Genomic DNA, 127,118 nt, shown 5'->3' with positions numbered 1-127,118 from the left:
AGTATCACGGTATAGTGAGGGGGTTTTCCAAAACAGATCGAAATTACTTGAGTAGCCATAACCACAGGCTAGGCAGAAATTGCGCAACCAATTGTCAGCACTGTAGATGCGGCTAAAGATTTCAGGGCTTTTATGAAGGGTGGGAATTAAACCAGAGAAAAAACAACACTTTCCAAGGCGTTCAATTTCATTTGCCAGGACCTCATAATCGCTGTACAATTTAGCGGATTGTATGCACCTGGACCTTATGTCATTAAGGCCAGCATGAACAATCACTGTGTGAACTGAGGGGTGACGTGAGAGGATATGTGGAATGTGGTCCCGTAGATCCAAAATTTTTGCGCCGGAGAAAGAATAGGTGATACAGTTTGTGATGGAAGCATAACGGACTATGGAGTCACCTAGTAGAAGGTATTCGGGACCAGATGGCGGAGGGGTGTGGGGGGAATCTAACTCATCCATGGAGATAGACGCTGCAGACCTCGTGAGGAGAGAAACATCACAAACCAACGGGGAAAGGGGCGGTGACCTGTGGCCGGGAGCAGTGGTCACCCGGCCTCGCACTGGACAGCTAGCCACAGGGGAGACTCGTTGCTCGGGTGTGCTGTGTGCAAGACGGCGTCGTTTCCCCCCATGAGCGCCGGGTTTGGGGGTCGAGGTAAGGGAATGGGTCGACGACCCAGAGGAATCGGGACCGGATCGTTTTCCCGGGCGGGAGCCTAAACGCTGAGGAACCTTGATGTTGTTTGCCGCGGTCGCTAAATCCTGGAGCGGTGTGAAGGTGTTTGAGCACTGGAAGACGTCAGCCAGGTTACAAGCCTCGGATCCAGACGGAGACGGGTTGAAGAGGGGGATCGACAGCCTCCGGTGGTGAGTGCCTTTGACCACAGAGGTCCAGGAGCGAGCCCCTCCATGCGCCGAACGGAGCCTACCGGCACCGATGGCCTCACCTTCCCGTCTGGGGGCAGCTTTGGCAGGCGCCTGGGGGACGGAGCCAGGCGGCCCCTCCATGGAAACCAGGCGGCCCTGGAGGAGCAACTGTCGCTGGAGAAGATCATCCACCAGGCTCGCAATGGAGAGTAGCTCAGCCTTGATGGCACTTTTTTCATCTGCCATGGGAGGCAACAGGTATGAGAGTCCAATCTCTCAGGTAGAAATCCACGATTGTAATGGATAAACCACGACTGGAGAGGGTGAGTACGATTTGATCTCAGGGTGAAACCAGTAGAAGTATGGAAGTTAGCGTCTAGGCTAAAGACGAGCCACAGCTAACTAGCCACCAGGCTGGCTTCTAGGCTGAAGACGAGCCACAGCCAGCTAACAGGTAGCACACAGTCTTTAAGATACATACAATAAAATGAAATGTACCGATCACTGGGATCACATACGTGATACAAAGAGGTAGATCACCGGGTTAGGATCCAGGAGTTTGGTGTAAATTTTTTGGCTGGAAATCAGTTAAAAAAGTTGTTAAAAAGTCACTATGTGACGGAGCGTCTCGCTGAGCGTCCTGTCAGCTCAGCGTTTAGTCTTAGTCTTAGTCTTTTGAATAACACCATTTAGTCTTAGTCCCATTTTAGTCTTCTGAAATTGTTTAGCCTTAGTCTTAGTCAACTAAATATAAAAACCTTAGTATTTTAGTCTTAGTCTTAGTCGACAAAATTAACACTGGTTGTGGGGGGGGGGTGTTAGCAGTGATGTAAAGTAAATAAGTACATTTACTCAAGTACTGTACTTAAGTACAATTTTGAGGTACTTTTACTTTACTGGAGTATTTCCAATTGTCAGTATACTTCAGTCAGGAACACACGTCAAAGTAGATTTAACCGTTTATTACAACAAATGGAATACAGTTAAGCTTGGTGTCAAAGGCTCCGCTCTTGGAGATATTCCCTGAATTTTGTCCAAGCAGCATGCTAAGCAAAATCAGGGAATGCTAAGCAAAACCCCCATATAGTCCAGGGGCCAAGCCATATTTTGGTACCGCCTAAGGTGACCGTAAAGTTTTTGTATTTTTGTCTTCCTACATGTCTCTAGTTTATATTTTGGTATGATAGCCCTTCCAATCTTGTAGCTTAATGGCAGTTATCACTACCTACCGGCTAATGTATCCGGTAGGAGACACAAAGTAGAATCTTTGTGTCTCCTACCCCGGGCATCAAATTATTGCGACAAAAAACAAAATATATCCATGTATTCATGGGGTGAGCAATTGATAGAAAATAAATCATTTTTGGGTGAACTCCTCCTTTAAGTTTTCCAGGGGGACTCTCTACCCATTCAGCTATGACCACCCTAGACCGAAGGAGGGTCAACTTTTACAAGCTTATGGAAAGCAGTCTTTTTGCAAACACCAAAAATCTGAGAAGTTATCAATTGCACACCCCATGAAGCCTTGAATACATGGATATATTTTGTTTTTTGTCGCAATAATTTGATGCCCGGGGTAGGAGACACAAAGATTCTACTTTGTATTAGCCGGTAGGTAGTGATAACTGCCATTAAGCTACAAGATTGGAAGGGCTATCATACCAAAATATAAACTAGAGACATGTAGGAAGACAAAAATACAAAAACTTTACGGTCACCTTAGGTGGTACCAATTTGTGAAAATATCAGTGTTGGCCCCTGGACTAATAGGGATAGAATTATCAAAAAATAAGCAATACATTGACATATTAGTGTGAATTAGCAGATATAAATGATCACAAGTATTTGAGCCTATGCCAGACTCTGATCAAAAGGTGGAGGCTGGGGTGGAGGAGGCAGCTAGCAGAAATGAATCAGTCAGCAAGACCAGGAGAGCGAGAGACCTAGTGAATACGAAGCCGTATTTAAAGCAACCTCTTTGCTAATGCTTGAGCTGTGAGAATGAGTGTGTGACGTAATGACCAGCAGCGCTGTGAATGGGGAATAGAAAGCTGATGTCACATCAGCTGACTGGCAGCTGACTACAGCTGAGGCGTGCAAGACTTCCGTGTCCTGCATGAACTAACGCTATGTTTCATTTTTACTTCTAACTACATCTCAGAGGCAAATATTGTACTTTTTACTCCACTACAATTATTTGAAAACTTTAGTTACTAGTTACTTTGTAGATTTTGATTAATATTACAAAACATACATTAACCACTTCAGCCCTATATACATTTTGGTCATTTGAAAATAGTCTACAAGCTCACAATGCGTCGCGATGCGACGCATTGTGAGCTAGAGTACTTTTACTTTTGATACTTTAAGTACATATTAATGCCAATACTTTTGTACTTTTACTCAAGTACATTTTGAATTTTGTAACTTACTTTTATTTAAGTAAAACATTTTAGTACTTTTTCCACTTTAAATGAGACACACTTATGATGTTATTTATAGCCTAATCTCTGGCAGCAAGGGCTTGACTGTGATAGGACAAACAACTTCTAAGATCAGCGGTTCCACACATTTTCCAGCTCATTTTTTCAGTTTAGATCTAAACTTAAAATATATATATATATATATATTGTTATGAATTAATCAATTAGTCAACCCATTTCAAACACTGTGAAAATAGCCTATCTACCCACAACGTGTCGCAATGTGACAAGTTGTGAGCTTTATAGATCTGCTAGTTTCACTGTTTTTGAACGTTTTTGAAAAAAAAAACGAAAAACATTGACAAAGAAAGCAATCAAGCAATACAGAATTTTACATGCGTTGATCGAGGATACGCACCAATGTCATGTTCTATGTTTGATTTTAATTTTGTAATTTGTTATAGTGTCTTAATGAAGTGTTTTTTATGGTTATGTTGGTATGGCTTTTTGGAAATGAGAGTATTTGTTAAGGGGATGTGGGAGGGGGGTGGAGGGAGGGTATGTGTGTGTGTATGTATGTATGTATGTATGTATGAGAGTGTTTTGATGTTGTCATTGTAAATAAAAAATTGTTCACTAAAACACATTTTTAAAACAAAAAAAAGACAAGCAATATGAAGTTTCACTGGGACGTTTATATTTGTCTTTTCCAGGCCAGAACGTGTGCACGTTGTCTTGGGGAAGGGAAACCTGACCGGTCCAAATGGAGCGTCCAGAGCCGTTGCTGAAATCGCGCTTCATCCAGGATACGACCCTGCTGTGACCGCTGCCAGCGACACGGCTCTGCCTCTGCTCCGGCTGGCTTCGCCCGTCCCGCTCACTGACGAGATCAGACCCGCAGCGTGTCTGGCCCAGGCATTTGATGTCAAGAACCTGGTCCAGTATGCTGGCATGATCGTGTGTGTGGATCCGGACAAGCCCTTCTATCATTATGTTGACTATGGCTGCTACTGCGGCGTGGGAGGCTCCGGGACCCCCGTGGACGAAGTGGACAGGTCAGTGCCAGTGTTTCCAGATTCTGTGAGAGAAACAAGCAACCAGGTCTAGGGAAAACCAGCCCAAAAGAAGCGACTATGGGCCACATGAGTACTTTAACATGTACATCAGCTTTTTGAAAATAGCAGATCTACAAGCTCACAACGCGACGCGTTGTGAAATATGAAACTGTAATAGGGGGTAGGATATTATAAGCATTAGCTTCTTCCTTCTCCTTTTCGAACACGTATGATTTGTTGTTCATTGAGATAGCTGAAATAGTTTTTAAAATATTTTGTATTCTTTACTTTATTGTTTTGTTGCGACTTTTTTTATTGTATGATGTTCGAAACAAATAAAAAGAAAGAAAGAAAGAGAAAGTAGGTAGCTGATATATTGCACTTTTACCTTAGCGCTAGGTATACTCTTAGTTGCTTGTTTTAGAAGAGAAGGCACTTAAGACTTCGGGTGATTGGTAGTTTTCTTGCCTACCTATGTTGAATGCACTTATTGTCGCTTTGGATAAAAGCGTCTGCTAAATGACCGTAATGTAATGTAATGTTACATATTCATCTCTCTCGTTGAAATGTATAGGTGCTGTCAGGAAGGTGACAGATGTTACGATGAGGTACGGGAGCTTGATGAATGCTTATACGACCCTGTCATCCAGCACTACTTCTGGAACTGTGACTCCTGGACTCATAAGCCAAGCTGTCTAGGTAAGTACAGTACACTTGAACTAGTCCCTATTTATTTGACACATTCTTGCTGTAAAAAACAAAACAACAAAAAAAGAGTCCCATAGTAAAATATGTCTTATTCAGCAATTCCCACTGGTGGGCCATGAGGAAATTGCAAGCGAGCCCCCAAATAATTGGCAATTATATTATATATTAAAGGTGCTAAAAGTGATATTGTATATACTGGTGTATACCTGCTTGTCACCTCACTGACATGTACAACTGCTTTCAATGAACATGTCCTTAACTCAATGTAACGTTTATAGACCATGGACTGTTTTCTATATACATGTTATTGGAGATTTTACGTTGTGTATTTGTTTTCTTTTATATGTGTTGTCTGTTTTGTTGTTGTTTTGTTGTTTATTTCCTATTCAATTTATCTTTTTTTCTTACTTGAGATCTGTCTATCCTGTTACTTAATCATTTTGACCTTTTGGAGATAAAAATTAATAAACAAAACGTTTAAAAAAAATATATATATATATATATATATACTTGTATATTGACCACATTTCTATACTCTGAATTGACAGATGATGAGGAGAGAATCTGTGCATGGGCTGTCTGCGAGTGTGACAGGCTGACTGCAGAGTGCTTTGGCAGGAATGAATTGAATTCTTCCCATGCAAACCTACCCAGCGACGATGTTCGATGTTCGAGTGGAGTTATGTTGTTGGCTACAGTGTTGCCATGTCTGCTTTTTTTTTACAGTTTTTCTGTAATATTGCTTGTAAATATTGTAAGGGCCGGGTTGCTTTTTACTTGTTGTGAGCTGGTAGATTGGGTATTTTCAAATAGCCGAAGCATATAGGTTTAAAGTGCTCATGTGGCCCATAATAGTCACTTCTTTTGGGCTTGTTTTCATAGATGTGGTTGCTTATTTCTCTCTCAAAATCTGGCAACACAATCTGGTCGCGACACAGCTGTCTTATATGATGAATTAATGTGGCTTTTAAAAAAAATTACAAATCTTTTTATTGAGTTTTAAGTATTTTTCTGGGAAGGTGAATCCAACTCCTCCTAAGTTTATATATTTGGCCAAATTGAACATGTGTGTGCTGTTTTGTATGTTCAAGGTTTCTTTATTATTAGCCTACATCAAAGCAAAACAAATTGTGTAAGTTTCTAAAAATAAATTGGTGAAACTGGGGCACTGTCTCTGTCTTTTTTTTTTCTTTTTAAAGTTATTTGGTGAGTGCTGTCATAAATGTTTGGTTATTGTGTTTTTAGAAGTATATTTAGTTTAGTACCAAATAAGTTTTACTCCGCGAAAGTGAAATCAGACTCTTCCATTCATTGCACTGACCCAAATTTATATATGTGTAGGCCAAATACATTTTGTAATGTTCAATGTTTCTTTATTACATCTTGTGTACATGAGAATAAATATTTTGTTCTGGTTTCCTCATACATTGTACTAGCAATACAAATATTGCCTGCCCTATAATTTTCTTTGAGTGTTCTGCGGGAAGCTGCTGACAGAAATGGAGATGATGGGCTGGCCAAAGGAATGGGAATCAGCTGCTCCTGATCCGCAGCTAATGTGGACTGCACCACAGTCTTTCTGCACCATGGGGAGGGGCACGGGTTATTAGAGTGTGTTTAAGTGGTAGTCTGTGTCTTTTCCCCCCTTTGTGTTCACAGTGGTCTGACCTGTCCCTATATATGTCCACCTCATGTGTCACTCTGGTTGTAGTCCAGTTTCAGTTCAGTTGTGTTGATCAGTCCATTTTCTGCCTAGTTATTTAGTTTGATTTCATTTATTTTGAGCACACTTACAACCCTAACCACACTTACGGTTCCCTTGATCTGTTAAATAATTTATTTGCAACAAAGAAAAATAAAAGGAAACAAAATAAAGAGAAAAAAAAGAACATTATTTTAAACCAACAACCAAGTTTCCCTGTGTCTCTCCTTCCGACCAACTCGGTCCCTGACAGTGTGTGTGTGTGTGTATATGTTACAGGGAAATTGGCATTCCAGGGAAATTGAAAGGGGAGCGCATGTTTTCGTCGCCCCCCAGGCAATTCTGTAGAACCAACGCTAGAGGGCAATGCAAGCCAGACATGAGCCCCACACCACACACGCACGCATGCACACGCACACACGCATGCACACACACACACCCGCGAACAGCCTTATTCCATGCAGTTGAAGCACAAGGGGGCGGGGCTGGCGGGCTATGTTAGTGCAGTGAGTGGCAGTTGGGGCAAACCATAGAGGGGCAAACGCAGTCCCCACAACATCATTTACGATTCTGTGCCTATCGGTACATAACTCGGACGGCGCTTAGTCGACTAGCAGACCATCGGTCGGCGCGGGCACTCGCGCCTGGAGGCGCGACTCCTCTGCCTCAAGGTCTGCTGAGTCGGCGCGCCTCCGTCATGGTCCAAAACTATACTTTATCGGCGAAAAAAAGTAGTCCGCGGTTGTTTGAAAAAGTAATGTCCCAAGCAAGAGTCAAACCCAGGCGCCCAGTGGTAGTGGATGGGGAGTCCAATGATTATCGAAGTGCGCCACTGAGGCCAGTATGTATGTATATATATATGTTGTCGTCCTCGTCCTCGTATCAAAGCCCTGCCTCGCAGCCCCGCGCCTAAAAACAAGCGCTCCCCTTTCGATTTCCCTGGAATGCCATTTATTTAGTTAAAAAACATTGTTTGGGGTAAAATAGAGAACTCAAAACAAGAGTGACATTTCTCAAACTAAATAGGACTTTCATAATAACATATTTGAGCTTTTATTTTATTTTATTCCTGTGATATCTAGTATCAGTGTTATACCTATAGGGTGACCAGGTCAAAACAGTTTACTGTCTACTGTACTGACACTAGTATTCAATGCATTTACACACTGTTTATAGTTAATGTAGCTTTTAGTAAACACAATATATACAATAACAATAGCATGCTACCTGCTGTATGTGTGGACTGTTATAGTTTCCCTCCTAATGTCAGTCCTTAGGATTAGAGTGTAACACAATCCTAAATATTTAAGGCTATATTAAAGCTAGTATAAGTGGACTCATCTGACCGCTAACAACTGCACCCTGATGTCTTCCCTGCTTTCTAAATGCACTAACAGTAATACCACTCTATTAACATACTAGTTGTTGTGCTTGTCAGGACATCAGTAAGTAAACCTTTACTACAAGGAAATGTAGTCTTTCACAATGTCAAGCATGCATAACATAATATTTTACTGTTCACCAGGAGTAACAATCATTCACCATAGAACTGAAATACCATGATGTGGACAAATTGTGACAGTCAGAATTGAATTTTGAAGTATTTATTGCTGGTAATTTAGCTTAGCAGGTGATTATCCATTGAATACATAAGTAAAAGTTTATCAAAATTAGTTGAACTATTGAGGAAAAGACAAAACAAATATAATTATACAATATATCATATTATCACATTTTGGAAGTAATCAGAGTAGACGGCTGTTCCAACTTTAACTCCTTAACAGCTGACCTAGCTGACCTCTGCCTCTCTAGAAATGTTATAACAGCACTTTAAAGAGAATTTACCTTTTTTTTTTTTTTTTTTAATAAAAATGACAGAGCAGCTATAAAAACAGATGAAGGAATTGTAGACAATATCTTGGAAGGATGTTGGAATTAAGGCATCCGTACTTCAGTATGTCCTAATATTTTCATTGTACCTTTTCATATCCACCCTAACTGTTTTGAGTAGACTGTTCCAATGATTTCAAACACATCCACTCTGGCTCCAAAAAACAAAAACAACCACATGTTGATGGTGTCATTATCTCTCCCTGACTCTTGGTTTCTCCCCTTTCTATTCCCAACTCCACCAAAGCATCTTTACCATTATTACCATATTGAATTTCTCTATTTCACCCACTCCTCTGCTGCTTCCTCAATGTGTGTGTGTGCGTGTGCAAGTGTGTGCGCGTGCGTGCGTGCGTGCGTGCGTGCGTGCGTGCGTGCGTGCGTGCGTGCGTGCGTGCGTGCGTGCGTGCGTGCGTGCGTGCGTGCGTGCGTGCGTGCGTGCGTGCGTGCGTGCGTGCGTGCGTGCGTGCGTGAACTACAGGCCCTGGTGTGTGAGGTGCATGCACTTCCCCTTTCTCTCACTCTACCATCTCACCTCTCTGGCCTATAGCTGATCTCAGGTCAAGCTGTATTTCAGTGTCCAGGCAGCAGACACTGATAAGCACCTGGTCTATTGTAAATGTAAAGGAATGTCTTCATGCTTCTGTCTTTCTTTACACGTTGCTTTCCTCTTCTACAACCCTGGTGTCCTGCTCAGCAGAGGAGATGAAGCCTCGTCTACGACCCCAGTTTACACTGACGTTTACATAAATTGGACTGTCCTCCTGAAACATGATACATTTACATGTTAAAATGTATAATCAATAAATCATAATGTATGAAATGCATCAGTAGGCCTATACATGAGTGCAATCAATGAAAATACCTTAGCTCTCCTCACTGCTATGTCCAAGCCAGAATCTTGTTTCCTTTAAAAGAAAGACTTATTATTTTAAAACGGTTGTTTTAAGGTTTTTTGAAAATATATCTCAATACTGACAAAAACAGGATATACAGTATACAGTAGGTCCATTACAAAAAAAAATTATATCTTAGAAAAGTGCATTTCTTTCAGTAACATTTCAAAAAAGTGAAACATTCATTAGATTAATAGATTCATTACACATAAAGTGAAATTGTACTTTTACTACGCCTCCAATCAAATTAATGTTAAGTTTGTAACACATTTGGAACCGGATTTGACCAATCAAACCTGGATCTTACTTTAGTGATGCCCACATGACAACTTTAATATAGGATTCTAATATTTTGAGACACAGATTTTTTTCTATTTTCAGATCAAGATGAAACCCCAAAAGGCTTGACAGTACAATATTCCTTTTGTACTGAATACAATATATGAAGTTTCACTTTTAGAATTAGGCTATATTACAGAAAAGAAACAATATAATTATTTTTGGGGAAATGCACCTGTAGCTCAATTATTTGATACACGCATGGATATTTGAGGATGTGGCCAAGCCATTGTCTTGAAGGTGCAAACAACACAGGTATCAGCATTAAGTTTGAGAGAATGATCTATCCTAGTGCAGGGTCCTGGATTGTGAAAAATGAGGACGTCCAAATATCGTTTTCAAGCGCCAGTCCCGAGCCACAAAAAGGAGCCAAATCCATGGAAGAAGTGCCTTTGGTTGCACCTCCAACACACTCACATGACTTTGATCAATTCCCTTCCCTTGGGGCGGCCATAGCTGAGTGGTTAGTGAGCCCGCCTAGGGAACCAGCTGGCCCTGGTTGCCCCAGGTTCGATTCCAGGCTATCCCAGCACATGTGCCGATGATATGAAATTTGTCCCTGAGCAAGACTCTTAACCCCAATTGCTCACAGGTTCTCATTGGAAACAAGACCGCAAGGACTTTCATGAACGACCTGTTAAAAGGGAATTATCCTTAATTATCCTTATCCCTTATTTGCACACACTAGGGCATGATGTCACAATAATAGAGTATTGGGATTAGACTGTCATTTTAATGACTAATGAGATATAATGACTGGAAACTCACCATGTCCACAACATAACCAAAGTAAGCACCAGCACTGCCAACACTTTGACTCCAATACCAACACAAAGGATGAGAACAACTGCAGAAAAATTACACCAAGTTTAAAATGAATTATCAACAGAGTCACAGTGTGTGTCAGGTGAGAACTCGGAAGCAGACGACAACAGCAAAACGGATCATGTCCAGCACAAAATAACAGGCAAGGGTAAAAAAGGTAGCACAGGATCGGAATCGAAACACAGGTACAAAGGATCAAACGGTCAGGCACAACAGGGTGTAAGAAACAAGAAACACACAATAACAATGTCAAGGAACAGGTAGAGAACTCAGGGAGTGAATGGTGGCGCCCCCGGTTTTGTTTTAAAATACAGGGCTGGTATGGTAGACTTGGTATGATCAGGTGACCGGATCGGTTGAGGGGGGAGGAGGTAAGATGAATAGATTGGCATGGTCTAACAAGAAAGTGGAAATAGGTGTGCAGGTAACAGTGACTAGATTAGACTGTGGGAGTGGTCACAGGGAATGGAGAGACGGACGGACGGACGGACGGACGGACAAACACAAACTACACACTTTAGTAGATGTAGTTGTCAGGTTACAGACTGTAAAGTACATGTTATTACAATCATTCCTCTGTCTACTCACTGTCTATTGTGTCCATGTGCAGCAGCACCTCAGTAGAGTTGTTTTCTCCCAGTGAGTTCCTGGTGTGACAGAAGTACAGTCCAGTGTGGGAGGGCTGCAGAGAGGCCAGAACCAGCACCTGTCCTGACCCTACCTGGACCAGGGAGCTGGAACCAGGAGGCCCAGTCCTCTTGTACCAGGTGTAGTTGTGTACTGGTGGGTTAGCATCACTGCTGCAGGTCAAGTTCACACTGCTGCCCTCTGCTGGACTGTCTGGTGCACTGACCTCCACCGATACATTCACTGGTGCATCTTTATACACATCAAAATGACAGAATATTACTTTTGATCATACACTAGACATTGCTATTTTGTTATAAAAAAAACTATAAATTGGTGTTATTATTATGATTATGATTAGCCTATTATTAGTATTAGTAGTAGTAGTTTTTGTTGTATACTAAATTATTATTAGTAGTATATTATGAATAATTCGTTTTTATAAAATGTAAATTAATGAAAAAGAAAGACGTCACATGAACTCATATAAACTCACACTGCACATCCAACATCACAGCTTCAGACTTCCATGTCTCTTGTCCTTCAACAGCACACTGGTAACTCCCTGCATCCTCTATGTTGGCCTGGAATTCTGGGTTGGATACTCGTTGTCCATCTTTAAACCAGACAATGTTGGGTCTTGGTTTACAAGATGTTTGACAGGTGAGTGTCACCCATGACCCCTCTGACACAGTGGGAGGAGTCACCTGTACAGACAGTTCTGATCAGAAGAATAAAAACAAGATGGACGTCGGTTGGTGAGATTGTCAGGAAAGATTTGACTTTGATTACATGAAAGGTTAAAAAAGTACTCTTGTTTACCTGTTACAGACAAAGATACTGGTTGACTGGACATCCTATCACCTGTTGTCACAAACCTGAAGTAATAAATCTTCTCATCACTGTCTTGTATGTTATTGATCCTCAGGGTACATGCCTTGTGTTTATTACCAATGTATTGAATACGACCTTCATATGGCAGTTGTACAATGGCTTTAGTTAAACTTTTAGGGTCCTGGGAGTACCAGATTGTATCAGTGACAGTGTGACCCACCGAGTAGTCATATGAACAACCAATATCTACTGATGAGCCTCTCATGACACATGGAGATGGATTGGTGAAGGTCACTCCATACTCTCCACTACAAACTCCTGTAAAAGACACACAGACAAATAAACAATTGTCAACAAAAACAAAAATCTTATGATTGTTCTTTTTTATCATAATAATTCTGACCTTTCTGGCCTCAATCCGTTGATCCACTAGATTGTGATAACATGACATGATATTTTCCTCAATATGAAAATATAATGTAATGGAATGCATGGAATGGAATTTATCTGCACATTACCCACAACATTTAACTATGTGTAGTATTTAATTTGTACTTTGCCGTTTGAAAGTAATTTAGTAAATCTATGAGGGATGAACACACTGTGAATATGAAACCATTTCAAACTGTCCTTACCAGGCACCAAGATCAGAATGTCCAGGATCACACTGATTGTCTTTAGAAACCTCATGGTATCTTAAGGTGAAAACTGACCCCAGCATCAAGTAACTGCAATGAAAGACACTCTTCACAACCATGGTTTGAATTGAAAGTGCCTCATGCAACCGAGTCAACTTCAATCTCAAGTTTACTGTAACATCACAAGTTTCACAAAGAGTACAATTATTTTCCAGAAAATTTGGAAAGCAGTCATAGCCAATTGGAATGGAATCTGCTAAATCTGACTGATACATCTTGATCTCGCATACATCTCGCACACATACTCCCTACTGGGAGTATGTGTGCACATTTTCACGGCAATCAGACGGTGGTCTCATTATTTGTGGTATTGTTTGCAAAACGGGCCCCTCCCGCAAACTTTGAAAGCCAATTGTAGCCAATCAGAAAAATCTGTTTGATATAAAGCACATTGAATTGCCTTGTTGAAATGTGCTATACAAAAAAACCTGCCTTGCCTTGCCTTACAAGCTTGTCTGTCCATTACGTCTACATTAACGACTGATAACCAGATCAACAACACACACCCACAACTAAAAAGAGAGATCAAGATGAGAACCACTAGAATGTATTGTTTACTCCCTTCCTCCCTCGTCTTCACACATTACTTATACACATTTAGAGTACAGATTACTCAGAGATTGAGAGTCTCAATAAATGTTAATGTTACATCATACATCATATTTACACTATATGTGATATGATTTCACAAAGTTTATAAGTTTTGTATATTTATTTGTATACATGATTCAAGATTTGTATTAGTTACATGCTAGATATACAAGAGTACGTTTACACAAATAGCTAAAAATGAAAAAGCAATGAAGTAACAATTCTAATAACAGTAAATAAACCTAAATAAAATATACAATGACAATAGCACACTGTGAGGTGTAGACCACTTATTCACTCACATCTCTGAATGATTTGAAGTGAAAGTGAGCTCATGCTACCTTCTCAAACATGTATCAGTATATAAGATACAATCCTGTCAATGAATATATAAAGTATCATTGTTACTAAGTTACAATGTGGTACATCAGACATACTCACTTGTCTCCAGAGCTTGTCTGTCCAGTACGTACATTAACATCTAGACTTATAACCAGATCAACAACACACACGCACACACAACTAAAAAGGAAGTCAAGGTTAAAACCACCAGAATGTGTTGTTGTTACCTCCTTCATTACTTGTACACGTTTATGATTCAGAATGGACAGTATGAAACTGAACTACTGCTGACTTTTAGTTCATTGTTAATGGTTAATGGTGAATGGTGCTTTTATTTACCGCCTTTATCCAAAACACTTTACAATGTATTATTCACCCATTCACACACTGATGGGGGGTGGCAGAGGAAACCTTGCAAAGCACCAAATCGGGAGCAGTTTAGGTTTAGTGCCTTGCTCAAGGACACTTCAACACTAACACAGGGGGGTTCAGGGATTGAGGTTTCCGCTCTACCTCCTAAGCCACTGCTGCAACACTAGTGTTACAAAGAAATCATGCAGTCATGTATTAAAGTGCAAATGGAACATCCGTAGTGTGCGTGCGCGCATGCGTGCATGTGTGCATGTGTGCATGTGTGACAAAAAGACACACAGTGGGCCTGTCTGGAAAACAATAAACTTGACTTGATACACAAGAATAGTTTGAAATTAGGCCTATCTTTAACACTGACAGACAGACACAAAAAGAGTGATTCTTCCTGTGGGAGCTCCTCCTAGTAGTTGCTGGTGTGTGTGCCCGTTTCAGGAACAGGTTGTTGCACAATGCTCTCCTCTGATACAAAGACGTAGGCTACCCTAGATCTGTGCACCCACCCACCACAGACAGCAGAGAAACATGCACGTCAACCACCTTTTGAGACAGGAAATAAAAGCTCTCTCTCTCTCTCTCTCTCTCTCTCTCTCAAATCGAGAGAGAACAAGGCTTTGACAAGGAGAGAGACGGATAGCGACACAGAGCGAGGGAGCAAGAGAGAGAGAGAGAGAGAGAAGTAAATAAGTGTAGCCTACATTTCAAGTCATAACATTTGATTGGCTGATGATATATGATAGATATGACATAACAGGCACAAGGAATTAACAATCATTTTATTTAGTTAGACATGAGAACATCAGTACATGGAAGTACAAATTCTTCCATGGGGGTAGGGGGGGGGTAGGTTAAGACTTAGACAGGGGCCATTTTCAAATTGCAGCCTCCTGAAGGTGTATCTTTAGGGCAGTTTTGAAAGTGAGTAGGGTTTTACACTCCTTTACTCCTTTTGGTAGGGCATTCCACATTTTTGATGAATAGCATGAGAACGAGTTCATTCCCTTTGTTGAGCCAAATCTGGGTTGCACATGATTTGTGGAGCTGCCTCTGGTGTTATGATCGTGGACTTCATTAACATTTAGGAAGTATTTAGACAAATACAGGGGTATCCCAATGTTGTGGTGTATCTTGAAGACCAGGCCCATAGCAAGTTGCTGTACTCTGTCCTCAACCCTAAGCCATCCAATCCTAGCAAAATGAGCAGGGGTTAGATGGGTTTTGTGATTGAGGCCAAGAAGTAGACTTACTAGTTTGTTTTGGGATGTTTGGAGCCTTGTTTTTAAGGCCTTGGAGGTGTTGTGGTACCATGAAGTGCATGCATAATCATAATAACCTTGTATGAGGGCCCCTGCAAGAATCTTCAGAGTATTCTTACTGACTAGACGTCCAATCCTATTCAAAAAGCGTGTTCTTTGGTTAACCTTTTTGATCGCTCTTTCGGCGTTTTTGTTACCGGAGAGGTTTGCCTCCAAGATGGAACCCAGGTAGGTAATTTCCTCCTTTCTTGTGATAACATCATCACCCACTTTGACAGTGAAGCTCTCAGCCTTGTTAAGGTTAGGACTGGACCCAAAGAGGATGGATTCAGTTTTACCCAGGTGTAATGATAGTTTGTTGTCGGAGAGCCAAATGCAGATTATAGAATACATAGAGAGTTTTAATGTCAGAAATCCGTTCAGAATGACCGGGTACATCATGCGTCCTGTGCACGTTACAAAGCATTACACATTCACCATCCGACCGGCACATTCCCTGTGGGTGCTCGGCTTTCTCTGTGGGTGCTCGGGCTCCTGGGGACCCATGGGATCGGCACCTACTGTGTATGCATGTTTGTAACAGTGTTTATAAAATATTTTCAAACTCATTCTGTATTGCCAATATGACACTGACATGGTGTGATTACAAATAAATACTAATCCTGGTAAGAGGCAATACCACCAAGATATCCTGATGCTACAATAGATGCCAGGGCCTTGCACAGACTTTAGAGAGGGCAGGTGCCCTGATTAACTCGTCAAAAAGCCTGTCAACATTAACTAGCAGGTTCACATTTACAGACATCGTGCGCATGAGCTTGAGGTGTTAGCCATGTCCTAAAAACCACTTCACACCTCTCACACCCAACCACATATGTCTCAGAAACCCTGAGAATATGCTGCTGTGCATAGTTAACTCTGAGTTGAGCATGCCATTTCTTGTTAAAACCAGACTTTATTATTATTATTGAGGTAAAAGATTTATTTTTTAAGGGAGCCCTGCCCAAAGATAGCAGCAAAAAAGTTACAACATATAAAAAACTATATAACATAATGCACACTCATTTCCCAATACAGAGGCAAATTTTATACCTTAAAAAGTTTTACATTTTTTGAATTTGAATTTCTATTTTATATATTTTTTGGAAGTAGAGAAAATAGCAGATCTACAAGCTCACAAATATACAATAACAATAGCACAGACAGCTAGTGTGGTAGTTTCCCTCCTAGGGGTAAGTGTTTAGACAGATCACACTTCTAAATATTTAAGGCTATATTAAAGCTGGTATAAGTGGACTCATCTGACCTCTCACTACCTGCATCCTGATGTATTCCTGCTTATTACCTAAATGCACTTCCCTTTGACCTGTAGAAAGATACTATTTAGTTAATTGTAGTACAACTCTAATGACATATTAAATTATTAATAGTAATACATATCAGGACGTCAGTAAGTAAACTTTTACTACAAGGAAATGTAGAGCAGGAGTTACAAATCATTCACCATAGAACTGAAATACCATGATGTGGATAAATAGTGACAAAGTCAGAATTGAAATTTTAGATATGATTTTATTGCAGGCACTTTAGCTTAGCATGTGACTATCCATTGAATACATAAGTACAACTTAATCAAAATGTGTTGAACTATTAAAGAAATAAAACAAATATAATTACACAAATATACAAATTTATATTACCACATTTTTGGAAGTAACTGTTCCAACTTTAACTCCCTAACAGCTGACCTGGCTGACCTCTGCCTCTGTAGAAATCTTATAACAGCACTTTCAAGAGAATCTACCTTTTTCTTTTTCTTCTATCAGGCAGAGAGGAACAAAATAAATACAACAGAGCAGCTAAAAGACAGCTGAGGGAATTGTAGACAATATCGATGTTGCTTAAGGCATCCGTAGCCTGTATTTCATAATGCTTTTTTTTTTATAGTACCTATCCACCCTTTGGGTTTCTCCCCCTTCTATTCACAACTCCACCATAACATCTTTACCACATTATTTAATTTCTCTATTTCACCCACAACTCCTCTGCTGATTCCTCAATGTGCGTGCGTGCGTGCGTGCATGCATACGTGCGTGCGTGCATGCATACGTGCGTGCGTGCGTGCGTGCGTGTGTGCGTGCGTGCGTGCGTGTACAGGCCCTGGTGTGTGTGAGATGTATGTACTTCCTCTTTCTCTCACTCTACCATCTCTCCTTTCTGACTCAATCTGTTCATCTTCATCTCTCCTCTCTGGCCAGTATGTGTCTGGGAAGTCTGGGAATCTCACTCTTTCAACACAGTTTTATGACAGTGTATATTTTCTATTTGTTCTGTTAATCAAATAACAAGCTAGCTGATCTTGGCTTCTCAAGCTGTATTTCAGTGTCCAGGCAGCAGACACCGATAAGCACCTGGTCTATTGTCAATGTAAAGGAATGTCTTCTTGCTTCTGTCTTTCTTTACACGTTGCTTTCCTCTTCTACAACCCTGGTGTCCTGATCAGCAGAGGAGATGAAGCCTCGTCTATGACCAACACTTCCACTGATGTTCACATAATCTGGACTGTCCTCCTGAAACACAGTGAATCATATTCATAATCATTAATAAATCATAATGTATAACATTCATCATCAGTATAAAGAATTGCAATAAATAAAAAATAATGTAGCTCTCCTCACTTCTTTGTCCATGTCAGAATCTTGTTTCCTTTAAAAACAAGACATATTATTTTAAAACAATTGTTTTCAGTTTTAGAAAAGATGTTGCAATAATGACAAGAACAGGATATAGTTCAATAAAGTGTTGTAACTTAGACTGTCATTGTAATGTGTAATGAAGACAGGAAACTCACCAGGCCCACCACATAACCAAAGGAAGCAGCAGCACTGCCAACAGCTTGACTCCAATACCAACACGAAGAATGACAAGATGACCTGCAGCAAAAGGACACCATATTATTTAACATTATTTATCAACTGAGAAAGAAACAACATAGTTTTCAGTGTGGTTCATGGTTAATTACTGTATGTATTTAAAATCTAAAACTACATCTGAAACTGCATTATAAACTTTAGTAGATTTAGTTGTCAGGTGTCAGACTGTAAAGTACATTTGTAAAAACATATAAAAATTAACTGACTCTAGCCATCTGCACTTTGCCTGTGTTTACCTAATATATGTCCTATCAATACAAGTATGAGTATTATGTATATACCACCATTGAAAATATAAATTAATATGCATATAATCTATGAATGTATGTACATGCTATCAACAGTGGATGAGACTGATACAGTGTACAGTGTCAGCCATCCTACAACAGTGGGTAGCTAGAGAATATACTGTACTTACAGTCAGTCTATCAATAGAGTGAGAATCAACAATGTGTTGTTGTAATAATGGAATGCACAAGAGAAAGAAACAGAGAAAAATCATTCAGACAAAGAGAGACAGAATGAGCTCACATGAACTCATATAAACTCACACTGCACATCCAACATCACAGCTTCAGACTTCCATGTCTCTTGTCCTTCAACAGCACACTGGTAACTCCCAGCATCCTCTATTGTGGCCTGGAATACTGGGCTGGGTACTCGTTGTCCATCTTTAAACCAGACAATGTTGGGTCTTGGTTTACAAGATGTTTGACAGGTGAGTGTCACCCATGTCCCCTCTGACACAGTGGGAGGAGTCACCTGTACAGACAGTTCTGATCAGAAGAATAAAAAACAAGATGGACGTCGGTTGGTGAGATTGTCAGGAAAGATTTGACTTTGATTACATGAAAGGTTAAAAAAGTACTCTTGTTTACCTGCTGTTACAGACAAATATACTGCTTTACTGGACCTCTGATCACCTGTTGTAAAAAACCTGAAGTAATAATCTCCCTCATCACTGCGTTCTATGTTATTGATCCTCAGGGTACAATCATGGTGTTTATTACCAATGTATTCAATACGGCCGTGATATGAAGGTTGTTCAGAGAGAAGAACTGCAGTGTTCCCTGAGTAGGAGAACCAGATTGTATCAGTGACAGTGAGACCCACTGGGTATTCATATGAACAACCAATATCTACTGATGACCCTCTCATGACACATGGAGATGGATTGGTGAAGGTCACTCCCAACTCATCACTACAAACACCACAAACACCTGTAAAAGACAAATAAACAGCTGTCAACAGATATCAATCTTCATATTGTTATTTTTTTTATCACTTGAGATAATAATTCTGACCTTCATTCCGTTCTCATTTCCTCAATATGAATAATATGATATGATATGATATGATATCATATCATATAATATGATATAGTATAATGTAATGTAATATAATATACCGTAATATACTATTCATATTTACCTCAGTACTTTTTACATTTGTCTGTATAACCACAACATTTAACTAGTTGTCTGACATAGTATTTGACTTGTACTTTGTAGTTTGGAAGTCATTTAGTAAATCTATGAGGGTTGAACACACTGTGAATATGAAACCATTTCAAACTGTCCTTACCAGGTACCAAGATCAGAATGTCCAGGATCACACTGATTGTCTTTAGAAACCTCATGGTATCTTGAGGTAAAAACTGACCCCAGCATCAAGTAACTGCAATGAAAGACACACTTCACAACCAACAAATGTACTGTACTCTCTGTTATACAACAACCTGTCAATAAATCTATGGATATACTGAGTCTCACCAATGTTAATGTTACATTTCAATAATTATAGGGTTAGGGTTAGTAGTAATACAAGTTTTGTATTTGGAGCATTTCTTCACTCTCATGTCTGAAAGGTTTGAATTGAAAGTGCCTCATATGACCATATCAACTTCAACCTCAAGTTTACTGAAACACCACAAGTTTCACGAATAGTGACATTATTTTACAGAAAAGCTGCCATGAATTGTAGTTAAAAGATAATGATTTGAAAAGGAAAATGTCAAATAACAAAGCAATATCAATACATAATCTATGAGTCTTCTTACTTGCAGATATCAACTACAGTAGAAAAGTGTGATCCTCTGCGCGCAGATACCCGCCAGGCCGGGTTGCCTAACCAGTGTCTGCGAAATTTGGAAGGCAGTCATAGCCAATTGGAATGGAATCTGCACAATCTGACTGATATACATCTTGATCTCGCTTACATCTCGCACATTTTCACGGCAATCAGACGGTGGGCTCATTATTTGTGGCATTGTTTGCAAAACGGGCCCCATCCCGCAAACTTTGAAAGCCAATTTGTAGCCAATCAGAAAAATCTGTTTAATATAAAGCACATTGAATTGCCTTGTTGAAATGTGCTATACAGGCCTTACAATCCTCAGTTAAGGATTATTATGATATGATATGTCAGTTAACATGACATATCATTGTTACTTTACTCACCCGTCTCCAGAGCTTGGGGGTGGGATTGCAAAACTTCATAGGGCAGCAGCACACAGCGAGGCAACGGACAGCAGAGAGGCAGCAGCCATGATGCTGCCTTGAGTCTGAACTAGCTCTGCAGGCTTCACATCATTCTCACGCCAACTCCTTCAACACGGACCCTTGGTCAGGTGACCCAAGACAAGCACACACACACAGTGTGCATGCTTGGGTCTGTGTGAATTCCCCCTGGCATCATATTTAGACAGACGATAGTTAAATACACTTATAGAGAAATACCACAGCATCACACGTTTACATTAATAGTCGTCTAGACATAGGCTACTGATAACCACGCATACCCTAGTCTGGGAGGCTTCGGCTCAAAGCCTGGACAGCAGGGGCGCGGCCACTGATTTCTGATTCAAATCAACAGCCAATGAAGAAAAGGGGGCGGGATCCACATGCAGTGGGTCTTACATGTAAATAGGAGCGACGGGAAGCAATTTCCCCTTGAGAAATTGCGGCCGCCATTGTTGTGTACTGCTGTTTGCCTCTCGTCGGACTTTTTAGACGAGTAGACCGGTAAGAGGCGTGTCCGCTCAGATTCTGAGCGCAACGCACATCCGGCCCACAGATAGCAGGGCTTTGGCCCAGAAGTTCCTTCGCCGCTCCCGTTTGTATGCGAGGCGAAAAACTTCTGGGAACTCAGATTACGCATACCCCAATAAAAGGGAAGTCAAAGATTAAAACTGCAAGAATGTTTTCTTTCCTCTCTTCCTCCCTCTCTACAGAACTGTTTGACTTTTATTTGAGTGTTTTCTGTATTAACAGTGTGTTAAAGAAAGCATGCTGTAGTGTACTCTAAGGTTATGAATTGTCACACACAAGCCAAAACAATCTCAACAATTTCTACATTGCTTTTTATTTTATCTATTTGTATTATTTTATTTCTATTGAACTGGCTTTAGTGACATAAATGCATCTACAGTACCTTTGTTGGTGAAAAGGAATCAGACCACATGTGTAAATTTCCAAGATATTTTATTGTTTTCATTAACAGAAAAAAATATGTAAACGCTCGCACACTGAGGGCTCCAATGGGACAGATGCTTTATTACATCAAAGAAAGCTGTGACGTTTCGAGCTAAATGCTCTTCCCAGTCTGAGGAGGAGCGTTTATTTATTTTCTCTGTATACTGTATACCAGGGGTGGGCAACTTTGATGATTTCCACACTCACTCCAGAGGGCCACATTGCATATACTGTCGGGCCATTCTATGTCACACAAAAGCTTGTAGATCTGCTATTTTTGCTATTTTTTTTATTGGAATTCCGATTTTTTTGTGCTACTTTTTAATTGGAATCCTAAAAAGTTACATTTTTATTTAATTTAAAATGCATTAAGTTAACTTTATGAACTTAAATGCAAATACATTGGACATTAAAAAAACAATAGAATTTTAATACTAGTCATTAAGCTACTAATATAGACATCAAAGAAAAGAAAAAAAAATAGAAATCAATAATATATCACTATTCCGATATTAACCTGCGGGCCACATTAAGTGAAGGTGGGGGCCGCATGTGGCCCCCTGGCCGCCAGTTGCCCATGTATGCTGTATGCTGTCGCTCACCACCTGCTCAAGTTCAGGTTGGGGATGTGCATGTCGTTTCCCTTTTTTCATTGTTTTCATTAAAGTTGTACAATGCAAAATCACAAATAACGATTTTTAGCAACCTCTGCTGGTCACTACCGTCACTGCATACAATTTCCGTAGTCCTCGATTACCCAGAATTCCATTAGTTTTCACCGGAAGCCGGAAGCGTTTCAAAAAGCGATCTTTTAATTGTTTTATACTATCTACGGATCGTTTCTCTTAGCCAGTGGAGCATTAGTTACCATGAGCTGTGCTTTCTTTTTCTGTTCTTTTTCGATCTTTCAATCCTACATTCTCTTAAAATCAGCGTGAGGTTCCTTTTTGTTATTAGCGCGCTAGTTCCTGGCCAAACAGGAAACCGTTGCGGTAGTTCCTGGCCAAACAGGAAACCAGTGCATTTCCGCCTCCGTTTTCCGGCCAGATGACGTCATTTCCCCGGGAAAGTCCCCCCCTTCACCGTTCAATAGTAAATATATAAATAAAAGGCTTCCGGGGGTGAAATTCATGGAGTGGGTGTTGTGAAACTTTTGCCACTCACAAAAGATATACAATTTAACTTTATTTTTGTTGAAAACGTTACCTAGTATGCCTTTAACAGCATTTGATGATTACTTACTATATAAATAAAGTTTATGTTTATATACTTATTAGTGGATCTTACACACTGGGAAATATAAATGATCATCTCTAACCTTTTTGATTTTACTCTTTAAGTTTCAACATTTCCATCTCACAAACGTGTTGTCATTGATCCAGGAGAGATGATAAAGCTGTAGTGTGACAATAACAGACACATTTTGGTCTGAAGGATAGATGATGAAACATTTAAGAATTGACATTTGGAAATACAGCAATGCAGTCATGTCCACTTTTGGATGAAAAAAGAAAGATGATTATTGAAGGAGTTTGTTTTTGGTCTGTCCATGCTGACTAAAATCAAAACAATGTAATATTGATCTATTCAGAAATGTGAATAGATGAAGGAATGGGAATCAGCTGCTCCTGATCTGCAGCTAATGTGGACAATTGGACTGCACCACAGTGTCTCTGCACCATGGGGAGGGGCACGGGTTATTAGAGTGTGTTTAAGTGGTAGTCTGTGTCTTTTCCCCCCTTTGTGTTCACAGTGGTCTGACCCGTCCCTATATATGTCCACCTCATGTGGAACTTTGGTTTGTTCAGTTTCAGTTCAGTTGTGTTGATTGGACCAGTTTCTGTCTAGTTATTTAGTTTGATTTCATTTATTTTGAGCACACTTACGACCCTAACCACACTTACGGTTCCCTTGATTTGTTAAATAATTTATTTGCAACAAAGAAAAAAAAAGGAAAGAAAAATAAAGAGGGAAAAAAAAGAACATTTATTTTAAACCAACAACCAAGTTTCCCTGTGTCTCTCCTTCCGACCAACTCGGTCCCTGTGTGTGTGTGTGTGTGTGTGTGTGTGTGTGTATATCTGCAATAGACACACCATGAATATCATCTTCAAGTGACCTGTCCTGCTTATGTCACTAGAGCATCTAACAGTATGGTCCAATGAAGCTCCAGATGTTTAGTAATGTTTTCATGGACAGAGAAGAACGTACTACTTCTCCAGGACTTTACCATTCAGACTATCTAGAAAATGGATTGAATTGCTACACTTAAAAGCAACATTTGACTGCAGACATTCTTACAAGAAAGAGGAAGGTAGGAAGAGCACAATCTGAATTGAATTGAAGGTACTGTGTAGTTGATGAGGGGAAATACCGCTATAGTTCCTCATATTACTTCCTTATATCACATTATTTTTGAATATTATGTGAGAATCATCATTGTGTGATGATGATTCTCATCAGCTTACCCCCCCCCCCCCCAGGGGGGTAAGCTTACCCCCCCGCAACATTATAAAAAATACTCTGTATTTAAGTTTAAGTAAAAGTCTGTTATTCAAAATTCCCTCTCACTAAATTATTCATTATGCAGAATGTCCCATTTTTCAAAGTTTTCAAAATGCATAGAAATCTTTTGAAAATAGCCGATATACAAGCTCACAATTTGTCGCATGGCGACCTGATGGCGACGCATTGTGAGCTTGTAGATTGGCTATTTTCAAATGGCCATAATGTATATAGGGCTGAAGTGGTTAATGTATGCTTTGTAATAATAATCAAAATCCACAAAGTAACTAGTAACTAAAGTTATCAAATAATTGTAGCGGAGTAAAAGCACAATATTTGCCACTGAGATGCAGTGGAGTAAAAGTAAAAGTAGATAAAATTGGAATACAATTTGGAGTAAATCAATTACTTGAGGAAATGTACTTAATTACTTTACACCACTGCTAACAACCCCCGCCCAACACACACACACACACACGCACACGCACATGCACACGCACACACTCACACACGCACACGCACACACACACACACGCACACACACACACACACACACACGCACACGCACACGCGCGCACACACACACACACACACACACACACACACACACACACACACACACACACACACACACACACACACACACACACCATACTGTACACACACCTGATACTACAGAGGAGAAATGGAAATGTACGTGGTGACATCGTTGATCCTGGCATTGCTCTCAGGTGAGGACTTGAAGATGAAGAACAGAATTATTGTTGCTGTCGGGTGTAATCCTTGTAGTAGGCCTAGGCCTATATGTCCAAAAACGGTTCATTTATTTCTTAGTATTTTAAAAACATTAAAAAAATTGGAAATAGCTCACATTAAGCTCACAGTAGCTCACAGCTCTATAAGCTCACAATGTGTTGCGACGCGATGTGAGCTCATAGATCTGCTATTTCCACTACTTTTGTGCGACTCTTGTATGGTGAAGTAGGCCATTCGTTTATGAAGAGAAAAAAATAGTTGAAAAGGATAAAAATAAATGTATGCTGTTACGATATGTAGTTTGACGAATTAAGGCTTCCAATACTTTTAAATTGCTATTAGAATGAACTTCATGACTTTTCTCTTCTGTACTTGACGGAACAAATGGCCATCCACTTAAGAACATTTTATGTGATGGTTTGTTAATGCAGAAAAGATTTGGCCCAATAGCTCATGTTCAGTGGTGTAAAGTAATAAAGTACATTTACTCAAGTACTGTACTTAAGTAGAATGTTTAGCTATTTGTACTTTACTTGAGTATTTCCAATTTTTGTACTTTTACTCTACTATAATTATTTAACAACTTTAGTTACTAGTTACTTTGCAGATATAAATTACTACATTATAAAACATGCATTAACCACTTTAGCTCTGTTCTATACCAAGGCTAGTTGAAAATAGCCGATCTACAAGCTCACAACGCGTCGCATCGCGACGCGTTGTGAGCTTGTAGATCTGCTATTTTCAATCATTTTAGTACTTTTACTTTTGGTACTTTAAGTACATTTTGATACCAATACTTTTGTACTTTTACTCAAGTAGATTTTTAGTACTTTCCCACCACTGCTCATGTTACATTTATGTGCACTTCACTTTACCAGCATCCTACCTAAACGTCTATCTATCTCCTCCAGGTTTGAGCCATGGAGCTGGAGTTCTTCTACCAGACAATATGGACGCATGGAGCATTGGGAGGGAGTGTGATGTTCACCACAACAATGAATCAACCATTTGCAGTAGTACAGTGGGCTTGTATAAATGATGAACAACAACAACAACAACAATATTAGTATCAACTACTACAACCATAATTCTAATTGGATCAGGATATGAAGACAGGATCACCCTGAACACATCTCCTTTGTCACTGGAAATCAGAAATCTAGGTTAAGGGCCGCTGCTAAGCAATATAAGCGGTCGCTTAGGGCCACAACCACTAGGGGGCCAATTATTATTATTATTATTTTTACTTTCATATTGTAATTATGTCATGTATCTCCTATCCAACAACTAGCGTTATTATTTTAGTATGCAATAAAAAATGACAATGATTTTATAATGGGGGTGTTTGGGGGGGGGGGGCACCAAAGAAAATCTTGCTTAGGGCCACGAAAATCCTAGGGCTGGCCCTGCTTCTGGCGCTTTGACACAGCTGGCGGGTGAACCCGGCGACCTTCTGGTTCCCAGGTGGCCTCTCTCTACCCATTCAGTGAAGGTGCATTGCTTGCCTCTCTCTACCCATTCAGTGAAGGTGCATTGCTTGCCTCTCTCTACCCATTCAGTGAAGGTGCATTGCTTGCCTCTCTCTACCCATTCAGTGAAGGTGCATTGCTTGCCTCTCTCTACCCATTCAGTGAGGTGCTCTCTCTACCCATTCAGTGAAGGTGCATTGCTTGCATTGCAACAATGGATGGATGTTGTAACCTTAACCTTGATTTAAATGTCAATGCATGATTGCATGCCCCTCCCTGGTTAGCCCATTCAATCCGAGAACGCATCTGTGTCATTTTAGATTTTTTAGCTATAACCATTATTTTATACTTGTGGCTATTCGAAAATAGCAGATCTACAAGCTCATAGCGCTGAGCTTGTACTGTAGATCTGCTATTTTAGATATTTTTTTGAATCGTGAAAATAATGTGCAAATCTTTGAATAATATATTTTTTAAAGCGAACATTTGTAACTCAAATCTTTGCTTCTGGGGGTCCCTGGAATTAGATATTTTGAGAGGGGGGTCCGCGGCCAAATACATATAATTTTGGGAGGTCCCTGACCTGAAAAGGTTTTTAAGCACCTCTGATATACAGCAACATACGTTTTTTTTCAGAAAACTGTTAGGATTTAGAAGACATTTGTAGAAGCAAAGATTTGAGTTGCAAATGTTCGCTTTAAAATATATAAATTCAAAGGTTTGAACACATTTTCACGATTTTTCAAAAATAGCAGATCTACAAGCTCATAGCGCAGCACTCGGTGCCGCGCTATGAGCTTGTAGATCTGCTATTTTTGAATAGCCAAAGAGATGCTTTCCCGATCCTAATATAATGGGTTAGGCTACCCTGATTGAAGACACACCTCTTCCAATGGAGTTCATCTGTGTCCTCTCCTATTCACCTGTTTCCTAGGCTTTCCACTTCCTGTGTGTTTTCCACTTCCTGTCGATTTGATCCAATGAAATCGAATGAAACTGGTCAGGTGACTAATGATATCCAATGAAATCCGACAGGAAATGGAAAACACACCGGTGAATAAATATGTGAGGTTCATTCTTGAGGCTAAACTAAGTTAGGCCACCCTTAGATTTATACGTTAAACACAGTAATATTTATAAGAGTGAAGCAGATCTTAATGGTGTTGTACATTTCATGGTGTTGCTCGTAAAATAGAATAATTTATTTTGCAGGTAAATTTATTAAACGAACAACGACCAAATAATACAATTCCGTCACAGATATTGTAAACGTAGCATTTAGTCTGTTTCATACTTCAGCATGATCAATGCTGTTTATTAAATTACATTATTCAAATAATTATACTTTTCATCACGTCCATGCAGCATTAGATCTGCAACTCTGTGCATCATTACAGCCAAGTTCCTCTTTCTGTGATTTTGTAATGTCCCTGTACTTTTTTCATATGGGGTGTGTGTGTGTGTGTGTGTGTGTGTGTGTGTGTGTGTGTGTGTGTGTGTGTGTGTGTGTGTGTGTGTGTGTGTGTGTGTGTGTGTGTGTGTGTGCAGCAACATCCTGTTTCCCCTGGTGTGACCTTTCTGCAATACAATACAAGCTTTACACACAACATGCAGTTGATGTAAAGATGTAAAATGATTTTATTAATTCTTCATTATTGATACGCTTATAAGCAAGGTTTATGAGCCCTGCTGTCCTGCTTTTCTTATTAATTCTTCTCTTCTTTGACCCTCGTTTAGCAGGCCTAATATAGGCTCAAATGGAGGCCTCACTTGATCTAAAGTTAAGGGAAGCCAGGGTTGAAAGGCTGGTTTGAAAGCCCTATCTTTCGACACATTTCAACCTCTCTTCCGAAAAGAAATAGGAAGGAAAAGCAGATTTATAGAAGTATATGAGCTCACGTCGTCAAGTCCAACATCTTTCTCACCCACACACCCACACCCCTCTCTCTCTCTCTCTCTCTCTCTCTCTCTATCTCTCTCTCTCTCTCTCTCTCTCTCTCTCTCCTCTCTCTCTCTCTCTCTCTCTCTCTCTCAGCAGTATAGCTATTAGTTCAGTGTGAACAGGTAGTAGAGAGGCGTTCATCACACAAGAGGATGGGTCATATGTGGCCCTGCTGTGTGCTCCTCTGTGAGTATATTGTTATTACTAAATATTAACCATGTCAATGAAAGAAAGACAACATTTTGTTAAAGTTAAGCTAAGTTAGAATACAGTAAAAAAAAAATCTATGGAATCAATGTTGGAGTTGTTTTTATGTAATATGTAATAATATTATGTAACAATGTTTCACCTTGCACTACATGTGTAATTTCAACAATATTTGTATTTACTTCCAGCAATAACAACCAAAATGCAACTACAGTATACAGTAGTAAATTATGTATTTATTTATTTATTTAATCTTTATTTTATATATAAAAAATCAATGAAAAAAGGAATTGGAAAAAACACTTATTAGAAGGACAGGACTTTAGCCTTGAAACTCTCTAGAGAATGGACTGAGTTACTACAGTTAAAAGCAACATTTGATAGCGGACATTCACACAAGAAAGAGGAAGGTACAGTAGAGCACAATCTGAATTGAAAAGGCTAAATGTGAGGAAAAACATAACGTTGTTCTCTCCTCCCCCCCCCCTCTCTCTCTCTCTCTCTCTCTCTCTCTCTCTCTCTCTCTGTCTCTCTCTCTCTCTCTCTCTCTCTCTCTCTCTCTCTCTCTCTCTCTCCCATTCTCTTGTGTTTTTTCTTTCAGAAATGTCAAACAACTTTTTGCAAGTTCACAACTGATCTTGTAGATTTGCTTTTATTCAACAGCAAAGTATATACTGTACTGTATATACACACACACACACACACACACACACACACACACACACACACACACACACACACACACACACACACACACACACACACACACACACACACACACACACACACACACACACACACACCATACTGTACACACACCTGTGTACACTGAATACTACACTCCTGATACTACAGAGGAGAAATGGAAATGTACGTGTTGACATCATTGTTCCTGGCATTGCTCTCAGGTGAGGACTTTAACATGAATATGTATACATAATTATTGTTGCTGTCGGGTGTAAACCTTGTAGTAGGCCTAGGCCTATGTCCAAAAAAGGTTCATTTTTTTCTTAGTATTTTAAAAACATTTTAAAATAGTGGAAATAGCCGATCTACAAGCTCACAATGTGTCGCGACGCGATGTGAGCTCATAGATCTGCTATTTCCACTACTTTTGTGCGACGCTCTTGTATGGTGAAGTAGGCCATTCATTTATGAAGAAAAGAAAAAGCATTAGAAATACTTTTACATTGCTATTAGAATGAACTTAATTACTTTTCTCTTCTGTAATTGACGGAACAAATGGCCATCCACTTAAGAACTTTTTATGTGATGGTTTGTAAATGCAGAAAAGATTTGTCCCAATAGCTCATGTTACATTTATGTGCACTTCAGTTTACCAGCATCCTACCTAAACGTCTAACTATCTCCTCCAGGTTTGAGCCATGGAGCAGGTGTTCTACCAGACAATCTGAATGGAGCATTGGGAGGGAGTGTGACACTCACCACAACAATAAATCCACCAGACAAACCATTTATAGTTGTAGCCTGGACTTTTATTAATGCCACAAACCGTATGACGGTAATATTAACCTCAACTAGTACAGATGTAATTTCACCAGGATATGAAGACAGGATCACCTTGTTCAGATCTACTGCATCACTGGAGCTCAGAAATCTAGATCAAAATGACAATGGAGAATACAGAGTCAGTGTTGTGCTGGATGCTGTAGCACCAATGGAAGGATTTACCATGCTGAAGATCTACAGTAAGTAGAACATTTTTATGTTGTTGCATCACTGACAAGATATTCAATGGAAAATAATATGCTGAGTTTTTAATGGTTCATTTCAAAATAATGTATCTACTGTACTGTTGCATCAGTAGAATGGACTTTTATAAATGTTGAGGGTATTTTGACTATAAATAATACAATCAACTAGTACAGATGTAATTCTAATTGGATCATGATATGAATACAGCATCAACTTGAACCAAAGTTAAAGGGCCTGTAACATTGGTAATTATTAGTTTTAACAAAACAAAACAAAACCACATGCAGCATGCATTTGGAGTGGTAAAATACCCCAAATAAAAAATTATTATATAAACAAAATGATACTTGTGTTTCATCAACAGAGAAAATATCCGGTGCAGTTATCACACCATCAACAGTTCAACCAGTTGAGGGAAATTCAACCAACATGATCTGTGATGCTGAAGGAACCATCTCTACCAGAGACTGGATGAAGGACGGCCGACCTCTGACCCCTAGCAGTGATGGAGCAGTGACTCTCCATGACAATAACAGAGTGTTGTCCTTCAGCGCTGTGAAAAACACAGACAACGGAGAATACTCGTGCAGAGTCAGTAACCCTGTCAGCTCCCAGGAGGCTACGTACAACATGATGGTGAACTGTACGTACTGTATAAGTATCAACCAATGAATCTTTTTTTAATTCATTTATTATCTCCACCGGGCGGCAGAGATTGTGTGTGCGTTAGTGTTGATTTTGACAGCAAATTTTGTCAGTTTTAGTCATAGCCTTTTGAATAAAATTCCATTTGTTCCCAGTCATCTGAAATGTTTTACTGTTAGTCTAGTTTTAGTCGACTAAATATCATAAAATTATAGTCGACTAAATCTACAGTTGATTTAGTCGACTAAAATGTATGTTGGCGGTGCCTTGATGGCGTCGTAATGGCTGATTTTACACTTCATGGTTGCATGCTGAAAATAGCTACAAGCTCACAATGCGATGTGTTGTGAACTTAGATCTGCTATTTTCAGAGCGCAACACTCGAGTGCAACCAAACACAAAATGACTTTTAGTTCTCTTCTCTTCTCCACTAGTCCCTCCATAACATTTTCTAGTTTTTATTTGTTGACGAAATTGTCAATATATTTAGTCTTATTTTCAGTCATCGTGGCTTAGTTTTTATTTAGTTTTCGTCAGTGAAAAAGCGACACAGGTGTGTGTGTGTGTGTGTGTGTGTGTGTGTGTGTGTGTGTGTGTGTGTGTGTGTGTGTGTGTGTGTGTGTGTGTGTGTGTGTGTGTGTGTGTGCGTGCGTGCGCGTGTGCATGTGCGTGTGTGTGCGTGTGCGTGTGCGTGTGTGTGTGTGTGTGTGTGTGTGTGTGTGTGTGTGTGTGTGTGTGTGTGTGTGTGTGTGTGTGCGTGCGCGTGTGCATGTGCGTGTGTGTGCGTAGAGTGAATCTTGCAAAATGTGCATTGCACACTGCCAGTAGGACAAGGAAGACACTCCATCCCACATATATAACTCTTGAACCATATGATAGGTCACTAAAGCGAACATTTTCCCGTCTCAAAGTCCTGTATCTCCATCCTGGTGTCAGAGGGGAGAACTGTACCCTTTACCGCTGTACCAATGACTGTGTATTTCCCCATTCAATCCTCATACAATAACCCCTCTTTTAATGGCAGTGTCTGTATCTGTGGAAGTTGAACACACTCCTCCTACACATGTCGTGGGTCTGATTGTTGGACTTCTGGTCGCGATTCCACTGACCATCCTCCTGGTCCTGCTGTGTCGATACAGAACATCCAAAGGTGAGTTTTACTGCATTATAGATGGATTACATCTAGATTACAATAACTGAGCAACTCTGCCTAAAGGATTCTGAGTATCATAGTATAGCAATTTAAAGGTTCAAATACATGTATAGCATACATGGGCAACTGGCGGCCCGAGGGCCACATGCAGCCCCCACCCTCACTTAATGCGGCCCTTAGGTTAATATTGTAATACTGACATATTATTGATTTCATTACAATTCCAAACATGCAAACATTAGTAGCTTAATGACTAATATAAAAATTATATTGTCTTTTTTTATGTCCAATATATTTGTATTTGAGTAAAAAATAGTTAACATAAGTATAACTAAATGCATTTGAAATTAAATAAAAATTCTACTTTTCAGGATTCCATTTAAAAAATAGCACAAAAAAAATCAGGATTCCAATTCAAAAGTAGCAAAAATAGCCGATCTACAAGCTCAAAACGCGTCATGCTGCGACGCGTTTTTGATTCTGACCCCTCAGAATGGCGAAGTACGGCATTAATTTAGAAAAAAAAGGTTAAAATATGGAGATAAGAGGTTTCTGACTGACAGTATATGCAATGTGGCCCTCTGGAGTGAATGTGGAAATAATAGTGGCCCTCTCCATCATCAAAGTTGCTCACCGCTGATGTATAGGATATAAGGGACTCTGTTTCTGCTGGTGGTGCAGGGGTTAAGTACCTTTAGGCACTCAAACCACGGTGCATCCGGTTTGACCGAGTGTCTGTACAAACGCAATAGGCTCTAAGGCTAGCAAAACAGCCATATTGGAAAGAAATTGGGCCTCTTCCTTACTTCCCTCACAGGTGTTACCAATGATCCTAATGAAGGCTCTGTTCCATTCTGGTCAAACAGAGTCAGGGTGCTGATGTTGTGTCATGTTGGCTCACACTGGAAACATTCTTTGAACCACACTTTCAAAAAAACAAAGGGTCTCAAAGTGTGGTCCAGGTACACTCATGGTTCCTTGAGGAGGTTCCAAATGGACCCTTACGGTTGTGTAACTCTGAGAATGTACATTTGTACTCTCTCAGAGTTATGGGGGTCCTTGAAATAAAATAAAAAATGAGAACCACTGTGCTACACTAAATGGAACAGAGCCCTCATTAGTGTATCATTGGTAACACCTGTGAAAGAAGTAATTTCTTTCCAATATGGCGGCTGTGCATAGAGCCTATTGGCTGCGTTTGGCGCTCACGGGGGGCGGGAGGAGTAGGACGGAGGTGCTACATCCTCCCGGTGGGGCCTCCTCACTGGCAGTAGGTGAGTCAGTAGGATACAACAGCAGGAGGTGCTACATAGAAATGTGTTGGAAACGGTACAAATATCTATGATAAAACTTATATTCTTATTTTACAGATCCATGTTGTGTTAGGTGAGTACAGTATTGATCTCTGTCAACAATGAACAGCATTACATTACATTTTGTGTTCTGCTCCATTTTCCGCTAAATAATGTGTAGTGTAATTATGTCTTTTAATGACAGACCCGTTCAGTCTCAGGGAACCAATCACAGCTCAGCTGCAGACCAAAGGACCAATCAAAGTGGGGCTCCTGATGACCTGTACAGCCAACTGCAGCACGGTCAGTCTTTAGATCAATGATGCTGTTTAATGACACTTCTGACAAGTTCTTCTGACAAGGACTGGTTTTAAAGGTTTGGTCCGAGCTGCAGTCGGAGCTGGCTCCAGCGTGGCCAGATTCCGTGAGTGAAACAAGCGACCAGGTCTATGAAAACAAGCCCAAAAGAAGCGACCAGTTTCACCATTTCAGCCCTATTACATCAGCTATTTTCAAAGTTAATCTTGAAATCAAGCCCAAATAAGCAACTACACTTCAGAAACAAGCCCAAACAAAAGCAACCCCGCAACTATGAATATTTACACGCGACTTTACAGGAAAACAAGCCCAAAGTCGCATGATTATAATTAGCAGACCTGGCAACACTGGCAAGATCTTGAGGGCCAGTGCTGCCAGCTCTCTGGTCTGTCAGGTCGGTTTGTTTTGTGTTAGTTTTTCCTAATTAGCAGAATAATTAGCAAAATTGAAACCATGTTTTAAATAACAAAATTAAGCACCACATTAATGCTTATTTGTTTACCTTTAGGCGACACAAGTGTCTATGGTGTAATCACGCCCTCTGATGTCTATGCAAATGGTACAGTATACGTTTTAATTCTTATGTATATTCATTTGGTTTCACTGTGGAATATTAATATTAGGAATATCTTAGTACCTTTCAGGTATGTATCACTTGATTTGTTTGAGGGCGTGGCCCTCTGTCAGTTGCTCTGTTCACAGGACAGTTAAGTGTGTGACAGACAGTGTCACCACCTCGTTCACAGACTGTCTCATGAAGGAGAAACTGTCTAAAGAATTAGGCCTGTATGTTTTTATTTTGATCCCCAGACTTATGAGGTTGTTAAGAAACAAAAAGGGTAATTTCTGCCTTCAATATATGTCATTGATCTGATCATATATTGATCCTACAGGTCTGGAATCAGTCTACACTACAGTAAACTGATCAACACATGGTTGCTCTACCATTTAGACTCTGTTTTACACTGCACTGTATGCACATAATCAATACCTTACCAACCCTACTGCCTGTCCTATAGATGGGTTTCCCGTTTGTAAACATTGAGGATGATGCGCGCGCAGTGGAGGGAAGAGCCTGTAGAGGGCGCTATTACCCGCAGCATCTCTGGCCACTGTACATTGATAAAATAAATGGTCTTCACCGGGTTTAATGAAAGTAGATTAAATGATGCAGTTTGTAATATCTTCTTTACTCAATAAAAATGATTTGTCGGAAGTTGGATCTGTCTGTATATAATAGCAGCATTATGCCTATTCTGCCTATAATAGCAGCATTATGCCTATCTAAATCCCGAAAATAACAATAGAGTGAATGGCACTTCCGGGTCGTTCTACCTCCCGCATGCGCAGAATGCACACTCTGCTCTGTGATGACGTCGCGCGGAAACCCATCTATACATGTTATAGCTTTCATTGTGATTTCTTAATGACAAGCTGCTTGTTTTCTCACTCAGTACCTAGAACTGCTGCTGCTGCTGTGTTCACCAATGTACACTCAGGTATGGAATGAAAAATTAACTCAATGAATGACTCTGACAAGTGAATGAGAGGTGAATACGCTGTGTCATATTCCACAGGAAAAGCAGTAGATACAATGCCGAGACTATTTATTATACTAAATGCACGGTAAATGTATCTTTGTTTCAGCTCCTTAGACAGAGACGTGTAGGACAACTCAACGGCACACGTGGATCATAAAGTCACATGGATCTTCACCAATACATGCATTTGTAGCCTACACATAGTCATGAATGCAAGAGCCATGTACACATGTCATGTGCACGCACACACGCGCACACGCACACACAAACACACTGGTACACACTTTAAATACTTTCTTTTAGATATTGAACTTTTAATTAATTACAGAGTTTGACCTGTTGTCTGAAAGATACTTTAACAATGTATTTAAGGCATAATTCTAGTTTCTTCTACACTATCTTTCAATTTCTGTAAATGTTTATACTAAGTGTGTGAAGTAAATGCATTTAATACAATGAAAGTTTGTGTCAGTTTGTTCACACAATATTGCGATAAGTCTTGTATGAAAGAACTTTAATGTGACGATCTCTCAGAACTCTGCTTGTTTTTACAGTTCAATTAAAACAAGTTTGTTCTCACACTTTTTTATTGTATTCTACGGAATACGGTACCACTCAACCCATCTCTTTCACATTTTACTTTATTGTTGCCAATAATAGACCTCCTGGCACACACTAGTGAACTTTTTTCTGAACCACACTGCTCTAAACACTGCAATGATGTCTTATCTCAATGAAACGGTTCACTGCAAGAGCGCTTGTTTTCTATTCCTTCACAGCCAAGTGCCCATGAAGGCGGTGCTTCACCGTCACCATGGTTTCACAAGATGCTAAAATGAGAAGCCATGATTGAATTTCGTTCAATTATGCATTTCATATATGTTGAATGACAATAAAGCTATGTATCTAGTAACAGCGTAGCTCCCATGCGGATCTTTGACTGTGATCAGTCTTTGACGACAGTCACAAGTACCTATGACAGTGGTTCTCAAACCTTTTTGGTGTGTGTGTGTGTGTGTGTGTGTGTGTGTGTGTGTGTGTGTGTGTGTGTGTGTGTGTGTGTGTGTGTGTGTGTGTGTGTGTGTGTGTGTGTGTGTGTGTGTGTGGTTTTAACACCTTTATTTAGCTGCTCGCATTTTCTAAGTAATGCAAGGGCCGTGGAGGATACAATTTAATGCAAGATATTTACTTCTGCAGTACTTCTAAACCACGACACGACCAAATCTATTTAGACCTGCTAGCCTACGAAGGAGCTGACATCTTCATCTCAACCTCTCTTCCGAAGAGAAAGAGGAAGGAAAAGCAGATCTCTAAATTCAATAAGTATATATGAGCTCATGTCTATTATCTTTCTCACACACACAACCACCCCCCCCCCTCTCTCTCTCTCTCTCTCTCTCTCTCTCTCTCTCTCTCTCTCTCTCTCTCTCTCTCAGCAGTAGCTATTAGTTCAGTGTGAATAGGTAGTAGAAAGGTATTTCAGAGGCGTTCATCACACAAGAGGATGGGTCATATTTGGCCCTGCTGCGTGCTCCTCATCTGTGAGTATATTATTACTACATTTAAAGGGATAGTTCACCCCCAAAATGACTCTTTTTTTTTTACGATTACACACCCCATGAAGCCTTGAATTCATGGAGATTTTTTAGTTTTTGTCGCATTCCTAAGCCAATAATTTGATGACCGGCGGCGGCTCCGGTAGGAACAAAGTGTCAACTTTGTGTCTCCTACCGAATATTTCCGCCGTGAACTATCCCTTTAAAGTTTAACCGTTAAACCATGTCAATGAAAGAAAAACATTTTGTTCAAGTTAAGCTGTTGAGTTAGAATACAGTAAAAGCAAGTAAATTATGGAATCAACGTTGGAGTTGGTTTCATGTGGTATCGCCACCAATGTTTTCATCTGGCAATACATTTATAATTTCAAAGATATTTAAATACTACTATTAGCACTATTAGCAACAACCAAAATAACAGTGATGATGCAACTATACAGCACAGCTCTCTAGCATCTTATTGGCCCACAATTTATTTATTTTATCTTTATTTTTACACATTAACTATATCTCGAAAACTGGTGGGTCAAACTGCACAAGCAATATGTATTTATATTATATATAAAATATATATACATATATTATATGTATATATATTTGTAGCTATGATTCCCTGCTTTCATATGACATGAAAAAACGAAAATGAAAAATGCCTAAAAGACTTATCGTTTATTGTGTGGGGTCACATATGATGATTATAGCTAACCTACAAGCTACAACATTTGTTGGTTATCAGTATAATACTGTAAATCCAGGCCGGCCGTAGCTGAGTGGGTAGAGTAGAGCATTGGTTCTACACCAGGGGTCCTTGGGGGATACCAGGGGGTCCCAAAATTAGTTAATAAAGCGTCACAATAATTTTGTGTGCAAATCTTTAAATCTTTTTTTTAAAAAGGCGAAACATTTTAACACAAATCTTTGCTTCTGGGGGTCCCTGGCACAACATATTTTCAGGTGGGGGTCCGCGGCCTGGGAAACGGATGGTCCCCCCGGGTCCTAGCCCCAGTCAACTTTATCTTTAGCTATGTTTGTGTTGTTTGTGTCAATTAGCAGATTGTTATGCTTAGCTTGATATGGTCTTCAATTAAATATCTTTCAGTGCTGAGTAACTTCGTCTCCTATGGACACGGTCAAGGTGAAGATTGATTTTCTATCTATTCTCTTTATTCACTCAGTCAGCATCATATTTACACCTGTCACATTAAACTTCATCCTCTCATTTATTAAATTTTCTTCTGTCAGGTTACTATACATTAAGTCATATTTTATGCATCTATTCAACCTGCTTGTTACTCTTTAGCAGTGGTGTAAAGTAACTAAGTACATTTACTCAAGTACTTTACTTTTTGTACACTTTTGAGGAATTTTTACTTTACTGGAGTATTTCCCATTTTCAGTACTTTTACTTCTACTCCACTACATCTCAGAGGCAAATATTATACTTTTACTCCACTACAATTATTTGAAAATGTTAGTACTAGTTACTTTGCAGATATACATTATTACATTATAAAACATACATTAACCAGTTTAGCCCTATTTTATACCTAGGCTATTTGAAAATAGCCGATCTACAAGCTCACAACGCACCACAATGCGACGCGTTGTGAGCTTGTAGATCTGCTATTTTCAAACATTTTAGTACTTTTACTTTTGGTACTTTAAGTACATTTTGATGCCAATACTTTTGTACTTTCACTCAAGTACATTTTTAATTCTGGACTTTTACTTGTAACAGAGTATTTGTATATTGCAGTATTGGTACTTTTACTTAAGTAAAGAATTTGAGTACTTTTTCCACCACTGCTCTTTAGAGATACAAGGAGCCAGATTATTATACATGATCACATTTTCTAAGCTCGTTGTAACAATGTTAAGTTACTGATATACTGTACACAAAATATACAGTATTTTCGATACGTCTTTCATTTTTTTCCACACACACATTCATTGCAATGATATATGTTGTAGATAAGGGTAGTGCGAGTTCTTACACTCAAAAACGAGTTAACTTCTGATGACAAAACATGATGAGAAGGAATTTTTGAATCTATATATTTTCTATCAAGCTGTGATTGGCTAGTTGGTTGTTAATCAAGCAATAATCATTTGTCAATTGTTATATTCAGTATTAGTGATTATTAAAGGAATAGCATGTTACTCTGCCCTGGGTACATAACAAAACAATAAATACATTTTTTACCAATCATTTCCCTCTAGACTAGCAATTATCAGCCAATGGCAGTGGTGTACTATGGATTTTTTTACTAGTTGAGCAGTATACGTGACGCGCACATGCACACGCTCGCGCATACAAGCGAGCAATCGCAGATTGAAATAACCTCTTTAATATGTAGGCCTATTTATTTCCATTATCAATTTTTTCACCCAGTGCCAATTGCCTAAGCTTGTAATCCTGGGCGCTACTCTCCCTCTACCAGCCTGGGGAGAGCCCCGAACTGAGCTCATGCTTCCTTCAATCCATGAGGAGTGAGCAGGCCGCTTAGGCCTATTTATTAACCCACAATATAAATCGAATTATACGATTTACTTGTATAATGTGGATAGCCTACTTTAGTGTCATCATATGCATTTATTTACCTTGCAGATGTCACCTCTGTAATTTAGTTCATGAATCCATCAGCCACTGTTATCCAAACGTTCTCTTTGGACTACTTCAGAACATCTGAAAGTAGGCCTACACCTACAGTACTTATCAGGTCACACAACGGACCACTGATATGCATCCAGCCAGGGTCATTCCTATCATGTTAATTCACGCTGTTGACACTCAGCAGCGAGGCAGACGCATTCATTCTCACGGGTACGCACATGCATGTCCACGCATGTGCTGCAGAAACACACTGCCCTCTCGTTTTCACCGTTTGTTTTACGGGGATGTTTTTGGGCTGTAAAATAAACAGTGAAAACATCAAAATACATCGAGAGGGCAATATGTTTCTGCAGGTAAACACCACCACACTAGTCAAGGCTTGATGGTTGCTTGTATAGAGAGAAATGATGGGTAAAAATATATTGTTAAAATAGTGAAAATAGATTCTACAGGAACTATCTGTTCTATAGTTTTAAGTTTTTCGTCTTAATGTGAACATCAGATAAACCAAACAAGGCCACACTGGAAGCTGACCAAACAGAGATACCAGTAGGGGGCAGTGTTACACTGACCTGCGCTGTGGAGGGCTCAACTGGATGGAGATACCTATGGTACCAACAGTACCAACATAACACAGACTCACAGATCATGCAAGATGCTGTTCAATACTCTGAAGCTGTTCAATACTCTGAAGGACCAATCAGTGTGTCAGCAGGTGGAATCTACTCGTGTAGAGGAGAGATAGGAGAACCAGTTCACTACACTAACTTCAGTGAAGCTGTTACCATATACACAATTGGTGAGTAATTTAAGTTGCCATAAGGACAAAATACAGTTGGCTGCTAGCGATGGCAAAAGATTGGGAGGCCAAGGCCGTTATTAGACTCTACTGTCTTGTTCAGTTTGGTTCTGTTTAGAATCATTGCTACAAACGTCTACACGTACACATCTACTTATATGCAGTCATTTTCAGCTCTAATTTGTGTTTCTTAATGTAAACAGTGGGCAGGTCTGCTGTGATCCTGCAGCCCAGTTGGTTTCAGTTATTCGATGGAGAGACCATCACTCTCCAGTGTGAGATACAGGAGAGTGGAGACACCGACTGGATTTATGAATGGATCACACCCAGCTCATCTACAAACAAACCAGAGAGCCAGGCTGAATTCAGGATCAATGGTGTCTCTGTGTCTCACAGTGGAGACTACATGTGTAAGGGCCGTCCCAAAAATAGCCTGCACTCTTCAACAGGATGGAGCGATGCTGTTAAATTGACTGTGTCACGTAAGTCAGAATATATCTCATTTGTTTTAGAAAATGGCAAGGGAATATTGTTAATTGGAGAGGGAACTAACATAAAACTTTTGTTCAGTCTCCAGGCATTGCACGAAAAACCAATATCTTCTACTGACGTATGTCATGTTAAATAGCAAAACAATGTTTTTAATTCAGAGAATTGTGCTTTCCAGCAAACAAACCCCAGCCTGTGCTAAGTTTGTCTCCTCAATGGTTGAGTCCTGGAGCCTCAGTGACTCTGAGCTGTGAGGTTATGGAATCATCTGCAGACTGGAGGTTCTACTGGTACAGGGCTGTTCCTAAACCATCAGACAACTCCTACACGTATGAGCCCTTACATGGTAGCCACCATGGGACTGTAGAAGGTTCCTACATCATTCATGGTCCTGCAGGTAGGCTTGTGTAAGTTATTACATAATCGCCTAATCGCAATTATTTGAGATAAATGGCAATTATTTTTGCATAATCGTCATAATCGTTTCAATGTTGAGAAATGTTCATACATTTTGAAACATTTTCAGAAATCGTGGAAATAGTAGATCTACAAGATCACGGCGCGTCGTGAGCTTGTAGATTGGCTATTTCCACTATTTTATAACACATTTTGAGTATTAAATATTAAATATGGCCCTAATACATATCGATGGCCAAAATGCAAAACCTCCTATGTGCAAATTTCATGATTTTCGGATTTCACTGTGGATGAGTACTTTAGGCTATGCTGCACATGCTCAATCTGTCTGCAAGATAGTCCCGCCCCTCATTTTGTCAGAAAAGTCATTTGACTAAAACCTCCTATCTTGTTCAGTGCCAATTAGTGCTAAAATGTTGAAGCGCAAAACCTCTTATCTGCACCAGAACTAGTTGAGCAGCAGACAGAGCTGAAACTTGGGAATTCTATGTTATGTAAACCGTCTAAATGTCTTTCAGTTTGTAGTTATCAATTATTTTCAAAATAAAAAAGTGTCTTCCACCCTTACTATTTAAGTATTTGTTAGTAACTGTCAAGTTAATTGCATTGCCTTGTTGATTGCTAATGATTAGTGTCAGGTGGTGACACTTTTATCACACCAAGAGTGTGAGTTGATAAAAAATTTGAATGGTAATACTTGTTACAGTACTGTAGAATGTCTTGATCTCAAAATGAGCATAAAAATGTATTATTTAACTAAATAATGTTTGTTTGTAAGCCTAACTGTTTCTAGGTAAAAACCTCCTATGTGCATCTATGTAGATAGGAGGTCATTTTTAGGTTTAGATAGGAGGTTTTGGCGTTGAACATTTTGAACTTGTGGTTAGATGTGAACGTCTATGTCGTGATTTTTTATTAAATGCAGATCAAAATCACACGTGAACACCGTGGTAGCCAACAACCCTGTGAGAATATTGTGTTGTGTCGGTTGGCGGTATGAGGGTATGGGTGTGGGATGGGGTTTGGAGTTATGGGGTGTGGGAGGTGTGGGGTGGCGGTTGGGGGGTTATGGGGTGGGGGTGCATGAGGGCTTGGGTCGGTGGAGTTTGGGGGTTGTGGTGTGCTGGTTGGGGGCATGGGGACCGGGGGTTCTGGGAGTGGGGGTAATGGATTGGGTGGGATTTGGGGGTATGAGGGTATGGGGTGGGATGAGGTTTTGAGTTATGGGGATTGAGAGGTGTGGGCTGGCAGTTGGGGGGTATGGGGTTTGTGGGAGTGGGGGACTATTGCAGGTGGTGGAGTTGGGGGGTAGAGGGTATGGGGGGGATTATGTTGAGGGGGGCATAGACCAGTTAGGCCGGATCATATAGGATAGGGTCTTTGCGATGCAATGCGAGAGTGTGGTCTCGCCAACACCAACTCGGGACTCCTGAAGTGGGATGGGGGTTTGAGTTATGGAGGTGGAGATGTGTGGGCTGGCAGTTGGGGGGGATGGGGTTTGTGGGAGTGAGAGAGTATTGCAGGTGGTGGAGTTGGGGGTAGAGGGTATGGGGGGGATTATGTTGAGGGGGGCATGGGCCAGTTAGGCCGGATCATATTGGATAGGGTCTTTGCGATGCGAGTGCGGTCTAGCCAACACCAACTCGGGACTCCTGAATCGCTGCCCTCCACACTCTCCTATCTAGCATCAGGGTCTTGAGCTCTACTGTGTTGTTAGCTAAGCTGTTACGCCAAAGTGCCTCTACGTAGATGGTGCACTTCTTGTCTTTCCTGGCTTTGCCCTGGGTTGGCTCCCATAGTGTCAGATTGCTTGCCACTAGTTATGGGTGCCTGACGCAGTGCCCTGCCTCATCCTTCTTTCTCTGACTTTGTCTGTGACCCATGATAGGTTCCCGTAGAGGACCACATTTCTGATGTGGTCCGTCCATGTGACTCCTAGTGCCATTCGTAGCATTCTTGTGTAGACTTCATCCAGGGCCCTTTCCTGTTGTGCTGTGATGGTCCATGTCTCAGCCCCATACAGCAGTACTGACTCCACTGTAGCTATACGAACAGCCGCCTCTTGAGGTCTTCTCCCATGTCTGATTTCCACACTCTCCTCATCCCATACAAGGCATTCCAGTCAAGTGCCCCCCCTCCGTAGGCCCGGAGATTGTTCCTCAGTTTCCCCCAGTGGATGGTGCCAAAAGCCTTTTGGAAGTCATGAAGGTGATCACCACTGAAAGATTCCACTCCCTTACTCCTTCCAGTATCCTCCTCAGCACCAGTATCTGCCTGCCTGCTGTTCGCTCCGGGCGGAAGCCGCTCTGCAAGTTTCTCAGAACAGGGTCTAAGATGGGTCTAAGACGGTTGAGGATCATCCTGTTAGCCGTCTTGGCGACTTGTGAGCTCAGGCTAATGCCTTGGAGGTGTCTTGGTGAGGTCGCCTGACTTTGGTACTGGATCGATGATCATTTTGCTCCACAGCTCGCTAAACGTGTGTGCTTGATAAAATCCAACACCACCTCGTCTATGGGCACATAAATCAGAACCTCTGGTGTCACTCCATCCTCCTCCTCTTGCCTCACTTGATAGTAGCCTTAGCCCTCTGGTACTGATCCATGGTGAATGATCCGTCTGGTATGGTAAGGTCATGGAAGACAGGAGCATCGGATCATGCTCCTGTTTTGAAGGGTTGGTACCATGTTTCAACTCGTTCCTCTGCGCTTTCTCCCCAGAAGTCTGAGAAGAACTTCTGCCAGAAATGTCATTGATGAGCTTCCAGCTCTTGCCATGCTTCTGGTTAACATGCACCCCTTTAATGTCCCTGATTTTTTTGGGTCAGCTCCTGTTGTTCCAGTTGCATACACGTGGTATAGCTCCTCCTTCCTCTGCTTATATTCCTCCCTCAGACCCTCTCCTTTTTGGTCAGCAAAAAAGTCCCTGTGTGCTGCTCTCATCTCCTCCCTGGCTTTGGTGATTCTAGGGTCATGGCATCCGTCTTTCCTCCTTGCTTATAGACTCTTTAAGACATTCAATGATCTTACATACTATTCCACTATCCACACTGGACACAAGGTTGGTGATCCAGTTTTATGAGTTAGGGGAGTTGGAGGGCATGAGGGTTTGGGTGGGGTTTGGGGGGTGTGGTGTGCTGGTTGGGGGGAATGGGGGTTGTGGGAGTGGGGGGGGGGGTATTTCAGTTGGTGGAGTTGGGACCCCCCAACTCCACCACCTGAAATACCCCCCAGGGGGTAGGGGGGATTATGTCGAGGGGTGCCTGGGCCTGTTGTTTTGTAGACCACCTAATTGTATTCCTGTTGTCCTTTTTGTACATTTTATTTGTTAGCACTTTTATTTTAGATTCTTGCTGTGGACTGTTCTTAGCACATTTTTTTGTAAGCATTGCCCTGCAAACTTTGTTTTGTTTTTGAATAAAATAAAAAAGCATTCAATGCAAATACTAACCATTTCATCCATTGAAAACGCGCTAGCGTATACCCACGACCACGCGCATCTCGTGCAGGGAATGATTATTGTATACCTCCGGAAAAAAACCTAGACCACACCACTGATGCAACTGTTTGCAGCTGTAAATGTATGTATTTACAGCCAGTATTATTTGTCATTATTTAGTTATGCAATCACTTAACATTCAAATGCAAAAGCTCCTATCTGCAGAATTATCCAGGAAAAGTGGGGAAAAACCTCCTATCTGCATTTGCAATATGAAATCAGTGTAATTAACATATAATATTTTAATATAGTCCAGAAATCCAGAAACGGTGTATTATGTGATGGGTATCATAAAAAATTAGCATTGTGCTAAAAAAATACAACATTTTGTAGTTTTCTTTTTCATTTTCCCAACAATGTAAATTTTTCAGATAGGAGGTTTTGCGTTTTGGCCATCGATATATATTTTTTGATTATTGGAATTGGTCATTGTCCGTCATTTCTTCGTGTATTTAAGTTTTTGTCATATCTTCCCCATGCAACTTTTGTTTACAAGGCCTTAAAGCCACAATTAAATTGTTCCCTACCTACAGGAGGATATGTGTGTGGAGCTGGGAGAGGAGATCCAGTTTATTACACTAGATACAGTAAACCTCACTTTGTGTGGTCTGGTGGTGAGTACTGTTTAACTCATAATTCATCATCATTCTTCTACCGTATGTTGTTTTCTTAACCTACGTGAGACCGACTGACTGACTGACTGACTGACTGACTGACTGCTGACTGTGAGATTCAATTCATAGAGGTCTCACAGGTAGTTTGTGGTATTACCTGTGTAGGCCCTATAAAGAGAAGAATGCATTCGCCATCTGTTTTGAATAAGGGGTGTCATGTTTTGCAATTAATTAAACTTACATAGACTATTTCTGTTATTAAGGCTTTGTGATTTCTATTTGACTGTGCAGGGCAGAGGCGTCTAATCTCTGAGTTAGGGTAACCGCATACCCTGACTGACTGACTGACTGACTGGCTCACTGACTCACTGACTGACTGACTGACTGACTGACTGACTGACTGACTGACAGACCGCCTGACCGACTGACTGACTGACTGACTGACTCACTCACTCACTCACTCACTCACTCACTCACTCACTCACTCACTCACTCACTCACTCACTCACTCACTCTTTCTCATGTTTTCTATTTGCATTTCTTTCACATTCTCTGTCTGATCTTGTTCTCACTTTTCTAGAGTTTAGTTCACTGTGTCATTGTAACACTGATCTTTGCTTGTCCTCTGATCCTGTGTTGTGTTTTAGATGTTCATTCTTCAGCTTCTCTCACTGTGAGTTCTAACAGAACTCAGCACTTCATTGGTGAGTCTCTCTCACTGAGCTGTGAGGGAAACTCTACTGAATGGAACATTAAGAGGTTCACTGACCGAAAGACTTTTCAGCCAGAAGTTCAGTGACTGGATCTACATGGACTAAAATCGTATCCACCAGTCATAGTGGAGTGTACTGGTGTGAGTCTGGATTGGGAGAGTACAGCAATGCTGTCAACATCACAGTTCATGGTGAGTTACTTCATCCATTACCTTACAATACTGCAGCATTCCTTCAACTCATTAAAAACATGCTTTTATGGCCCAAATGTCTGGTGTAATTAAATTAAATACAATACAATCAATTATGAAAAACACGAATCAAAAGCAAGAACAGTTAGATTTGAGCGAATCAAGCAAAGATATTTTGAAAACAGGAAATGAAATAATTGATCTAAGTAAAGTAGGTAAATTGTTCCAGTCAGAAGGTGCTTTAAACTTAAATGAACGTCTCCCAATTTATTTTTGTATACCGACAGGTACCTCAAAAACAGGTTGTTGAGTATGTCTTAATGGATATCTTGAACTGTACATAAAAGCTCGTTCAAATAAGAAGGATAATTAAAGTAAATACATTTAAAAACAAAAAGCAACCAATGAAAATGCCTCCTATCATGAGGAGATAACCAATTGAGCGTATCATACAGAACACAACAGTGATGTGTTCTGAGTTCCGTTCCCGACGATCTTTGCTGCATGTCTCTCCCCATCTCTCTCTCCTTGTTTCCTGTCTGTCTCAAATAGATGGTCCTGTCATCCTGGTGAGTCCTGTTCACCCTGTGAGTGAGGGACGTTCTGTGACTCTTGGCTGTAAACACAGAACAGGCTCGCCACTCTCCAACGTGGACTTTTATAGAAACGAAGAACTGATCCAAACTAAAACCAGTGGAGAGATGATCATACCTGCAGTATCTAAGTCTGAGGAGGGATTCTACAAGTGTAGCTATTCTGGAGGGGAGTCACCACAGAGCTGGATGGCAGTGAGACGTGAGTATACTTAAAACATACTTAACATATGACGTCATGGTACAATTACAGATGGTGCTTCAACATTTTACTGATGTAAGTACTGATAGTACATTTTAATACAGTATGAACAGAAAATGAGCAGTTTTCAAAACAGCTTGTTATGACCTGAGTTACAAAAACATATCTCTGCTGTCCGGCAGGAACCAGCTAACTCCAAAATGTTCATTTTTCAGGAAATGAAAAAAACAAAACAAAAATGGAGTTAGGAGGTTTTGTTCATCATTGATAAGAACAGCTAAATGGACCTCCAAGCTCACAATGAGGTTGGAGGTCAAAAGGGGGTGGAGCCTGGAGTCAGCAAAACCAGCTAACTCCACCCCCCTTTGCTGGAGATAGCTGGTTTAGCAGAAAGTTTGAGGATCCAATGGAGTTAGCTGGTTTTGTCAGAAGCGCTTTTAAATACTTTTCATTGGTTCAATTTTTTTTTTACCAACACACAGACGGGTGTTCAATAGCACTGATTTATGGGAAAAAAATGCAAAAGCAGAAAAATGGAGTTAGCTGGTTCCTGCCAGACAGCAACGATATGTTTGAAGTTCATCCATGTTTAAACCGTTAAACCACTTGACTATATATATAAAAAAGGAACTACGTGGTTTGTACCAGTGGCTGAACAGCAGTGTATTTTCTCAATCGGTCCTCTTTAATATAATAACCTCTCTTTTCTTGCAGTGTCTGGATCTCCTACACATGTCGTGGGTCTGATTGTTGGACTTCTGGTTGTGATTCTACTGACCATCCTTCTGGTCCTGCTGTGTCGATACAGAACATCTAAAGGTGAGTACTACTACATTAGATGATTTGCATCTAGATTACAATCACTGAGCAACTCGGCATAAACGCTACTGCATGAGTACCACAGAAACGTCAATGTTAAAATATTTATTATACTGTATTTTTTTATTTACAGATCTGTGTTGTGTCAGGTAACAGTATTGATCTCTGTCTATTCATCAACATGACAGCAGTACATTCCATCTTGTTTTCTCTTAATGTCTGCTTAATATATTTTCTTTTAATAACAGACCCATTCAGTCTCAGTCCAATCAGAGCTCAGCTGCAGACCAAAGAACCAATCAAAGTGGGGCTCCTGATGGCCTGTACAGCCAACTGCTGCACGGTCTGTCTTTAAATCAATGATGTTGTTTAATAACACTTCTGACAAGTTCTTCTGACAAGGACAACTGGTTCAAATTTAAATCTAGATTGACGTACAACTCCAGATTAAAACTGTATGTCCTTTGTGGAAGTACATGGTGTCCGTGTGGTGCAGGGGGTAAAGTTCAGTGGTGGAAAGTAACTAAATGTACTTACTATACTTGAATATTTCCAATTTCGAATACTTTTACTTCTATTCCACTACATCTCGGATCCAAATATTGGACTTTTACTCCACGATTATTATTACAAAACATACATTAACCACTTCAGCCCTATATATATATTTCGGCCATTTGAAAATAGACGATCTAAAAGCTCACACTGTGTCGCGATGCAACGCATTGTGAGCTTGTAGATCGGCTATTTTCACAATATTTATCTGTGGAACGGAGTCAAACTAAATGAAATGCCTCAACTTCTACAATTCCAAGTGCTTGTGAGGGTGGGGGGTCCCCAGTTCAAATAGGATTATTTTGGGGGGTCGTGTCTTGAAAAGGTTGAGATCCACTGGTCTACACCCACCCTAACAAACCAACCAGTAGGGGTCAGTAGCCTACTGACCAGGGACTACAGCACATGGGGCAATTGTACATTTGCATATTGATGATGAAATTGAGAGATGAGGGAAAAAGAAGGTCTGTCATGACAGTTTGTTTTGTGTTAGTTTTTCCTAATTAGCAGAATAATCAGCTAAATTGAAACCATGTTTTAAATAACAAAATTAAGCACCACATTAATGCTTATTTGTTTACCTTTAGGCGACACAAGTGTCTATGGTGTAATCACGCCCTCTGATGTCTATGCAAATGGTAGAGTACCTTTTAATTCTTATGTATATTCATTTGGTTTCACTGTGGAATATTAATATTAGGAGTTTCTTAGTACCTTTCAGGTTCAGTTGTATCACTTGATTTGTTTGAGGGCGTGGCCCTCTGTCAGTTGCTCTGTTCACAGGACAGTTAAGTGTGTGACAGTGACAGTGTCACCACCTCGTTCACAGACTGTCTCATGAAGGAGAAACTGTCTAAAGAATTAGGCCTGTATGTTTTTATCTTGATCCCCAGACTTATGAGGTTGTTAAGAAACAAAAAGGGTAATTTCTGCCTTCAATATATGTCATTGATCTGATCATATGATCCTACAGGTCTGGAATCAGTATACACTTACAGTAAACTGATCAACACATGGTTGCTCTACCATTTAGACTCTGTTTTACACTGCACTGTATGCACATTATCAATACCTTACCAACCCTACTGCCTGTCCTATACATGTTATAGCTTTCATTGTGATTTCTTAATGACTTGCTGCTTGTTTTCTCACTCAGTACCTAGAACTACTGCTGCTGCTGTTGTGTTCACCAATGTACACTCAGGTATGGAATGAAACATTAACTCAATGAATGACAAAACTCTGACAAGTGAATGAGAGGTGAATACGCTGTTTAATAATCCACGGAAAAGCAGTAGATACGATGCCAAGACTATTATACTGCATGTTCATATTATACTGCATGTTCAATGACAGAGTGTCCTGTTTTAAATGTTTACTGTACTTTTGTTTCAGCTCCTTAGACAGAGACGTGTAGGATGACTCAACGGAACACGTGGATCATAAAGTTATGGATCTTCACCAATAAATGCATGCATAGCCATGAATGCAAGAGCCATGTACACATGTCATGTACACACACACACACACGCACGCACACACGCACGCACGCACGCACGCACACGCACACTGGTACACACTTTAAATATTTTCTTTTAGATATTGAACTTTTAATGAATTGCATAGTTTGACCTGTCGTCTGAAAGATACTTTAACAACTTATGTAAGGCATAATTCTAGTTTCTTCTACACTATCTTTCAATTTCTGTAAATGCTTATACTAAGTATGTGAAGTAAATGAATTTAATACAATGAAAGTTTGTGTCAGTTTGTTCACACAATATTGTGATAAGTCTTGTATGAATGATCTTTAATGTGACGATCTCTCAGAACTCTGCTTGTTTTTACAGTTCAATTAAAACAAATTTGTTCTCACACTTTTTTATTGTATTCTAGGGAATACGGTACCACACAACCCATCTCTTTCACACTTTTACTTTATTGTTGCCAATAGACCTCCTGGCACACACTAGTGAACTTTTTCTGAACCACACTGCTCTAAACACTGCAACGATGTCTTATCTCAATGAAACGGTTCACTGCAGGAGCGCTTGTTTTCTATTCCTCCACAGCCAAGTGCCCAGAAGGCGGTGCTTCACCGTCACCATGGTTTCACAAGATGCTAAAATGAGAAGCCATCACCAGCTCCCGAAAGGGGTTGGGGATGGTGGGGGAGATGTTATGATGACCTATATATGGTCCTAAGTGTATACTCTGGTACTGTGTTGAGTGCTGTGTTGCCCTCTACAATCTGTCATTGGTGTGATTGAGTGGTGATGAGTGACTGACTTCTTGAGTACCAGCTGGTGTGAGTGTGTGGAGGTGGAACCAGTGATTGGCTCCAGTTGAAACATGTCTCTCCTCCTGACCAGCCTCCAAACCCCAGCACTATTAATAGTCTGTTCTGTTGTGTTAGAATTGCTATGGGTTAAAGTTCTGGATATCGTGATGCCTAGGAGGGAGTGTAGGGGTGACCTCTCTTTTTGTTACAACTTTGTTCTTTGTTTTTGTTAGTTTATATTTGGCAAAGTATTTGTATTTTTTTGTTTCCTTTAGGTCAAGGGAGAATAGGATGTTTGTTTTGTACTTCATGGGAGTTATGGTCCCAAGTACAAAACGCCCTTCTTTTTTCTTCAAATATTAAATGAATCTGGGTTGTTTTGTGGTATTTTAAACCAGTTTGGCCTGGCTGTGTTTGGGGACTGGGAAGGAGGGAGTCCAGTTTTTATGACCCCAAGGCTGGGTTGTAACCATAGACTGTAAAAACAATATGGACAGCGTTACACCCATAGACTCTACAGACCAAATCCCATAGTGTCCATCGTTTTGGTAAATTATGGTCACATTTATTTTAAAATGGATGATAAAGTAGGGTATGCAGTAGGAGGGGTGTGGCTACCTTGTGATGGTGTTATTCACAAGCTACACAACCAATAGCATTCATTTCTGAGTAAAAATTTCAGACCGGATATAGAAAGATGGCGGATGTAGATTGAATGGATACTTTATTAGCAGGATTGTTAACGGTACAGGTAAGGTTATTCTAAAAGGATAACACAAAAAGCCCCAGGGTTAGGGTTATCTGAGTGGTTTTTCTTAAGCTAAAAACGTTTAAAACGTGTTAAACACGGACCTATTGAAGAACAGCAGTGAATCATAGAATAGGGGGTGAACTTAGACAAGCTCAACATAATTGGCGGGGAACATTCCATAGTGTCCGTCGGGTGCGTAGCCTCTCCACCAACCGTCATCCAGCTGCTCTATCCCGGTGATGATGTCATCGGGGTCAAAGGTGATCTCGGAGTCATCGGCTGTTGGAGGACGATTTGATTGGTTAATAATTGCAAAATTAACGTGCTGTTACTCCACATAGAATGTATTTAGATGAATGGCACGAGGTCGGAGTCTTACCAGCCTGGTAGTCGTACAGAGCCCTGGCACTACATGCACCATGTCCACTGTCCTCTGCCCCGTGCTCCTCAACCTATGGGATGATACCATCAATACATCATTATAGTACATACACCATGCTCCTCCAGCTATGGGATACCATCAATACATCATTATAGTACATACACCATGCTCCTCCACCTATAGGATACCATCAATACATCATTATAGTAAATCAGACTACTATTAGACCTTATGAAATCCTCTATTAAATCATCCTGAATTATTTGTTTGAAGTCGTCGGTTGGATGGTTCTCGGGATACGTGACGTGAGCTACAGACTACAGATTCCGCGCATTTATTGTAAGATGCTTGCAGTAATGATGATAGAGCACTTCCTTTGAGTATAATATTGTGATTATACCATTATTACAAACTGAAAGATATACAGTTATTAAAATATAATAAAACATTTCCCCAAAGGCCATTAAAATGAATGACCAGAGGGGGGATTTGAAAAGCAGATAAATATACAGTGACAGGACAGTAATGGACTCACTGCTGGTGTTACATCCTCATAGACGCTCTCATATAAGTCCTCCTCTGGCACAGATGATGGGATCTCATACGTCTCCTCCTGGCCAGGAGACACCTGTGGATCTGAGGATCAATGAGTGACATCATTAAATGGTTCATTTATCATCATGTGTGAATCTCTCTCTCTCTCTCTCTCTCTCTCTCTCTCTCTCTCTCTCTCTCTCTCTCTCTCTCTCTCTCTCTCTCTCTGTTTTTATTTAATCAGAAACCTCTTGATCAGTAACACACCATAGTTCCAGTGGTGGAAGAAGTACTCAAATATTTTACTTAAGTAAAAGTATCAATACTGCAATGTAGAAATAGCCTACTCTGTTACAAGTAAAAGTCCGGAATTCAATGTTCACTTGAGAAAATGTACAAAAGTATTGGTATCAAAATGTACTTAAAGTACCAAAAGTAAAAGTACTCATTATGCAGAACGTCCCTTTTCAAGTTTTCAAATGTATAAAAATCTTTTCAAAATAGCAGATCTACAAGCTGTGTGCATCGCTTCGCAAGGCATTGTGAGCTTGTAGATCGGCTATTTTCAAATAGACAAAGTTTAAATAGGGCCGAAGTGGTTAATGTATGTTTTGTAATAATAATCAAAATCTACAAAGTAACTAGTAACTAAAGTTGTGAAATAATTGTAGTGGAGTAAAAGTACAATATTTGCCTCTGAGATGTTGTGGAGTAAAAGTATTAAAAATTGAAAATACTGAAGAAAGTATAAATACCTCAAAATTGTACTTAGGGACCAGTCGAAATTTACATAAGGGGGGGTATGGAGGAAAATAGGGGAGGGTCATGCCTTTCTAATTTTGGTCCAAGGGAGGGTCAGCTAATTTTACTTTGAATCCAAGGGAGGGTCATGCAATTTTGAATTGATAAAATAGTCCGTTTTTTATATACCTTTTTAGTACAGCAGAACAGTGGTCAATGACCCCTCTCCATTTCAAAGGATACAAAGAATTCAAATCAAGTAACACCTTGTCTATTTAGAATCAATGACGGTCGTTAACAAGCCATCAACGCACAGCGAGTGTGAACGACCCAGTCAAATCTATTCAGCGTCTTAACGATGGTGGTTGAACAATTAAGCAAAACTTCAACAGGCGTTATTGGAGAGATGCATTATAAATAGGCCTACTATAACTGGATATTCATAATCATTTGAAGTAATTCTGTGCATGTGATTAATGTGGATCTATATGGACAGTTGTGTATAGATGCCTAGCTCCACAAGTAAAACCAGAAGCATCAGGCCATAATTGATAGCCTAATTTGTTTTATGTAGGCAACAGTGTAGTTGTAGTCACTGTAGTTGATAATTAAAAGGGCAGAGTGACAAAAGTTTTAAACTACTGGTTACCAAATATTCAACTTTCTTCAATCTGACCAGGATTCAATGGGTTTCCCACATGTAAGATGAGAACACTATCCATTCTGCTACCACTACTACAGATACACTGTGCATTTAGCAAGACTGACTACACTACAGCAATGAATGTTCTAATCAATGTGGAAAGCAAAACATTGGACATATCAGTTTTAAATGTCATGTTGTATTTGATGGGGAGGGTTAGGGGTGTCAAGAATTTCACAATACGATACATGATGTTGGGCATGATATCGATATGATATATTATTAATGTTCTTTTCTCATGTATCATCAACATTGGCCATCATCTTATAAATAACGTTATAAAGCAAGTTAGAAACAATTACAAAGTGCTTTGTACACACAAATAAATACATTTGTGCAAGCTTAATGGAGAAGTGAAGTTCTCACTAACTATAAACCCATTGTTTCAGAGGACAGATAGACACTAATATAACAAATATAATATAATATAAGACTGCATAACTATAAATTCCACAAACCTCATATTTTTGTCATCGGGACTTTACCAACCAAGTGCAGCCTAGTTATTTCCAACAGCTAAAAAAAATCTATAATACCAGATACAGTATAATACAATCTTAGATTCGATGTAGGCCTATTTGAGAGTGCAGATGCATGTCACATTAACGAGCGTCAACGAGCATCAGCTGACACACAACACCTCCCCTCTGCAGTGCTTTAAACTGAAAGTGACTGACTGGAGTCTGTTTCATTTCTCTCCAAAATACCTTGAATATGATGGAGGACATGATTAATAATTACTATGATTATGATAAGCTTTACATTTCATATCATACAGTAAAAACTCCTAACTTTCACCGGCAAAAAAAAAGAAAGTGTTTTTTTTGTATTAAAAAAACAATTAAAAAAATATTACGATACAGTATGACATCATGACAATACCTATCATCACATTTTAATACCACGATAGGCTATATCGTGACACAATATATCGTGACACTTCTAGGCGGGGAGGGTTACTCTTTTTTTTGTAATCACTTGGGGAGGGTCATTGATTTTTTTTTTTTGTCAAAGGGAGGGTCATGGCATTTTAGATCAGGGCACATACATTTCCTCCATGCCCCCCCTTATGTAAATTTCGACTGGTCCCTTAAGTACAGTACTTGAGTACATGTACTTGGTTACACCACTGCATAGTTCACAACACACTCTTTGCTTTGAACGTAAAAATGATACAATGGCGCCCTCCTGTGGTTCAGCCAAGTATAGGTGAATTAGAGGTGCGCGCGCGTTAGCTAGCAATGAGCATTAGCTTTAGTTTGGCTAGCGTTATCTTAGCTTTATTATTATAACTAATATTATTAAGGGTTACGTGATTTATAGTTGAGGTAAAGGACACCCGATTATTTAATCAATTACTTAAAATTGGATTTATTGAAATAAAGAACAGTTTTAGTACAAGAAATACAGGACTTTGTACGTCATTTTAAAAGCTAGCTAGCAGGCTAGCAAATGTAAACAGAGAAACCCAAGTGCTACGTCATTTCCTGCCCCAGAATTCGATAGATCACCGATTGTGATATAACGCACCGGAAATATCAACCAGAATTTGGTTACTTCCTGAACGTCAAGTTATGCAAATTGCAGGTGAAAAGTCACGAGAAAGCTTCCGCTTTCTTTTCAGAATAAAGTGTTTAGTGTGTCAGGTTACATTTTAAACGCCACGCCAGGCTTTTCCGCTTTATTTTCAAAATAAAATCACACAAAAAAAAAACAGCCGATCTACAAGCTCACGACCCAGCAGAGGCGAGGCGACGCACGTACTGTGAGCTTATGGATCTATTTTTAACGTGTTCATAGCTGTTGTTACGTGTTTTATTACAGTTTACCATTGTTATGGTTATGGGCTCTCAGTAGAAACGCAAACTAGGATTTATTTCGGACACGGACACCATCAGTGGTGGGAAGTAAGTAAATGTACTCAAGTACTGTACTTAAGTACAATTTCGAGGTTATTTTTACTTTACTGGGGCAGTCAATCCAGTACAAAAAAAATGTTGAATACTTTTACTTCTACTCCACAACAAGTATTTGAAAACTTTAGTTACTTTGTAGATTTTGATTATTATTACCAAACATACATAAACCACTTCAGCCCTATCTATGCAAACTTTGGCTATTTGAAAATAGCAGATCTACAAGCTCACAATGCTCACGATGCGACGCGTTGTGAGCTTGTCTTGAAGATCTGCTATTTTCAAACCTTCTTCTGTTAACATGAAGTTTGTTGAGGCAATTTACCATTATCACCACAAGAGGGCAGCAAAGCCCATATGTTGGAGCTTTAGAATGAGGGGAAAGTAATTGTGTCTGTCTATCTAGATCTGCTATTTGTGTGTGTGTGTGTGTGTGTGTGTGTGTGTGTGTGTGTGTGTGTGTGTGTGTGTGTGTGTGTGTGTGTGTGTGTGTGTGTGTGTGTGTGTGTGTGTGTGTGTGTGTGTGTGTGCGTGCGTGCGTGCGTGCGTGCGTGCGTGCGTGCGTGCGTGCGTGCGTGTGTAAAAAACTGTACCCAGCATGGTTTTGTCATTAATCATAATGAGATTGTCACACACACACACACACACACACACACACACACACACACACACACACACACACACACACACACACACACACACACACACACAGAGGTTTGTTTTACTATACTTGTGAGGATACACATTTTAAGGCATTGATTTTTTATGAATGCCATTTTTACAAGAAAAGTGCAATTTCAAACCATAAGCCCAAAGCCGAAAAATAGCTGATCTACAAGCCCACAACGAGTTGCACTGCGAGGCATTGTGTGTAAATCAGGCATAACTCTATCTCTAATCCCTAAACCTAACTTCTAAATGTCTAATCCTAAAATCTAACCCCAACCTGAATATTTTCCTAATTGTAAATGTATCTCTAAAAAAATGTTTTCAACCATTAATCAAGCATTTTTCTTTTTTCCAGGAAAATGGTCCTCTCAATGTTTCTCATATTCTAGTTCTTTGGATGTTTGGTCCTCACAAGTATAGTAACACACACACACACACACACGCACACACGCAGACAGAAGGGAACAACCTCAACCTACCGTTGTAGAGGTCTTGTGCATCCTCCTCCTCCTCATCAAAGTCATCTGACCAGTCGTCGTCCTCTGCGGACGCTGTGAGACAACAGAGGACAGACGCTCATTAACCATCTGAAACCCTCCATACTGGACAAGTGGACATGAGTTACCTCTGAGCTTGATCCGCTCTATTTTTACTCTATATGCCTAAACCTAACCTTATTCCTAACCCTAACCTCAGTAAAACAATGCCATGCCTTGTTTTGGGGCGAGGGTTGCCAAGTTTCCTGGGGACCCCCTGGAAACCCCCCATGGTCCCCAGGGGGTCCTTACACCCCACTTTGAGAACCACTGACATGTAGTGTCGTTATGTATATAGTGAGTAGAGAGTCTGACCTGCAGTCTGGACAGGTGAGGTTGTAACATCTGGAGTTTGGACAGGTGAGGCTGAAACATCTGGTGTTTGGACAGGTGAGGCTGAAACATCTGGTGTTTGGACAGGTGAGGCTGAAACATCTGGCATTACAGGGGAGGGAGCTGCAACAGGCGATTCACTTCTAACTGGCGATGTGTCTGCGATGGGAGGAGCCACTGGTGACGCATGTCTGATGGGAGGAGCCTCCGTAACTGGCGGCGAGGTATCTGTGATGGGAGGAGGCGACTCTCGTTGACTCTTTGGTTTCAGCGGCGTTTCGCTCTCAGTACGACTCTGGGACAGGAATGGGCTTTGCAATTTCCCTGTGGAAGGAAATATATGATATAAATTACATCATCATCAGTTCATAGTCATACTGTCTAACTTTCATTTTTGTAGTCAACATCAAGGGTTGGATAGGGGGGTAAGTCCCGGTGACATACTAGTGTCATGTCCAGGGGGTATACTTGTACATCATACTACTTCAGAAACAGGCGATAGGCTCCTGCCCTATGGGCCACATGGCTCTGGAACCGTTGGTTCCAAAGGCTACTTCTGGCTATCTGGTTAGTACGACGACTGTTCGAACTACGGTTCCCGGAAGTCCGTTCAAAACTAAACTAGTCTCGCACAGAGGCGCTGCCCCTCAATATATAAATGCATGGTGTGAGAGAGGAGAATAGCAATACTTATGTTAAATTGAAAAAGTATGACTTAATAAGCAGGTTGTGTGTGTGAATTAGTATGTGCTCTTACCAGGCCTGCTTGCAACAGGAGACTGTCCATTGCTGACAGCAGAATTGTGATCTCGCTGCTGGAACACATCTTTGGGGTTGAAGGATCTCTGGGAAATCAGACCCTTTGCCTCCTGTGAAATAGAATCACAGTGAGAGTGAGCATACATAAGTCATTAAAAAAAGACCCCCACAAATATGCAATGTCTTAAATAATGCATAATGTATTGCCGTTAATGTCTTCATGCTCACATTAGCTTTCTGCACAGATGCAGCAAACTTAATTCCCTTCCTCTGAGAATCCTTTTGCCCCGTTTCCTGTTGCACCAAAAGACATAAACATGTACAGTTGGTATTTCATAACAAAACGTCCCTGAAAACTGAAAGGTTATTTATTTATACTTGATTTATACTTAGTTGCAATGTGTTGACTTAGTTGTGATGGCGAACACCACCAGCCACACTTTAAGCCGGCAAAACATGGTGGAAACCATTGTTTTTTTTGGTTTATTACATTAGTTTAGATTACTTTTCAGCATTATATCATGCCATACAAACTTAAAGCTCACCTGTTGCTGGTCTGGCTTCGTCTCCTCAGACTCCTGCCGCTTCTGAAAAGCCCTGTAAAACATCCGGAGTGTTACTTTAAAAGTTCCATTGTCCTGTCCGGCAGCGGTTCCATATGGAGACAAAGAGTCTCCTTTGTGTCTCCTACCGGAACCGCTGCTGGTCATCAAATTATTGTCTTAGGAATGAAATGATCCCTTTTAAGAGCGTGTACAAATGGAACCATCACTTTTGTGTTGCATTGACTCTCAGAGCAATATTAACACCTACAGTGTCTCTGAGAAAAAGTGTGTGTGTGTGTGTGTGTGTGTGTGTGTGTGTGTGTGTGTGTGTGTGTGTGTGTGTGTGTGTGTGTGTGTGTGTGTGTGTGTGTGTGTGTGTGTGTGTGTGTGTGTGTGTGTGTGTGTGTGTGTGTGTGTGTGTGTGTGTGTGTGTGTGTGTGTGTGTGTGTGCGTCCAGCCTGCAAGACTTGCCTCTGTTGGTCAATTTGACTGGATCTGTCCTTTGTCCTTTTGTCTCTCTCTGCAGACTGCTTCTCTTCTTCCTCTTTTCTGTCCTTTTCTATCTGTTGTGTCTTCACTGTTGCCTGTTTGCTCACCTCGCTTTTACGTGCCACTTCATCCCTCTGAAAGACCATTTCATTTCATTAACACGTGGTAGAACATGGCCTGTAGTATTGTTCAGTTCAGTTCAGTTTTATTTTCGGACACTGGAAAATGTATATACGGTAATTCATTCAATTTAAATAAATTAACAAAAAATACAGTAATAATAATCACAAAAATAACAAAACAAACTAAATAAAAACGATCAAAGTCCATTCGGATTTTCACACCTGCTATTGCGGATTAATTGTCCAAGTCCCCGAAACTTCTTACAAACAATCATGATGTTTCAACATGCCCTGTATTAACCACTTAAGCCCTGTACTGTACACTTCTTTGTACAACAAATAGCTCAAATAGCCAATCTATGCGTGGTGGGCTTGTAGATTGTCTATTTTCCCTCTACACACCATGATGATGTATAATATAACCAACCTTATCTTGGGCCCAGAAGTTTTCCTTGTTGGTTCTCTGAATCTCGTCCACAGCATTGGTCTTCTGGTACACAGAACCCTGAGAGTACAGATGCAGTATTAAGGGCCGTTCACACTGAGTACTATAACTATAGCTATAAAACTATAATAATATAGTTTTAAAAATCGTAAACTTGTAAACTTGTAAACGGTCTATTTACAGTGGTGGGAAAAGTACTAAAATATTTTACTTAGGTACCAGTATCAATACTGCAATGTAGAGAAATACACAGTTACAAGTGAAAGTCCGGAATAAAAAATTGACTTGAGTAAAAGTACAAAAGTATAGGTATCCAAATGTACTTAAAGTACCAAAAGTAAAAGTACTAAAATGTTTGAAAATAGCAGATCTACAAGCTTACTTGTGAGCTTGTAGATCTGCTATTTTCAAATAGCCTAGGTATAAAATTGGCCAAGTATAAATCAAGGGTGATGGGTAAGGTAGGCAGGGGTCTTCAACAGGGGGTCCGGGACCCCTAGGGGGTCCTCAGAGTTACTACAGGGGGGCCGCCAAATCTTTGTGTGATGGGATCATGTTTTTTTTACATTAACCACTTGAACCCTAGCATCCCTATTCTGAGTGGAACATTTGCCAAAAATAGCTGATCTACGAGCTCACAACGCCTCGCAACGCAAGGCGTTGTGAGCTTGTAGATCTGCTATTTTTTGGCAAAGAGGTTTGGTGTAGATGGGAAAAAAGAGCAGACTAAGTATTAACAGTGGTTAAATGGGTAAATGTCTGAAAATACACATTAATCCAACACACACTGGTGAAAATGCTGTCAAAGTCTATGAAACTGTCTAAAAAATCTATGAAAATGTTTAATCTGCAACACAATGTTATGCAATATGTAGTGGGTGTGGGGGGGGGGGGTCCCTGCTTCATCTCTCTCTCAGCTAAGGGGTCCTTGGCCTGAAAACGTTGAAGACCCCTGAGGTTAGGCTGTCAGTTAAAGCTCACCTGTTGCTGCTCTGGCGACAGGGTGATGACCTCATCTGGCGTCTCCTCAGACTCCTGCCGCTCCTGAAAAGCCCTGTAAAACACGCGGAGTGTTACTTTAAAAGTTCCATTGTCCTACCTGGGATTTGAACCCTGTGGTGTCCTATCATGTGAGAGACCAAACTCCTACTACCACTCTCGCAAGAGAGGCCAACTCCATTAGGACGGGGGAATTGTGTGTATATGAGCTTCAGGCAAGTTTTTATTGTCATCCAGTAGGTGTCTGTCCTACATTTAGACACTAAATGTCTCAATAGAAGAGTAGGGAGACCACCTCTCCAACCACTGCACATGTACTAATTATACTGTATATTAACATACACCGTCGTTAAAATAATAAACATTTTATATTCATTAAAATAAGTTGAAGTTTTAACTTTAAAGGGATAGTTCACCCCCAAAATGACTATTTCTTTCCTATTGATTACTCACCCCATGGACACTTGAATTCATGGATATTTTTCTGTTTTTTGTTGCATTCCTAAGGCAATAATTTGATGACCGGCAGCGGTTCCGTTTGTGTCTCCTACCGGAACCGCTGCCGGTCATCAAATTATTGTCTTAGGAATGCAACGAAACTATCCCTTTAAGAGCGTTTACAAATGGAACCATCACTTTTGTGTTACATTGACTCTCAGAGCAATATTAACACTTACAGTGTCGCTGAAAAAAACAGAAGTCGTGTGCGTGTGTGTGTGTGTGTGTGTGTGTGTGTGTGTGTGTGTGTGTGTGTGTGTGTGTGTGTGTGTGTCTGCCTGCAAGACTTGCCTCTGTTGGTCAATTTGACTGGATCTGTCCTTTGTCCTTTTGTCTCTCTCTGCCGACTGCTTCTCTTCTTCCTCTTTTCTGTCCTTTTCCATCTGTTGTGTCTTCACTGTTGCCTGTTTGCTCACCTCGCTTTTACGTGCCACTTCATCCCTCTGAAAGACCATTTCATTTCATTAAGCGGTAGAACATGGCCTGTAGTATTGTTCAAATAATCATGGTGTTTCAACATGCCCTGTATTACCCACTTAAGCCCTGTTCTGTATACCGTAAATTTCGGACTATAAGCTGCGACTTTTTCCCATTTTTCGACCCTGCGGCTTATATAACGGTGCGGCTTATCTATGGATTTTTACAGCTAACGGCCACTAGGGGACCTCCTAAATCTATGGATTTTACACCCGTGGCTTATAGTCCAGTGCGGCTTCTATATGTACAAATCATTCAATTTAGCTGCTGCGGCTTATATTCAGGTGCGGCTTATAGTGCGAAAATTACGGTACTTCTTTGTACAACAAATAGCCAATCTACGCTTGGGGGGCTTGTAGATCATCTATTTTCCCTGTACACACGTAATGATGTATAATATAACCAACCTTATCTTGGGCCCAGAAGTTGTCCTTGTTAGTTCTCTGAATCTCGTCCACAGCATTGGTCTTCTGGTACACAGAACCCTGAGAGTACAGACACAGTATGAAGGGCCGTTCACACTGAGTAGTAAAACTAGAGCTATAACTATAATAAATATAGTATAAAAAAAATTAAAAAAAGTCAAGTGGATCGCAGAGTTCACGCCAAGTATAAAAAACATACAATGGTGAACGATATAGTTATAGTTGGCGTTATAGTGCTCATTGTGAACAGCCCTCTACGGCTGTGTGTGTGTGTGTGTGTGTGTGTCTGTGTGTGTCTGTGTGCGAGCACGTGCGTATCAAACAGATCCATCAGTGTGCTTTCTCACCACAGGTCCTGCAGGTGCGTTGCCGTATCCCTGGGTCTCTTTTTTGAAACGGAAGTCGGCTCCTGAAGTCTTCCCCACTCTACCCAGGATGCTCTCTGGTTCCACGTCGTCCTCTCCCCGAGCGTTGATGGTCACATGGGCTCCCTGCAACCACACACACGTCTTAATGCTAGGTATGTATATTTTTCAATATTTGGGCAAGGTTTCAGCCCGATCTGACCCCCAATTGACTTCTATTGTTACAAAATTTAAGTTAGATATATTAAAAGGAGAAACATAAAGGCCCTGTCACACTGAAAGCATCAGTGATGATGGCATCAATGACACTTTCAATGTGATGTGGGTCATACATCATCAGAAATAAATGTGGAGTTACATCCTTGGCCTAAAGGCAGTGTGAAATGTACAGCTGATCGTGCAGAGCAGGGGCCGGCAACCTTTTTGACATGAAGTGCCATATTATTGTATTTTACTTGATAGTCAGTGAGTGTGCCATATCAACATTATGTTTAATTATGACACCACATCAAAATAAAATATTTCCAACCGATTTTAATTGTCCATAATTCATAACAACCTTTATTTTGTTTTCTTCTTCTTCTTTAGAAATATTTTCTTTCACATCAGGATGTAATTATCATTAGACAATAACCCACCTATCTCCATGCATACAGATGTGAGGGGACTACATTTTGTTCTTCTATATTCTACATTCGACTACATTCACTCCTATGCCAGTGTGCCACTGATCACACACTCCCCCCCGTGCCTATGGTTGCCTACCCCTGGTCCAGAGGATTATGAGATCAGCCCCGGACTAAACTAGTCTCACACACCCAGGCGACCAGACACCTCCACCTGCGTCTGGTCACGTCTAAATTCAACGTAGTTGCTACAACTGCTGGGTGGAGACGCTTCAGAGAGGAAAAAAAACAAACAACACTGCATTGCACAATGAATGCAGACTCCAGGGCAGGGCGGTCCTTCATATCAGGAGGGTGATGTGATTAATGTTCAAAACAGTGGGTGTAGCTTTGGCAGCTGCCACTACTAGCAACTACTATTGAATGTAGATGTCACCAGACGTATCGGTAGGCGGAGATATCCAATCGTTTAGTTACACGAGACGACACACAGACAAACAAACACAGAGACACAGGGCGAAACGGTTTTAATTTTAGGGGAAAGTATATATATTTTTGTAAATAGGGCTTGAAGGATGACTTAATCCATGTTCAACTTATCTTAATTTAATTGGTCCTCACTAATGCTCATTATGAAATGGTAAAAAAAAATCTACTCAGTCTGTGTCTCATAGGAGGGCTGTGGACACTTCAGTAACACGCCTACTTTTAACATCATCATTTCATTAGGCAGGTTTTCTTTTTCTTTGTTTTTTTTCACGGTGGACATGGTTTTGTACTCAAAAGCTTTGACGACGGTAACAAACAGCAGCATGTCTGCAGTTCAGTTTGGAGTCACTGACCTTTAGGAAGTTGGCCATAGAGCTCACATGGTTGGCACAAGCACCTTTCCATGAGTCCTTCACTCCTTCTCCTGTCTGGTGTGTGAGCAGATAACACAGTGGAAAACCAGTTAACAAAGCACACACATCCCATAGATAGATACAATATTCGGTGATGGACAGAAGAACAATACTAAAACAGAAAGAACTACTGTAAGTCTGCACACTGGATCATTCTCCCATAGTTTATTTGGGTGAGGTTTAAATCGTCTGACGAAGAGCCAAGACGCTCTAAATGTCAAACCCTTAAACCCTATATACTTAGTTGACCGGTGTGTCCCCTATAGGGTCAATAGACCCCCTACTTTTTCCCCTCCACGCCGTACCATTCGCCGAAAATAGCCGATCTACAAGCTATAGCGCTTCACAAAGTGACATGTTGTGATCTGCTATTTTCACCAAACGTTCGTCCTATGGGTTCATGTGTGTCCGGACTCTGTTTTTCCAAATAGCAGCAGGACTGTCACGATTACAAATTTAAGTTGACGACTAATTATCACTCAAATAATTGCGATTAACGATTTAATTGTGTTTCTGTCATTGAAAATTAATGGAACATTATAAATAAAAATTACATTTCTGTTTGGCTTTTAGCTTTCGGAAACAAAGGTTGCAAACGGGGCAGATATGACAAATAACACATATATAATTACTTTATACTTAAAAATAAACATTAATAGTGGAAATAGCCAATCTATAAGGTCAAAACGTGTTTGAGCTTATAGATCTCCACAATTTTTGACATTTTTTAAAAATACATGACATTTTTTGTCGATTGACGATTATGCAAATATAATTGTGATTATATAAAATAAGTGCGATTAGACGATTATGTCATAATTGTGACAGGCTTAATAGCAGCAGGACTATGTTTCGTCTGCGTGTGTGCGTGCGGGTGTGATATGTAGAAGACAGTGTGATAAGTAGAATACAGTATATACAGTGTGATAAGTAGAATACAGTACATACAGTGTGTTAAAGACAGTATACTGTATACGGTGTGTGTGGAGTTCTTCATACCCAGTTGATGAGGACGTATTTGGACAGTCCAGAGTTGGGGTCCAGGACGCGACAGAAGGCATACATGACCTTCCCACTGCTCAGCTCCTCCACCATCTCCTCTAGACCACCGTCTACAGACAGACAGACAGACAGACAGACAGACAGACAGACAGACAGACAGACAGACAGACAGACAGACAGACAGACAGACAGACAGACAGACAGACAGACAGACAGAGTATAGATATGTTAGACTGGTAACCAGGTTAACCTAAACTTTGATGTCAGTCCACTGGTTCTCAACATCAGGTCTGGGGATCAACCGGGGTCAAAATGGTCCCTTACGGGTCTGTAACTCTGAGAGTGTACAAATGGACCACTAAGGGTCCAGGCTGGTTTAATTTGAGTACAATTAATACTCAGGATTAGATGAGGAGATTGAGGATCCCATGAGATTTTAGATTTTTATTTTAATCAAATAGAGGTCTGTGGCCTAATGCATATAAATCTGGGGGTCCTTGACATTTAAAAGGTTGAGAATCACTGAGTTTATGTAGACTAGCCTATACACACCATACTGAACATTGAGCCATCAGGACTTACCTCCCTTCTCTGCCAGACGAATGTTATTGCTGTTTCCTTCATAAGTGAACAGAGCCCTGAAGGTACACAGAACACATGGAGGAGTTAGTCAAATGTAACCACATGAACCTTCGCATCCCTACTATTCTGGACTTGTGTCCAGAATAGTCCATATAGTCCATAATAATAATAGTCGAACATTCAGCGTGTAGTGACTAGTGAGCTTGTAGATCGGTTATTTGATTCGCTATTTGACGTACAACAGCGTGTGAACGCGTTTCTTGAATATTGTTCACGGTTCCTTACAGTCTGGTGTTCTCTCTATTGCTCTAAAGCTGTTATCACACGCTTACTGAGGAACAAATGAATAGATCCATCTCCAAGTATAGAAACTATGGACCAATCTCCAATCTTCCTTTCATCAGCAAACTACTTGAAAAGGTTAACAAACAATAGCATAGCTATAGTGCCTGCTGTACCACTTCAGTCTGTATGATGTGTACCCGTGTGGTTTAGCTAACCACACCACTGAATTCACAGTGATCACACAGAAACACAATATTTCCTGTCATTCTTGCCTCTGACGTATAGCTGTACATCTCAGTTTTACTTATTAAACTCAGTCCTAAAAACATTGCTTTTCAATTATATTAATGCCTCTAACCCAAACCTTTCTATCACTAAACACAGACAAGGTCCTTGTAGTTAGTAGGTCATAAAGGATAGGGGCAGGAGATCCATTCTGATTAGATCTTAGTGTCTCTGAAACCCAGTTAGGAACCTGGTTGTTATTATGGATGCAGATCTTAAATCCCCCTAATCGTATCAATATTACTAGAACAGCATTTTATTGACCCCGAAAAACTGGTCCATACATTTGTCTCAAACAGGTTAGACGACTGTAATGCCCTTTTTTAGCTGTAGCCTACTTCCCAAAATGATTGTTGGAAAGCTCATTAAAATTATTCACTGGGACAAGAAAAGCTGAACTACTTCTACATTCAGTTCCCTCCATTGGCTCCCTATTACAATAAATAATGTGTACAGTAATATTTAGTAGCATTAGACAATGGCCTCTTAACTGTACTGTGTGTGTGTGTGTGTGTGTGTGTGTGTGTGTGTGGGGGGGGGGGGGTATGACGTCATAAATGCTGTATCATGTGAATTTGTGTGAGGATTACTACAGTATATATTTATATATACTGTATATATGTTCCAGTACAGGGAGTACATCTATTGTACAGTATATTGACAATATACAGGCATTAAAGGGCAAGACCAACTCCAAAGGTGGGCAAGAAATAAAACATAATTGCTCCATTGATTAGAAATGTATCATTCAAAATATGCTCCTCATTGACTTACATTGTACAGTGAAACAGCTCTCAAAGTCACTCTTTTAGCACATAAGCAAACATAAACATGGAGCAGTTTCACCAAACCCAGTACTGTTTGTTTTTATTTTTTTTATAAAAAGCTAAATCAACAGAAAGTTGAGATTTATTTTTTCTTTTTAAGTGTTTAATGATGCTCTAAATTGTCTGAATCAACTTTGTTTACTTTTGGTTATGTGCTAAAAGAGTGACTTTTAGAGCTGTTTCACCATACAATGTAAGTCAATGAGGAGCATATCTAGAAATTATTTTTTTTTGTCCATTTTTAATCAATGGAGGAATTATTTTTGATTTCTTGTCCACCTTTGGAGTTGCATCATGCCAAGGTAACTACACCACCCAAACCTCAACCAAAGTGGTCTTGCCCTTTAAAATAGGCTACTGTAGTCACTACACATTTACAGTATTGCATGCCTTAAATGACAGATAAATAATGATATCACACAACTATAACTTACAGTAGATGAAATATTGACATTTGTGACAGCAGTATTACCATGTTTAATCTAACAAAACATTGTTTTCTCAGCAATACCATTGGCTTCAAACCTGACAGTGAGGCTGCTGTATAAATAATGTCAACAATAATAAATAACGTTCACAGCATTAAGAGATAAACTCACCAGTTCGTGTTTGACTTGGCGTCCAGCACGTCTTCATAAGCGGCCATGAGTGCGGCACCATTCTTACTCAGATTGACTGCCATTCTTTCCTGCTCGTAGTTTCAGCGAAGCACAATCCCAGTAATATTTGTATCAACAGATCCAAATCAAAACAATATGTGTATTGACAGATCCAAATCAAAACAATATTTGTATTGACAGATCCAAATCAAAACAATATTTGTATTGACAGATCCAAATCAATAATATTTGTATTGACAGATCCAAATCAAAAAATCTTTTCTGCTGGCTCAGCAGAACAGGTCCCAATGCTGTTATCCAAAGCACAAAGTCCACAGATGAATGCAATCTATCATATACTCTGCCACAGGGAAATAGACGGTGGTTAGAATGAGTCAGGCTGTGAGTTGATTGTTGTTTTATGTGCACACCTTGCGCCACTCTCAGGCTAAACCAGTTGGGACAGATGCACACAAACCTGAAGGGTTACATTCTTTGACAAGTGCAGCTGCTAAAAGCCTGATTCATGCATCACAGATAACTGATCTACAAACTCACTACGCGTCATGTGACACGCTTTAGGTAAGCTGGTGCAGCTGCGACTTTTGCAAATTTTTGAAAAATGTTTTAGCTTTTTCTTTTTTACGCATTAAGACCTGAGGCCGATTCTACAAAATGCCTTCTAAACTAACTTTCTCAAACTTTTTTGTGCCAAGGACCCCCAAATTGATATGTAGGCCTATATTTGGCCACGGACCCCCATCTCAAAATGTGTTGTGCCAGGGACCCCAGAAGAGAAGATTTGTGTTTAAAAATTCAAAATCATTCTTTAAAAAAAAAATCAAAAAATCAAAAATAGCAGATGTACAAGCTTGCAGCGAGGCACGAAGTATCGTGCTGTGAGCTTGTATATCTGCAATTTTTTTTATAGCCAACGCTAAAATCTAAAATGACACAGATGCTTTCCCGGCTTTAATGGGTTAAATATGTATTTATTAATGCGTTTGTATTTCCATAGGGACGGCAGGTTGGAAAGTGATTCATGAAGTCCCAGACAGTGGGTTATTCTAATGGTGCGGCCGTAGCTTAGTGGGTAGAAAATCAAAAGGTCACCGGTTCACCTCCTGGCCCCGCCCATGTCTACGTGTTGAAGTGCCCCTGAGCAAGACCGTTAACCCCTAACAGCCCACCCCTCCGAGCGTTAAGCATGGCCATCGGAGCAGTAAAGACAGAGTGAGAATCCAACAAATTAATGGAAAATTGGGAAAAATAACTTGTTTGGCGTGTGAGAATATTAAACTGTGTGAAAATGCCTTTCAAATTAACGCTCCTCTTGAGTGCAGATCTCCGCCAGGCCTGGTTGCCTACCCAGGCCTGTGTCAGTCACCGGGTTCAGCCGTCAGCCCTGGCGGAGATCATTATCAGCTGAGGGATGAAGAGCTGAGAATGAGAACAGTTTGACTGTAGCGCCCTCCAGTGGCCACAATGTGTGTGTGTATTTGAGTAAATACACACATATGTTTTAGTGGTCAGACTAGAACATTGCGTCATAACTGCATGTCTCGCTTGAAATGCTATATTAAGAATGATGAAACATGATGACACACATGATATCTGGACATGTCACAGTGACCAGCCAGTGACCCTTGTGCCTAATGCCTGTGATTCAAAGAGAGGTAACAGACTGGACATATTTATTGGACTGCAGCATAAATTCTGATGATGAATGCAGGATGCTAATATTGAAACACCTTGTGAGCTCTAGTAGTAGTAGTAGTATTTTATTTTGATCTTAGCAGGATACATTCAATATATTCAACATATCATCATATCATATCATGTATGATTAAGACCAAAAAGGAGTAGGCTGAAGCCAATGGCTTATTTTGCCTATCCTTTTTCACACAAAACAAATTGACGTAAAGGAAAAAAGAAAAACAAGAAAACAAGAAAAAAACAAAGAAACAAACAAACGAGAAAACAGACAAAAAAAGAGAAAAAAAACAAGACAAACGTGATCACAACAACCTCTAGGTAAGAATAGCTTTGATTCTGTCACAGGAAAGAAAGTACTGTTCAATACAAGATCTGCTAAGAGGATTTTAAACCCAAGAAAGACAGTTCGGGTGGGTGGGGGGGGGGGTGCAGTTTTGAATTGCAGCCACCAGTAAGTGCTCTTTTAGAGCTGTTTTGAAGGAGAGTAGGGATTTACACTACTTTACGACTGCTGGTATAGGGCGTCCATGTTTGTGGACGTCTTTAACGTTTTTTGAAGTAGTTTGACAGGTACATGGGTGTCTTTGTGGTGTAGTGTATCGTGTTGACCAGGCCCATTGCAAGTTGCTGTATTCTGTCCTCTACCCTGAGCCATCCCACCCTAGTGAAATGAGCAGGGGTTAGATGAGTTGTAGGTGTGAGGCCAAGCAGTAGCCTGACCAGTTTGTTTTGGGATGTCTGGAGCCTTGTTTTTAAGGCCTTTGTGGTGCTATGGTACCATGAGGTGCATGAGGAGGTGCATGCATATTGGTGCACATGTTGTAATGTTTACTTTGTGAATCGTGATGAATAAATAGTGAACATGCAGACTGGTCTGTCATCCTTGCTTGGTGTGTCTTGCTCCTCGAGAGATTCCACCACAATAGTTTTTAAAAAAATATTTTTTTAGACATAGGTTTACGAATTGAAAAAGATTCAGGTTGGGGTCAGTGTTAGGATCAGACATTTAGAGGTTATGTTTAGGGGTTGGGGTTAGAGTTTTTCCTATTTCATACATAGTTGTGCGGCGATGCTATTTTCTAACATTTTTGGATGCTTTCAGCTATTTTCAATTATGTCATCCTGAAATGCTGATGTACTCAAGTACAGTATTACAAACGTGTGTGTGAGAGTGTGTGTGTGTGTTTTGAGGGTTACTATGACGCAGAATAAACTTAATCAGCTCGTGATAAATCTCAAAAGTTTAACTTTTGAGCATTTAACAGCTCAAAAGTTAAATGTTTGGATGAGCTGTTTTCATCAATGCTGAGCTCTGATCACATCACAAACTGTCACTCAACAGGTAATAACCCACTCTATTCCAAAACAACACCATGCAGGCCTTTGATCACAGGATGGTTGTATTTTAAAGAACCCCTTCATGACAAACATTCTGACATTTCTCGTCTGGGAGTTTTAATCAACTCATTTCTTTTGAGGGGATTATAATTGTAGGCATATTTGTGATAAGGATTACATTATAGGATTTTTTCAGGATAACGTGGTCTCAAAGGCGGGGTTGTGGTGGGGTAGGCCTCTTAATCAATCAAACCTTTAACACACATGCGCCCCTGTGTGTGTGTGTGTGTGTGCGTGTGTGCGTGTGTGCGTGTGCGTGTGCGTGTGCGTGTGCGTGTGCGTGTGTGTGTGTGTGTGTGTCGACCAGTGAAGTCTGTGCTAGAACATCTGTGTTTCGTTCTAACTGATTTAGTTGTAACAAACCTGCATGTTTAAACATCAGATGTTAAACTATATGGGTTAATTAATTAAACGATGAATAAATTAACTATTTTTTTAAATGCTTCAAACGGTGAATTACTGCTAAACTATTGGTGTCCATTTGTACTCACACTAAACGTGTCATTTACATCAATACACACTGACTGATCCATGTTGACTCTATTTAGCCCTAATTAATGACACTGACAGCCTGTGTTGTAGGGTGGTGTCGCCCCCTGCCGTGTGAGGGAGTGATACATCCTCTGGCAGATTGACACTTATACCTGCAAGAAAAAATAACGATAACACAAATATAAAAGAAACTGTTTAAGACATGCATAAACAAGAACGTAAAATGGAATGTTGAAACAACGTGATATAATAATTTTTTTTGTTATCCGCATCTATGTTATCCAAATGTCATTTTGACCATTACATATGCACCTCATGGTACTTTAGCACCTCAAAGGCATTACAAACAAAGCTTCAGACCTCTCAAAACAAACAGGTCAGGTTGCTACTTGGCCTCTCACCTATAGGACACACCTAACCCCTGCTCTTTATGCTGCTATAGACCATATTCACACGGCGGCCATGTTTCTATGAAGTCAATGAAAGTAGCCACCCCGGGTGGCGGCACTTTCAATGTTAAATTCCAATATGGCCGCCGTGTGAATATGGTCTATAGGGTGGGATGCATGGCTCAGGGTAGAGAGGACAGAGTGAAACAGACTTGCGTTGGGCCTGGTCCTCAAGATTCTCAATAAAACAGGGATACCCGGCCTGGGCCGTATAGCGTGACGGACCGTCCCGGCACCCTATATAGGCTGCAATGGCAGCCTGACAGCGTGTCGCGCGGGTTCGACTCCCGTTCTCGACGACCTTTGCTGCGTGTCACCCCCCCCCCCCCCCCCCCATCTCTGTCCCCATTTCCTGTCGGCCTACTTTCCCCTATCCCTCTCTAAAAATAAAGGCATAAAATAAAAAATAGGGATACCCGTATACCAAACAGGCTATACATTAACCATTAAGACCTGGAACGCATCGGTGTGATTTTAGATTTCCTTCACGATTTTTCAAAAATAGCAGATCTACAAGCTCGTGGGGGGGGGGGGTCCCTGGAACAAAAAAACAAGATCGGGGTCCGCGGCCAAATTACATATAATTTTGGGGGTCCTTGAGTTGACATGAAAAAGTTTGAGCACCACTGATATAGAAACATACGTTTTTCAGAATACTGTTGGGATTTAGGAGACATGTAGAATCGGCTTCAGGTCTTCATGGGTTAACAATGTGAAACACACACACACACACACACACACACACACACACACACACACACACACACACACACACACACACACACACACACACACACACACACACACACACACACACACACACACACACACAGGCACAGCACCAGAGGGAGTTCCACTGATATCACTCAATACAGTTTTGACTCAAACATGGGGACAAATTCTTCTACTGATATGCCACCAAAATGTGGAACAGACATCAAAAAACTCCTTACTCTCCTTCAAGATCGCCATAAAAGAGCACCTGTCTTCTAAGTTTAACCCCAGAAATGACCCCCCCCAACTGTTTTGTGTACATATTCTAAGTTTAACCCCCAAAAAATACTCCCCCCCCCCCTGTACATTTACATTCAGCGTTACAATACATATAAACATCATTAACGCTTCTAGCGTTAATGATGTCTATATTTATTGTATATTATTATACGTATTTAAATGTCTTGATGAATTGAATACCCAGGACCACAATGGAAACAAGCCCCTAGGGCTTTTTGTGTTATCCTTTTAACAATCATTGTAAAATCGTACCACTGTCTGTTTAACAGAGTATTCAATCAATCAATCAATCAATCAATGGTGGTGTTAGTTGTATAAAGAGTATTTGTGTCGTATTAGTTCTATAAGAGTATTTAAACAGTGTGGTGTTGAATTATGAATGAAATACTTTGACAAAGATGAAAAATAAGGACATTTTATTTATGGTTTGTTTCTTTTGGGTTAATTTAGTAAAACACACATGATAGCCTACAGTTTCCGCTAGTTGTCATTATATCTAAAGCCTCATATTTATTTTTTACTTTGCTTATCTAAAATGCCCCCCCCCCCCCCTCCCAAACATGTGGTTTCAGTGTAGTAGCCTAATTGCGATGCTAATGAAGGCCAAGAGATAACCACCCAGAGAATCAGCCAACTCCCATTAGTAGCTGTATTCATTTACATGTCTATAGCTAAGAGCAATTACAGCACTACGTATGTAGTAGCTTACTTCTTCTAGTAGCCTGTTTGACAAATACTGTGTATGTACGGTATTTGTCAAACAGGATACTAGACACTAGATCTACACCTACATTATTGACGATGAAGATTATGATGATGATGGTTCTTTCTGTGGGCGTGGAACCCAGCTATAACGACACGACCCAACACGTCACACGTTTCAGGTGTGTTCAGTGCCATTTTGAATCAATTTACAATTACAATTATCTGAATTTCATTCATTCCCCCCTTAACATCAACGGGACCACGGTGGAAAGGGTGACCTGTTTCAAATGTCTAGGTGCTCACTTGACCAAAGACCTGTCATGGTCAAAACTCACACACACACACACACACACACACACACACACACACACACACACACACACACACACACACACACACACACACACACACACACACACACACACACACACACACACACACACACACACAGACAAACCTTCTGCTTACATGGACATGACTACACTTATACAGTATGGACATTTCTATGTATTTAGTGTGGATTGAAAACGATGAAGCAACATGCTCCTAAGTGTTTAGTGGTTGATTATTTATTTATTTTTAGGTTAGTTTAGTCCTGTTTGTCTTGTTATATCACTCAATATCCGTGGACCTGTATACATTTCACTGCATTTTGGAAAATACTGCTTTTAAAAATGTGTATGTGACGAATAAAGGTTGGTTGATTGATTTGATTGATTGATTGATTGATTGATTCAACATTTATTCAAGATTCTGTGAGAAATGGTTGAGGGCGACCCTCATTTATACAGTGATGCTGAGATTACACTGTGGAAAATACAAACCATGTTAACAAATACAATTGGTTATTGAGTGTTAGGTCACGGTGCTTCAGAGTCTGCTGCACAAAATGACTTTGAAAAAAACATACATACATACATACATACATACATTAACCAATCAAGCCCTATTTTATACTTTGGCAATTTGAAAATAGTAGATCACAGAATCACACACTTTATCTTCCAATCCAAACCATTATCAAACATAGGCTAGGGGCACGAGGAGCGTGTGATGTCAGAGGTCAGGGGGGGGGGGGGGCATCCTATAACTGCTGCAGCAGCAAGACCAATACGCTTCAGAGAGAGAATCTCTAAAAAAACAAATGCAGGGTGAAAAAACACTTAATAAACATCATGATGCATTTCCCCTTCAAATGAGAGGCGTTTCTCTTGCAGGTTGTTGAGCAGACTGGTAGGAAGTGTTTTAATTGCTTGGTGTGAGCTTTACATTTGACTCTGAATGGAAGTGTGAGTGGATGCAGAGGTGATGAGGCCTTCCTCTGCAAAACACACAGTTTTTCTTGCAGTTAGATCTACTCTATAGCTGTCACAAAACGTACTATGTTGTTACGTATCATTGTGCATTTCTAAGAGGTTATACGGAAACCCTGGATCTTTCCCAGTGGGTATATGACATAATACCCACTTTATCTAGCAATTGTCAGACTGTTGAACAAAACACTGTCTGTTGCCTGTGCCTTTTATTGACTTGCATTATATTGAATGCTCTTTTGCATGTTTTGATCTTGGACTTCTTTTAATCTACATCAGTGGTTCTCAAACTTTTTCATGTCATGGACCCCCAAATTACCCCGCGGACCCCCATTTGAAAAGATATGACAGGGACCCCCCATAAGAGAAGATTTTTACGGCTCTAGCAGTGATTCTCAGCCATTTTTATTTCAAGGACCCCTAGTTTGACATGCATTAGGCTACGGACCCCCATTTTATGGCATTTCTACATCTGCGACCCCAATTTATATTGTAAAACCAATGTTAATTTAACTCTTGAGAGTGTACAAATGGAACCAAATGGACCCGTAAGGGTCCATTTGGTTCCATTTGTACACTCACAGAGTTACAGACCCATAACGGGGTTCATTTGGTTCCTATCCATCATTTAGCTGGGGACCCCCTGGAACTCCCCCAAGGACCCCTGGGGGTCCCCGGACCCCACTTTGAGAACCAACGATCTACATGACACTGATATTAACATGCTGTTCCTTTTACATTCCGATTGATGATGAGGCTTATCAGAAAATGAACGTCCCCCACTTCTTTACATCTGTAAACCAGTGATGTGACAATAAAGTTGCTTCTGATTCTGGTTCTTTTTTTGCTGTTTTTAAACTGCAACCCTGAAAGCCTACATGAATAAGAATTTCGCCTCACTTTTACCATGTATTTGTATTGTGACAATATCATTTGATTCAATTGATTTGATATGCCTGCGTTTCACACTGCTGGAGTATTTTGAATGCACTGTGACGCACTGGCCATTAAGTAGAGAAGCTTTGCAGAGAAGCACAGGCATGCCTTATCATCAGTTTGTGTGAAGAAGGCCTTTGGGGGAAACGTGTTGCTCGCTGTAACATTCTGAACTGTTTTTAATCATTCACACTCAGAGACCATCCAAGCTCATGATCATTTCTCCACTACAAACACAATGCAAACATTAAGTACCTCGTTGGCGTCGCACCGCAGGAGGGCTACAGGGTCTCATTCATGTCCAAGGGAACGGGGAGGTGGTGGCGGGGTGACAGGCATGTCACAGAAAACTGTGGCATCCTTCCTTGACAAACTGTGAGCTGGTGGTTTGGTCAGCGCTGACCTGAGGGAGGCTTTGATATCAGGGAGCGTGTGTAAGGACGTTTAGCATTCACAGAAGGATGCTGCCAGTTGGATGCAAAAGATAGAATAACAGATACTTCCTCACCTGCCAATCCACGTTAGAGAGAGTGATTATTACGTGATAAATACATTATATTCAGTGGTGTAATTCAGTAGCTAAGTACATTTACTCGAGTGCTGTACTGGAGTACAATTTTGAGGTACTTTTTTACTGGTCCATTTTTCAATGCTTTACACTTCCACTCCACTACGTTGCAGAGGCAAATACTGTTCTTATTGCTCTTACTACAATTATTTGAAAACTTTAGTTAGCCTGCAAGTTACTTGGTAGATTTAGATTATTATTTAAAAACACATATCGACCAATTAAGCCCTATTTCATACTTAGTCTATTTGAAAATAGACGATCTACAAGCTCTCTGACAAATCTTGAAAACTTTTGGAGAAAAAACAACTTCTGCATTCTGCATAATGAGTACTTTTTACATTTGGTACTTTAAATATACTTCAAGCTAAATGGTGAATACAGGATTTTTACTTGTAAAACACATCTAACAGAGTAATTCTATATTGTGGCATTGCTTCATCCCACCACTGACTGTGATTAGGTGCAGGAAATCCTCATCATGGTGTATAGTTTGCATCATGTGAGGGTGAGGAGAATAACACCACATGATGCCCTGCAAAACCTGTGTGGCAACAACCTGCTGCACGGCTACAGATAACATATTACGATGCTGCGTAACCACTTACAGTACTATACACCCTGAAATACTCAGACCAGGTCCCCCCCGGGGCTCCTTTTGTCCCTTTCTACACATAGACATATAAAGGTAGACACCTCCTCCGACTCTGGGGCGTCTGTCTCAGACGCGTATCCAGGAATAGGCTCTATACACAGCAGCCATTTTGGAGAGAAATTGGGCCTCTTCTTACTTCCTTCACAGGCGTTACCAATGATACTAATGAAGGCTCTGTTCCATTCTGGTCAAACAGAGTCAGGGTGCTGATATTGTGCATGTTGGCTCACTAGAAACACTAGTGGGTCTCAAAAGTGTGGTCCAGGGACCCTCATGGTTCCTTGAGGGGGTGTAACTCTGAGAGTGTACAAATGGAACCAAATGGACCCTCGGGTCCATTTGGTTCCATTTGTACACTCTCAGAGTTTTGGGGGTCCTTGAAATTAAAAAGTTTGAGAACCACCGTGCTACACTAAATGGAACAGAGCCTTCATTGGTATCATTGGTAACACCTGTGAAGGAAAAGGAAGCAAGGAAGGGGCCCAATTTCTTCCCAATATGGCTGCTTGTGCACAGAGCCTATTACCAAGCCCCCAGAACCCAGTGGTTTCATTGAAGCCAATTGAACATGCTGGCCATTTGAGGTATTGCAGGTTTACATTTATGGGAGGCGAAATGTGTGTCTCACACATCCCACCACAGGGGAACTTCAGTTTTCAGCTTCACCCAGCTGAGTGCTGCCCACAGAGGAGCGAGCAGTTTTAGGGGTAAAAAGTGTCTTGCTCAGCAGGGACACATTGCTGACAGCTGGAATCATACTACGAGACCTCCGGAGAGGAGATCCTAGGCGGGCTCACTAACCATCCAGCTATGGCCGCCCCATGCTGCTATTTTCGCAGAACAGGGACGCTAGGGGTTAGAGGAGGGTCGGGGGCATGAAATCCTCCTACAGGCTGATTCTGTACTTTGTTTTCCAGTTCATGTTAAAGAGGTACAGGAGAATAAACACATGGCAGCAGCAACAGCTAAGTAAGCAGCACAGCTGTAGCTAATCAAATTAACACTGGGTGTGTTAGAATAAGGTGTGTCCACAGAGCCCACAGTAAACAGGTGTGTCTTGAAGCACATTGACACTCCTAAATCTAACAAACCCTTGTGTTTCTTTCTACAAAATCAGCCTATTGGGGTTCGCCCCCACTTTGACACTTTAATTTGACTTTAATACGTGTTTAAATGATTTGGGTTTTTTTTTATAGTAACCTGTGTAAAGCAGTGGTTTTCAACCTTTGTCATATCAAGGTCCATTATTTATTCGGCATTTGAGCCACGGAAGCACCGTTTGATGAGATTTAGCCTTAGAGTATTTTGTTATCGTTGTTGGATGAGATTTTGTCCACGATTCCATCCATGCTGTATTGATGTTGGTACCATAGAAGAGTTAACAGGCCAACGTTGATCAAAATAACAATTCTTTAAGTAATGTAGATGTTTAACAATAATTTAACTCTTCATGAAACCAAATGGACCCGTAAGGGTCCATTTCATTTTACACTCTCAAGAGTTAAAGATCTATTTAATCCATTTGGTTACCAACTCTCCATCATTTAGCTGGAACCCCCTCAAGGACCACTGGTGGTCCCCGGCAGGGGCGTAGCACCACATTCTGGGCCCTGGGGACAAAGATTCACTGTGGGCCCCCCTATGATTCTTTTTTTTTGGGGGGGGGGGGGGGGGGGCCCTAGTAACTCAGTCCCACTTACACCCCCCCCCCCCTGTGACGCCCCTGGTCCCCGGACCACTGGTTGAGAACCACTAGTGTAAAGCATACCTCGTTTGTGACATGGCTTCAAATACAGTAAGTAACATTCAGTAAGGGACCTTGTTTTTGCAGAGTGCAAACTTTCTGTATGTGAGGTATGTACAGGCAACATGACATTCTAAATATAAGCCGTGGAATGTAATGAATTGAATATGGTACACGATGTATGAAAATCATGACTTTATTAAAATATTAAAATAGAGGTAGCATTGTAACATTAAATGTACCTACATTTATATTGCACAAACAGTGACATTGTCATGTTTAAAGGCAGTGAGGTATAGTTGTAAACCAGTAGTACATTAAATAAAAGTAGCCGCATTTCATATTAAATATATTCACAAAAATGGACATGGACGTGTCATTGTAAATGAGGAGGACATAAAAACATATATATTATATCTGCATTATTTCATACAAAATAAAGTGAAACAGCAACGCATATGATACGTATGAAATGTCTTTTCTCACAAAGAAGAGGTTGGCACAGGTTTGAGCGTTGTGTTTTTTGCATAGTTTATTTTCCCCATTTTTCTGGTCAAGGCAGAGAGAGCTGTTGCTACATCCCCAACAATGCAGTGCGACGTGGGGAAAGTTCTCACTCCCAATAACACCCTCCACCCACCCACCCAACCCAACCACCCTGTCCTCTGCAGGAATGAGACCCAGCAGCCGGTCCTGTTTCCCACATTGCCACCTCCCTTCAGTCCTGGAATTCCAGCAGAAAAACGGTAGCAGCCTGGATGAACACCTCCCTTACCGTCCTCCACCGACCTGATGCCCCCCCCCCTCTCTCCACTCAGTTTCTACGGAGGGGAGTTAGGACCATACAGGGCAGACACCCGATGCGTCTCTTGTGACGGAGTAAGCAGCAGATACGTTGTGGCATATACTAGGCGTTCAGGTTTACTCCACCCGACAAGATTTCCTGCCATATTTTTTGCTGCTACTCCGACAGATTTAGTGCCCAAAACTAAACACATCACCTCGTCAGTACGTACGCACGTTATCTCTGGAGAGAGAGAGACGTGATCAAGATGTATCTGTCGGATTTTTTTCCATAATCCATTTCAAAATGGCTATATGCTTCCCAAAAGCTTTGAGGGGCTCAACCGACACTCAGACAGACAGCAGACAGACCGGTGGGGATGATTTTTTCGTGGACGAGTTCCACCTCCGCCTCGTCGGTGGATTTCCCCGCGATCTCCGAGTCCTGGGTCTCCTCCTGCAGGGCGAGGTGGGGAACCCACTGGTCCTGGCTGCGACTCTCTTCGCAGTATGTACTGATGGACTGAAGAGCCTGCTGGATGTCCACGTTCTGACACTGGGAGTTCTGTGGAGATCAAACAACACACAACGTCTCTTATTAGTGGACGTAAACACCATGGAAAAGCACATGAACACAAGAGGCAAAATTGTTAATCAAACTAATTGCTTATATAATAATCTATCTCTGTTTTGGGGCGTGTCATAGATGATTTTTTTTCTAAAAATGTCTAATACTTTCAGAATGAGTGAAAATAGCCACAAGCTCACAACGGGTCGCAACTATTTATTGCACAACACTGTTGTACATAAATAATAAATAAAACACACCAGCAGGAAACATGAATGGAGCCAAGGTTGCCAGATCTGCTTATTATAATTTCCCCGCAAGATTTTATTTGAAAATAGCCGATCTACAAGCTCACAACGTGTCGTTGTGAGCTTGTAGATCTGCTATTTTCAAATAGCTGACGTATATGTTAAAGTGCTCATGTGGCCCATAGTCGCTTCTTTTGGGCTGGTTTTCCTAGACCTGGTTTGCTTGTTTCTCTCACAGAATCTGGCAACACTGGATGGAGCATGGGGTCTGGGCAGTAGAACGTACCGTGACCAGGAGGCAGTGAAGGTCTCTGGGCTGGTTGGCGTTGTTGTTGTCGTCGGTGGTGGTGGTGGAGGAGCTGAAGGCACCATGGGGCTTCACCAGGAGCAGCTGCTCCAGACGCAGCAGGCCGGACACTCTGAGGATGTTGATGTCGTTCTCGTAGCAGAAGGCCTGGATGAGGGTGAAGTGGATCTGCAGGGCGATGTCATCTTCGTCCTCCTCATCCGTGGCCAGGATGCACAGGAGCACGCTGTCTGGATCTCTGTACAACAACAACACACCACTTCGTTAAAAACATGACCACCAGGCAGTCAGAGGACGAGGAACACTTTCTTTCCCCGGGCAATCCAATTCAATTTGTGAACTCAAATCTCCCTGGTAGATGAACTTTGGGATGTGTATGCATTCCTATGCATCAAATCATGAACTAGTTGAACCAGATGAACTATGGATGCATTTTCATTCAGTTTTAGTTTTAATACTGATTTTTTAAATCTGGGTTATGCTTATTTTTATAGTGTGAATTCTTGGTTTTTTAGGACCTTTTATTCAGGTCGATAGGGTATGTTTGTTTGTTTTTATTCTGTTATGAATTCTGCTGTCTCTTACTGGGAGAAACATAATTTGGTTTATTTTTCTAGCACTGCTTGCAGATGGAAAACAAATGACAAATAAAGCAATCTTGAATCAATCTTGAATCTTGAGTTGAAACCAGTAGTTGGAGGACCATGCATGGGTATAGATATGGGCGACCGACCAGGCTTTCTGTACAGCTGTCCCCCTCGACTGTGGAACTCACTCCCGGACCAGCTAAGAGCTCCACAATCTGTTGAAAATGTAGCCTAGGCTTTTTTGCCCCCATGTTTAAAAAAAATGTAGTCCCATTTTTGTATTTCTTTGATAATTTATGTTGTTTTTATGCAAATGTTTTTATTCTGTACTGTAGCACTTTGAGATTTGTTTCAAATGTAAAGTGCAATATAAATAAAATGTTGTATTATTATTTTACATGCTGAAGTCAATTTTTGTATATTCTTATATTGTGGTATTGCTACTTTTACTTAAGTTTAAAAATAAGAATCATCTATGTTTAGATGTACATTATGTGGTACTTACACATTCATGAGCTTGGCAGACTCGTACACTCCCACAGTCAGACAGTTGTGTGTTTGAGCAGAGGTCAACAGCTCCTCCACAGCTTCACTCACTGAGTCCATCCTGAAACACAACAATAACAACACAAACACTTAGAAATGTCTCCTACAGCAGGGGGTCCCTTTCATTTCAGGGACCCCCAGTTTGATACATGCGCATTAAAGGCCACGGATCCCCCATAACTCTGAGAGCGTACAAATGGAACCTAATAGAATCCTAACTATCAATGACTTAGCTGGGGACCCTCTAGTCTAGACCCCCGCCGCCCAAGGACCACTGAGGGTCCCCAGGGAAAACAATGCATAAAGTAAGGACAGCATTATAAAACTTTTAATATAACAGTTTGTTTGTTGTTTCTTTTTTTCTTCTTTTTTTTTACAAATGCATTAAAATGTATCTCCTATTGGCTATCCCCCCCAAAAAGCCAATAACTACAGAGTAGGCTATAATAAATTAGATTTAACACACATCAAGCATCTCTGCAATATAACACTGCTTACATAATTACTCACTTTGTGTTGGTGATGCATCCATCCACATGTTCCACAGTTCCACACATACTGAAGACAGAGCCAGGCAGGGTGTGTTATCCAAGAGAAGGATTTTTCCAAGGTGAACAATTAGAAACAGGTGGTAATAAAAGACAGTAAAGTAGGCTATAATGAATCCAACTTCCTGTTTTCAGTTGGTAAAGTTCTGATCCGTTCTGTTCTGCAGTGAGTTGGTTTGTGAGTGACTAGTCTGTCTCACACAATGTTCATTCAGAGATAGTAATAGTTGTGTTACTATGAGAGACTCAGACTATGTTGTGACTGATTCTCTTTCACGTTGAAAGAACTCACTGCCTTTTATTGGCTTTCACTTGTGGGCGTGGCCGCACCGCACGCACTCCCTTCTGCCATTGGTCAAGCCCACCCACCCATCCACCCACCTGCACGAGACAGGCAGCGCTGGGGGTCTTGCAGTGGAAAGTGGAAAGGTTGAGGATCACAGGTTCACTTTGTGTCAATACACATCCATCCAGGGGGCGCGCGCACCACAGTGTGGATTCCACACTGTGGTGCGCGCGCCCCCTGTGGTGCGCGAGCGCCCTCTAGGGGGGTGCGTGACATAAAAAGGCTAATGGTGGAGCTGTGGTTATATTTTAGATGATATGAACATAATGGAAATATATGGCAAGTTTATGCAGAAAATATGCTGCATATATGCCATAGTCAGGTTCATATATGTGCATATATGTGGATATATAGGAAATATTTATATATTTGTCCACATATATGGATATATATATAATATGTACATATATGTAGAGACATATATGGAGCCGGACAATTTTGAATATGTCACATATGAGAGTTCCTTTATTTGATGTAATGCAAAAACAAAAACCTGAGCTATACTGGGGAAATGATGGTGAGAAGTTGGAGTGGTTGTTTATTTATGAGGTATTTAAGATGCACATTTTGTTTCTAGTGCCTGGAGTAGTTTGATTGATTGATTGATGTACTTTTATTTAGTAAGACATGAGAATAACAGTACATGGAAGTACAAATTCACAATACAAGGTCTACTAAACTGGAAGACTCATTAAGCACTGAGCTTGTTTAAGATGAGAACCCCATGCACACAAATCATGATGACATATAAGAGACAGACAGATATACACACTACTATACAGAATGTCATACAATCAGCTTACAGGTTACTGGTATGAAGAGTGAAAAAATATATATACAAAAGAAGAAAATGAAAAGGGGGGGTGGTAGGGGGTAGGTTAAGACTTAGACAGGGGCCATTTTCGAATTGCAGCCTCCTGAAGGTGTATCTTTAGGGCAGTTTTGAAAGTGAGTAGAAGACAATCTCAGCTTTTGATTGATTGATTGATTGATTGATTGATGTACTTTATTTAGTAAGACATGAGAACAACAGTAGGCTACATGCAAGTACAAATTCACAATACAAGGTCTACTAAACTGGAAGACGCATAAAGCACTAAGCTTGTTTAAAATGAGATCCCCATGCACACAAATCAATCAATAGGTTCCTTCCTATTCAAATAGGTTCCTGTTAAGATGTGAGATAACAGGCCCAATGTTGTATTTTAACTTGTTTTTATTTAAACTTGTAAGTCATGTACAGTATGAAGCTTGAGTGTTTTAGTTCGTTATTTGTTTGACCATTGTTTGTGAATGATCATGTTGGTTCATTGTTCATGTCAAATGAAATGTAAAAGTCTCCTGTAAGTCGGGCTGGGCCTGGGCTTCTATGGAAGCATGACACTCAGTATTGGTATCAAAATGTACTTAAAGTACCAAAAGTAAAATAACTAAAATGTTTGAAAATAGCAGATCTACAAGCTCACAACAACGGTCAGCTAAGTGGGGAGGTAACAGGGGGTGCACAGACAAAAAGGTTATTTGGGAACCGCTGGATGAATGAGCTGACAGTCTGTGTTGTGGTGTGATGCCGCCCCCTGCTGGCGTTCAATCACCTGCGCCAAGAAGTATTCATCACATATTATACTAGAAAGTAAAGATAGCATCAATACAATACCACAGAGTAGAAATACTCTGTGACAAGTAAACAGTCTTGTATTCAACATTTTACTTGAGTTGAAGTGCAAAAGAATTGGCATCAACAAATTTACTCATTATGCAGAATGTGCCATTTCAAGTTTTTTTCCCCCTCACCCCTAAGGTTTTCAAAATGTGTCCAAATCTTTGAAAATAGCTGATCTACAAGCTCTTAAAGGTATCATGACATTCATTTTCACTTTTTTTATTTTCAATGTTTTATTTGGGGTTTTATGACCTCAATTACACCCAAAAAACCTGAACTTAGAACATTCAGTGGATTTTCTGTGGTCTGGGGTTTTCTGAATAATTAGGCTGAAAAGTAATCTGAGCTTGGCCCTTCGACAGTGAGGTCACAGTCGATTAATCCCGCCCACTCTCCTCCTCGCCCCTCCCCTCCCCTATCCTTTCCTTTGGGGGGGGCGGAGCAGAGGCGATGATTGACAGACAAAATCCCTCACCAGCGACACCCGCAGGCAAAGATTTATTTTTTCATTGCAGTTGAAAAGGCTTTAGAAATGTGAGAGAAAAACACCTGCCATGGATCAATGGAATGGAATTTTCACTTAAAACTTTTTGTACACTTTTGAAGGACCAGGACAAAGACTTTGAATGTGGTGTAAAAGTGAATGTCATTAAACCTTTAAGCTAGGCTATTTAAAAAAAAAAAATATGGCTTAATTAGTTAATGGTTAATTGGTATGTTTTGTAATAATCTAAATTACACAAACTAGGCCTACAGTTTTCAGATAATTGTAATGGAGTAAAAAAGTGCAATATTTGCCTCTGAGATGTGGTAGAGTGGAAGCGTTAAGTATCAAAAAATGGGAATACTAAAATAAAGTAAAAGCACCTAAAAATGGTACCCAAGTACAGTATAGTACAGTAGTTATTTTCCACAAACTATGGGTCGGGACCCCAAGTAGGGTCGCAGGAAGGTGAGGGTGGAGTCACACATTGGAGTCACACATTGAGAACTGAAACATTTAGCTAACAGAGCCTGCCTGCTGGCTCAGGGGATACATTGAATCTTGAGAGCAGGGAGACAAAATGCAACCACCCCAATTGTATAAGTTATTATACATAATAAGTTATTATATTCATTAGTGCCACTTAAAGTCTGTTTTTGTAATATTTGGCTAGCCTGTTATCTGGCTACAGGTCAGACAATCACTGGTTCTCATTGTTTTTCATTTCAAGGACCCCCAGTTTGATATGCATGCATCCACGGCACGGACCAACATTTGACAACATTTTGTATCTCTGTGGAACCCCAATCTACATAGTAAAATCCTCAGTGTTAGTTTAACTCTGAGAGTTTGGTTCTATTTGTACACTCTCAGTTACAGGCCCATAAGAGTCCATTAGTTTTTTTTATTATTGCGTTTTTATAGTAAGCTGTGTAAAGTGTACCTTGTTGGTGACAAATAACATTCATAGTAGGCCTACCCTTGTTTTGCAGAGTGCATTCTTTATATGTGTATAATTATAATGTGAGGTATAAACAAACAACATGACATTCTAATATAAGCTGTGGAATGTAACCAAATGAATATGGAACACAATGTATAACAATCAACCACATTACTTTATTTAAATATTAGAATAGAGGTAGCATTTGTAACATTAAACGTACCTACGTGTATATTCCACAATATAAAATAATGACAATATGTTTAATGGCACCACGGTAGTAGTAGTGTAACATAAATAAAAATCTGTATTTCATAGAAAAATATATTATTGCACAAAACGTGCCATTGTCACATCTAAAGGCAGCAAGGTATCATTGGATATCAGTAGTACAGTGCAATATGTAATGAAAAAAATAGCAATAGAAAATATACAAAAAGTGCAACAGCACACATATACATGTGAAATGTATGGTATATGCATCATATATGTATGAGTCACTTGCAGTGTTGTAAAAAGTACTCACATTTCTTACTCAAGTAAAAGTATCAATACAGCAATTCAAAAGGTACTTCAGTAAAAGTACAAAGGTATTGGCATAAAAATGTACTTAAAGTACCAAAAGCAAAAGTACTCATTATGCAGAATGTCCCATTTCAAGTTTTCAAAATGTATAAATATCTTTCGAAAATAGCCGATCTACAAGCTCACAATGAGTCGCGATGCGACGCATTGTGAGCTTGTAGATCGGCTATTTTCAAATGGACGAAATAAAGTATATAGGGCTGAAGGGGTTAATGTATGTTTTGTAATAATAATCAAAATCTACAAAGTAACTAGTAACTAACTTCAAATAACTGTAGTGGAGTAAGAAGTACAATATTTGCCTCTGAGGTGTAGTGGAGTAGAAGTAAAAGTACTGGAAATTGGAAATACTGAAGTAAAGTAAATATTCCTCAAGTACAGTACTTGAGTAAATGTTCTTAGTTACTTTACACCACTGGTCACTTGTGGCGTCGGAACCAGCAGCTACTTGGTGGTGGCTGGCTGGCACTCAGCCAGACAGACAGACGTAGTGTTGCTGTGAGACTCATGGTGATGATGATGCTGTCTTGAGATCCCGACAAGCTCTCTCAATCTCCTTTGAAGACCGAGGAAGAATCGAGGAACTGTTGAAGGGTTTTTGAAGCCGTTGTGGCGTTCCTGTGTGTCAGTGGTTTTCCCAGAGATCTCCTCTTGGGTCTCCTCCTGCAGGGTGATGTGAGGAACCCACTGCTCCTGGCTGCGACTCTCTTCACAGTATTTACAGATGGACTGAAGAAGAGCCTGCTGGATGTCCACAGGCTGACACTGGGAGTTCTGTGGAAAAGATCAGACAACACGCATTTTAAAACGGCTACTCCAGAGAGAAACCTTTTGGATAATTACGCTTAAAGCGACAACATTCCCTGGTCTTAAAGGGATAGTTCACCCCCCAAATGACTTTTTTTCCTATCGATTAGTCGCATTCCTAAGCCAATAATTTGATGACCGGCAGTGGTACCGGTATAGGAGACACAAAGAGTCTCCTTTGTGTCTCCTACCGGAATCACTGCCTTCCGGTCCGCTGGTCATCAAATGATTGGCTTAGGAATGCAACAAAAAAAATATATATCCAATTTATCCATGAATTCAAGTCTCCATGGGGTGACAAATCAATAGAAAAAAAGTGTTTTTTTGGGTGAACTATCCCTTTAATGGTGACATTGACTTGTTGGTCGTCTGTGTTTTTTTAATTCCCTGCTATGGACTAAACAATTTTCTACTTGAACTGAACAGAGCTGCCTTGGACATTCTTTAAGTGCACCACTTTATTTTTCCCACTGTGATGTCTACAAAGGAAAGGAACTTAAAAGTCTTGTCCCAACACACAATCTATGTCTTAATGCATTGGTTCTCAAAGTGGGGTCCGGGGACCCCCAGGGGTACTTGAGGGGGTTCCAGGGGGTCCCCAGCTAAATGATGGAAAGGAACCAAATGGACCCTTATGGGTCTGTAACTCTGAGAGTGGGTCCATTTGGTTCCATTTGTACACTCTCAGAGTTAGATTAACATTGATTTTACAATATGAATTGGGGTCCCAGAGATATAAAATGATTGAGAATCACTGCTAGAGCCGTAAACATTTTCTCTTATGGGGGTCCCTGGCGTATCTTTTCAAATGGGGGTCCGCGGGCTAACAAGTGTCAATTTGGGGGTCCTTGACATGAAAAAGTTTGAGAACCACTGTCTTAATAGGATGCAAAAACCACACTGCAAGGACAGATTCCACTACATTCACTATAGGAGGAAACATGGATAGAGCAGGTTTGAGTAGAACTTACGGTGACCAGGATGCAGTGAAGGTCGGTGGTGGAGGTGAAGGTACCACCAGGCTCCGGCTCTTCTCCAAGGAGCTGCTCCAGACGCCTCAGGCCAGACACTCGCAGAATGTCGATGTCGTTTTCGTAGCAGAAAGCCTGGATCAGGATCAGAGAATCAGAGAATCAGTTTTAGTCGTCACATCACAGAGGTTTACAGAAGAGCGAAGCAGAGAAGCAGGAGGACGCGAGAGCAGAAGAGATGGGTTAAATAAAACAAATAAATATATATACAAACACATAGATATATACACAAGGTGCAGTGGTGGAATGTAACTAAGTACATTTACTTAAGTACTGTACTTAAGTAAAATGTTGAGGTATTTGTACTTTACTTGAGTAGCCTATTTCCAATTTCCAATACTTTTACTTCTACTCCACTACATCTCAGAGGCAAATATTGTACTTTTACTCCACTACAATTATTTGAAAACTTTAGTTACTAGTTACTTTTCAGATATAAATTATGATATTGTAAATCATACATTAACCACTTTAATTTTATACATAGGCTATTTGAAAATAGCAGATCTACAAGCTCACAACGCGTATTTAGTACTTTTACTTTTAGTACTTTAAGTACATTTTGATACCAATACTTTTGTACTTTTACTCAAGTGCATTTTAAAGTCCGTACTCTTACTTGTAACAGAGTACTTCTACATTGCAGTATCGATATTTTTACTTAAGTAAAACATTTGAGTACTTTTTCCACCACTGACAAGGTGGGTTTTCCCACACAGCGGATAGCCTGGTTTTCATTCTGAACTCATTCTGGACTGACCAGTGACAGTGTGATCTGCAGGCCTCGTCTACTCTAGCGTTCTAGAAAGTGGTTTACGGTTGTGGTTTCCGTTTGACACCACATTGTTTATGGTCCACCCACACACTGCCAAATCAAGTAGTTTAGTCTCGCTGTAGTCGCACTCCGAGTTAGAATAAAAGATGGATTTACCAAATGAAACGAAACGATTATACCAAACTAAACAAATTATAATCGTCATTTTGGAGGAGAAACAGGCACTCTTGAAGTTATAACCGCTGAGCTTTAGACCGGATCAGAAATCTGCACATTTCTTGACTGAGAGATATTTCTCTCCCTCTCTCTCACACACACTATAGGGAGGGAGGGAGGGAGAGAGAGGGAGACTCACCTGGATGAGGGTGAAGTGGATCTGGAGGGCGATGATGTCATCTTCATCTTCCTCATCTGTGGCCAGGATGCACAGGAGCACGCTGTCTGGATCTCTGTACAACAACACAACACAACACAACACAACACAACACAACACAACACAACACCACTTCATTAAAACATGACTTTTACTATCAACATGAAGAGCAATTATTGTTGTACCTCCACATTCATAAGCTTGTTAAATAGGCAGATTAATAAGTGATATCGTATAATATTATACTTATATTCAGATGAATAAGTGATATAATGTGGTATACGTGATGTATAGTATATATATACCCTTATGTCTTACCACAGATACTTATCGCACCAGATAGATATACGGTACTATGTGTAAATATGTAGATAAATTGTTTGTTTTATTGATCTCTCTTCCCCCTTGCCCCCCCCCCCCTTCTTCTTCCTTTTCTCTTATGGAAAACGATGGAACTTGCGCAAATACGAATTTCACCCACTGTATTACACCTGCAAACCTGTGATGTGACGATGAAGGTGATTCTGGTACTTACACATTCATGAGCTTGGCGGACTCGTACACTCCCACAGTCAGACAGTTGTGTGTTTGAGCAGAGGTCAACAGCTCCTCCACAGCTTCACTCACTGAGTCCATCCTGAAACACAACAATACACACTTAGAAATGTCACCTACAGCAGGGGGTCCCTTACATTTCAGGGACCCCACACAGTTTGATATTGTGCATTATGGCCACGGACCGCTATAACTCTGAGAGCGTATAAATGGAACCAAATGGACCCGTAATGGTTCATTTGTTTCCATGTGTACACTCTTAGAGTTACAGACCCTGTAAGAGTCCATTTGGTTTCTAACTATCAATTATTTTGCTGGGGGGACCCCCTGACCGGGGACCCCCTGACCCCCCCTTCCCCCCCCCCCCCCCCCCAAGACCCACACAATGAGTTCACTACAAGATGGAGGCCACATTGACTTGGCATGTTGTATAATATTCAATTAAATTACAAAGACATATGAAACGTATATAGGCTACATTTACATTGCTAAAGCAAGTGTGAAATAAGAAACTTATGAAACATAGCTGTGTCAGTGTCACTCACATCAAATGCAAAACCAAACAATTGTGCGTTTTACTGTTCAAATACAGACAGCATATGCATGTAAATAAAGACAGCATTAGCAAAATTGGTTGTTATTGTTGTGACTCCAAAGCAAATGTATGGCTTTGCAAACAGTTGTTTTTTGTGAAGCAACAACTGTTTGCAGAAAGATATGACTTTTGGCTGTAATGACGACATTGTCAAAAACAGATCTAGCTAGCCTATAGCCTAGTCTACATTGATCAGCTCTTTTTCGGCAAACAACAACTAAGTAGAAGTATAAGCTATAAACCTATAAATAAGGATAAACAAACAGACACCATGTCTGCAACAATTACTCACTTTTTGAAGGTGAAGCATCCATCCACTTGGGTCATAGTGAAGTCTGTGTAATAACAATCCACAAAGAGCAGGTGTTGTTGTTCTCCAAGAGAGATAGATATTTTGTCGAGGTGAACAAATACGGTAGCTAATAAAGACAGTACCTACTAAAAGAATCCAAAGGTGTGTGTTTAACTCCAGTTGGTTGTGTGTTCCGCGCTGGGTTCGTTGGGTTAACTTGTTGTGATTCTACACGTTGAACTTGCTGCGTTTTTATCGCGTTCACTTGTGGGCGTGGCCTCGGCGCACAGCGCTTTCTCTGCCATTGGTCAAAGCCCGCCACCTGGCTCCACGAGACAGGAGTGTTGCCATGGCGACGATGGAGGCTCGCTCGCGCGTTCCTAAACACAACTGCGCACTGCTCGATTTGATTTGATTTGATTTATTTGTTAGTTTAAACAACCTCCAGGGAGAAAAAAAGTACAACCCAGGGGTCGTTGAGGGGGTTCCAGGGGGTCCACAGTGAAATGAAATTAATATTATAGCATCAAAATCCGTTTAACTACTTTAACCCTTGACATTTTAACAACACAAATCTTGTGTGGAGGGTCCCTGGCACAATATATTTTCAGATGGGGGTCCGCAGCCAAATATAATTAATTTTGGGGTCCTTATATCCTTATATCCTTGACATGAAAACGTTTCAGAACCAGCTGCTGTATTTGGGTCTTGTTCCATAACTTGTGTTTTTGTGTGTCCCTATTTAGGACATATCATTCATAAAAAAAGAAATAAAAAAAAAAGAAATAATAATAAATAAATAAATAAATAAATAAATAAATAAATAAATAAATAAATAAATAAATAAATAAATAAAAAAATAAAAAAATAAATAAATAAATAAAAAAATAAATAAATAAATAATAGCAGTCTAATAATAATAATAATAATAATAATAATAATAATAATAATAATAATACTTTAGAAAAAATGCTTAAATGGTAGATCTACATGCTCACAATCCTGAGCTAAGCTTGGAGATCGGTTATTTTCACAATAGGGCTTAAATGGTTAAAGTCGTAGATAATGTGTCAGAAAAGCATCTATAACAATAATAATACATATTATTATTATTATTATTATTATTATTATTATTATTATTATTATTACTACTACTACTACACGCGGCGCCTTTAAGAGAGCAGACTAAACTCCCTCCCTCCTCCCCTCGTCTCCCTGTGTGTAGAAGTGGGATCAACTTGTCTCCACAATACAACTGACCGCAGACCAGTTTGAACTGCTCGCACCAGCGTGTTAAAGGTCCCCGTGTAGACCGTGGCCATGGCTGTGCTGATCCCGGGTCAGTGACGCTGCTGTGTGTCGTCAGGGCCGATTGGGCCGCTGCTGCTGTAGTGTTGCCATGTCCGCTTATTATAAGCGACTTTGGGCTTGTTTTTCGGTAAAGTTGCTTGTAAATATAACGCACGAGTTGCGTTTTTGGGGGGTTTGTTGTGTAGTTGCTTATTAAAGTGTAGTTGCTTACTTTGGGCTTGCTTCCTAAATGTTGTTTAAAAACCAGTGATTCTCAAACATTTTCATGTCAAGGACCCCCAAATTAATGCGTTTGTGTGCGGACCCCATACAAGATTTGTGTTGTTAAAATGTTTTTTATTTATTTATTTGTGTAGTTTTTTTTTTTTAAATGGCAGATCTAATAGTAGATCGGTTATTTTCAAATAGCCGAGGTTTAAAGGAATTTTCTATTTTTTTGGTCATTCTTGAGCTAAAAAGTTTGGGAACCACTGGCTACAGTGGCTAGATAGTCGCTTCTTTTGGGCTTGTTTTCATAGACCTGATTTGTCTTTTTGGTCTTTCTTGAGCTAAAAAGGTTTGTGAATGGGAACCACTGGCTACAATGGCCATTGGTTCTCAAAGTGGGGTCTGGGGACCCCCAGGGGTCCTTGAGGCCGGGGGTTCCTGGGGGTCCCCAGAAAAATGTGTGAAAATAGCATCACAATAGTTTTAACCTTTTTATACTTTTGCTATTTTTGAAAAATCTTGAAAGATTTGTGCAAATCTTTGAATATATTTCTTTTAAACCGAACATTTTAACACAAATCTTTGCTTCTGGGGGGGGTCCCTGGCACAACATATTTTCAGATGGGGGGGTCCCCGGCCAAATATATATCAATTTGGGGGTCCCTGGCATGAAAAAGTTTGAGAAGCACTGGGCTAGTTTAGTCGCTTCTTTTGGGCTTGTTTTCATAGACCTGGTTTGCTTGTTTCTCTCGCAAAACCTGGCAGCCCTGGCTGGGGCTGCTTTTCCCTTGTCCTCCACTCAGCCACACAGTGGAATGGTTGAGGTTCCCACGCCTCCACAATACACACCAGAGAGGAAAAACTTCTCCATTCGGGCACAGATTTTTTTTTGTGTGCGTTAACAACGCGGAAGAGGGGGGAAAAAAAAAACTACCACTTTAATTAAAACGTCGTGCCCGTGGACATTGTTATGCGTCGTTAAAGAAGAAGATGGATTAAAAAAAACGAACGACGACGATGGAGGGGAGAGAAGTAGTGAATAACACGGTTTCCACCACTTTGTTCGCAGCAAACTTTTCTCAGTGTCTCGTGCGCTCGAGCGCCGCCGCTCGCGCTGCTCTGTTCCTTTCAGTCTAGAGAGAGAGATCACGTTTTTTTTCTTTTCTCTTTTTTTTCTCTTTATAGCTTTTAATAGCAAGACGAAAATGACTATTATAACCAGGCTGTGGACGGAATGGAGCGTGTTCTCCGGGCCCGTGTGAGTGTTATTATCGGTATTAGTAGGACTTTTCTTTGTTGCAGTTATACTTGGCTGAGCCAGCCCAGCCGCCACTAAGAACCAGCAGCCTGGGCTAGAGACCATATCCTCCCCGGCCTGGCGGAGAGCGGAGAAGAAGCAACACTAAAACCAGCCATCGTAGCATTCAGTGCTATTCTAAAGTCACTGGTAGCTAGCTAAAAAAGAAGCTAGCCCAACCGGCTAGCTCATAGTCCAGTACCAGTTCCAGGCAAGAGTTGCTTTTCTTTTGTCGTTTAAACATCGACAAGAAAGAACCAAGCCCACACAAGCTGTGCTATAACGCAGCTATACGTGTTTTTTTTTTTTTGTTTGTTTTTTTTAGCTTTACATACTTGCTGCATCCCCCTCCCCCCCTCCACCCCCTCATCCCATAGTGGTTTACCACAGGGATCTTATATCCCAATAACAACAACAACACTACTACTAGTAGTCTAGTGTCTCTCTCAGAGGAGCTAATAGTTCATAGCTCGTTGTCTTTTTTTTCGGGGGAGAGAGTGTCCTCCTGTCCGACATGCCTCAGATGAACGGGGGAGGAGGAGATGATCTGGGGGCCAACGACGAGCTGATCTCCTTTAAGGACGAGGGGGAGCAGGAGGAGAAGATCTCCGAGAATGTGTCCGCCGAGCGAGACCTGGACGACGTCAAGTCCAGCCTGGTCAACGAGTCCGAGAACACCAGCAGCTCCGAGGACTCTGAGGTAGAACACTTCTACTGTATACTGTTAGTTATACTGTATACTGTTAGTTATACTGTAACTGACACTGCTTTAGTTACTGACACTACTTTAGTTACTGACACTACTTTAGTTACTGACACTACTTTAGTTACTGACACTACTTTAGTTACTGACACTACTTTAGTTACTGACACTGCTTTAGTTACTGACACTACTTTAGTTACTGACACTACTTTAGTTACTGACACTGCTTTAGTTACTGACACTACTTTAGTTACTGACACTACTTTAGTTACTGAGTCTGACACTACTTTAGTTACTGAGTCTGACACTACTTTAGTTACTGACACTGCTTTAGTTACTGACACTGCTTTAGTTACTGACACTACTTTAGTAAAGTGTTAAGTTTAACTGACACTACTTTAGGAAAGTGTTAGGTTTAACTGACACTACTTTAGTAAAGTGTTAAGTTTAACTGACACTACTTTAGGAAAGTGTTAGGTTTAACTCTCACTACTTTAGTAAAGTGTTAGGTTTAACTGACACTACTTTAGTAAAGTGTTAAGTTTAACTGACACTACTTTAGTAAAGTGTTAGGTTTAACTGACACTACTTTAGCAAAGTGTTAGGTTTAACTGACACTACTTTAGGAAAGTGTTAGGTTTAACTGACACTACTTTAGTAAAGTGTTAAGTTTAACTAACACTACTTTAGTAAAGTGTTCAGTTTAACTGACACTACTTTAGTAAAGTGTTAGGTTTAACTGACACTACTTTAGTAAAGTGTTAAGTTTAACTGACACTACTTTAGTAAAGTGTTAGGTTTAACTGACACTACTTTAGCAAAGTGTTAGGTTTAACTGACACTACTTTAGGAAAGTGTTAGGTTTAACTGACACTACTTTAGTAAAGTGTTAAGTTTAACTGACACTACTTTAGTAAAGTGTTAGGTTTAACTGACACTACTTTAGCAAAGTGTTAGGTTTAACTGACACTACTTTAGTAAAGTGTTAGGTTTAACTGACACTACTTTAGTAAAGTGTTAGGTTTAACTGACACTACTTTAGTAAAGTGTTAAGTTTAACTGACACTACTTTAGTAAAGTGTTAAGTTTAACTGACACTACTTTAGTAAAGTGTTAGGTTTAACTGACACTACTTTAGTAAAGTGTTAGGTTTAACTGACACTACTTTAGTAAAGTGTTAGGTTTAACTCTCACTACTTTAGTAAAGTGTTAGGTTTAACTCTCACTACTTTAGTAAAGTGTTAGGTTTAACTGACACTACTTTAGTAAAGCGTTAGGTTTAACTGACACTACTTTAGTAAAGTGTTAAGTTTAACTGACACTACTTTAGTAAAGTGTTAGGTTTAACTCTCACTACTTTAGTAAAGTGTTAGGTTTAACTGACACTACTTTAGTAAAGCGTTAGGTTTAACTGACACTACTTTAGTAAAGTGTTAAGTTTAACTGACACTACTTTAGTAAAGTGTTAGGTTTAACTCTCACTACTTTAGTAAAGTGTTAGGTTTAACTGACACTACTTTAGTAAAGTCTTAGGTTTAACTCTCACTACTTTAGTAAAGTGTTAGGTTTAACTGACACTACTTTAGTAAAGTGTTAGGTTTAACTGACACTACTTTAGTAAAGTCTTAGGTTTAACTCTCACTACTTTAGTAAAGTGTTAGGTTTAACTGACACTACTTTAGTAAAGTGTTAGGTTTAACTGACACTACTTTAGTAAAGTGTTAGGTTTAACTGACACTACTTTAGTAAAGTGTTAGGTTTAACTGACACTACTTTAGTAAAGTGTTAGGTTTAACTGACACTACTTTAGTAAAGCGTTAGGTTTAACTGACACTACTTTAGTAAAGTGTTAAGTTTAACTGACACTACTTTAGTAAAGTGTTAGGTTTAACTCTCACTACTTTAGTAAAGTGTTAGGTTTAACTGACACTACTTTAGTAAAGTGTTAGGTTTAACTGACACTACTTTAGTAAAGTGTTAGGTTTAACTGACACTACTTTAGTAAAGTGTTAGGTTTAACTGACACTACTTTAGTAAAGTGTTAAGTTTAACTGACACTACTTTAGTAAAGTGTTAAGTTTAACTGACACTACTTTAGTAAAGTGTTAAGTTTAACTGACACTACTTTAGTAAAGTGTTAAGTTTAACTGACACTACTTTAGTAAAGCGTTAAATAAAACTGACACTACTTTAGTAAAGTGTTAAGTTTAACTGACACTACTTTAGTAAAGCGTTAAATAAAACTGACAACTTTAGTAAAGTGTTAAATAGAACTGACACTACTTTAGTAAAGTGTTAGGTTTAACTGACACTACTTTAGTAAAGCGTTAAATAGAACTGACACTACTTTAGTAAAGTGTTAAGTTTAACTGACACTACTTTAGCCAACTGTTAGGTTTAACTCCACACTGTTACAAACACACTGCACAAACTTTAGCACAGTGGTTCTCAAACTTTTTCATGACAAGGACCCCCCCCCCCAAATGAATGAATGTTTTTGGCCTTGGACCCTCATCTGATAATTATATTTGGTGCCAGGGACCCCCCAAATTTTCCAAATTTTAGATGATCAAGATTATTTTGAAAATGGCAGATCTACAAGCTCACAAAGTTTGCTTTGTGAGCTTGTCTATTTTCAAATGTCTGATGTGAAAGGTTGAAGTTGTTGAACTGAATTTGGCTGGAGTGGGGACACCCATGGAACCCCCCCAAGGACCCATGGGGGTTGCTTTAGCAAACTGTTTAAAAAAAAAGGCTTAAAACCACTTTGACACTTTTACACCTGGCACATTTTTGTAGGTCAAAATGTGTGCCACAAAATAGCTGATAGAGATGCTAACAATCAATCGACTAAAGATTGATCAATCGTTAAGAATTTACATTGTTTTAATTGGTAAGAATTAAAACAATGAATTGACCACTACTCAGAGGTTACTATTACATTTCTTTATGTGACAACTTATTGATGCAACATTAGTTTACATAGTTTACAGGGACAATTGATTGGTTCATTTAAACAGCAGTATTTTCAGGACAAACTGTTTCAGCATGGTCTCTTATCTAAGGCACTGGTTCTCAAACCTTTTCATGTCAAGGACCCCCAACATGATGGTTTTTTTTTGGCTGCGGACCCCCGTCACAAAGATATTTGTGCCAGGATTTTAAAAAAAATAGCAGATCTACAAGCTCATAGCACGGCACTCGGTGCCACCCTATGAGCTTGTATTCTGCTATTTTTTAATAGCCAAAGTATAAAATATGGTTAAAGTGGTTTAAATGATTGTGACGCCATATTAACTAGTTTTGCTGGGGACCCCTGGTACCCCCTCAAGGACCCCTGGGGGTCCGCGGACCCCACTTTGAGAACCAATGATCTAAGCAGGAAAATCAACGCTTATCAATAAATCGATGATCAGTAAGGTGAACCAACCACCGATTAATTAATTAATTGATAACTTACATCCAAGTTAATAGCAGATCTACAAGCTTGTTATGGCTATCCCGTAGATCGGCTATTGTCAATATAGTATATAATATATAGTATATAAAATAGCACTTAAAGGTTCTTAAGGATACCCCCCTCTTACTGAACAAACACATGGCAATGATTACTATCAGAATATAGAGCTTTTTAACACTTTCTTTCTTTTGTTTTAACCAAAGAACATCACTTACTCTACTTTTTTTTTCTTCTTTTTTTTTTCTTTCTTTTTAATTAAGTGGTAAACCGATACCTTCTTTGTCTTGAGTTTGTGTTTGTTTGTTTGTTTTTCTGCAGGCAGACAGACGGCCGCAGTTCTCCAGACCTGACTTGGAGAACTATGCCAGACAGAGAGAACTCTTTATAGAAGGTAACAAATCACACTAATGCTAATGTATGGAAATACTGAACCTGAAATGCAGCAATATAGTGCCAGTGGTTCTCAAAGTGGACCCTTAACAAGTCTGTAACTCAGAGAGTGTACAAATGGAACCAAATGGGCCTTCTCAGGTCCATTTGGTTCCATTTGTACACGCTCAGAGTTATGGGGGTCTTTGAAATTAAAACAGGTTTGAGAACCACTGCAAAATGAACTAGCGATTGACCAAGATATGGCTACCATGCAGACATGTCTTGGTCACTCGCTGTCATGTTTTTGTTTCTCGGGTTTGTTTTTCTTGACCACAATGTTAAGAATGTAATTTAGATGGCATGTTATATTAAACAGATGCTATAGGATCATTGTTGACCCGGTGTCCTATAGTTTCAATGTACAGATTGTTATTTCGACAGTATGTTTGTTGTTTAATACCAGGGGATCCTAGTTTCTTGAGGCACGACTACACACTGTCTCAAAGGAACAACAACACAACACTGGAGCAGCTCGCACAATAAGCTTCTTTGATCAAGACGCCATGTATAGAAACAAACAACTGACGTTTTCAATGCTACTGCATCTTCCTCAGAGTCATGCACTACACCATTGGTTCTCAAAGTGGGGTCCGGGGACCCCCAGGGGTCCTTGAGGGGGTTCCAGGGGGTCCCCAGCTAAATGATAGATAGTTAGGAACCAAATTGACCCTTATGGGTCTGTAACTCTGAGAGTGTACAAATGGAACCAAATGGAACCAAATGGACCCTAACGGGTCCATTTGGTTCCATTTGTACACTCTCAGAGTTACATTAACATTGATTTTACAATATAAATTGGGGTCCAAGAGATCCTTAGCCTAATGCATGTCAAACTGGGGGTCCTTGAAATTAAAATGGTTGACAATCACTGCTAGAGCCGTAAAAAATCTTCTCTTATGGGGTCCCTGGCATATCTTTTCAAATGGGGGTCCGCGGGCTAATGTCAATTTGGGGGTCCTTGACATGAAAAAGTTTGAGAACCACTGCACTACACTGTCTCTCTGCATTCTGTCTATGGGGATTACCTTGCTTATTGTAAGTCGCTCTGAATAAGAGTACAATTTACAATGTAGGCATTTAGCAGACACTCTCGTCCAGAGAGAGTCTTTACAGTAAGCAAGGTAAACACACATCAAATGCAGAGAGACAGTGTAATGCCTCAGTCAACTAGGATCACAGGTAAACCAAGGACCTAGCATCAGTCTAGACGACATACCATCAAAATAATAATCTGTACATTGAAACTATAGGATACCAAAGAACCTAGCATCAGTCTCTAGACGATATACCATCAAAATAATAAATCTGTACATTGAAACTATAGGATACCAGGTACACAAAGAACCTAGCATCTGTCTAAATAACATGCCATCTAAATGAACTCTTTAACCTTTGGACAAGAGATAATCTTATGCTATTATTTGAGATAATCGCAATTATCTTTGCATAATTGTCATAATCATTTCCATGTTGAAAAATATTAACATATTTTCAAATCAGAAATGGCAGATCTACAAGCGCTGTAAGCTTGTAGATCAGCTATTTATTTCTGCTATTTTTACATGTATAAAATGATGAAATATGTACATTTCTTTGTATATTTAAGTTAATTGTCATATCTGCCCTGTGGAATCTTTTTATTACGAAGCCTAAGAGGCAAACAGAATTTTATCTTGTATTCATATGTTCAATGTTAAACACACAATTAAATCGTTAATAATCGCAATTATTTGAGTCACAATTAATCGTCAACATAAATGTGTAATGGTGACAGCCCTACAGTACATCTTTGTTAATCCATGGCTCTGAGAGTAAGTTGTTACAGACACTAAACATGAAACTGGTACTTTCTCCTCCAGCGTTGAGGAGACAGCAGGATGGAGGGCTGTTCAAGCCTTCTCCCTACGCCGGCTACCCCTTCCTCATGATCCCAGATCTGGCTAACCTCAGTAACCTCGGCAGCCCCTACCTCCCCAACGGAGCTCTGTCACCAAGCGCCAGATCGGTGAGAGAGAGAGAGAGAGAGAGACACACACACACACACACACACACACACACACACACACACACACACACACACACACACACACACACACACACACACACACACACACTTGATGTTTGCACTACTAACTTGTGCTTTCATCAAAGTTGTATAGGACAGCCTTATTTATTCATTTTAACGTATTTGTTTTTGGCATTTGTAACGCTTAAAGCCTGAGTAGGTGTGTGCTGCTGCTGCAACACGTTGTGAGCTTGTAGATCAGCTATTTCCAACGTGCAACTAAGTATAACTGTACCCCTAAAGCACTAACCCCAACCCCTAAACCTAACCTTTGATCCTAACCTTTGATCCTAATGCTACCCCCTAACCACAATCCTAATCCTATCTCTATCTTGTCTCTAAAAATATTTTCGTGTCTATTTCTGACAAATTCTACTGTATACTTGAGGTTAGGTTTAGGGGGAGCACTGAGTTATCGGCATACATACCGTATATATAGACCTGATACTCGCCTTGCTGACTGTATATCGGCAAATAAGATGTCATTCACTGATGCCAGTGGTCGATGTTTATCGGTTTATTTCATAAATTTTAATGCTTGAATTTGTGCTCATTAAAAGATGGTGTACTGTGTGTAGAAGGGCTGATGGAGTTCAAAACGAAGTTGTTTTTTTATAATTAATTTATTATCGGCCAAACTGTTATTTTAACTCATTTCCTGCCAGAATTATTTCAGATTTTTTGCTGTAGACTGCCAGAGATTTTTCATTGAAAAAAAAAGTTCTCAGGAGCCGAGATACAGATTTTTTAAGTTTTAAGTTAACAAGGAAGTGGATAGGAGTTTAAATCTTTGATATATCATATCTCCTTGGTCTTTGGGTCTAAAAATAAGAAAAAAAAAATATATATATTTTTTTAAATAGAACGCAGATCTGCGTCTTTGGCAGCCAGGCGAGAAATTAAATAGAACGCAGATATGCGTCTTTGGCAGCCAATGTGTTAAAAATCGCTATTGGATATCGGTGTTGGCCCAGAATTTCCCAATCGGTGCATCCCGAGTTAGGGTTCAGCTGATAATTTGTCTCGACCTTGAAAGGCAAATACAAGCATTATGTTTCTCTTCTTTTGTTTTGTATATACAGTAGATGAAATGCACATGCATGCACAAAACATACATCATACTATCATCGTTGTGTGTGTGTGACGATCACATGGATGACAGACGACACACACCCATACATACGGGTCTGTGTGTTGTCTGTCGCTTTGTCCCTGTGGGTGGATGATTGTGGCCTGTTGTTGTGTGGGTAGTCCTGTGGGTAGTGTGGGTAGTCCCGGCCCTGTAAAGTTGCCAACATGGTACGGTTACCCTTATTTGCGTTGAGGCCAGGCTCCTTCCTTCAGTGGTGGAAAAAGTACTCAAATTCTTTACTTAAGTAAAAGTACCAATACTGCAATATAAAAATACTCTGTTACAAGTAAAAGTCCAGAATTAAAATTTTACTTGAGTAAAAGTACAAAAGTATTGGCATCAAAATGTACTTAAAGTACCAAAAGTAAAAGTACTAAATATTTGAAAATAGCAGATCTACAAGCTCACAACGCGTCGCGTTGTGAGCTTGTAGATCGGCTATTTTCAAATAGCTTAGGTATAAAATAGGGTTAAAGTGGGTAATGTATGTTTCTTTACATCATCCCTTTATATCTGAAATGTAACTAGTAACTAAAGTTTTCAAATAAATGTAGTAGAGTAAAAGTACAATATTTGCCTCTGAGACGTAGTGGAGTAGAAGTAAAAGTATTGGAAATTGTAAATACTCAAGTAAAGTACAAATACCTCAAAATTGTACTTAAGTACAGTACTTAAGTAAATGTACTTAGTTACTTTCCACCACTGCCTTCCTTCCATGTTGGTTGGTTTTCTTTTCCTGCAGAGAGAGACTCATATTCCACATGCAGAGAGAGAGAGAGAGAGAGGTGTGGCCTGTGTTGGATGTGCTCCTTCACTCCGGTTCCTGACGTCAGCGTGATTCATTTGTTCACACTGATAAACACTGTGTCTGACTTGATAGACAGCAACAGGCTGCATGTAGCTGCCTGGCTGCCTCTCATTGTGTGTGGGGATATTGTGTGAGGCAAAATAATGCCTGATGTGTTGTAGTAGACTTGGACGCACGTATGGTGTCGCGGCCCCTGAAAATAGCCGATCTACAAGCTGAGCGAGAGCGACGCCTTGTTGTGAGCTTGTGGATCGTCTATTTCTGGCAACAATTAATCGATTTTAAATCGATTTAAAAGCAGTAGCATAATCAGCAGTAGTAAGTAACCTATTCGGTTTCATAAAAAAAAGATGCATTTTAGATTGAAGCATTCGTCTTCCTTTGTGGTCTTTTTTAATGTTTGTTAGAACGTGCCTTAACAACGACGTCAAACTAAATGAAAAGGATGACGGCTAAATAAGAGCCATAATGTCCCCATTTTCAGTGCACTGCAACAGCGTATATAAAGTAAGTGTAAATCACCCAAAGACATGGGACCGAGACTCGCACACCATTGTCTAGATATAATGGTTGTCATTCTATTCTGTTACAAATGATTAGGCGTGTGTGAGTGTGTGTGTGTGCACTCACACGCGCTCACATGCCGGCTGCCAACGGCCTGCTGTGATAAGACAGGCCCTGACACACACACACACAGCCAGCCCAGGCCCTGACACAGCCAGTCAGCCCCCTCGGTGAACCTGCTTGTCTGCTTGATTTCCTATTGTAGGAATGCGGCTGCCCTGTTCTTGCTCTTCTTGTCACGGCTAGAACTCCGGCTCCGCCGTAACCTCCACTCAGCAGCAGATTAGCTCTGCCTTATGTACCTGGGAGTTCCCCCGGAGGAATTGGTGGCGTTGCCCAACTCTCCCGGCCTAAAGGCTTAGCCGTAGCTCAGCGTGGATTTCTGAAGGGCTTGTTGAGTGATGATGATTCAAGAGTTCACATTGACACCGTTGGCCATTCATTTAAAAACCCAGAGGCAAACTATTAAACTTTCTTTTTTTTACCACTTTCAATCTGGTCTCCCTATTTTGGGCATGTGATATACAGTTGGCGAAGAAATGTTGAAGAAATGGCGAAGAAAAGACTTCAAAAGATGTTCAAAAATTGCTAGTTTACAAACTCAGTGTTTTGAGGTCAGCTACGGTATGTTTGAATTTTACGAATTCCAATTTTCAAAGTTTTTCAAATTGATTAGAATTGATCTAGCACTTTTTTTTTACTATCAGTCAAGACATGGGTAATCGATGGGCTAGGACTGAGTGGGTGTTTTAAGAATGTAGGTATTTATTTATTTTTGTGTGGTGATCATTCATGACAATGCTGGCGCATGATAAAACCCAGCTATGCTTTTAAAATGACTAATGCCGTTATCAGAGGCCGGTCTGTGGCGTCAGTCCTATGACAGCGGCACTTAAAACGTCACACATAGCTCGGCCAATCTGTGAAGGCGACAGACAGACAGACAGACAGACAGACAGAGATCCTGTCTATTATAATGATCACTACTTGTGAGGGCAAGTGGTCGTTGATGTGTCAGGATTCCCTCACCTGCAACATGTTGTGTCTGCACAGCACACTGCCCATAGCAGTGTGATAGTAGTTGGGTTGCTTAAAACACTGAACTGTATTTATGACCAGACACCAGGTTCCAAGTGTTAAAAACTTTTATTTCCAGGTTTATATAAAAAGACAAAGACAGACAAATCTGTCAACCTCTAACGGCACTCGAAACAGACCCCTCCCACAAGGAGTTAACCTTCCAATGTATTTGTGTCACTTAAGTGTCCTTATCTCCTCCTTCCTCGCAGTCCAGTAAGGTGGCTGCTCTTATCAATGTTGAGTTTTTACACTGGCTGTTTTGTCAATAATACTGATGGCACGTTGGTGTCTGACAGTTTATCAGCACAAAGAACAAATACCACACAAACCTATTACTGTAGTTCTCAAAGTTTGATTGATTGATTGAATGCCTAATTAGTCAAAAATGTAAACGTCATGTTTACACAACAAAAAGTCCTGGGGAGTTTCCATTGTGGTCCTACGTATTCAATTCATCAGCATTAATTATGTTAAGTAATGTTGATGTTAATGTAATTAACACAATAATACATGTCATCAACAAATACCACAATGCCCCCCCCCCCCCAGGGGGTCCTTGAGGGTGTGACTAGGGGGTCCCCAGCAAAATGAGAAACAGTTTAGTTTCACTTGTTATTTCACCAGCTAAAAGCTAGCCCACTGAGAGAATGAATGACAAGTATTTATTCACATAATAACAATAATATAAATCAGTGGTTCTTTGTGTTCGGGGACCCCCAGGGGTCCTTGAAGGGGTTCCAGGGGCTCCCCCCCCCCCCCCCAGCAAAACAAGTTTATATAGCATCAGTTTAACCACTTAAACCCTATTTTTAGTCCGCCGACCCCCATCTTAAAATGTGTTGTTCCAGGGACCCCCAGAAGCAAAGATTTGAGTTAAAAATGTTCCCTTTAAAAATATATATATCAAAGATTTGCAAAAGTTTTCACTATTATTCAAAAATAGCAGATCTACAAGCTCGTAGCGCGGCACTCGGTGCCGTGCCATGAGCTTGTATATCTGCTATTTTTTAATAGCCAAAGTATTAAGTAATGGTTTAAGTCGATAACACAGATGCGTTCCCGGTTTTAATGGGTTAAATAAGTCCTTTTTCAATGGAAGCCGCCAGCGTTATATGAATCTACAAAGTTGACGCCTGACACACTGGTGAGGACGTGACTGCTGTCAGCGCTCCAATGAGTGACGCAGTGAAGCATCAATCAGCCATATTATGTTTTTGCTTCATCATTTTACACAACTCTTCTTTCTCTCTCTCTCTCTCTCGCGCAACTCGGCTGCTCTTGTTCTGTAAATGGAAGACAAGACAAACTCATCCTGGCTGTTAACCCAACCCGTTTGATGTATTTACGTATGTGTGTGACTTGAGCAACACTTCACAGGCCACTTGGCAGCAGTACAGCTGGCCACGCTTTGGCCGCTTTGTAGCTTTTGTCATTGTCATTGAGCGCAGCATTAGGTCGTGGCTTAATTAAGACCTGAGGCCATTCTTAAACATGTTTTCTAAATCCTAACCGTTTTTTGAAAAGAATCGAAAACGAAAAAAGATTTTTCAAAAATAGCAGATCTACAAGCTCATAGCGCGGCACTCGGTGCCCCGCTATGAGCTTGTATATCTGCTATTTTTGAATAGCCAAAGAAATCTAAAGTGACACAGATGAGTTCCAGGTCTTAATGGGTTAAGGACTACACAAATATCTAAACAAAAAAATATATATATATTTTTTTAGATATTATCTAAAATATAGCATCCCTATTCTGGGGACAAACATTCAGCGATGCGACACATTGTGAGCTTGTAGATCAGCTATTTTCAGTACTACTTGAAACATTTTGTTTTCTAATATGGAATTTATCTGATTTACATTTTTTATTTATATTTTTTTATTTATGAAATTATTTTTGATAAATCATTGAATTTGTTACTTATCAATGAATAATGTTGCCCTTTTTTGTTTTGAAATAATAATTAAAAACAAAATGTAGGAAACAAAAAATAAAGGGATATATATTTACTTGTGACCCATAAAAAAATGACCCCAGAAAGTATTAGGAAGTCTAATATATTAATCAAAATGGTCTTAAATAATGAATGAAATAATCTGAGCGCTCAAGAGTTTTATTAGGAAATTCAGATTAGTCAGCGTCTTGTATTGGCTTCCAAGTGGTGAAGAAAAGTAAAGAAAAAAACCTACACATGTAACTTGAGAATATGACTAATTGGGTGCATTTGACAAAGTCTTCTGTACTGGAGGGTATGGATACGACCTTGACAAGGACCAGATGATGGCTATAGGTGTACAGGGCACAGTGTAGTATAGTGTTGTGGATGGTTTATCCACTTCATTTGAGAAACGCCGTTGAGCACGTTTCTCCTGTTGCGTTCATTAATGAGTTTACACGGGTTAGGTATGCTCTCTAGCACAGGGGGTCTTCAACGTTTTCAGGCCAAGGACCCCCTAGCTGAGAGAGAGATGAAGCAGGGACCCCCTTTATATTGTAATTTTTTAAATTTGAGATAAACGTTTGCTGATCTTTTTTCCCTCTACACCTGTAACTCAAAAATAGCCGATCTACAAGCTCACAACGCCTCGCAGCGCGAGGCGTTGTGAGCTTGTAGATCGGCTATTTTTGGCTTAAGTTCTCCTCGGAAAAGGGATGCTAGGGTTCAAGTGGTTAATGTAAAAAAAAAAAATCACATCACACAAAGATTTGGCGGACCCACTGTAGTAACTCTGAGGACCCCCTAGGGGTCCCGGACCCCCTGTTGAAGACCACTTCTCTAGCATGATTCCTTCTTGTACCATTTTATCTTTTTAGGAACTCTGGGAATCACTGCTCTAGCATGATTCCTTCTTGCACCATATCTTTCAGGAACTTCAGGGAACAGATTGCCTAATGTTAGCATGGATTGTATTGTAAGTAGTCCGTAACCCAACACCCACTCATGGTGGTAGGCGGGGTGAAAAAAAACCAAACGCCTCCTCCCTCTGCGTTGCTGCCTTCTAGGCCTGTCCCCGACTAAGGATTTGTGTAGTCGAATCTGATTGGCGACTAATTGCCAATAGTCGACTGGCAGTCGACTAATGCAACACAAAAAAAAATAAAAAATAATGATTTGACTGAGATTGTCAGTGGAATCAGTCTGATTCCACTGCCAATCTCTCAGTCAAATCATGCAAAAAAATATGTTATACAATAGAGGAACATTCCATTTGGGCTGTAGGGGTGCTTAGTGTCTGATTTAACATATACTATTGGTTTCTCCCAATAAATAATGATGTATATCCTATTTTTGGCAAACTATTAGTTAATTAATATAACAAACTAGGCCAATCTCTCAGTCGAATAAAAAAAAAAAACATATTTTTATTTTTTTATAATTTCAATTTATTTTTATATAATTCGACGAAGATTAGCAGTCGACTCAGACACCCCTCGACTAATTAGTCGACTATTCGACTACTAGAGGTCAGGCCTACTGCCTTCACAACTTGCGCTGACTTTGCCAGACAGACAGACAGACAGACAGACAGACACAGTCAAGAAACTATTGACAGTCAACAATTCTGAAACGTGCTGCACGCACCCAATACGTTGTAGAAAAGGAACATGGAGTACCTATTATTAGCCTCACATTCTCCCAGATGTTTTAGTGCAGTAGTTGATAAAGCAGTCGGTTTGAATGAGCTTGTTGGGCAGTTTTTTAGAGCTCTGTACCACAAGGAAAAACGAGATCAATCCTATGTCATTAATCCTCTTATTATCCTACTATAAATCTTCTTTGTCTTTCGGCTTCTTCCCGTCGGTGGCCGCCACCAGTGTTGCCAGATTCTGTGAGAGAAACGAGCAACCAGGTCTAGGAAAACCAGCCCAAAAGAAGCGACTATGGGCCACATGAGCACTTTAACATAATACAGCTATTAATATAATTTTTTTCCCAATTTGACCCAAAGACTAAGGAGATATGATTTTTCGAAGATCTAGACTCCTATCCACTTTCTTGTTAACACATTGGGTGCCAGAGGTTTATTAAAATATTATACGTTGAGTGCCAGCATTTCTTCCATCCACTTGCGTTATACATTTCGTGCTGTGAGAAGCCCTGACGCGGAAGTGCATGTAAACAAAGCGTGCGTGCGAGACGGCGGAGGGTCCCGACTAACGCCTGGAACAATAATATTTCCAACGCGACCCTCCATTGCAGCGTGATCGCCGATCGAAAACGGCTCGTTTCCACCACATTAAAAAGAAATGGAGATATTAAGCTTTTAATCAAGGAGATAACATTGAAAACGCCGACCGGAAGGATTTTTGACATGGAGCCACATCCAGCCTCTTCTTCTCAGAAACTGCTTGGGTGATGTCAAAGTTTCGTTTTAGCGCCCCACGTGGCCCACATGTATAAAAATAGAATTGGGTCAAAAACGGTCCGGACCGTTTTCGGCACTTCTCGTTTGGACCCTCAAAAACGGTCCGGACCGTTTTCGGCACTTCTCGTTTGGACCCTCAAAAACGGTCCGGACCGTTTTCGGCACTTCTCGTTTGGACCCTCAAAAACGGTCCGGACCGTTTTTGGCATTCAATGTGTTAACTTAAAACTTAAAAATTCTGTATCTCGGCTCCTGAGTACTTTTTTTGGCACTGGCTAAAAAAATATGAAAATACTTCTGGCAGTTAATGGGTTAACGACGCATAACAATGTCCACGGGCACGACGTGAGCTTGTAGATCTGCTATTTTTGGCTAGAGTGCTCCTCAGAAAAAGGGATGCTAGGGTTCAAGTGGTTAAGGTAAAAAAGAATAATCATATCACACAAAGATTTGGCGGACCCCCTGTAGTAACTCTGAGGACCCCCTAGGGGTCCCGGACCCCCTGTTGAAGACCCCTGCTCTAATGCAGTGGTTCTCAACCTGTGGGTGGAGACCCTCAGGGGGGGTCCCCACATGCTTTTGGGGGGGTCCCCGGATGACAGTAAAGACCTATTCACTACCTAAAAAAAAAAAAGAGCCAAAATGTCAATAAATATAAGAAAGAGGCAAACATTTTGAAAATAGCCGATCTACAAGCTCACAACGCCTGGCAGCAGTGCGAGGCGTTGTGAGCTTGTAGATCGGCTATTTTCACAATATTTATCTGTGGAACGGAGTCGAACCAAATGTAATGCCCCAACTCCTACAATTCCAAGTGCTTGTCTGGGTGTGTGTGTGTGGGGGGGGGGGGGGTCCCACTTCTAATATGATTATTTTGGGGGGGGGGGTCATGGCCTGAAAAGGTTGCGAACCACTGCTCTCATGTACCACTATAAGGCGCACCGTCAGTGCGCCTTATAGTGCGGATGCGCCTTATAATGCGGTGCGCCCTATATATGAAAATAATACCTTTTATTGAAGGTGCGCCTTATAGTGCGGAAAATACGGTAGTAATTTCTGATCCTGTCGATCCTTTGTCACTCCTAAAGAGAACCATAGCCATCCTCAATTCTGCCACCTCCGCCTATCCTACTGTATAAATGAAGGAAACCCTCTGTCCGTCAGTCTGTCCGATCCGCGTTTCTCTCCTCGGTGGGGTTGAGCTCAATTGATTTGAACTTGCAGACGGGCGTTGACCATTAGCATAATGCAGACAGACGGCGAGGAAGCCAGTTGTTTTCACTCTTCCAAAACTTAAACTATGCATAACCGGGCACATAACTCAAAAGAATGCATATAGTTTGGCTGCGCACATCGCCAGGTATGGACTAATTGTTGTTGTTGTTGTTATTATTATTATTATTATTATTATTATTATTATTATAAACCCTAAAATAGTACCAGCACAAATAATATAGTTGATGTCAGCATGGATTAAAGTTCTCAGTCACCACACCACGTTATATTGCCAGCTGGAGGAGGGGGGGGGGGGGTGGGTGGGGGGTGGGAACCGCACATGTTGTTCAGTTCAGGAGAGTCTTCCTGGTAGGAGGCGCTTTTATTTCCTATCTCCTACCTCCTCAGTGATGCCTCCTAATCCTAAGCCCTAGCTCCCGAGCTAGGACACAATAGTGACTTCATGCTTCCCATTGTGTGTGTGTGAGTGTGAGTATGTGTGTGTGTGTGTGTGTGCATTCATCTATATGGTATTTCTAACAGCTGCTTTCAGTTAACAACTCACAGCCAGAGCTTCCCTGGGCCTCAGAATGGGGGGCTGTGTGTAAGTGTGTAAGTGTGTGTGTTGCGCGCATTCGTGCGTGCACCACATTTCTGCCAGATGAGATGTTGTGTGTACACATAGGACTTTCTGTTGCATTACTGCCAAGTTATCAGCAATGCTTTATTGCCAAAGTATGGGAGATATTATACACACAGAATGTGCTGTTGTATGAGGTGAAGACAATTAACACAAAATGCTGCACACTGCAACTTACTGCACTCAGGGGCAATTGCATAATTGTGGAACATAGACTGAACCAGCTGTTCTCAATGCCTGTGTGTTTGGGCCTGTGCCTCCTCGCTCTTATCCAATGTCTTTGGCCTCTTAACCTACTAAGACCGGGAACGCATCTGTGTCATTTTTTTTTTATTTCTTTGGGCTATTCAAACGAGCTTGTAGATCTGCTCGTTTTGAAAAATTGTGAAAATGTGTGCAAATCTTTGAATATAAATATATATATATTTTTTTTCTCAAATCTTTGCTTCTGGGGGAATTCTACAAATGTCTTCTAAATCCTAGTTTAAAAAATATATATATATGTTGCTATAATCAGTGAACTTTTTCATGTCAAGGACCCCCAAAATTATATGTATTTTGGCCTCGGACCCCCATCTCAAAATATCTTGATCCAGGGGACCCCCCCCTCAGAAGTTGTAACAGAGTTAAAAATGGAAAAACAGATGTTCAAAGACTTTTCACGATTTTTCAAATAAATAGCAGATCTACAAGCTCATAGCGCTATGAGCTTGTATATCTGCTATTTTTGAATAGCTCAAAGAAATCTAAAAATGACTCAGATGCGTGTCACCCCGGATTGAATGGGTTAAGGATGTTGGTGATAGTGGCTTGACTTTTCCCATAGATAACTCTGTGTAGTGCATTTGAAAATGATCATCTGGCCACATTGGTCTCTCTTTTCCCCCCCATAGATATTTATAAATAAAGCATAAAACTAAATCCAGAACACACACACGTCACACATACTGTACGCTAATATGTGACGTAATACATAAACCTCAATGTTGAAGCCTTTTGCCAAGCTTCTACATTTGTCCTTGGGTTTCATTTTCACCGTCTTTGCCAAATTTCATTCCCTGAAGAACAGCTCTGTGTCAGGAGGACAGAATGATGGTTTCCTATTAAAATAAATGTTTTGCATCGTGGCTACGAGCTGTGCGACCTCCTCTCTTTTTCCTTTTTTATTATTACACTGTTAACCCAATAACGTTCTGTGTCTGAACGTCATTGGTATACGAGGAGAAAAGACAACTACTGTAGACTAGGGCTGTCAACTTTCCTCAGAAATGATATTCGAATATTGGTCTTAAAAATTGCCAGATATTCGAATATATTTGAATATTATTATTATTATTATATATATATTTTTGTTCTTTTTAAAATATTTTTCAAAAAAAAAATGTTGACAGAAACAATACAAAAGACAATGTATCGAGTGCTCGGATCCAATAAAATATATCTTTTGTTCGTTTTTCTAAAAAACATTGTTTTTTGTATTTTCCCTGTCAAATAAGCATAAACAAAAATAAAACATTTTTTTCCCCTTTTTTTTAAATATTCGAATATTAATTTTCATATTCGAATATACATATTTTCCCCATATTCGAGGAATATTCGAATATTAATTCACCAGCCCTACTGTAGACTTAGTTTAGACGGGGAAGACAAGTTAATCATGTGTGTGTGTGTGTGTGTGTCCAACAGGAACAGTAGCAGGTTCAGAGGGCGTGGGAACACTAATGCTACTATGTGCGATATATGATAAATGATAGTAATTATGATTGAATAACTAGCGTTATACCACGGCCACAGAGAATACTTGATACTGATGATGGGGCTTAGATGAGGGTGTGCATTCTTTGTGCGGTAACCACACAGCTGCATTCTCATTACCGTCCTACATTGATACACATGCATAATAAAAATGTATTCTCATTGAAACACATTAACCATACGTCCCGCTGTGGCCAGGTTTTGGCGAGCACAGTCGCGCACAAACCTCCGTGCACAATAAAGAGCGTGAGCAATGCTTTTGTTTTTGGTGGGTTCCTAGCAGTGTTGATTTCGTCGACTAAAACTATGACAAAAACTGTTGGTCGACTACCTTTTTTCACTGACGAAAACTAAATAAAAACTAAAATATAAACTAAGCTATGATGACTGAAACTAAGACTAAATATATTGACAATTTCGTCAAAAAAAATAAATTGGACTAAAAGTTAGTGAGGGACTAGTGGAGAAGAGATCCAGTAGAACTAAAAGACAAGTCATTTTATGTTTGGTTGCGCTCGGGTGTTGCGCTCGGGTGTTGCGCTCGGGTGTTGCGCTCTGAAAATAGCAGATCTACAAGCTCACAACGCGTCGCAGCGTTGTGAGCTTGACTAAATCAACTGTAGATTTAGTTGACTATAATCTTATGATATTTAGTAGACTAAAACTTGACAAAAACTAAAACATTTCAGATGACTAAAATATGACAAACTAAATGGAATTTTATTCCAAAGGCTATGACTAAATCTAAATCAAAATTTGCTGTCAAAATCAACACTGGTTCCCAGCGTATGGCAGCGTAAGAATGTTCCCATGTTCCCATAGTGTCATTTATCCTGGATGGGTTCTTTGGAGTGATTAACCCATTAAAACGGGGAACGCATCTGTGTAACCACTTTAACCATTATTTTATACTTTGGCTATTCAAAAATAGCAGATCTACAAAGCTCATAGCGTGGCACTCGGTGCCACGCTATGAGCTTTGTAGATCTGCTATTCTTATTATTATTGTGAAACTGTAAATCTTCGAATATAAAATATTTCTTAAAGTGAACATTTTTTTAACTCAAATATTTGCTGCTGGGGGGTCCCTGGAACAACATATTTTGAGATCCGTGGGCCAAATACATATCCTTTTTGGGGGCACTTGACATGGAAAGGTTTGAGAAAAAACTGAAAAAGCAAAGATTAGTTACAAATATTCGCTTTAAAATGGTTTTTAAAAAAAATAGCAGATCTACAAGCTCATAGCACGGCACTATGAGCTTGTATATCTGCTATGTTTGAATAGCCCAAAGTATAAGATGATGGTTAAAGAGGTTAAAATCTAAAATGACGGATGCTTTCTCGGTCTTACCATGGGGTTGAAATGTACGTGGTGTTTGTAAACGTGGGAAGAAGGTATTATTAACACTGATGTGGGTTTCTACTTATTCTTATGTCCTTATTCTTTGTGCAGAAATCAGTAGTGGTGAGCGAGTGCCAAACCTCAAATGGAAAACAAAGATTCAGTACATTTCTAGACGTCAGGCTTGTGATTACAACCATATTAACGGCGTCATGCACACACACACTCCTTTTATAAAGCAGGACTATTGTCAGCTGACTCACTCAGATGGTACTAATTTCTAGGTCCTTACTACAGATTCTTCCACTTTGTTACAGCAGTGAAGTCATGTTTTAATCCAAGACTGATGAACATGAAGAACAAACGTCTCTATTCAAAGAGCATTTATCCAAAACATGAAAAAAATAATACTTTTCGAAATCATAGAATATTATTCTTCACAACGATCGGCCCGCCGATCGCTTTAACCCTTTTAAGCATCTGTGTCATTTTTTTATTTGAGCTAACAAAACATTATTTTACACTTTGGCTATTCAAAAATAGCAGATCTACAAGCTCATAGCGCGGCACCGAGTGCCGCGCTATGAGCTTGTAGATCTGCTATTTTTGAAAAACCCAGAAAATGTGTGCAAATCTTTGAATATATATTATTTTAAAGCGGATTTTTAAAAACTCAGATCTTTGCTTCTGGGGGTCCCTGGAACAAAATATTTGAGATGGGGGTCCGCGGCGAAATACATATCATTTTGGGGGTCCTTGACATGGAAAAGCTGGAGCACCACTGATATAGCAACATACTGTTAGGATTTAGAAAGAAAAAAATGTATAAGTATTTGGCCGCGAACCCCCATCTGAAAATGTTTTGCTCCAGGGACCCCCAGAGGCACAGATTGGAGTAAAAAAAAAATCGCTTTAAAACATTTTCAAAAGATTATTCCGAGATTTACGAACATTTTCCCCCATTCTTCAAAGATCTACAAGCTCGTAGCGCGTCACTCGGTGCTGCGCTATGAGCTTGTATATCTGCTATTTTTTTAATAGCCAAAGAAATCTTAAAAATGACACGGATGCGTTCCGGCTCTTAGGCTGCAATGTGTGCAGTTTGTCTGATTGATCACCCCTGTGAGGTTAAAAGGAGCAGGCTAAACGGCTTGAATTGCAATACGTAAATTACTTAAAAAAGAGTAACGTATTACACTTACTGAGTATCTTGGCCAACAGTGCTAAATGATGACACGTTGCAGGTTTTGGTACAACATTACAAACTCTCCCACTAGTTATTGTTGGTGAATGACAGTCTGTTCAGCTTTTTGTTGACCAAACTATTTTCTTCCTTCCCTTTTTTATCCATCCATCCATCATTCATTCATTCATTCATTCATTCCTCTGTTCTCTCCTCCTGCTACAGTACCTGCAGATGGCTCAGTGGCCTCTACTGGACGTTCCGGGGACAGCAGCGCTCACAGACCCTCGCTCCCCCCCCCCCTTCCCACCTGGTAAGACCTACTGTAGATCTACATACACACCAGACCTACTCTAGATCTACATACACACCAGACCTACTCTAGATCTACATACACACCAGACCTACTCTAGATCTACATACACACCAGACCTACTCTAGATCTACAAACACACCAGACCTACTCTAGATCTACATACACACCAGACCTACTCTAGATCTACATACACACCAGACCTACTCTAGATCTACATACACACCAGACCTACTCTAGATCTACATACACACCAGTGTAAATTTTTACATTTCTTTTTTGATTAGATAGTCAGTCTTTTTAATAAAATTCCCTTTTAGTTTTATTATAAAAATGTGAAAGGTTTTAGTTGATTTTAGTCAACAAAAATGATTTTTTTGGCAGGCCTTGATGGCGCTGTAATGCCTTATTTATACTTGCCTGTATGCCCGAAAATAGACGATCTGCAAGCTCACAAGACAACGCTGCGCACTGTGACACGTATATTTTTGTTGATTATTTAAGTCTTGTGTGTCTTCCTTCTGTGTGTGTGTGTGTGTGTGTGTGTGTGTGTGCGTGTGTCCACAGTCTAATAAGGTACCCGGCTTGCAGCACCCCCACATATCCCACCTGTCTCCGCTGCTGTCCTACAGCCCGGACCCTTTCTCCTCCCCTCGGACCCCCCCCTCGCACCTCTCTCCTGATGCAGGTGGGTCAATAACAGGCTTAACCCCTTCACTTCCACAAACCTCACATTTAACCCCATACGTTTTGTTGAGCCCCCTCAGGGCTCTATGCCTGTGGTTCTCAAACGTTTTCGTATCAAGGACCCCCAAATTAATATGTATGTGGAAAAACATATATTCAAATCTTTGAATATATGTTTTTTTAAAGCGAACATTTGTAACTGTGAAATGTCTCAACAAATGTCTTCATTTTTCTGAAAAACCTTTGTTGCTGTATATCAGTGATGCTCAAACTTCTTCTTGTCAAGGATATTATTGGTTATGTTTTTGTCCGCCGATCCCCATCAAAATGTTGTTCCAGGGACCCCCCACACCCCCCAGAAGGGTTGCCAGATCTGCTTATTATAATTTCCCCACAAGATTTTATTTGAAAATAGCCGATCTACATGCGACACGTTGTGAGCTTGTAGATCTGCTATTTTCAAATAGCTGATGTACATGTTAAAGTGCTCATGTGGCCCATAGTCGCTTCTTTTGGGCTGGTTTTCCTAGACCTGGTTGCTTGTTTCCCTCACAGAATCTGGCAACACTGGCCCCCCAGAAGCAAAGATTTGAGTTACAAATGTTGTTTAACAAAAAAAAATGTTTTCAGTTCAAAGATTTGCACAAAATGTTCAAGATCTTTAAAAAAATTATAATGTCTGTAGCTAAAATCTAAAATGACACGGATGCGTTCCCAGATTGAATGGGTTAACGGAATGCAACGGAACAGACCTGCAGTGATGCGAGGCGGTAGAACAGGGGTCTTCAACAGGGGGTAACTCTGAGGACCCCCAGGGGGTCCTCAGAGTTACTACAGAGGGTCCGCCAAATCTTTATGTGATGTGATTTCTTTTTTTTTTACATTAACCACTTGAACCCTAGCATCCCTTTTCTGAGGAGAACTTAAGCCAAAAATAGCCGATCTACAAGCTCACAACGCCTCGCAGCGCGAGGCATTGTGAGCTTGTAGATCTGCTCTTTTTGAGTTATAGGTGTAGAGGGCAAAAAGAGCACCAAAACTTTATCTGAAATAAAAAAAATTACAATATAGAGGGGGTCCCTGCTTCATCTCTCTCTCAGCTAGGGGGTCCTTGGCCTGAAAACGTTGAAGACCCCTGGCCGAAATGATCAAACTTATTTGTTGTGCAAAACTGCAAATACGATAAAGAAAGTCCCAAAGTAAAACGGAGCTACTGTAACCATCAGTGAAGCTAATAAAAAATACTTAGGATACCCCGGACACATAGTAGTAAAGTAAAGTTTATGCTGTAAATGTTCCACAGCATAAATCAACACAAAATGTTGTTGTTCAGTATTGAATCCATAGTATTTCTACACATCATCCCATGTAACTTTAATTGTAAGCACATTTCAGAGCTAAGGGCCAACCCCCTCACATGACCTAAATATAAGCGCCACGATTGGTTCGAAAACCTTAACTTGGAACACAGACGTGAAGGATGGTCGATTTGTCTCGCCCCGGACCTCCGGTCCCTGGGGGGGGGGGGGGGGGGGAGTCAAAAATATCTAAAACAGCAGATCTATAAGCTTGTGTCGTGATGCGACGTGTTGAGTATCTGTATCTGTAATCCTCAACAATTATCTGTATCAACAATTAGTATTATTACTAACATCTGAATCAGTGTTGATTATGTCAGCAATTCTTTTTCTTCGTTTTAGTCATTGTCTTTTGAATAAAATTCCATTTAGTTTTAGTCATGTTTTAGTCATCTGAAATGTTTTAGTTTTTGTCTAGTTTTAGTCGACTAAATATCATAAAATTATAGTCGACTAAAATGTATGTTGGCGGTGCCTTGATGGCGTCGTAATGGCTGCTTTTACACTTGGTTGCATGCTGAAAATAGCAGATCTACAAGCTCACAACGCGTTGTGAGCTTGTAGATCTGCTATTTTCAGAGCGCAACACCCGAGTCCAACCAAACATAAGATTACTTCCCTCACTAACGTCTATTTTTTATTTTTTGACGAAATTGCCAATATATTTAGTCTTAGTTTTAGTCATCATAGCTTAGTTTTTATTTAGTTTTCGTCAGTGAAAAAAGGTAGTCGACAAACATTTTTCGTCATAGTTTTAGTCGACGAAATCAACAGAATGCATTTGTTGAGTGTGTGCGTGTGCATTGCCTCCTCCCTGCAGGGATGTCTCGGACCCCCCACCCAGCGGAGCTGTCCCCCTACTACCCCCTCTCTCCTGGAGGCATGGGCCAGATCCCACACCACCTGGGATGGCTGTGAGCAACACACACACACACACACACGCGCACACGCACACGCACACGCACACACTGCACAACTACACGTGCAGAGACAGAAAAAGAAACACACACGTACGCGCTAGACGTTCTGCCTCAGGGTGGCTATTAAAGTAGTCTGTCAAAGCAGTGGTGGGGAAAGTACATCTTTTATTTGAGTAAAAGTATCAATACAGCAATGTAGAAATACTCTGCTACAAGTAAAAGTCTGGAATTCAAAATTTACTTGAGGACCAAAAGTAGAAAGTATTCATACATATTTCCCATTTCACAAGTTTTCAAATGTATAAAATGCATAAAAATCTTTTGTAAATAGCAGATCTACAAGTTCACAATGGATCGCATTGGGAGCTTGTAGATCGGCTATTTACAAATGGCCGAAATGTACATACGGGTAAGGCTGAAGTGGTTACTGTATGTTTTGTAATAATAATCAAAATCTACAAAGTAACTAGTAACTAAAGTTTTCAAATAATTGTCGCAGAGTAAAAGTACAATATTTGCCTCTGAGATGTAGTGGAGTAGAAGTAAAAGTACTGAACATTGGAAACTTTACTTTACTTACTTTACACCACTGCTGTCAAGCCACATTATCTCTTCTACAATCTTTTCCGATGCTACAGAGAGTGTGTAATTCTGCCCGGTAACACACGACACTGTCATACGACAATACATTTAAACATTTAAGGCGAAAGCATTTGAAAGTCGCGGGAACCAAATACCAATAAGTCTGTCTCAAGGGACTACTATTAAAGTCACATATACACACACACACACACACACACACACACACACACACACACACACACACGTCCATCCATCCATCATCCATTCTTATCCGTATTTTTTTTTACATCCTTTAAAATCCTTGTTTCTCCCTCACCCCCCCCCCCCCCCCCTCCCCCAGGCAACAAGGACAGTCCATGTACCCAATCACTGCAGGGGGCTTCAGACCCTCTTATCCTGCTGCTCTGGCTATGAACGCTTCAATGTCAAGGTGTGTGTGACTGTGTGTGTGTGTGTGACTGTGTGTGTGTGTGACTGTGTGTGTGTGTGACTGTGTGTGTGTGTGTGTGTACACTTTTATATTACTATACTTGTGAGGGCCAAATGAATGAATGAATATGTTTCATTTCGAACATTAACCCTTTAAGACCTGAGGCGATTCTTAAAAATGTTTTCTAAATCCTAACAGTTTTTTGAAAAAAAAACATTAAAATAAAATTCTCAAGATTTTTCAAAAATAGCAGATCTACAAGCTCATAGTGCGGCACTCGGTGCCGCGCTATGAGCTTGTATATCTTCTATTTTTGAATAGCCAAAGAAATCTAAAGTTACACAGATGGGTTCCAGGTCCTAATGGGTTAATTAAAAAAAACTAATAAAATACAAAAATGAAAAAGTAAAAAGTGTGAAACTTATAAACTCCTCCCCCCCTTTTCACTGTTATTTTTTTTCTTCCAAAAATGTATTCACAACCCAAACATCTCCACTGCATGTTCAAAGAAAACATAAAAATAGAACAATTAAAATAACCGTCAGTAATAAACAAATTAATAATAAAACCAACCTGTTGATACTCTCTCTATCTGAAAACAGCCGTTCCACAGGTCCCTCCTCATCCAAATACCTCTTAAATATGATATTTTCATATGCCTTCTTGAAGTAATTCATATTTGGCCTTCGTAGTACTAGTACCTCCACACTCCAGTCCATTCCATAAATTCACTCCATGAACTGAAATGCACATACTTTTCAATGTTGAATTTACACAATGTATTTTGAGATTAAGCTCTCGTCTCAAATTGTAAGTAACCCCATTCTCTATCACCGAACATCTTTTGTATGTTACCTGGCAATAACTTGTTTCTTTGCTCTAAACATATAATAGTGCAGTCTAGTATTCGACAAGGTCCATGAACTTCATTAGCCTGGTAAACCCTCCCTCCGGAAATCTCATTTGTAATTTATTGAGTCTGGCATGATCGCCCATTCGGCAATTTGGCTGTGGGCTGGAGTTGGGCGGGAGTAATACCGTTGACTGACGACCCCTTCAGCCAATCAGCAGTGTTCCCCTTCAGCCAATGAGCAGTGCATTTTTACCACCTCCAGACTAATGTGACGCAACGGGACTTTTGAGACGGCCATGCCCAAAATAGGTTGCCTTATTCGGATACATGCGTGTCCGGTTCTCTGAATTTTTATTTTTAAATAGGCTCTGTCATGATTAATTGACCACATATATGAAGTTAAACAACTAAATTCTATCCAAACGATATCTTGAAAGTAAATTCTGTGCCTCAAAAAAGAAGTTTGAGAGCGTTTTAAAGTTTTAAAACCGAAAGTAAAAACAACAATGGCTGCCGTTCCATTTTGGTCGGCTGCACTCGGATCCATTCGGGTTCACTCACACTCGCCACCTGATTGGCCAACTTTCACTGTCAATCACAGAACGATGAGCGAGGACCAGGCTAAGGACGCTGATAGGCTCGTCCACTTGGTGAACGGGCAAGAAACGCCCAGATAAGCCTTCAGGCCAGACTCCTTCCTGAAATCAAATGGAAATGAGATTTTCCGGAGGGAAGGGCTTTACCAGGCTAGAACTTCATGGCATGTGATTGTGAAAACAGTATATTTGTGTGTAAATGTACCCACCGGTTTAGTAGAATTTGAGAAACGCACGTAGTGAGGACAATTTTCCTGGAGCTCACGAGAGAAATGGTCGTTTCTGAAAATAGCCGGCTATTTGAACTATTTAAAAATAGTAATAAATGGCAAAAATGTATAGGCATAAGGGGTAAGGCGGGGCGCGCAAGAGAGGGTTTAGAATTGAGGTTGCGTGACGGTGTCAATGCACCGAAAATAGCCGATCTACAAGCTCACAACACGAAGTGTTGGGGTTAACATTTCTTATGTTAGGCGTTCTGAAATGTTGATGTCCTCCTCACAAGACTAGCGTAACTCAAACGTGTGCATGCGTTCTGTGCGCTTGCTTCTCTTTGCATTTTGTGACCGCTCTCTGAACATAATTTTAACCCTTTTTGTCTCTCGTTCAGCCTGGTGTCCGGTGGCTTCTCTCCCCACCTGAGTCCGGCCCACCAGTCGTCCATCCCCCACCCTGCCATCGTGCACACGCCCGTCAAGCAGGAGCCCAGAGACTGCAGCCAGTACGGGTAAAACAAAAAACATACACCATCATTTACTTAAAATGGTTCTTTGTGTATACTGTATATATATTTTTTCAATTCATTGTTATTAACCACTTATTAAGCCCTATATAAGTTGCCGTCTGACAAATTGTAGATCATTTAGACACGTGACAACTTAAACCTTACAACAAGTAAATGGTTTCTTAGCAAAGGTGTTTCACCTGAACACTGGGAAACGGTGGTGGCTGGCCAATAGAGTCTAAGTCAAAGAAATTGTCAAAATTAGCCGTTTTTTTTCATCAGATTTTTTAAGTGATTATGGGTCTCGGTTTGGTGTTTTGAGAATATGGTCACCCCTAGGCATGTTACCTGTCTGTGCCCAACACGTTGATCTGAATTCTGCTCATTTACACCAACCACTGGGTGGCAGCAGAGACCTCATGACACAAAGACTGACATACATTTAAAATCATCAGATCAGAATATATGAATGATGAGCTCCCCCTGGTGGAGCACCTGTGAACATCTCTCACTCTAGAGATAATAATAGCTGATCACATACAGCTGTTTTACTCTCTCACTCATGTATATATATATTGTGGATGTGTGTGTTGTGTTTGTAGGAAGGCTCCTGTGCCTGTGGCCAAGGAGAAGGAGGAGGACAAGAAGCCTCACGTCAAGAAGCCTCTGAACGCCTTCATGTTGTACATGAAGGAGCAGAGAGCCAAGGTGGTGTCTGAGTGCACCCTGAAGGAGAGCGCCGCCATCAACCAGATTCTGGGACGCAGGGTCAGTCTCTGTGTGTCTCTGTTGTTATCTCACTCTCTGTCTCTCCTTCTCTCTGTCAGAGAGCCAAGGTGGTGTCTGAGTGCTGGAGGGTAGCTAGCTTGTACAACAGTGTTGATTTTGACAGAACATTTTTCATTTAGTTTTAGTCATAGTCTTTTGAATACAATTCCATTTATTTTTTGTCATATTTCAGTCATTCTGAAATGTTTTAGTTTTTGTCTAGTTTCAGTCGACTAAATATCATAAGATTATAGTCGACTAAATCTACAGTTGATTTAGTCGACTATAATGTATGTTGGCGGTGCCTTGATGGCGTCGTAATGGCTGATTTTACACTCTGTTGCGCTCTGAAAATAGCCGATCTACAAGCTCACAAAGCGCTGTGAGATTTGTGAGGTTATTTTCGGTGCGTCATACTGGCACGCAGGGCCGGCCCTAGGAATTTCGTGGCCCTAAGCAAGATTTTTTTGGGTGGCCCCCCCCAAACACCCCTATTATAAAATCATGTCATTTTTTATTGCATACTAGAATAATAAGGCTAGTTGTTGGATAGGAGATACATGACATAATTACAATATGAAAGTAAATAAAATAAAAAAACGTTTATTTTAATTTTTTATGTGGCCCCCCTTAGTGGTTGTGGCCCTAAGCCAGGGGTTCCCAAAGTTGGGGTCGCGACCCCACTTGGGGTCGCGACCCCACTTGGGGTCGCGGGAGACTGACGGTGGGGTCGCGAAATTATTTTAGGTAGTTAAAAAAAATAATATATATATATATATATATTATATATTTTTTTCAACAGAATGGATGAATTACAACCTAAAATGATTACAAATAGTACATTTGACCATTTTAATACATTTCAAATGCGCAGCGAACGTGCAAGTTTATGTGCATAAATTACCTCCAGGTTTAGATGGGGTCACGAGTCAATGGCCGCCTTATTTTGGGGTCGCGGGCTGAAAAGTTTGGGAACCCATGCCCTAAGCGACCGCTTATATTGCTTATAGCATTGGCCGGCCCTGCTGCACGATTAATCGAAAAAAGATCGTGATCTCGATTCAGACACCTATGCGATCTCGATATTTTTTTTTTTTTTTTGCTTAATATTTTTATATTTACAAGAGAATTGTGTGAGAATCGTGATCTCAATTCTTATGGAGGAAAATCGTGATTCACATTTGAGCAAGAATCGTGCAGCACTATGGCACGCTACTATGTGTAAATCAGTTTTCTTTTAAAGTATGTCTTTGATTGCGATAACCAACAGTGTATTTTTTTTCCCCGTCTCTTCAGTGGCATTCTCTGACCCGCGAGGAGCAGGCTAAGTATTACGACATGGCTCGCAAGGAGAGACAGCTGCACTCCCAGCTCTACCCAGGCTGGTCAGCAAGAGACAACTACGTGAGTTCACATTTCTGATACTGTATAATAATACATTATTAACATGCATACACACCTGGATGGGATTAGCCCATTAAGACCTGGAGAAGCATCTGTGTCATTTTTTTATTTGAGCTAAAAAAAAGGCATTATTTTACACTTTTGGCTATTCAAAAATAGCAGATATACAAGCTCGTAGCGCCATGCTATGAGCTTGTAGATCTGCTATTTTTGGAAAAATCGTGAAAATGTGTGCAAATCTTTGAATATATATTGTTTTAAAGCGAACATTTTGAACTAAAATCTTTGCTTCTGGGGGGTCCCTGGAACATCATATTTTGAGACGGGGTCGGCGGCCAAATACATATCATTTTGGGGGTCCTTGACATGAAAAAGTTTGAGCACCACTGATATAGAAACATACGTTTTTTCAGAATACTGTTGGGATTTAGAAGACATTTTGTAGAATCGGCCTCAGGTCTTAATGGGTTAGGGTTTGGGATCCGTATTCCGGTTCTGGAACCAGAATGTACGAGGCCTTCACGTCTGCTATACAATTACAATACCGGTGGTTCTCAAATGTTTGGTGGAAGTGGTGCTTCACACATGTGTTCGTACTGTAGCTTGTATATCTGGCTGCTATTTTTTTGAAAAATCGTGAAAATGTTTGCAAATCTTTGAATATGTATATATTTTTAAAGCGAACATTTGTAACACAAATCTTGGAACTGGAACTAAATATTTTGAGATGGGGGGGGGGGTCTGCGACCAAATACATATAATGTGGGGGGTCCTTGACATGAAAAAGTTTGAGCACCACTGATATTATAGCAACATAGGTTTTTTCAGAAACCTGTTAGGATTTAGAATACATTTGTAGATGCGTTCCCGGATTGAATGGGTTAAATTTTAAGGACCACCATAACTCTTGAGAGTGTACAGACATTTGTACACTCTCAGAGTTACAGATCTGTACGGGTTCATTTGGTTCCATTTGAACGCTCTGCAGAGTTACAGACCTGTACGGGTTCATTTGGTTCCATTTGAACACTCTGCAGAGTTACAGTCCTGTACGGGTTCATTTGGTTCCATTTGAACACTCTGCAGAGTTACAGACCTGTACGGGTTCATTTGGTTCCATTTGAACGCTCTGCAGAGTTACAGACCTGTACGGGTTCATTTGGTTCCATTTGAACGCTCTGTAGAGTTACAGACCTGTAAGGGTTCATTTGGTTCCATTTGAACGCTCTGTAGAGTTACAGACCTGTAAGGGTTCATTTGGTTCCATTTGAACGCTCTGTAGAGTTAGAGACCTGTAAGGGTTCATTTGGTTCCATTTGAACGCTCTGTAGAGTTACAGACCTGTAGGGGTCCATTTGGTTCCATTTGAACGCTCTGTAGAGTTACAGAACAAGACTCAAACTCATTGCTGGCCACTGTGTGTTTTCAGTGTTTTCTACTGGTTTAACCCATTAAGACCTGAAGCCGATTTCTACAAAATGTCTTCTAAATCCCAACAGTTTTCTGAAAAACTTATGTTTCTATATCAGTGGTGCTCAAACGTTTTCATGTCAAGGACCCCCAAATTGTGTATGTGTATTTGGCCGCGGACCCCCATCTGAAAATATGTTGTTCCAGGGACCCTAAGAAGCAAAGATTTTAGTTAAAAATGTTCGCTTTAAAACAATATATATTCAAAGATTTGCACACATTTTCAAGATTTTTCAAAAATAGCAGATCTACAAGCTCGTAGCGCGGCACTCAGTGCCGCGCTACGAGCTTGTATATCTGCTATTTTTGAATAGCCAAAGTGTAAAATAATGCTTTTTAGCGCAAATGAAAATGTGACACAGATGCTTCTTCAGGTCTTAACGGTTTAATTGTCCAATGTAGAGTCTAACCCTAACGTGTTAATTTTGTGCAGGGTAAGAGGAAGAAGAGGAAGAGGGATATTAATGTGAAGACTGACATGATACCAGAAGGTAAGATTTACATTAAAACATTTTCACGAATATTTACAAACTATTTGTGACTATCAGAAATATTGCTCGCAAGCATATGTCCAGAACGGTGACCCCAGGTTTAAATCTGATGCATAATGGCTGATACCGATATAGTCAAATGACAGCCAATATACTGTACGTCCCAAATACAGTCGGGCAAGTAGGAATATAGCTAGTAGAAAAATAGCTTGTAGAAAAATAGCAGCAAGTCGGAAGTAGAATCTCATGGTGGCGCTAACAGGCACTATACAATCTCGGAACCCATTCGGTAAAAAAGAAAGGGTTGTTTGTGCTTCTGGGGGCACCGCCTCCCTTTTTTGTGTAGAAACAGGAACTCTGTTTGGCTCCTCCCCTTTCTTAGTCCACTTCCTCCCGGGTGCTTCTGTGTTTATTCCTACCAACAACAACACTACATGTTTAGGGCAGTGGTGCTGTCTTGAGAGATTAGTAGAAACATAGCAAGCTTTAGTTGTTAACGCATTGAACATATCTGAGTAGTGCTGTCACGATTACAATTTTCGGTTGACGATTAAAAGTTTAATTCAATTTAATTGTCTCTCTGTCGTTGAACACTATTGGAACATTGTGAATAAAAATACAATTTCTGTTTGGCTTTTAGCCTTCGTAAACAAAGGTTGCACAGGGTAGATATGACAAATAACACATATTTAATTAATTACACTATTAAACATGAATAGTAGAGAAAAAAAAATCTACAAGATGCCCTTTGAGCTTGTAGATCTGCTATTTCCACTATTTTTGTCATTTAAAAAATAAGAAAAAAAACTATATTTTTATTTTTTATCCTGCGATTTTGTAACCCTTATTTATCACCCGGTGCCAATTTTCTAAGTGATCCTGGGCGCTACACTCCCCTCACCAGCCTAGGTGAGGGGAGTGTAGCGCCCATATGAACATTTTTAACATGAAAATGATTATGACGATTGTGCAAAAAAAAGAATTGCGATTATCTCAAATAATTGCGATTAGGCGATTATGTAATAATTGTGACAGGCCTATATCTTGAGTGTAGCTCGTAGTAAAGCCGATAAAAAGAAAACTCATCCCAACGTTTTGTGTAATCGGCAGCGTCCGCGGAGCCGTTCCCGCCGCAGCCCAAGAGGCCCTGCGCGCCGTCCTCCTCGTTGTCGTGCGGACCTCAGCAGGAGAAGCCTCAGCACCACCATGGCGCGCCTCACCACCACCACCACCACCAGCACCACCAGCAGCACCAGCAACAACACCACCATCATCCTCACCTGACGCACACACACCTGTCTCAGGCCAGCCCCGCCTCCTCCCTGGACTCCCCCGCCACGCCCACCACGGCGCTGGCCTCGCCCGCCGCCCCGGCGCCCACGCACACCGAGCAGCACGCCGCCGCCTCCTCCTCCGCCACGCACTCCCACCACGGCGACTACACCACGTCGCCGGCCTCGGCCTCGGCGGAGCAGGTGCAGCCCCTGTCCCTCACCACCAAGCCACACAGGGACCACCAGGCGCAGCACCAGACCCACCTCCACTCCCACTCCTCCTTCATGTCCAACAACAACGCCAAGATCTCAGGGCCTCCTCATCATCTCGCCAGATCCACCTCCTCCTCCTCCTCCACCGCCTCCTCCACTTCCTCCTCCTCTTACATGTGTTCGACGTCCGGGCGGAAAACTCCCCCCGGCGGTCCGCTCCCCCTCTCCTCCTCCTCCTCCTCCCACCACCACTCCCGTCCTCCTTTCCCTCTCCCGCACCCTGCTCCCTCCTCCGCCTCCGTTAGCCAATCGGTGCCGAGCTCCTCCCACCATGCCTTAGCCCAATCCCAGCCGCTCTCGCTAGTGACCAGAACCAGTCATTAAAAAAGAGAGAGTGGCGAGTGTCTTTTATACTGTGTGTGTGTACACCATACTTTATTTCCTTTTTTATGCCTGATTTATATAGGGCTCCTCCTGTCCACGGAAAGTGTTTTATTGAGCTGGCAGTGCCTAGTCCGTTGGTTCTCAGAGTGGGGTCCTTGGGGGGGAGGGGGGGGGGGGGGTGGTTCTAGGGGGTCCCCAGCAAAATGTGTTAACCCGTTAAAGCCTGAGTCCGATTCTTCAAATGTTCTAAATTCTAACAGTTTTTTGAAAAAAATATAAAAAATATTTTTTCACTATTTAAAAAAAATAGCAGATCTACAAGCTCATAGCGCGGCACTCGGTGCCGCGCTATGAGCTTGTATATCTGCTATTTTTCAATAGCCAAAGAAATCTTACAGTGACACAGATGCGTTCCAGGTCTTAATGGGTTAATATAGCATCACAATAACTCGGTGCCGTGCTATGTAGATCTATTATTTTTGAATTGTGCAAATCTTTGAATGTATATTTTTTAAAGCAAACATTTGTAACTCAAATCTTTGCTTCT

General features: G+C 40.5%; 5 protein-coding genes and 1 pseudogene across 9 annotated transcripts; 2 read left to right on the top strand and 4 right to left on the bottom strand.

Annotated features, from left to right (window-relative positions):
• Positions 1–9,301: 9,301 nt before the first annotated feature.
• LOC308079026 (B-cell receptor CD22-like) lies at positions 9,302–13,918 on the bottom strand (the record flags this gene model as incomplete). The annotated part of the gene is made up of 8 exons (XM_080420363.1): positions 13,900–13,918; positions 12,805–12,897; positions 12,158–12,487; positions 11,832–12,056; positions 11,297–11,587; positions 10,652–10,730; positions 9,514–9,556; positions 9,302–9,412 (listed from the first exon to the last, which is right to left on the bottom strand). The coding sequence occupies exons 2-8, from the start codon at positions 12,857–12,859 to the stop codon at positions 9,302–9,304; spliced, it is 1,134 nt and encodes a 377-aa protein (XP_080276489.1). The 5' UTR covers positions 12,860–12,897; positions 13,900–13,918.
• A 3,455-nt stretch (positions 13,919–17,373) lies between these two features.
• On the bottom strand, positions 17,374–20,955 carry LOC308078138 (neuronal growth regulator 1-like). Its single transcript, XM_080419253.1, has 7 exons — positions 20,818–20,955; positions 19,943–20,035; positions 19,237–19,578; positions 18,910–19,134; positions 18,277–18,358; positions 18,104–18,131; positions 17,374–17,995 (listed from the first exon to the last, which is right to left on the bottom strand). Exons 2-7 carry the CDS (start codon positions 19,995–19,997, stop codon positions 17,885–17,887), a joined length of 843 nt encoding a protein of 280 aa, XP_080275379.1. The 5' UTR covers positions 19,998–20,035; positions 20,818–20,955; the 3' UTR covers positions 17,374–17,884.
• Positions 20,956–28,629: 7,674 nt separating this feature from the next.
• LOC308078137 (CD48 antigen-like) lies at positions 28,630–49,863 on the top strand. 2 transcript variants are annotated; one of them, XM_080419251.1, is made up of 10 exons: positions 28,630–28,692; positions 29,315–29,621; positions 30,090–30,422; positions 30,794–31,072; positions 32,099–32,224; positions 33,598–33,613; positions 33,725–33,822; positions 49,023–49,073; positions 49,592–49,639; positions 49,831–49,863. In XM_080419251.1, the coding sequence occupies exons 2-10, from the start codon at positions 29,576–29,578 to the stop codon at positions 49,836–49,838; spliced, it is 1,005 nt and encodes a 334-aa protein (XP_080275377.1). In that variant the 5' UTR covers positions 28,630–28,692; positions 29,315–29,575; the 3' UTR covers positions 49,839–49,863. The 2 variants fall into 2 exon arrangements, with proteins under 2 accessions (XP_080275377.1, XP_080275378.1); XM_080419252.1 differs by lacking the exons at positions 49,023–49,073; positions 49,592–49,639; positions 49,831–49,863 and adding exons at positions 34,346–34,396; positions 35,292–35,336; positions 35,485–35,638.
• A 1,560-nt stretch (positions 49,864–51,423) lies between these two features.
• On the bottom strand, positions 51,424–67,885 carry LOC308078127 (drebrin-like protein B). 3 transcript variants are annotated; one of them, XM_080419228.1, is made up of 19 exons: positions 67,740–67,876; positions 67,514–67,646; positions 65,518–65,573; positions 64,933–65,045; positions 63,874–63,948; positions 62,388–62,531; positions 62,023–62,100; positions 61,430–61,581; positions 60,623–60,695; positions 59,624–59,701; positions 59,057–59,208; positions 58,586–58,637; positions 58,269–58,334; positions 58,039–58,150; positions 57,264–57,605; positions 56,892–56,963; positions 52,385–52,485; positions 51,847–51,919; positions 51,424–51,746 (listed from the first exon to the last, which is right to left on the bottom strand). In XM_080419228.1, the coding sequence occupies exons 2-19, from the start codon at positions 67,594–67,596 to the stop codon at positions 51,610–51,612; spliced, it is 1,959 nt and encodes a 652-aa protein (XP_080275354.1). In that variant the 5' UTR covers positions 67,597–67,646; positions 67,740–67,876; the 3' UTR covers positions 51,424–51,609. The 3 variants fall into 3 exon arrangements, with proteins under 3 accessions (XP_080275354.1, XP_080275353.1, XP_080275355.1); XM_080419227.1 differs by having other exon boundaries at positions 67,514–67,885; XM_080419229.1 differs by lacking the exons at positions 59,057–59,208; positions 59,624–59,701; positions 60,623–60,695 and having other exon boundaries at positions 67,514–67,885.
• Positions 67,886–79,626: 11,741 nt separating this feature from the next.
• LOC308079025 (growth arrest and DNA damage-inducible protein GADD45 beta-like) lies at positions 79,627–82,099 on the bottom strand (the record flags this gene model as incomplete). Its single annotated transcript, XM_080420362.1, has 4 exons — positions 79,627–79,851; positions 80,389–80,647; positions 81,502–81,603; positions 82,053–82,099. The coding sequence occupies 4 exons, from the start codon at positions 82,097–82,099 to the stop codon at positions 79,627–79,629; spliced, it is 633 nt and encodes a 210-aa protein (XP_080276488.1).
• Positions 82,100–92,878: 10,779 nt separating this feature from the next.
• Positions 92,879–126,720, top strand: LOC308078126 (transcription factor 7-like 1-B; annotated as a pseudogene). The gene is made up of 12 exons (XR_013935044.1): positions 92,879–94,054; positions 97,836–97,908; positions 99,809–99,954; positions 114,330–114,417; positions 114,985–115,105; positions 117,283–117,376; positions 118,305–118,394; positions 120,454–120,570; positions 121,170–121,335; positions 122,632–122,739; positions 124,643–124,700; positions 125,811–126,720. The product of XR_013935044.1 is annotated as a transcription factor 7-like 1-B (transcript).
• Positions 126,721–127,118: the final 398 nt, after the last annotated feature.

This window comes from Gymnoscopelus braueri (genome assembly GCF_963280865.1).
Source record: "Gymnoscopelus braueri genome assembly, chromosome: 22".
Taxonomy (NCBI): domain Eukaryota; kingdom Metazoa; phylum Chordata; class Actinopteri; order Myctophiformes; family Myctophidae; genus Gymnoscopelus; species Gymnoscopelus braueri.
Note: the sequence above shows the minus strand (reverse complement) of the source record. Positions and strands in the feature narration are given on the sequence as shown.

What these genes read in the sequence shown, in the direction of transcription:
- LOC308078137 (XM_080419251.1), top strand. Translation starts at nt 29,576, where the DNA reads ATGGAAATGTACGTGTTGACATCATTGTTCCTGGCATTGCTCTCAG. An exon ending in TACCATGCTGAAGATCTACA is followed by an intron (nt 30,423 to 30,793) that starts GTAAGTAGAACA and finishes TTTCATCAACAG; the next exon opens with AGAAAATATCCGGTGCAGTT. An exon ending in GTACAACATGATGGTGAACT is followed by an intron (nt 31,073 to 32,098) that starts GTACGTACTGTA and finishes TTTTAATGGCAG; the next exon opens with TGTCTGTATCTGTGGAAGTT.
- LOC308078138 (XM_080419253.1), bottom strand. Translation starts at nt 19,997, where the DNA reads ATGAGGTTTCTAAAGACAATCAGTGTGATCCTGGACATTCTGATCTTG. An exon ending in ATATTTGTCTGTAACAGCAG is followed by an intron (nt 19,135 to 19,236) that starts GTAAACAAGAGT and finishes TCTTCTGATCAG; the next exon opens with AACTGTCTGTACAGGTGACT. An exon ending in ATTCTGACATGGACAAAGAA is followed by an intron (nt 17,996 to 18,103) that starts GTGAGGAGAGCT and finishes ACTGTGTTTCAG; the next exon opens with GAGGACAGTCCAGATTATGT.
- LOC308078127 (XM_080419227.1), bottom strand. Translation starts at nt 67,596, where the DNA reads ATGGCAGTCAATCTGAGTAAGAATGGTGCCGCACTCATGGCCGCTTAT. An exon ending in ACTTCTGGGCCCAAGATAAG is followed by an intron (nt 59,209 to 59,623) that starts GTTGGTTATATT and finishes ATGGTCTTTCAG; the next exon opens with AGGGATGAAGTGGCACGTAA. An exon ending in CATCTGTGCAGAAAGCTAAT is followed by an intron (nt 58,151 to 58,268) that starts GTGAGCATGAAG and finishes TCTATTTCACAG; the next exon opens with GAGGCAAAGGGTCTGATTTC.